Source organism: Nerophis ophidion, linkage group LG06 (assembly GCF_033978795.1).
Source record: "Nerophis ophidion isolate RoL-2023_Sa linkage group LG06, RoL_Noph_v1.0, whole genome shotgun sequence".
NCBI classification, from domain to species: Eukaryota; Metazoa; Chordata; class Actinopteri; order Syngnathiformes; family Syngnathidae; genus Nerophis; species Nerophis ophidion.
The window spans coordinates 44924576-45068754 of NC_084616.1; the positions used below are offsets into that span (position 1 = coordinate 44924576).

General features: G+C 40.0%; 3 protein-coding genes across 3 annotated transcripts; all 3 read left to right on the forward strand.

Annotated features, from left to right (window-relative positions):
• The first annotated feature begins 15976 nt into the window (after positions 1-15976).
• On the forward strand, positions 15977-51872 carry exosc10 (exosome component 10). The gene is made up of 25 exons (XM_061903870.1): positions 15977-16192; positions 27230-27366; positions 27531-27654; positions 29354-29458; positions 29538-29697; positions 29785-29893; positions 31585-31660; positions 32308-32418; positions 32500-32643; positions 32748-32938; positions 34974-35130; positions 36349-36497; positions 36603-36653; positions 36783-36894; positions 36968-37015; positions 37092-37167; positions 38568-38677; positions 38752-38844; positions 38928-38996; positions 39070-39175; positions 42571-42644; positions 51079-51256; positions 51349-51413; positions 51494-51567; positions 51646-51872. Exons 1-25 carry the CDS (start codon positions 15977-15979, stop codon positions 51674-51676), a joined length of 2766 nt encoding a protein of 921 aa, XP_061759854.1. The 3' UTR covers positions 51677-51872.
• A 12562-nt stretch (positions 51873-64434) lies between these two features.
• Positions 64435-78223, forward strand: srm (spermidine synthase). Its single transcript, XM_061903871.1, has 8 exons — positions 64435-64651; positions 69162-69282; positions 69370-69462; positions 72562-72715; positions 72800-72883; positions 75332-75477; positions 75571-75693; positions 77319-78223. Exons 1-8 carry the CDS (start codon positions 64521-64523, stop codon positions 77331-77333), a joined length of 867 nt encoding a protein of 288 aa, XP_061759855.1. The 5' UTR covers positions 64435-64520; the 3' UTR covers positions 77334-78223.
• A 14212-nt stretch (positions 78224-92435) lies between these two features.
• sst7 (somatostatin family member 7) lies at positions 92436-94503 on the forward strand. The gene is made up of 2 exons (XM_061902279.1): positions 92436-92689; positions 94036-94503. Exons 1-2 carry the CDS (start codon positions 92582-92584, stop codon positions 94258-94260), a joined length of 333 nt encoding a protein of 110 aa, XP_061758263.1. The 5' UTR covers positions 92436-92581; the 3' UTR covers positions 94261-94503.
• Positions 94504-144179: the final 49676 nt, after the last annotated feature.

Consider the following 144179-nt stretch of genomic DNA (forward strand, 5'->3'; position numbering starts at 1 on the left):
ACCCTTTTCCTCTAAACGTATCGCTGGGTATTGTGGCAAAGCAGCACATTTTTTGATTCATCTCACCACAGAACTTTCCTCCCGATGGTCTTATCCTTGTTCATGTGATGTCAGATGGAACAAAAAATATAGCTGTTTGGAAACTCAATTCAGCCATGACATTATGTTCTTTACAAGTGTATGTAAACTTTTTACCACGACAGTACATTCTAATGCTTTAAACTGCGCCATCACATGTAGCACATGCAGTAAATAGTCAATGGTGAGGGCAGCACGGTGACAGACAGGAACAGACTTAACAAAGTGATTAACAGAGCTGACTCCGTCCTAGGCTGCCCACTAGACAGCATTGAGGAGGTGGCAGATTGAAGGATGGTGACAAAGTTGACATCCACATTGTCACATCCCTCTCACGCCATGCATGACACTGTAGGCCCTCAGTGTTGCATTCAAAGCTACCAAAGCTCTTTTCTACCCACAGCCATAAGACTTCACAACACCTTATGTGATTACTATCATCTTTTTTCCTGATGTGCATTACGGTTGTCAAGATAATGATTTTAGTTTTTTATAGATATGTAGTGCAATCGTTAGTGTGCATTTTGTACCATATTTTCCGGACTACAAGCCACTTTTACTAAGTTTTGGACCCTGCGGTTTATATTGATGCGTGACTAATCTATGGAATTGTGGAATGATTTAGGAAAGAAAACAAACAATGTTGTTATGATCCGCTGCCCGGATCATATTATGTTTAGGTTTTGAGTCCTTTTTTTGTATTATTTTCTGTTGATGTTTGACTTAGTTACGCAATAGTTTCACCTGCCCTCTTGCTTTTGACGTGCACCTGTTTTCTGATTGCTGTCCTTATTTAAGCCTGCCTTTTACGTTCATTCAGCCTTGCTTCCTAGTTTGTGTTCGCACAACAGTGACGACTTTGATTTCTGATTCTGGTTACCAGTTCTGTACTTGCTAGCTTCCGCGCTATGCCTTTGTTTTGCTAGCTTCCATGCTAATTCCTTTGTTTTTTCTCTAGCTCCCATTCTAGCTCTTTTGTTTTTTTGTAGCTCCCATGCTAGTTCTGTTCGTTTTGACAAAGTCTGTTTTATTTGTTAAATAAATCATTGTTTCTTACCTTCACGCTGTGTTAGAAGCCCGACTGCATCCAAGAGAGAACGAACCCGCATCACGATGCCACACAATCATCACAAATGTACTAAAATGATCCACTTTAAGACACTATTCAAACTTACAGTGTTTACAAAGTAAAAATAATCCTGATAAATATCTTCGGTTCAGTTTCAGTTTATTTGGAACATGCATACGATACAATGTAATGCATCACACATGTCCAGTTGTTTCATTAAAGCACGTCCGAAAAGGAGTAGGAAGAAGCAGAGCTCATTTAATCCTACCCCTTTTCATACCAGAGCAATTTTTTTCAATTTCCTTGTTCTTTGTTACAGAACAGTGAATAAATAAATAATAAATACAAATAATATACCATAAGAAGTAAACAAATATTAAATGCATAAATGATATTTGTCTAAGTTAAAATAAAAAATAAACAAATTGAAAAAAGGGTTCAAGATGTTCATCATAATTCTTGTTCTGTGTATTTTGTGACAAATAAAGGGTTTGTATGTTCTCTATATCCAACATTATGTATTATTTTATTGAGCATTTTTGTAACACTGTTAGTGAACGAAGTGCACATTTGTAGTTGTTTCCCCAAATTTCTACACAATAACTCAGATATGGTAACACTAGCGAGCAGTGGAGAATATGAGTTGATTTTTTGTCAAGAACATGTTATTATGCATGTTATTCATTATTATTATTCATAATCTTAAACCTTATCAACAAAAGAAAAAAACATGTTAATTTCTTGTCGATCATATTTGTGCTGAAGAATATCTACCCTTCTCTCGCTTCCACTGACAGATACCGTCCTTGTCCTGCTCAGAGTAGGAAGGAGGACGTCTCCTTTGATCCCTCATTTGACTTGGGTTCCCATGGCAACGCATCCTGACCTGGGTTGTTTGACGGGACCTCGGCATCTGGCATTTAGTCATTACAAAATGCTGATCTTAGAATGAATAAACATTGAGGTATTTGCAGGGTTGTCTTCAAATACCGCGTTATTTCGGACAGTAAGGTTCACCGTCGATTTGTGTCTATTTTCATAAAAAAGGCGCACCGGATTATAAGACGAATTAAAGGAGTCATATTATGATAATTTTTTTCAAAATTTGAACCACCGGGCCGTGGCCGGTACCGGGCCATGGAAGAATTTTTTATTAATTTTTATTTTTTTTGAAAAATAAATAAAATGTTTTTATTTTTTTAATTTATTTTTTTATTAAATCAACATAAAAACACAATATACACTCACAATTAGTGCACCAACCACAAAAACCTCCCTTTTTCATGACAAAAACATCCCTTTTTCATGAAAAAAAAAAAAAAGGATTCCCCCAGACCATACCCTACCCCTCCCCACCCCCCGCCCGAGGCGCGGGACAAATTATTAAGCGTTGACCGGTCCGCGGATACAAAAAGGTTGGGGAACACTGGACTACATAACATGTAATGGTGGTTATTTGGTCAAAATGTTGCATGGATTATGTTTTACAGACCATCTTCAAGTCGCTTTCTGACCGTTTCTTCAGGATGCAATGTTTTCTGGGCAGGTCATATTTACGTGCATCCACTTTGATAGCGTCATCTTCCCGTCATCTTTGTTGTATCTGTAGTACTGTATGCTACTTTGCATAAACAGCGGAAGATGAATGCCACACAACAGGAGGATGGAGAAAAAGAAGGGGGTTATTGACTACGGCACCGACTGCACTGGCGAACGCGCGCAAATTTTCAGGACTTATGCAGATCCCACATACACAACAGCAGATATCATCAATACGTAAGAAATGTTGGTTTTGCATAATATGTCCAAACACATGCCAGACAATGTCTACTAATAGGTGCCATTTTGTGGTCCTTATACACACACCATAATAACACCCGTATGTTGAAGCACACCCGAAAATGGAAAAGCGGTCAAATGGATGGGATGGATGTTGAACACAGTACGTCTGACTACCCTCGCCGTAATGCACCGACAATCCATCACGCGGTGCGGCTTTGTAGTTTGCCAAAGTCGTACTAAAACATTTTGACAGATTTTTGAAAGCCGTGTGTCATGTTTTGTGTTCTCAAAAAAACATTGACGTCAGGTAGAGTTGTTGACGAACCCCCAAGGTGCAAAGATGACAGGCTTGGTGCAGGAAATCATGATTTAATGTTCAAAAATTAAGGCAAAACACAAATCAGGAACTCAGAGTCAGGAGACAGGATACCAGGAAAACAGGAACTAGAAGACAGCTAACAGCAATCTTAATTCAGCATACAGCTTATACCTACAGCTACAGCTACAGCTACAGCTACAATGACAATGACATCGAAAATACACCAGCACCGACTCGGTGGGGTTACGGTGCGGTCTCGGCCATATCGGCTTCCCGAACACAAGCGCAAAATAGTTCGGGAGGAATTGAAAACCATGCTTGAGTTGGGTGTAATAGAAGAATCCCACAGCGCGTGGTGCAGCCCCATCGTTCCGGTAGGGAAGAAGGATGGGACTGTGCGTTTCTGTGTTGATTACCACAGGGTGAATGAAATTTCACGTTTTGATGCGTACCCAATGCCTTGGGTCGACAAGCTCCTAGATCGGCTGGGCACTGCTCTATTTTTTACGACACTGGATTCGACCAAGGGCTACTGGCAGATCCCTTTGTTACCGGAGTCCCGAGAAAGGTTTGTACCAATTTGTGACACTTCCATTTGGCTTGTTCGGTGCGCCCGCTACGTTCCAGCTTCTCATTGATTGCTACCTGGATGATGTCATCAGAACTGGTCCAGTGGACGTAGCAGTGCCAGCGGGTGTTTGAGAAGGTAAAAACAGCACTCTGTGAGGAGCCGGTACTGCACATGCCAAACTTTAACATCCCTTTCTGTCTGCAGGCGGACGCGTCGGGCCGGGGACTGAAGGAGGTGCTGTCCCAGCGGGTGGAGGGCGTCGACCGCCCCATGCTTTACATCACCCAGAAACTCTCGGACCGGGAGGAAAGGTACAGCACTGTGGAGAGGGAGTGCCTTGCCATCCGGTGGGCGGTCGGGGCCCTCCGCTACTACCTGTTAGGGCGTGCCTTCAGTCTCTGCTCAGACCACAAACCGCTCCAGTGGCTCCTCCGCATGAAGGATGCCAATGCGTAGATCACCCGGTGGTACCTTTCATTACAACCCTACAACTTCTGGGTGGTCCACAGACCGGGCACCCAAAGCCGACTTCCTCTCTCACCCAGCTATGAGGGGAGAGTGGGCGCGGCCGGATGACTGTCCGGCCTGAATCTGGCGGTGGAGGCATGTGGGGAGGGGTGTGGTCCACGCGTTACCTGCGGGCGTGGTGTTTGCAGGGGCCGGCCATGAAGCAGCTGACAGGTGAGGGGACAATCTCAGCTGGAACGAGTTATCTAATCACCCGTTCTTTTATCAGCAGTGTGGGAGACCATGAGGGGAAGGAGAACACGGAAGCGACACCGCCTGAGGGAGAGCGGCTGAAAAGCCGAATAAACTTTGTGGGAAGAGAATCAAAACCATTGTAAACGCTGGGCTGAAAAGCCAAAGAGACTTTATATGTAAATAATTAAAACAATTGTAAACCCTGCCTTGAGTGTGGTGCCAGTTCCTGTGGTCCCCGAAGAACCAAAGTAAGAGTCATCATTACATGCATTTTTGGGGAACTTTGGCTATCACTAACAATCATTATGAAAGAAATGACGACGGTTGGATTTTTTTTAAATGCATTCTAAATATGAAATAAATGTGATCAAAAATTTGCTCACAGCCATTCAATTCTGCCTTTAGAGCCCCTAAAAAATATCCTAATACCTACTTTCATTAAATTAAATTATTTAAATTAAAGTACCAATGATTTTCACAGACACACACACTAGTTGTGGTGAATATCCTTTTTGCATTTGACCCACCACCCTTGTTCACCCCCTGGGAGGTGAGGGGAGCAGTGGGCAGCAGCGTTGGTCGCTCCCGGGAATCATTTTTGGTGATTTAACCCCAATTCCAACCCATGATGCTGCGTGCCAAGCAGGGAGGAAATGGGTCCCATTTTTATAGTCTTTGGTATGACTCGGCCGGGGTTTGAACTCACAACCTTCCAAACTCAGGGCGCACACTCCAACCACTAGACCACAGAGTAGGTCAGGGCTTAAGTATATATGTAATGTATTACCGAGCACATTATAATAACATTTAAGTTTTACGTATTTTGATCATTTTTAACATGAGCAGCGCATTAAATTCAAAAACGCATCACAACGGTTGCTTTTTGTTTTCTTCAACGCTGATTACTACTCACTGCAGACTTTAAAAGAGCCAACACACATAATAAAACATCACTTACTGTACAAGTTCCGCTGTCATTAGGATGCAGACTACTTGGATTTTGCTATATTCCCATTTAAATGGGAATATAAGAACTATATGCATACATATTCCAGGTCCTATATGGCTGTCAACGTGTCCCAACTTGTCGGATTTTATCAACAGCCACCTTCTGTCCAGGTGAGAGGCATGATTTATGACCTACAATGAACTTACATTGAGCAGGGAAACGAGGACACAGCTGATCAGTGGATGATGTAAACATCTGCACACAGGAAGTGATCACGGCTGACTATAAATAGTTTGTCTGTGTTACCGCTTATAAAAACAATATCACTAATACTTGGTTAATATTCAAGTCACGTAATATAAATGGAGTATCATTGGCACTTTTTGAATGGTTATTTTTCGGATTTTATAATAGCACACTGCAAAAAGTCACTGTTAAAAATAAATAAATAAATAAATCTAAATGGGGGTATTTTATTTGAACTAAGCAAAATTATCTGCCAATAGAACAAGAAAATGTGGCGTGTCAAGACTTTCCAAAACAAGTAAAATCAATGAACCCAAAAATAAGTAGTGAAGTGAATTATATTTATATAGCGCTTTTCTCAAGTGACTCAAAGCGCTTTACATAGTGACACCCAATAGCTAAGTTACATTTAAACCAGTGTGGGTGGCACTGGGAGCAGGTGGGTAAAGTCTCTTGCCCAAGGACACAACGACAGCAACTAGAATGGCACAAGCGGGAATCGAACCTGCAACCCTTAAGTTGCTAGCACGGCCACTCTACCAACCTAGCTATGCCGCCTCACAAGTACATTCTCACTAATAACAAGTGCACTTTTCTTAGTAGAAAAAGGGAGACATTTTTGCTCAATATGCTGAAAAATATTCTTAAATGAATTAAATGCAAGTGCCATTATCTTGACATAATGATATGTGCTCGGCATCATGATTTTTTTTTTCATGCTTAAAGTACGAAATGATTACTTTAAACACTTATATTTTTACTTGTGAGTGTTAATGACACAGCTTTCCATCAGGTGATATTCTAGTTTCAAGTATGTTTTACTCAATATAGGTCATAACATCTCAGCAACAAGCTGTAATATCTTACTGAGATCATTTAGGACCACAACCCTTAAAACAAGTAAAACACTCTAACATTAAAATCCGCTTAGTGAGAAGAAGTGTCTTATCAGGCAGAAAATAAGCAAATATCACCAATATTAACGTGGACCCCGACTTAAACAAGTTGAAAAACTTATTTGGGTGTTACTATTTATTGGTCAAATATGTACTGTACTGTGCTATCTACTAAGTTTCAATCAATCAACCAATCAATCAAACAAAACGCTTATTTGAGATATTTAATTTTACTTAGATTTCAGTTTATGCAGTGTGGAGCTCCCGTTGGCTCTGCTGTAAAAATAATTTTATTTACCATTATTTCATATTTAAAATGCATTTTGTTTTTTTTTAATCCATCTGCCGTCATGTCTTTCATAATAATTCCCCAACAAAAAGTGCACTTACCTTCTAAGTACCTGCTGAAGCCCCGCACAGCATGTGTGCTGGGTGGATGGATCATTATTAGAACTATTTGCGTTTTTTGGGGGGTTTTTTTTGTTTTTGATTTAAAGGTGATTTGTGATGAACATTTTAATCCCTTATTTCTTTGTAATTGTCCGTATTTTAAAACGCAAATGTTATATAAGTATACAGTGACCTTATAAGATCCGATTGAAACATCCAGAGTCTTACTCGCTAGCATTGGCTTATAGTTAGAGATAGAAATAACTTAGTTTTCCAACCACGGGAAGGAAGAAAGTTAGGGTGAAGGAAAGCGTGGAGAAGAACAAATGGATGATATTCTTTGAACTAAAGAAAGAAATCATCCAAAACATGTCACTAACTTGGCGAAACAATTTGAGCTTAGCCCTGCTTGTGGGAAATTTGTCCTACATTACAAGGAAGAACGCAATGTCTTGTTTCTTTTTCTTCCTCTTACTTTAATGACTGCACAACATACACACTCAAGCAAATTTGTTCAGCGATGTTGCTGCTTTTTAAAGCTTCTATTTTGTCTTTGCTCTCCTGTCAAGTGACCTGAATTAGCGACACGTGTGGTCTAAATATGTCACTTCACATAACTATGCAATAAATCCAATAAATAAATCAACATAGCAATTATCATATTAAAAGCATATTTTAACTGCAATACAGCTAGTCTGCATTATACCAAAGCAGCAGAATGAGTCGAATGACAGACAAGTTGTTGTAATATGTAAACAGCTGACATTTATCCATTAAAATATGGAGAAGCTGCTGCTGATGTGTTTGACAGCGAAGCAGCTCACAGTAGATACTGTAGAATTCCACTTTCAAAGTAAATGCTGTACAATATTAGTACATTACTCCATAAAACTACTGTAGTTGTTTGTAGTACATTCTATTGTATTATTTTATTACAATATTTCTTATTCCTTTTTTTATTTTTTTCATAGAATATGTTCCATGTTAGATTTGTGCTGTTTCAGGGAGGGCACCAATTAAATTGATTTCGATTCATGTCAATCAAATTAAACGATTGTTTCCAGGTACAAGGTATCAGTTAAACCCATATCCATTTTTGAATTTTTTTTTTCATTGATACAGTTTTTGTGTTTTTAATGTAGGGATTGACAGTTGAGTTATTATTAAGGTGTAGTTTTGGTACCTGTGGAAGCTCTAAAGTCGTGGAGGTGAACCCTCCCCCCCTCTGCCCAGTAGTGCCTGTAGTACCTGTGTCTGTTGCTGGCTAGCTGCCGACACCTCCGCCAGCACTCTCCCAAGCGCTTCCAAGGGGTTTGGAGCAGTCCTCTTCCTTTTTCTTTTTCTTCTTGGTCCTCTTGGATGGGTGCCAATGTGGAAGGTCTGGAGTTGTTGAGGTGCGTTGTTGGCACGAGAGAGCACAGCCAGGCTGGTTCCTTTACAAAGTCTTTTATTCTTTCCAACAAAATATTCTTCTTTGTCTCAAAGTATTTTCGGTTTGATTGCTTTTGCTTTTCAGCAGTATCTTTAGTTACGCTTTCTGGCCAGCGTCTCTACGTCGTGGAATCTCGCCACCTCTCATGGTCTCCATCGCTCCTGATAAAGAAACAGGTAATTAGACAACTCGTTCCAGCTGAGAAATCTCCTCACCTGTCATTGCTTCACAGCCGGCTCCTGCATATGCCCCACCCGCAGGGGCCACGTCGACCGCGCCCCTCCACATGCCTCCACCGTCTGGCTGCGACCACCCCCCCCCCCCCACCCCCCCACACACACACACACACACACACACCCGCCCTCCCCGTAGAGGAGAGAGAGAGGGAGTCGGCCACGGCCATCTGCATACCCGGCCGATGGACCACCCGGAAGTTGTAGGGTTGCAACGCGAGGTACCACCAGGTGATCCGTGCATTGGCATCCTTCATACGGTGGAGCCACTGGAGCGGCTTGTGGTCCGAGCCTAGGCTGAAGGGGCGCCCCAACAGGTAACACTGGAGGGTCCTGACCGCCCACCGGATGGTGAGGCACTCTCTCCCCACCGTACTGTACCTCGTCTCCCAGTCCGAGAGTTTCCGGCTGATGTACAGGATGGGGCGGTCGATACCCTCCACCTGCTGGGACAACACCGGCCCCACCCCCCGCTCCCACGCGTCCGCCTGCAGACAGAAAGGGATGGTGAAGTCAGGCATGCACAGCACCGGCTCCTCGTAGAGTGCAGATTTTACCTGTTCGAATACCCGCTGGCACTGCTCCGATCACTGGACCAGCTCTGGCGCACCCTTTCGGGTGAGGTCAGTCAGTGGGCTGGTCAGGTCCGCGAACCGTGGAATAAACCGTCGGCAGCACCCAGCCATACCCAAAAACCGCATCACCTCTTTTTTTGTCTTGGGGGGGTGTACAGGCCGCAAACGCCGTCATTTTGTCGACCTGCGGTCGCACCTGGCACTGCCCCAAATGGTACCCCAGATACTGTACCTCCCTCCGGCCAACCGCGCACTTCCCGGGGATGGCGGTGAGCCTGCCCGCCTCTAGGACTCGAGCACCCCTCCCCCCCACCCCCCGCTGCAGGTTATCTTCCCAGCTGCTACTCTGGATGATGATGTCATCCAGGTAGGCAGCCGCGTAGACAGCCGCGTATGCAGCGTGGGGTCGCAGCACCCAGTCCATAGGGCGCTGGAACGTCGCAGGCGCACCGAACAAACCAAACGGGAGTGTCACGAATTGGTATAAGTCTTCCGGAGTGGAGAAGGCCGTTTTCTCCCGGGACTCTGGTGATAAGGGAATCTGCCAGTAGCCCTTGGTTAAATCCAGTGTCGTAAAAAAACGAGAAGTGCCTAACCGATCCAGGAGCTCGTCGACCCGAGGCATTAGGTACGCGTCAAAACGTGACACCTCATTCACCTTGCGGTAATCCTCACAGAAGCGTACAAACCCATCTTTCTTCCCCACTAGAACGATGGGGCTACACCACGCACTGTGGGATTCTTCTATTACCCCCAACTCCAGCATGGTTTTTAATTCTTCCCGCACCACCTTGTGCTCAGGAAGCCTGTAGGGTCGAGACCGCACCATAACCCCCGGGCTGGTCTCAATATGATGGCGGGTGAGGTCCCTGCGACCGGGCTGCGTGGAGAACACATCCGAATAGCGCTGCTGTAATTCAGCAACCTCTGCTCTTTGTGCCAATGTGAGCTGGCTATCACAAGAGAGAGGAGGGGAAGAGGCGGAGCGTGGGATCTCCGGCCCCAGCTCCTCCTCCTCCTTCACTACCGTCACCATGGAGACAGGCTCTGCCTCCCTCCATGCTTTCAGTAGGTTCACCTGGTAAATTTGCGTGTCTCCACCCCGGTCCGAGCGCCGGACCTCGTAATCCACCTCACTTGTCTGCCGTGTGACCACAAAATGTCCTTGCTATTTGGCTAGTAATTTGGAGCTGGAGGTTGGGAGTAGTACAAGTACTTTCTCTCTCGGTGAAAATTTTCAAAGATGGGTACCCCGGTTGTACGTGCGCTATTGCCGTTGTTGGGCGCGGAGCAAATTTTCCCGTGATAAGTGCCCCACCTTGTGGAGTTTTGCTCGCATGTCCAAAATGTATTGGATCTCATTTTTACTTCGGCTGGAACCCTCCTCCCAGCTTTCTTTAATTAGGTGCAGCACACCGCACGGCCTCCTGCCGTATAATAGCTCGAAAGGCGCAAAGCCGATAGAGGTATGGGGTGCCTCCCGCATCGCAAACATTAAGGGATCAAGTCATTTATCCCAATTAGGTTTGTCCTCGTGTATGAACTTACGGATCATGGTTTTCAGTGTTTTATTTAATCTTTCCACCTGTCCATCCCTTTGCAGATGGTAGACACTAGTGCGGATGGACTTAATTCCCAGTAATCCGTATTGTTCCTTTATCGTGCGTGACATAAAGGACGTGCCCCGGTCAGTCAAAATCTCTTTCAGAATTCCAACTCGGGAGATGACCTGAAACAGCGCTTGTGCTACACTCTTTGCAGAGAGTGAGCACAGCGGCACTATTTCGGGATAGCGGGTTGCGTAATCCACTAGGACTAACACAAATCAATATCCCCGTGTGCTCGGGTGAAATGGTCCGATAAGGTCCATTCCAATTCGGTCGAATGGTACCTCCATGAGCGGTAATGGGCGCAAAGGGGCCTTTGGGATGGCCGCCGGGTTAACCAGCTGGCAATCCGGACAGGCAACACACCATCGGCGTATGTCCGCCCGGATGCCTGGCCAATAGAACCAGACCATGACCCGATTAAGTGTTTTATCGTACCCCATGTGGCCTGCGAGGGGATTGCAATGCCCCGCCTGAAAAAACGTTTCAGGGCGGGGTTTTGGCACCAACAACTGGGTGTATTCCTCGCCTGTTTGAGTGTCACGGCTCACCCGGTACAACCTATCTTAATAATGGCAAAGTGGGGGAATACCCGCGTTTTCCCCAGGCTCACCAGCTGACCGTCGATGTAATCCACCTGGTCCAAGGCCGCACGCAAAGTTTCATCGCAGGACTGCTCGAGGGGCAAATCTTCTGTGGGTTGCCAATGGGGGGCCGGGGGGGCTTCCCGCTAAACCCCCGCCGGTTCCCGCTCAGCAGTGCCGGATGGACCCGCGTCGCCACTGAGTACTGCGCAGATAGTCCCCTGTCCTACAGTCCGTAAACACATCCCCACACATTGTTCCACTAGATGGCTAAACCCCGGCCAATTTGCCCCTAAAATCATGGGGTGCGTAAGGTGCGCGCATACGGCAACCTTCACAGTATGTTTTTGTCCCTTATACCAGATTTCTACAGACACAATAGGGTACGTGTGCACATCCCCATGTATACACCTTATTCTCCCTTGTGTCGCATGCCTCAACGTCCCCGGTCAAACCAGGTTCTGGTGGATCATGCACTGTTTGCAGCCCGAATCCACCATAGCCCGGTGTATACTCCCTTGTACCCTTACCGGGACACAATACGTCTCCTCTGGATCGGGGAAGGGTGCAGGAGCTCCGGCAACCTGTATCACCTGGCCCACCTCCGCACCTCTAACACACCTGCCCTGGTGCTCGCAGTGCCACCTGCGGGGGAAGCCCGCTATCAGCAGCGCCGGTACCCCGAAAGACAGGAGCAGTATACATACAATATACATACTGGTGGTATGCATATATTGTTTTTTGCTGGTTGGTGAGAGAGTCTGCTGAGAATCTGCTGTTGGGTTGATGTTGCTCCTGCCGGTTGGGAACGAGGTTCCAAGACATGTACCCCCCCCCCCCCCCCCCACCCACCGCATTATTTTATGTAGCCTGCCACTTCATTTAACCTGGCCTGCTAAGTCATTTATGTGGTCCACCACTTCATTTTACTGTGGTCCACCACATCATTTTACTGAGGTCCACCATTTTATTTTATTTGGCCTGCCACTGCATTTTACATGGCCTGCTAAGTAATTTATGTGGTCCACCACTTAATTTTACTGTGGTCCACCGCATCATTTTACTGTGGTCCACCACTTCATTTTACTGTGGTTCACCGCGTCATTTTACTGTGGTCCACCACATCATTTTATGTGGTCCAGCACGTTATTTTATGTGGCCCGCCACATCATTTTACATGACCTGCTAAGTCATTTATATGGTCCACCACTTCTTTTTTCAGTGGTCCACCACGTTATTTTATGTCCCGCCACATCATTTTACATGGCCTGCTAAGTCATTCATGTGGTCCACCACTTTATTTTACCGTGGTCCACCACATCATTTTATGTGGTCCACCACATTATTTTATGTGTCCCGCCACATAATTTTACATGGTCTGCTAAGTCATTTATGTGGTCCACCACTTTATTTCAAGTTGCCCGCCACCTCATTTTACATGGCCTGCTAAGTCATTCATGTGGTCCATCACTTCATTTTACTGTGGTCCACCACATCATTTAAGTGGCCCGCCACATCATTTTACATGGCCTCCTAAGTCATTGATGTGGTCCACTACGTCATTTTATTGTGGTCCACCACTTTATTTTACGTGGCCCGCCACATCGTTTTACATGGACTGCAAAGTCATTTATGTCAGTGGTCCCCAACCACCGGGCCGCAGAATTTTTTTTTTTTTTTTACTTTATTTTTTTTTTTGTATTAAGTCAACATAAAAAACACAATATACACTAACAATTAGCGCACCAACCCAAAAAAACTCACTTTTTCACGACAAAAACCTCACTTTTTCATGACAAAGAAAAAAAAAAAAAAAAGATTCCCCTTCCCCCCACCGGCCGGGCCGCGGGACTAATTATCAAGCGTTGACCGGTCCGCAGCTACAAAAAGGTTGGGGACCACTGATTTATGTGGTCCACCACATCATTTAACTGTGGTCCACAACATCATTTTACATGGCCTCCTATGTCATTTATGTGGTCCACCACTTAATTTATGTTGTCTGCAAAAGGCTGGAAGTGAATAAGCTTTTAAAAATATATATTATCTGACAAATAAAAGACTTTCTTTGCCTTCCAGAAAGCCTTGCGTTGTTTTTTTGTTTTTTTTTCCTCACACGTTCACGGTCATCTGCACCTTAAAGCGCCATCTTAACAATTTTGCAACTCTGCTGTTGGGGTCTGAACTGACAGCCTTGCAAGAGCGCAGTTTCATCAGAGCGTAGATGTGCTGAAGTCCACGTATACGTTCTGCTAAAACAACACAATGACACGGAAAGCTGCCGCGAAGTATCGATCGAGCCAGTGTTGCAGAAATGCTTTTAAGATAATAAGAAGAGGACCCTGTGAAGAGATCAATTCGAAGAGGAAGTGAGGTTTCTCCCCACACACCACAGATCATCCATAATGAGCTTGGGGTGTCGATACTTCAGCGATGGCTCCTCACCTCCTTGTATTGACCTCCTGCATCCACGCACCAAGAAGCTGCAACTTTCTTCTCGACTGCAAAGAAAAAAATTGGAACCTTGTGCAAAATAAGAGGACCCCATTTAGTATATGTAGTGCTGAATTGCATTCTATGGGCATTGGCCGAGACATGATTGGTGCATAGGCCAATAAAGCAAACAGAGAAGCTGCTGTGCTTAAATAGCAGCACAGAGCAGATGTCAACACTGCCACCTTGTGGGCCCATTAGGTTAGTTCAGCACTGAGATTAAAGCAATGAGAGGGTGAAAAATCATTAAAAGCCTACTGAAATGAGATTTTCTTATTTAAACGGGGATAGCAGGTCCATTCTATGTGTCATAATTGATCATTTCGAGATATTGCCATATTTCTGCTGAAAGGATTTAGTAGAGAACATAGACGATAAAGTTCGCAACTTTTGGTCGCTAATAAAAAAGCCTTTCCTCTACCTGAAGTCGCAGACGATGACGTCACCCTTGTGAGGGTTCCACACATCCTAACATTGTTTATAATGGGAGCCTCCAAAAAAAAGAGCTATTCGGACCGAGAAAACGACAATTTCCCCATTAATTTGAGCGAGGATGAAAGATTCGTGGCTGAGGATATTGATAGCGAAGGACTAGAAAAAATAAATAAATAAATAAAGTTAAAAAAAAGAGGATTGCATTGTGAGTGATTCAGATGATTTTAGACACATTTACTAGGATAATTCTAGAAGATCCCTTATCTGCTTATTGTTTTAATAGTGTTTTAGTGAGATTTTAAAGATTGTAAAAACATACCTCTAGGTCGGATGGCTGCGGTGAACACGCAGTGTCTCAGAGAGAAACGGAGGAGCCAAGCTCACAGCTGCCTTTTTTGACATGACAGCTGCTGCAGGACGAAGAAATCCATTGATGTCTCCGGTAAGATATATATCACAATTTCCCCATCCAAAAACATGCTGGTTGACGTGGAGAAAACAAGTTCGCTTGATCGCTCCGCTGCACAACAAACATAGAAACACCGGCTGTGTCTCGGTGCTAAAGACAGCTGCAATCCACCGCTTTCCACCAACAGCATTGTTCTTTATAGTTTCCATTATTAAATTAACAAATTGCAAAAGATTCAGCAACACAGATGTCCAAAATACTGTGTAATTGCGCCATGAACAGAGACGACTTTTAGCCGCGTTTGGTGCAGCGCTAATATTTCCTTACAGTTTGTGACGTCACGCGTACGCGTCATCATTCCGCGACGTTTTCAACAAGAAACTCGTGGGAAATTTAAAATTGCAATTTAGTAAACTAAAAAGGCCATATTGGCATGTGTTGCAATGTTAATATTTCATCATTGATATATAAACTATCAGACTGCGTGGTCGGTAGTAGTGGGTTTCAGTAGGCCTTTAATAGACGCATCTGAAGCATCTGTTGCCGAATCAAAACATTATAAAATAAAAAAATATATATATGGGGATGGTAATTTGAAGTATTTAAATGATTGTAGCTGAGATAGGCACCAGCGCCCCCCGCGACCCCAAAGGGAATAAGCGGTAGTGTAGTGGAATGGTCCGAAACTCAACTGCAGACAAAGTGGTTTTAGTACAAAAGTTTTATTTACCCATTAATCAAAATAGTACAAGTTGGATTAAATTGCCCATGCAGACAGATACCGTCCTCCAGAGGAAGGAGAATCAAAAGAAAAACATGCAAATCATCTCTCATTTGTTTGTCCACTTGCTTTTTATGTTTTTTGTCATGTGTCAAGGTCGAGTTGTTTTTGCAACTGCTGGCACCAACATAATCGTGGATCTCCTAGACATAACAAACAGTCATAACATTTCCTTAGAATGGTCAGAGTGGCCAAAAACTGAACTTTTCCCCATATATCCCTTGGTTTTGAATTGAAAAAAAGAAAAAAGCAGACCTCTTAGCTTTTTGACAGATCTGTTTTTTTGATTTTTTAATTTCAAACAGACACAAAATATGGTATAAATTAATCAAAATAAAGTCAGAAATTCCACTACAGTAGACAAATGGATGGATGGAAATTAAGATGCAGTTTCGTTCAGCCCCCCGTGCACTGCGCGTCGCTCGATGGCTGAGACGCCACATCAGCAGCCGTCGAAGAAGAAAAGGCGGAAGTGGTCGCCCGGCCAGCTCACATGTACACAACTATATAACAAGGCGATGGCTTCTCCTAAAGCAAATAAATCTGCGAGCAGCCGCCAGCGAGACTCGGACCTCGACGCCGCCGACGAGGAAGAACAAGAATTTTGCCCCGGTTACAAAACCGCCGATGCTTTCGTGAAAGTAAGTTTTAGCAAGCGAAGGATTAAGAAAAATGGTCAAACTAGCTTAGCATAGCTTGACCATGAATTGATTAACGTGGACCCCGACTTAAACAAGTTGAAAAACGTATTCGGGTGTTACCATTTAGTGGTCAATTGTACGGAATATGTACTGTACTGTGCAATCTACTAATAAAAGTATCAATCAATCAATCAAGCGAACGTGGGTGCACGGTGGCGCTTTCTGCTTGAGTTATTCATCACATAGTTAGCTAGCGATAACATTGTTTTAAAAGAAATACATAAAGGTATCTTTAACAACAATCTATCGGGTTGGAATACAATAATGGGTTAACCAAATAACTCTAGCTAAATATTAGTAATTAGTTTGAAATGTGTGTACCATCTAGGGCTGGGTGATATGGCCTTTTTTTAATATCGCGATATTTTTAGGCCATATTGCGATATACGATATATATTATGATATTTTGCCCTGGCTTTGAATGAACACTTGATGCATATAATCACAGCAGTATGATGATTCTATGTGGTAACAGTAGAAAACAAATTCAAACACAAATACAAATAGACGGAATAGAAGTTGAAAGAGTAAATGAAACTAAATTTCTAGGTATAATGATTGATGATAATTTGAACTGGAAATCTCATGTAAAAAATATACAACATAAAGTAGCAAGAAATACGTCAATAATGAATAAAGCCAAATATGTTCTAGGGCTTCACCGTGGCAGAGGGGTTAGTGCGTCTGCCTCACAGTACGAAGGTCCTGCAGTCCTGGGTTCAAATCCAGGCTCGGGATCTTTCTGTGTGGAGTTTCCATGTTCTCCCTGTGAATGCGTGGGTTCCCTCCGGGCACTCCGGCTTCCTCCCGCGCCTGGGGATAGGTTGATTGGCAACACTAAATTGGCCCTAGTGTGTGAATGTGAGTGTGAATGTTGTCTGTCTATCTCTGTTGGCCCTGCGATGAGGTGGCGACTTGTCCAGGGTGTACTCCGCCTTCTGCCCGATTGTAGCTGAGATAGGCGCCAGCGACCCCGAAAGGGAATAAGCGGTAGAAAATGGATGGATGGATGTTCTAGACCAAAAATCACTTTATATTCTCTACTGCTCAGTAGTGTTACCATATCTGAGTTACTGTGTAGAAATATGGGGAAATAATTACAAAAGTACACTTCATTCACTAACAGTGTTACAAAAAAGATCAGTTAGAATAATACATAATGTTGGATATAGAGGACATACAAACCCTTTATTTATTGAATCAAAAATACTGAATTTCCACGACACAGTGAATTTGCAAACAGCTAAAATTATACACAAAGCAAACTCTAACCTGCTTCCCAAGAACATACAACAATTATTCTCAACAAAAAAAGAGAAATATAATTTTAGAGAAAAATGTAATTTAAAACATTTGTACGCATGTACAACACTTAAGACCTTTAGTGTATCAGTATGTGAAATTAAATTATGGAATGGATTAAGAAAAGCAATCAAACAATGTACTAATACGATTCACTTCAAGAAACTCTTCAAACTGGAAGTGTTTACAATGTACAAAAAAGAAGAACCATGATAAACATTCTGATTTTATTCACCCATTCATTCTCAAAATAATCTTACTTATCTCATCGTATGGAATAAAACTTACTTCACCAATTATTTATTTATTTATTTTTATTGTGATTACTTATGAAGTATACATTATGAATACATTGAGAACAGGAAGTGTTAGCAAGTGTTATGTAAAGAAAAGGGGTAGGATTAAATAAGCTCTGCTTCTTCCTACTCCTTTTCGAACATGTTGAAAAGAGAAACTGGAAATTGTGATGTATCATGTTGTATGCTTGCATGTTCGAAATAAACTCAAACTCAACTCAACTCATTAAAACATTCTTCTTCATACTGTTGTAAGCACAATACCAATGGCGCGCAATTTGCAAAATGCGTAACCGCATATTGCAAATTTTATGTAAAATCAAAGCAAATGTTTATTGGATTCATCATTATGCAGTGTACATCCACGACTAAACTACTGACTAAACTACTACCAAGTGTGGATTCAGTCCGGGTGGCCTATTTCAAGTTCCAGGTAACCCTACATTATTATATTTTATAAATAGTAAACCAAGTTGTGGTAGTAGTCTGGTCAGTAGTTTAGTCGTGGATGTGCACTGTATAGTGATTAATCCAATAAACATTTGATTTGATTTTACATTAAATTTGCCAAATGCGGTTGCGCATTTTGCAAATTGCGCGCCATTGGTATTGTGCTTACAACACTGCATTCATTAATGCTACTTTTAAACTTTTATGCAGAGAGGTAAATCACAACTAAGTCAATTGACCAAAAGTGTATTTATTAAAGGCCTACTAAAATTAGATTTTCTTATTCAAACGGGGATAGCAGGTCCATTCTATGTGTCATACTTGATCATTTCGCGATATTGCCATATTTTTGCTGAAAAGATTTAGTAGAGAACATCCACGATAAAGTTCGCAACTTTTGGTGCTAAGACAAAAGTCCTGCCTCTACCCGAAGTCACAGACGATGACGTCGCAAGTGTGGGGGCTCCTCGCATATTCACATTGTTTTTAATGGGAGCCTCCAACAAAAAGTGCTATTCGGACCCAGAAAACGACAATTTCCCCGTTAATTTGAGCGAGGATGAAAGATTCGTGTTTGAGGATATTGATAGCGACAGAATACAAAAAAAAAAACGCGATTGGGACAGATTCGGATGTTTTTAGACACATTTAATAGGATCATTCTGGGAAATCCCTTATCTTTCTATTGTGTTGCTAGTGTTTTAGTGAGTTAAATAGTACCTGATAGTCGGAAGGGTTGTCTCCACGGGTGTCTTGACGCGCAGTGTCTCAGGCGAGTCGACGGCAGCCATGGACGACACAAGCTCAGCTTTTCTCCGGTAAGAAGCGACTTTTTAACCACAATATTCTCATCGAAACCTGCTGGTTGACATTCCGTCTTGATTCATGTTCGCTTGACCGCGCTCTGATCCATAGTAACGTTTCACCTCCAGGAATTTTAAACAAGGAATCACCGTGTGTTTGTGTGGCTAAAGGCTAAAGCTTCCCAACTCCATCTTTCTACTGTGAATTCTCCAATATTAATTGAACAAATTGCAAAAGATTCAGCAACACAGATGTCCAAAATACTTTACAGTTATGCGGTTTAAGCAGACGACATTTAGCTGTGTGTGTGCGCAGCGCTCATACTTCCTAAAAACTTGTGACGTCTTGCGTACACGTCATCATTACACGACGTTTCCAGGACGAAACTCCCGGGAAATTTAAAATTGTAATTTAGTAAACTAAAAAGGCCATATTGGCATGTGTTGCAATGTTAATATTTCATCATTGATATATAAACTATCAGACTGCGTGGTGGGTAGTAGTGGGATTCAGTAGGCCTTTAAAGTTATTAAGCAGTGGCACAAACATTCACGTCATTTCCAAAACAGAAAGTTCAAGATTGTCAGAGACATTTTAAGTCTCAAATAAAAACGAGCTGCAAAATAGGAAACAAAATAGTATTTGTCCTTAACTATGCGGTAGGTTACGACGAACGTTATGAAATTCTCTTCATTCTGTAGCGAGTGACTTTTCAAATGACGCTACATATTAGCAGTAATGCTACTTTATATAGCAACACTTTTGTCCCACACTTGACAAATTACGGTTGTCTGTTCAACATATTCCCACTTGAAGCCGAACCACCGCCAGACGATGGATCCCCTGCTGTTTTTATTGGGAATTAAGTCTTCCTTCATTTGTTGCCAGATCCGCACCTTCTTTCTTTCGTATTCCCACTCGTACCGCTACATTAGCAGCTAACGTCGCCCAGTCTGCTACCTCTCTGTTGGGCGAGGGCGTATATGTATGTGACGTATGACGTGATAGTATGTGACGTATGTAAGAATGTGCGCGTGCTTGTCTGTGAGGAGAGACAGGAAAGAGTGAGAAGAGCCTGAAGTGTAATGACCGCAGCTAAAAGCAACTGGGTGAGAATGTATACTCGAATATTTCGATTTAGTCATTTTCTATATCACACAGAGACAAACCCGCGATATATCGTATATATCGATATATCGCCCAGCCCTAGTACCATCCATCCATTTTGTACCGCTTGTCCCTTTTGGGGTCGCGGGGGGTGCTGGAGCCTATCTCAGCTGCATTTGGGCTGAAGGCGGGTACACCCTGGACAAGCCGCCTTCTCATCGCAGGGCCAACACAGATAGACAGACAACATTCACACTCACACACTAGGGCCAATTTAGTGTTGCCAATCAACCTATCCCAAGGTGCATGTCTTTGGAAGTGGGAGGAAGCCGGAGTACCCGGAGGGAACCCACGCAGTCAGGGGCAGGAAATGCAAACTCCACACAGAAAGATCCCTAGCCCGGGATTGAACTCAGGACTACTCAGGACCTTCGATCAGTGGTTCTCAAAACTTTTTTCATTACCATGTACCACCTCAGAAAACATTTGACTCTCTAAGTACCACCATTATTGATCAACATTGAAATGTATTAGCATAGTAGGCCTAAATATTCATGAAAAACAAGACCAATGTTTTATTTAATATGTACATTTCGAAGTTTCCTCTAGATCAGTGTTTTTCAACCTTTTTTGAGCCAGGCCACCTTTTTTTTCTTTGAAAAAATCTGGAGGCACACCAGCAGCAGAAGTCATTAAAAAATGAAACTCAGTAGACAATAAAAAGTTGTTTGGATATGAATTCATACCATAACCAACTATGCAACACAATAGCTCTTGTCTCAAAGTAGGTGAACTGTCACAACCTGTCACATCACACCATGACTTATTTTGAGTTTTGGGTGTGTTTTCCCATGCGTAGTGTTTTAGTTCTTGTCTTGCACTCCTATTTTGGTAGCTTTTACAGTTTTGTTGGTATTTTCCTGTGTCAGTTTCATGTCTTCCTTTGAGCGATATTTCCTGCACCTGCTTTGTTTTAGGAATCAAGAACATTTAAGTTGTTGCTATCTTGTTGTGATTGTCATGTCATGTACGGATGTACTTTGTGGACGCCGTCTCTGCTCCACACGCTGTAAGTCTTTGCTGTCGTCCAGCATTCTGTTTTTGTTTACTTTGAAGCCAGTTCAGTTTTAGTTTTTTTTTCCCACAGCCATCCCTAAGCTTAAATTCCTTTTCATAGGGGCACTCACCTTTTTTTTTTTTTTTGATTTAAGGTTTGGATACCTTTTTTACCTGCACGTTGCCTCCCGCTGTCGCCTGCATATTCTGATCACGACAAACCATCATCACCTCACACAACCTGTTCCTGACATCTACAAAGCAAATAGCTACCGGCTGCCACCTACTGATATGGAAGCGAATAACACGGTTACTCTGCCGAGCTCTAGACAGTACCGACACTCTACAACGGCACACTATTGGGTGGTATAGCTCTGTTGGTAGAGTGGTTGTGCCAGCAACTTGAGGGTTCCAGGTTCGATCCCCGCTTGCCCCATCCGAGTCTCTGCCGTTGTGTCTTTGGGCAAGACACTTTATCCACCTGCTCCCAGTGCCATCCACATTGGTTTAAATGTAACTTGGATATTGGGTTTCACTATGTAAAAATGCTTTGAGTCACTTGATAAAAGCGCTATATAAATATAATTCACTCACTTTTGCGGATAATAAATACCGTATTTCCTTGAATAGCTGCCGGGGCGCTAATTAATTTAAAACCTCTTCTCACTCCTGCTCTTATTCATGGCATGCGGTAAAAGTAAGCAGGCGCTAATAATTTAAAAAATTATTTTTACCCCTGCGCTTACCAATGGCATGAAGTAAAAAATTGAGTGTGATATATAAAAAAAATAAAATAAAAATTATTCTTCTGCGGCCCGGTGGATGGGGACCACTGCTCTACAACATGTTATCTGCGTGCCGGTCGGATGCATGCATATCGCTGCTTCTCATACGAGATTGCAATGCATACTTGGTCAACAGCCATACCTTTTACACTAATGGTTGTGATATAAACAACTTTTAACACTCTTACTAATATGCGCCACACTCTGTGAACCCACACCAAACACATCTCTGGAGAACATTGGCTCTGTAACACATTATAAACGCAACATAAGAATTACCCAGAATTCCAATGCATCCATGACTCTTGGCTATATTATAATACACGCGCCCCCAACCCCGCCCACCTCAACTGGCGCACGGGGGGGGGTTGCTAGCGGGGTGTATAATATAGCCAAGAGTCATGGATGAATTGGAATTCTGGGTAATTCTTATGTTGCGTTTATAATGTGTTACAGAGCCAATGTTCTCCAGAAATGTGTTTGGTGTGGGTTCACAGAGTGTGGCGCATATTAGGAAGAGTGTTAAAGACAACTTGTTTTATATCACAACCATCAGTGTGATCTGTATGGCTGTGGAACAAGACCCCTGGTTTACACATAGTAAAAGCAACAACAAAAAAATCCTCCGCCATTTTGGAAATGACGACAGGGGACGTGTCACTCGTGACGTCACGACTTTGACCCGGCGGTAAAAGTAAGCATGCGCTAATAAATTTGGGGAGCGAGTTCGACCCGGCAGTAATTCAGGGCAGGCGCATATTACATGCCCGGCGGGCTATTCAAGGAAATACGGTACTGGTTTGCAAAAAATATTTTTAATCCAAATAGATAAAATTACAAATTTTTCCATGGCACACCAGACGATCTATCGGCACCCTAGTGTGCTGCGGCACAGTGGTTAAAAAACACTGGCCGAGATTGCTGCTATATATATATATGTAGCCGTGGGGTCGTGGTCAATATGACATCATCATATATGTTGTTAAAAGTTTGATTCGCAATGATGCATATATTGTCCTAAAAAGGACTACACGTTTTATATATACTGTATTTGAAAATGTGTTATTAGTTATTGATAACATATTTTCATATTTTATCAGAATTACTTTATTGGTAAAATATGCGTAACACACAAGGAATCTGAATTGGTGTTCTCTTTGGTCAATGCGCTTTAAATTGTTGCTGCTTATTGTGCATTGTAACAAAGGCTACAGTATATTCTGCCCTACCTGATTGAATGGTGCAATTTAGTTTGCCATATATGTACATAGTCGTTTAAATTACAAATGAAAAAAGTAACCTGAGGTGTTTTGTTGATAATCTCCGCAATGCAGTCACTGTAAAACTAACCACAGAAGGGGAACGTACATTATGTATACACAGGAAGTGCATACGCATGTAGGAAACATGTTAAATTAATAATATAGTTTGGAATAAACTGAAAAAAGCAATACAATTATACAGGATGAAGCTAGCTTAATGCTAACGTACAATGGACTAGCTCAGTGGTCCCCAACCTTTTTGTAGCTGCGGACCGGTCAACGCTTGATAATGTGTCCCGTGGGGGGGGTTCTTTTTTTTTTTTTATTATTATTTTTATTTATTTTCTTTGTCATGAAAAAGGGAGGTTTTTGTCATGAAAAAGGTACACACTCAATCAATGGGTTCGGCAATGTTGCTGCTTTTTAAAGCTTGTATTTCGTCTTTGCTCTCCCGTCAAATGACCTAAATTAGCGACATTTGTGGTCTAAATATGTCACTTCACATAACTATGCAATAAATCAACATAGCAATTATCATATTAAAAGCATATTTTAACTCCAATACAGCTAGTCTGCATTATACCAAAGCAGTAGAATGAGTCGAATGACAGACAAGTTGTTATAATATGTAAACAGCGGACATGTATCCATTAAAATATGGAGAAGCTGCTGATGATGTGTTTGACAGAGAAGCAGCTCACAGTAGATAATGTAGAAGTCCACCTTTCAAAGTAAATACTGCACAATATTAGTACATTAATCCATTAGACTATTGTAGTTGTTTGTAGTACATTCAATTGTATTATTTCAATACAATATTTCTTATTTATTTTTTATTTTTTTCATAGAATATGTTCCATGTTAGATTTGTGCGGTTTCAGGGAGGGCACCTATTAAATTGATTTCGATTCATGTCAATCAAATTAAACAATTGTTTCCAGGTACAAGGTATCAGTTAAACTCGTATCCATTTTTGAATGTTTTTTTTTTCATTGATGCAGTTTTTTTGTTTTTAATGTAGGGATTGACAGTTGAGTTATTATTAAGGGATGGTTTTGGTACTGTAGTCACGTTAGAGATACTGAAAACAAAGACATGTATCCAATGTCCTCTCTGGTGGACATGTGGACTTAGTACAATTAGGTTTTTTTATAAAATATTGAAGATGGTTGAAGGAATAAATTCACCAAAATGCAGACGTGTTCTAAGCCTGGGCAATATGGCCTAAAATCTATATGACAGTATATATGTTGTGGCCTCCTGTGATAACAATAGACATCATGGTATATTATTTTGAATAAAATGGTTTTCAAACTATTTAAAAAAGACAATAATGAACAACTTGATGAGGCAATTCCTAATGAAATTGTGTGAGAATGTGCCAATGCTGAAGTTGAACTGAAATCCTGGATTTTTTTTTAAATTGTTGAAGTAGAGCACAGTATTCCCAAACAAGCTGAATATTTTGAAGTTGGAAAGGTTTGAATCAGATGAAAAATTTAGAAGTTGTGGAACTTTGTAGAATGTCCCATTGGTTTCAATGGGAATTTCCCCAAAATATAAATACATTTAATAAAGTCAAATTCAAATAAGGCAACAAGAGAAGAATCCTACACTTCTCTTTTGTAAAGTAAATCTGAACAGCCAATACGGGCATCTACATCAACTATATGATTTACCTGAGAAGCTGGGCAGGACAAAAAAAAAACACATGAATCACCCCCCACACACACACACCACTACATAATTTTATGTGGTCCACCACATTATTTTATGTGGCCTGCCAACAATTTTAAATGGCCTGCTAAGTCATTTATGTGGTCCACCACTTAATTTAACTGTGGTCCACCACATCGTTTTGCTGTGGTCCACCACATTATTTTATGTGGCTTGCCACATCATTTTACATGGCCTGTTAAATCATTTATGTGGTCCACCACTTAATTTTACTGTGGTCCACCACATTATTTTATGTGGCCTGCCACAACATTTTACATGGCCTGCTAAGTCATTTATGTGGTCCACCACATCATTTCATGCTGTCCACCACATTATTTTATGTGTCCCGCCACATCATTTTGAATAGCCTGCTAAGTCATTTATGTGGCCAACCACTTAATTTTACAGTGGTCCACCACATCATTTTATGTGGTTGTGCACTTTATTTTTGTGGCCCACCACATCATTTTACATGGCTTGCTAAGTCATTTATGTGGTCCACCACATCATTTTACTGTGGTCCACCACATCATTTCACGTGGTACACCACATTATTTAATGTGTCCCCCCCACATCATTTTGTATGGCCTGCTAAGTCATTTACGTGGCCCACCACTTCATTTTACTGTGGTCCACCACGTCATTTTACTGTGGTCCACCATGTCATTTTATGTGGTCCACCACTTTATTTTATGTGGCCCGCCACATCATTTTAATGGCCTGCTAAGTCATTTATGTTCATTTTACTGTGGTCCACCACATTATTTTATGTGTCCCGCCACATCATTTTGTATGGCCTGCTAAGTAATTATGTGGCCCACCACTTGATTTTACTGTGGTCCACCGCTTGATTTTACTGTGGTCCACCGCATCATTTTACTGTTGTCCACCACATCGTTTTACTGTGGTCCACCACATCAGTGGTCCCCAATCACCGATTGGTACTGTGCCGCAGAATAATTTTTTTATTAGTTTTTTATTTATTTTTTATTTAAAAAAATATATATATTAAATCAACATAAAAACACAAGATACTGGGCCGCATAATAATTTTGTTATTAATTTTTTATTATTTTTTTATTTAAAAATAATTGTAATATTTGTCATAAAAAACTGAGTTTTTTTTGGGTTGGAGCACTAGTTGTAAGTGTATCTTGTGTTTTTTATGTTTATTTAATAATAATAATAATACAAAAGTAATAAAAAATTATTTCTACGGTTCGGCAGCGGGCCGCGGCCTGGTGGTTGGAGACCACTGGACTAGCTCATTGACAACCTAACCAAAATTAGCAGTGCACATATAGACAATTATTCATACCTACAGTATTGAGAATTTGCAGTCTCTGAGACAACATGCACACTCCACACAGAAAAGGCACACGGCGTAAAATTAGACATTATTGTTGGTAGTAATATCAAAATAATTTATTAGGGTAGTTTTCATAGGCTTTGACAATAAATTCTTTCTTTAGCTTGCAATACCTTTCTTTTCAACTTTCTCTCGACCTTTGCCGCTGCCAGCCGCTGTTTAGGTGCGCGACCAGCTGTCTCGCTCCTGACAGGCGATTTAGATGCACATTTGTTTTTGTTGTTGTTGTTTTGTTTGTTTTTTTCCAAAATAAAGCTTTGACTTAGAGGAACTTTCATATGACATTTGAGATGTTATTCAAGCCTATTATGGCTAATAGTATGTAAAAAATAGACTATATACAGTATATCCATTCATACAATATACTACCAAAATTGGATTTTATGTAAAAAAATTTACCTGTTTTGAAGGTGCGGCTACATTTATCTTGCAGTTTTGGTGCGCAATTACATGTGGGGTAAACCTCAATATTTTTGCCCACACTGTAACATGGCACTCAGTTTGAACAGTAACACTTTGTTTGAATTTTTAATTAAGTGATATGGCGTACCACTAGATTGAGCCCCACACTTTGAGAATCACTGGCATAGGTGTAATACAGTATTTGTAAGAACAGAAGCATTTGGCAATTTCCAATTCCAAAAATGCACGCATTTTTTAGAGAATTTTGGCAGAATTAAACTTTTACAGCAGAAGGAAAAAACTGTTTATTTTGATGTCATTGTACACTAACAGCCCTTCTATTTTGAAAGGCTTCGCGGTAAATTCATATTGTAAAATCTATATTAAGTGTTGTTTTAAATGTGTTCAATTTCTCTTCTGTGCAGTATGGATTGGGCTCAGTATTGTCAGCCACAAAAGCAGCAAGCGGCTTGCCTCAAGCTGGAGACGATTTTGATTTCTATCGCAGCTTCCCTGGTTTCCAGGAATTCTGTGAAGTTCAAGGAGATAAGCTGCTGCTCTGGTGAGTTCCTCGCTTGTTGATGCGTTTTGTGACTAAATGTACGTTCAATTTTGAACCTATACAGGCACCTATTAAAAGGCAACAAACAAAACTTTACGTGAATTGCTACTGTTGCATTTAAAAATGTGTGATCTTGACACGTTCCTCCATGTTTTGTGTGTTAGTATGAGTCAGATAATGCAACATCACAACTGCCGATCTCGCATGAGAGACCGTGACAAAATCACCGGCCTGGAGGAAAGGTTTGACTTGGTTGTGGACTCCAATGATGTCATCCTTGAGAAAGTGGTATGAGTTCTACTTTTTAGTGTTATGCTACAAACCCCGTTCTATATGAGTTGGGAAATTGTGTTATATGCAAATATAAACGGAATACAATGATTTGCAAATAATTTTCAACCCATATTCAGTTGAATATGCTATAAAGACAACATAATAAAGTACTATCTATCCATCTATTTGATGTTTAAACTGATAAACTTTTTTTTTTTGCAAATAATCATTGAATTTACAATTTGATGCCAGCAACACGTGACAAAGAAGTTGGGAAACGTGGCAATAAATACTGATAAAGTTTAGGAATGCTCATCAAACACTTATTTGGAACATCCCACAGGTGTGCAGGCTAATTGGGAACAGGTGGGTGCCATGATACGGTATATAAAAACAGCTTCCCAAAAAATGCTCAGTCTTTCACAAGGATGGGGCGAGGTACACCCCTTTGTCCACAACTGCGTGAGCAAATAGTCTAACACTTTAAGGACAACGTTTCTCAAAGTGCAATTGCAAGAAATTTAGGGATTTCAACATCGACGGTCCATAATATCATCAAAAAGTTCAGAGAATCTGGAGCAATCACTCCACGTAAGCAGCATGGCCGGAAACCAACATTGAATGATTGTGACCTTTTGATTTCTCAGACGGCACTGTATCAAAAACCGCAATCAATCTCTAAAGGATATCACCACATGGCCTCAGGAACAATTCAGAAAACCACTGTCACTAAATAGAGTTTGTCGTTACATCTGTAAGTGCAAATTAAAGCTCTACTATGCAAAGCGAAAGCCATTTATCAAAAACATCCAGAAACGCCGCCGGCTTCTCTGGGCCCGATATCATCTAAGATGGACTGATGCAAAGTGGAAAAGTGTTCTGTGGTCTGACGAGTCCACATTTCAAATTGTTTTTGAAAACATTTGAGAGTGTGTCATCCGGACCAATGGGAAGCGAACCAACCAGACTGTTATCGCCGCAAAGTTCAAAACCAGCACCTCTGATGGTATGGGGATGCATTAGTGCCCAAGGCATGGGTGACTTACACATCTGTGAAGGCACCGTTAATGCTGAAAGGTACATACAGGTTTTGGAACAACACATGCTGCCATCTAAGGGCCGTCTTTTTCATGGACGGCCCTGCTTATTTCAGCAAGACAATGCCAAGCCACATTCAGCACGTGTTACAACAGCGTGGCTTCGTAAAAAAAGAGTGCCGGTACTTTCCTGGCCCGTCTGCAGTCCAGACCTGTCTCCCATCGAAAATGTGTGGCGCATTATGAAGCGTAAAATACGACAGCGGAGACCCCGGACTGTTGAACGACTGAAGCTCTACATAAAACAAGAATGGGAAAGAATTCAACTTTCAAAGCTTCAACAATTAGTTTCCTCAGTTCCCAAATGTTTATTGAGTGTTGTTAAAAGAAAAGGTAATGTAACACAGTGGTGAACATGCCTTTTCCCAACGACTTTGGCACGTGTTCCAGCCATGAAATTTTAAGTTAATGAATATTTGCAAAAAAAAAAAAAAAAAGTTTGAGTTTGAACATCAAATATCTTGTCTTTGTAATGCATTCAATTGAATATGGGTTGAAAAAGATTTGCAAATCATGGTTTTCCGTTTGTTTACATCCAACGCAATTTCCCAACTCATATGGATTGTAATTGCTTCATGAAATTCCTACCATATAAGCTATTGTGTCTGCTCCATAAGGGGATTCTTCTGGATGAGGCTGATGGCGTGAACAGGAGCCAGCAGCCTGTCATGCCAGCTGGCTTTCAGCCTCCCAAGATTGTCGTTTCCAGCTGGAATCGTAAGGTTGGTTGATTCGACTCTCGTAGTCTAGATACCTGTCTGTAATTCTCACCTCAGCTGAAAAAAAGCTTGTATTGATCAGGCTTTAGGCTCCGGAAGTCGTGCTGAGACTTTCCGGCTGCTCCATGCAAAGAATATTCCACGGCCGCAGCTGAAATTCAAGGAAAAAGTTGACAACAGCAACACGCCGTTTATTCCCAAGCTCTTCATCAAGCCTAATGCGCAGAAACCCCTTCCCTCTTGTAAGATAATGTTAACATGGAATCCAATTCTTGTTGATTTTTATCAGGTGTACAATTTCTGAACTCTCTCTACTTTCCTGTCTGTAGATTTCACCAACAAACAAATCCGCAAACAAAGACCAGAAGACATTGATGTCCCAGCAGCATTAGCGGACTTCATTCACCAGCAGAGAACTCAAGAACATGTAGAAGACATGTAAGACTTAGCCGTCATGTTTTTGCCTTTTTATTAAAAAGAAAAATGATCGAAAGAGCAAGATTGAGTTCACAAGTGGCCCAAATGAGATTCCTCCGTAAGGTGACAGGACTCATACAAGGAGAAAGGGTGAGAACCTTGATCGTGCTGGAGGAGCTGAGAGTAGAGCTGCTGCGCTTTCATATATTTTACCGTTTGTGTGTAAGTGTTTCTCTACATGCTCAAGGTTACACACGTTTCTCTTATTTGTATTCTCGCATCCAGCCTCTGGACATGCCAGTCACGCGTAGGGATGGGAATTTAAGATTTTTACGGTTCTGATTCCACATTATATCCTGCTTAACGATAATGGTTCTCTTATCGATTATTTTTGGGGGGGAAATGGGGTTGATTAGTATCAATTTTGTTTAGTTTAGAGGTAACATGACCTTACAAAGCCTCTCAGTCTGTATTGAGAAAGCACAGCTTGTTGGTTTATTGTAATTTGTTTATATACGTTTAGAGTGGAGTATATCGTTTCTTAATGGGAAAAGACGTTAATGCTTCTTGTTTTCATGTTTGCTTTTAGGCTGGTGAGCTAGCGCCAGCCCATCTGTAATTTCATCAAAATGCAGCTTTCAATCACAGTTTTTCAATAACTTTGATTTAAAATTAAAGTTGAAGTACCAATGATTGTCACACACACACTAGGTGTGGTGAAATTTATCCTCTGCATTTGACCCATCCCCTTGTTCACCCTGTGGGAGGTGAGGGGAGCAGTGGGCAGCAGCGGTGGCCGCGCTCAGGAATCATTTTTGCTGATTTAACCCCCAATTCCAACCCTTGATGCTGAGTTCCAAGCAGGGAGGTAATGGGTCCCATTTTTATAGTCTTTGGGTTTGAACTCACACCCTACCGATCTCAGGGCAGACACTCTAACCCCTAGGCCACTGAGTAGGTTCAAACCGCCATAAAGACTGTGAAGTGTTTACCAGGGTTATCATTAATACCATTTATTGTTACATCCCTAATGCATGCTACATAAGATTATTTTTCCTGGCCGAATAGGAATAATAATGTACTGTATTCCCGTTGATGTTATTTGTGATGTTAAGAGTTATGTTTGGTACGACTGTTTTCTGAAGCCGTGACTCGTCAGAAGAGCTTGCATGGCCTGTGTGTGAGCATCAAGTGCGTGTGTCAATTGCAGTATGTTGTTTCACTAGAGGCTGGAATTATTCCAGCCTCGGAGGTGCCTAAAACAAAGTACTTAGGTCGACGGGGAATACACGCAATCCCAGATTTTACACATTTAAGAGTTGCGCCACCCAGAGTGCGCATCTTGGATGAGGGCGCACAGTGACAGACTTGGGTTGAGGGGGAGAATGCAATCAGAACTCTGCAGGAATAAAACTTTTTTGATTTAATTTTTTTTTATTTCACCACATGAGAAAATAGGGCCCATAGCTAGTTCAGATGGCTGAGGCATCTGGTCCGGATGCCTCCTGTGCCCCTCCCTGGTGAGGTGGTTTGGGCATGCCCAGCTGGGAGGAGTTCCCAGGGTAAACTTAGCGCATGCTGGAGAGATTATGCCTCACATCTGGCTGTTAAATTTGGGTTTACCAACTGAGACTGCAGCCGCCCAGACCTATGGGTGGATGGATGGATTTTTGTCTGGATTGTGTTTAGGTCTAAAATGTTGCTCTCTATAGGTTTGCACACCCATACCAGTATGAATTGGATCATCTTATGGTACCAGAAAGCCTTCTGTCAAAGCCGGAGCCACAGGTACAATGTAAAAAGCCACATCTTCACAGAAACTGCTGCTTTTATTTTTATTTTTGAAACACTGACTTTTGGGTGCAGACTTACAAAACAATATTTCAATGTCAGCATGTAGATAGGAAACACTAACTTTTTCTATCACTTTTAAATAACTTATTAAATTTATTCATCCTTTGAGTTTATCAACATTGTGCTGCCTTGTGAAATGACTTTGTAATTAAACATTTCAATTGATATTCACTCTCCTATGTAATAATCAGGTTTATATCGAAATCCGCATCACTGAAAAATAGACTTGTGTAGTAAATTCTTACATGCTCACTGATCTAAAGTCTTGCATGATGTCACAATGATAACTGGTTGATTTCCAAGTTTTTGGTTGAACTTTCAAATTGTTTGACTTCAGTCATGTTGACTTCAGACATGTTGGAATGTACTGACTTTTGGCATTCGGATGAGTTAATGTACATCCACCTATCCACCTCACTCCATTGAGGAGCTGTGTCAGAGAGTGTAACAAACAAATATGTTTTCTATGATATGAGGTTTCGTTAAAATATCACTGGGGTAGAGAGAGTGTTTTTAAAGAACTAAATATTTTACTGGTAATGTGACCCTAACTTTACCTGTCTTTTGTGGGCCCACTGAAGATGTACAAACCACTTGAAGAGACAAGCTGCACCTTCATTGACACACTGGAGGATCTGGTGGCTCTGAATGAGAAGCTTGACCAGGTGTCTGAATTTGCGGTAGACCTTGAGGTACAAGCATTATAATGTGCCATTTGATGTCATTTATTGTCCTCCATCTTGGCAACTAACTGATCTCCATTTCCATGACAGCATCATTCCTACAGGAGCTTCCTGGGAATCACTTGTCTGATGCAGATATCCACCAGAGAGGAGGACTTCATTATTGACACCTTGGAGCTCCGTAGTGAGATGTACATCCTCAACGAGGCCTTCACCAATCATTCTGTAGTCAAAGTAATGCAACTGATTTACTAACTGGTTTCTGGAATCCGCAGTGATTTGTAGTTGATGGGGATATTCACAAGTACTAATGCTTATATTTTCTCTACGACTGTCAGGTGTTTCACGGTGCCGATTCGGACATTGAGTGGCTCCAGAGAGACTTTGGCTTGTATGTGGTCAACATGTTTGACACACACCAGGCCAGTCGAGCGTTAAACCTGGCCAGACATTCACTCGATCACCTGCTCAAGCACTTCTGTAGCGTGGAATCAGACAAAAGCTACCAACTTGCTGACTGGAGGATCAGGTATTTGCAGTTTGATTTTTATTTCAGGCGGAACTCAAATAAGCCAAAGCTCTGATGGTTTTATTAATACCATTTTGTTCATGTTTAAAATCATTTTCCCCTATACAACGATGGAAAATAGGGCGGTCAGATGATTACAAATTTTAATCAGACTAATTACAGGGTTGCCATGGATTAATTTTGATTAATCACAATCAAAAAGGATTGTTTTATTTATATTATTGCATGGCTTCCCCTACATGTAATTGATCGTGGCGACCCGCCACGCCCAAATAAAAGCTGCCGAGTTGAAGCAGTGTGTCCATTGACTTTCATAGGGGACTTCAATAATGTGTTGTTTCACTGCAGCAAAGCTAGACAATTGTTGGATAGATGCTTGGTTTTGTCCCACCCACGTACGCTGAATGTCTCTGGAAATGAATGGAAAGTGGGCATGGCCTTGACTGGCCTAGACACCGGGCTTTGCGCATGATGATCGGAAGATCTGTCTCAGGCTGAATTACTTTTTGATTGACAGCAAAAAGAGAGAACCAGTAATCTTGAAATATAAACCACTGCCAGCCCATTCTTCAACTTTCATTCCATTGTTCCAAGTGTATAAGGAGAAATTTAAAGTCTTGTAAGTGACATTTTTTTGGAAGATTCGAGCATCTTTATATTAACATTGTGTGTCTTGTAATGTCCAGTTTTATTATGTATTATTACTATGTACTGCTTTTATATTTCCAGTATTATGTATTATTACTTTGAACTGTTTTAGATTTTAATTTTTATCCTGTAAAGCATCTTTGAGTGGCCTGAAAAGCTTTATACCAAATAAAATGTATTATAGTATATATTTTATTTGTTATTGGAGACTGTATTTGTGTTTAGAGAGTAGCTAAAAATTAGCTTCCCCTACTTGAAAGACCACCAGCCGTCACTGGTCTCAAATAACACCAGAAAAAGATATAAATGATAAATGGGTTGTACTTGTATAGCGCTTTTCTACCTTCAAGGTACTCAAAGCACTTTGACACTATTTCCACATTTACCCATTCACACTCACATTCATACACTGATGGAGGGAGCTGCCATGCAAGGCGCTAACCAGCACCCATCAGGAGCAAGGGTGAAGTTTCTTGCTTAGGACACAACGGACGTGACGAGGTTGGTACTAGGTGGGGATTGAACCAGGGACCCTCGGGTTGCGCACGGCCACTCTACCACTGCGCCACGCCGTCCCTATATGATATGTGTTACTAGTTGTTTTTAATTTAAAAAATCCCAAAAAGGAATTGGAGAAGTTGGTTTGGTGGGTAAAATAACAGTTTTCCCTTGGCACATTACGCTTCAAAAATTGCGGCTTCACCACATTGCATTGATTGATTGATTGATACTTTTATTAGTAGATTGCACAGTACAGTACATATTCCGTACAATTGACCACTAAATGGTAACACCCAAATAAGTTTTTCAACTTGTTTAAGTCGGGGTCCACGTTAATCAATTCATGGTAATATTTTTCTCATTTTATTTTTTAGTATACTCTACAATATTTTTGCCCCAAATTAAGCCTTTTCAAGCATACAAATGGTTAAATGAACTAAAAGTATCAATATTACTAATCAGATCACACTGTTAAGTATTGTGGCCTTTAACTAGCTCAGCCTCTGACACAATAACTATATTGTACTAAAAGAGGATAAAGGTGACTAAAGCATGTTATTTCATGTGTAGGGGGCTCATTATTTTGAAAAATGTATTTAAGACGTAAGCAGTTGTTTTTATGTGTTCAAGCTATGAGAACAATACGATTTATTATTAATTATTCTTAAAGAGTGAAAATTTATTTATCACGGTCATGATTGATAAACGAGGGATTGCTGCTCTATTTAGACAAATTGCCTCAAACTCATTGTCAGAGTTCTTTCTGGGTTTTTGAATCATTCTGTGCTGCAGGTGTTAGTGTTTTTATTTTTAGAAAAATACAGTTTAAGGTTATGCTATTTTGAGACGTTGCTGTAATAATGACCTGCTATGTTATCTCCTACAGGCCCCTGCCAGAGGAGATGGCGCTGTATGGCCGGTCGGACACCCACTATCTCCTCTACATCTACGACTGTGTGAGGGCACAGCTGTTGGACTCCAACCATGGTCAGCCTGGTCTGCTACAGTCTGTCTGGAACAAAAGCAAAGATCTTTCTCTCAAGGTTTGCTCAAATGTTTACTTTTTTCTCATTAGAATTTGATATTAAAATGACACCGGTACATCCAGGCATGTAAAAGTTTTGTGGAAACGCAGAAATCCACATTTAAAACATTTATTTTCTAGTCAAAATATAATTTCACAGTTTTTTTTTAATGAAGTACCAGTAAAAATACGATCTTGATCAAATAAATGGAATGCTCGCCTCAGCCGCAGGTAGACACTGTTCCTCTTCCCTAAACGCCCCACTGAGTTGCAGGATGAGGAAACCATCAGGAGAACCAAAACAAGCTTGCTAGTAAGCTAACCATCCAGCTATCTTACATGTTGCCGCCTTTCGCTCTATGAGGCACGTGACGTGACAGATTGTAAACAGAGGTCACAACACCGGAAGTATATAGCCCATGATGTTGTGGCTAAAGGATAGGGAAACATTTTCTGAGTTCTCTGCATGCATGTTATAGATTTTACATTACATTTTTCAATGATTATAATGTTAATAACTTATCTACGGAAAAAAAAACATTCTGTTGTATATTACATGCGACATTTAAGTGTCAAAAGACAGCCAAAAGAGAAATTGGTAGATGAAAAAAGATCTAAAGGTAAAATGAAGTGAAGTGAATTATAGTCAAAATACATATATATATTTACTGAATGGTTTTCAGTAAGCACACAAAGCAACACTGTAGTTTATTCAGTCCATGCATGCACTTTAGTGAGGCCGACTGACTACTTTGTAAGAGTTACGAACACACACACATTGTTGATTTTTCTTTAGTGACTAAAAGCGCTTTACATAGTGAAACCCAATATCTGAGTTACATTTAAACCAGTGTAGGTGGCACTGGGAGCAGGTGGGTAAAGTGTCATGCCCAAGGACACAACGGCAGGGACTAGGATGGTGAAAGCGGGAATCGAACCTGGAACACTCAAGTTGCTGGCACAGCCACTCTACCAACCGAGCGTGTAGAAATGCGCCCAGGAAATGTAGTCTTGTTTAAAAAATGTTCTTTTGGGCTTTGCAGAGCAAATGTTCCTCTTTTTTCTCTTTTTTTTTTTCCAAACGGTGCTCATATCCCTGTACATAATTTTCTGTGCTCTTGCTCCATCCAGATGATGTTTTTCTTTTCTATCCCTTTCATATTTTACAAACCCCTTTTGCATTTTCTGACATTTCTTACAATTCCCACCGTGTGCCCCCGTGTCTCTTCCCACACAGAAATATGTAAAGCCAATATTCACAGAGGAGTCGTATCTGGAGGTGCAGAGAAAGCAGAAGAAGTCTTTTAACACCCAGCAGCTGACTGCCTTCAGACTTCTGTTCGCCTGGAGGGACAAGTTGGCTCGACAGGAAGATGAAAGCACCGGGTAGGCTGTTTGGAAATGGATGTGAACTGTTTCAGCCAGGTTTCAACAGCCCTCATTTTCAGTAGGAATCTCAGTTTGATGTGTTTATTAATTTATTTATTTTAGATACGTCCTGCCCACTCACATGATGAGCAAAATATCTGAGGAGCTGCCAAAGTAGGTTGACTCAATCTCCCAGATAATCTATTGAGTCCGTTCTCACCTCTCTATATCTGACTTTTGTGTTTTATTCATAAACTCAGCACAGTGGGTTTCTTTTTTGTTTGTTTTTTTCTCTCCACTCAGAGAGCCTCAGGGCATAATTGCCTGCTGTAACCCCGTTCCCCCACTGGTGAGGCAGCAGGTCAATGAGCTCCATTTGTTAGTGCAGGAGGCTCGAGAAATGCCACTCCTCAAGGTAAGAAACAATTTCCCGCTTGAACTATTGCCATGTTTGTGCTGTTTATCACAGCTTTGATTTCTGCCCAAAGGCTGAGATTCCGGTGCAAAAAACAAAAGGTCTGACGCCAATCAAAAAGGTGAGGAATTTGTCACTCAGCAAGTAGTAGACAGTAAAGGTTTGGAGTGAGTTTGAGTGTGTTTGTTTTTTTATAGCCCGAGGTTACAATGTTTGGTCCTCATGATACATCTCGGGTCCCTGAAAGCAATCCCCGCCACTTTTCTGCAGATGGTAAGCTTAATACTCACAGTATATTTGTTGTATATACTTGTAAGGTGTTTTTTTTTTTAAAGCATTTCCATTGGGAAATTTTTCACAATAGACATAAGTCCACAACAATGAAAAATTTATACATTCATGTATAAAATAGGAATAGTCCTTGTTAATGGACATACAAAATATGTCAGATTCAAGGTTAAATTCCATCTGCTGCCCCTGGGCAGGTTGATGTTATCAAGCAAAAATATACCACAGTTAACAAGACATTAAACTTGCACTAGACACGGTCAGATTTAAAACAAAACAAGGACATACAGGAGGCGCAGCTCATTTCTGTTACACAGTTTGACATTAAAGGCCAGATAAAGCTACAAGAATAGGTTCCGGTCATGTGTTTTGTCTATTTGTGCACCATTTATATAGCTGTGTTGGAAATAAAAGTGCAACAGTGAATTGAATCGGTAAAGTGCAAAAATGTCTTGCAGATTGCCCAATAAATAATTATAAAATTGGATGTTCTCCCCGTGACTGCATGGGTTCCCTCCGGGTACTCCGGATTCCTCCCACCTCCAAAAACATGCACTTGGGCATAGGTTGATTGGCAACACTAAATTGGCCCTTGTGTGTGAATGTGAGTGTGAATGTTGTCTGTCTCTCTGTGTTGGCCCTGCGATGAGGTGGGGACTTGTCCAGGGTGTACCCCGCCTTTCGCCAGAATGCAGCTGAGATAGGCTCCAGCACCGCCGCGACTCCAAAAGGGACAAGTGGTAGAAAATAGATAGATGGATGGATGGATTTCTTCACTTCTGTGCACAGCAGACGGCATCTCCAAGATGTTGTCCAGTTTATAATTGTGTCCAAAACTTACAAAAAGTCAGCGTGCCTGGAGTTCTGCCCGCATCCTCCAAACTTGTGTGGCAGCTTTACGGTACTTTGAATGGCTGCCAGCATCTTGCAATTTTTCGATACACCTGAGCAATTAGCAGATATTCTGTTGTTATGATTCCGAAGAGGTAGATGTCTTCACTGTCCTCGACTTGAAGGGTCGCCAGGCAACAACAGTTTGGTCATGACAGGCAGGTTCTCCTGAACCTGAGGTCTTGACAATTTTGTTGAGAGTCCAGCTAATCGATGACATCGTTTAGATTTTGGGGAGCAGTGCAAAAAAGGGTACAAGATAGTTAAGACAAGACAAAACAAAGAAGCAAGCAGGAAAGATAAGGGAGAGGGGATGGGAAAGCGTCCCCTCTGATGAGTGCCAGAGAGGAAAAAAGTGACTCTAGACCAAACTTATGCAAAATTTACACCAAAGCGTATATTATCTTGACCACAAAGAAGTGTTTTAAATGTAGATAAAAATCACCCTATTTCCCCTTTTAAGTATGTATCAATCATTTCGTTTTTTTCCTCAGAACTACCTGTTAAACAAGGTGTGCTCTTCTCTGATGAGGACCACACATCTGATGCAGATGGTCAGAAAATAAGCCATCTTGTGGCATCTGCCAAAATCACACTGTTTGAGGTAACAATAGGGTTTACTGTAAATGTTTTAATGTGACAGTATTGCACCTGTTTTGATATTTGTATTTTTTAAAGGAGCCAGAAACAAGAGAAAGCCCAGATTCCCCCACTGTGGCGCAAAACAAAGCGAGGCAAATCAATGAGTCTTTTGAAAACCCTTTCAGGATGGTAAGAGTTATCCTTCCACTCACCCTCCAGAATGGTTTGTAATCTGATGAAACAATAATTAGTTGTGTTTTTTATGATTTCAGTACCTGCCTTCTAATGGCGTGCATATCAATGAGAATGCAAAGTTTGACCCTTCGTCAAAGATTTTTGAGGTACAACAAAGCGCTCCAAACATTCAAGAAGACTAAAAGTGCAACTCTAACCAAATTGTCTCTATAATTTCAGATCAGTAAAAGGTGGAAACTGCAGAGTATGGAACAGCAACAGAAGGAGCTGGAATCAAAGAAGAAAAGCAAGAAAGAGGCAAAGGAAAAAGCAAGGAAAGCAACAGGTAATGTGGTAAAGATTCCTGGAAGTCTGGAAAATATATTTATTTAAATATTTGTGTTAATTTTTAACGTTCTTTGGATTATATATTGAAATGTTACCTGAAACTGGTATAAACCTGTACAAATGTTATAGGATACTTTGAAAATGTTCCAGTTGGTTCATACAAGACGTGAAGTGAATTATATTGATATAGAGCTTTTCTGTAGTGACTCAAAGCGCTTTTACATAGAGAAACCCATTATCTAAGATACATTTAAACCAGTGTGAGTGGCACTGGGAGCAGGTGGGTAAAGTGTTTTTCCCAAGGACACAACGGCAGTGACTAGAATGGGGGAAGCGGGTTTCGAACCTGGAACCCTCAAGTTGCTGGCACGGCCACTCTACCAACCGAGCTATACCGCCCTAGATTTCCTTCTCACCTGATTGCACACAAGAGGCAAAAATAACAGAGTAAAAACAAATGTGCAGGGCAATATAGGATAGGGCTACACTACAACAAAACACTAAACTAGGTTGAGAAAATATGTTTCATCAATCAAAGTTTATTTATATAGCCCTTAATCACAAATGTCTCAAAGGGCTGCACAAGTCACAACAACATCCTAAGCTCAGATCCCACATCAGGGCAAGAAAAAAACGCAACCCAATGGGAACAATGTGAAACCATCCTCCCTTGGGTGACGCGTACAATGGATGTAAAGTGGATACAGTTAATAATGTGAGAGGTCAGTCCATAGTGTTGCCAGCAAGGATTATCTTGCATGTAGACAAGTTGGGGTGCCGAGACGTCACCGACTGATTCATAAGGAGTGGTCCACTCAGGGTCCCGACTTCATAATGTGAAAGTCCAGTCCATTGGTAGGCCAGAAGGGATCATCTTGAATGGGCACTAGTCAACAGCGCAGAGACGTCACCAACTGATGCATACATGAGTGGTCCACCCCGGGTCACGACTTTGCAACTTAGCACCTCATCTGTGGTCACCTTCATCTCCACGCAGGAGAGGGGGGCAGAGCAGAAAAGAAAAGAGACGACTGATCAACTGGTCTAAAAGGGGGGTTTATTTAAAGGCTAGAGTATACAAATTTTTTTCTGCAGCCTTCTCCTGCCATCGCAGCCGTTGTGGTAGTTCTTAAATCTACCATCTTACACCTGCTCCGCCTTTCCTAGCATTAAGATGCCGTGTTGGATCCACTATAGATTGAACTTTCACAGTATCATGTTTGACCCGCTCGACATCCATTGCTTTCGGTCCCCTGGGGGGGGGGGGTCCTCTCCAAGGTTTCTCATAGTCATCATTGTCACTGTAACCGACGTCCCACTGGGATGAGTTTTCCTTGCCCTTATGTGGGCTCTACCGAGGATGTCGTTGTGGTTTGTGCAGCCCTTTGAGACAATGGTGATTTAGGGCTTTATAAATAAACATTGATTGATTGATGGATAATTTGCTGGACATCCATTGTTTGGTTTCATTAAGACACGCCTCCAGGTGACTACAATGTGGCGTGTTGCTCATCTTTAGGGGCATATTTGCAAATGATGTCACCTAGCGGCAGCATCTTGATGCTGGAGAGTGCAGGGCCAAGAACCAAACCCTGTGAAACTTTGCACATTACCTTAACATACGCTGAGGTCACAATGGTATGGGACACGCACTGCATCCTGTCAGTAAAACAGGAGTTAAACCAAGAAAAAGGCTTAGTCTGACATACCAGTATGTGTTTTGATACATTCTAATAGAATATTATGATCGACTGTATCGAAATCAGCGCTAAGATCAAGTAGAAGTAATAGATCATTAGTCATTCTTGCAAGGGCTGTCTCCGTAGAATGATTTGCTCTGAAACCGGACTAAAAGGGTTCACCGAGATTGTTAGATGCTAAGTGTTCATTTAGCTGCTGTGCAACAATTTTTTCGAAGATTTTCAAGATAAGGGATTGTGGGACACCGGCCGGTAGTTTACCATGAGGTCAGGTCTTTTGAGCAGAGGATGAATAACCACTTTTTCCAATGCTTTGAATTCAAAATAAACTTTAATTTTTACTCCCTGCATTTTCTGACACGTACTTCGTTTTGATCCAAGACTAGGGCTGGGTGATATGGCCTTTTTATAAAATCTCGATATTTTTAGGCCATATCGTGATAAACGATATATATCTCGATATTTTGCCTTAGCCTTGAATTAACAATTGATGAGTAAAATAACAGCAGTATGATGATTCTATGTGTCTACACTAAAACATTCTTGTTCATACCGCATTAATATATGCTCATTTTAAACTTTCATGCAGAGAAGGAAATCACAACTTAGTCAATTGACCAAAACTGTATTTATTATAGTTATTAGCTGGTGACTTTTCTAATGATGCTAATTATTAGCAGTAATGCTACTTTAGGTAGCAACGTTTGTGCCCAACACTTGACAAAATAAAGTTGTCTATTCGACATCTTCCCGCTAGAAGCTGAACCACCGCCAGACGATGGACCCCCTGCTGTTTTTCTTGGGAATTAATTTTTCCTTCATTCGCACCTTCTTTCTCTCGTGTTATCACTCACACGGCTTCGCTAGCATCACAGTTAACGTTACCCAGTCTGCTACCTCTTTGCTCCGCGAGGGCGTATACGTATGTGACGTATGACGTGACAGTATGTGACGTGTGTAAGTTTGTGCGTTTTGCTGTCTGTGAGAAGGAGACACAAGAAGGAGTGGGAGGAGCCTGTAGTGTAATGCCCGCAGCTAAAAGCAACTGTGTGAGAATATATACTCTAACACAATACAGTCATTATCTATATCGCACAGAGACAAACCCGCGATATATCGCGTATATCGATATATCGCCCAGCTCTAACCAAGATAACGAAACCTTTTCAGCTAAATACCTAAATTAAGTATGTGGTTGCCCTTCTGGACCCAAACTCAAAATGTATTGCAGTTTTATTATTTATTCCAGAATTATTACATTATAAAAAAGCAATACTGACAAGAATGTAACACAGCCAACATAAATTTTAAAAAGTGTGAGCTTGCTTGACATCTAACCATTTTTTTTGTGGTAAGTTTGGCATTGTGAGCCTCCCCAAAGTGCTCCTACTATCTGGGGCCTATTTTCAGTGTATTTTCACTGTAAGAACTCAAAGTACATGTTAACACAACTGAAGTTAGCGGTCCGGATTAAATAATAAAATGTTTTTCTGAATTTTTCACAAGGTGCTATGCCTCCCCTGAAGTGTTATATAACATAAAATGCAATATAAAAATTGTAAAGTGCGAGGAAGGCTGCAAATTTAAATGTGTAAGTGTTTGACATTGGAAACTGTCTATGACAATTGCGTACACCGTAAAAGTCCTTAAATTTGTTGTAAGCCTAATTGCGCTCTATTGTCGTTTCCCGCAGAGGACAGAAATAAGTCTCAGGAAAGCTACGAGGAGTCTCTGAAGAATGTACCCACTGTGCGCCAGCAAGCAGCGGTGAGTGATTGTCTTCTCTTGTCCTTGGTGTATTCTGTTCCACTTCAGATAGGCCTTACTGTCCATGTCCCTTTTGGGACACTTTCACCCACCAGAGAGCCTGGCTTAGCTCGTTAAGGTTTGTCCGACTGTAATAACCTGTCCCCCCATCATCCATTTTCATGACACATGGCTTTCAGATCAAATTCATGACTCGTGAATGAGTGAAGTGTTTCTGTTGGTCTTTTTATTATATTTATCTGTGGGGGTGTATGTAACGGTATTGTAGATACCGCGGTATTTTGGTCTTCACAATTTTTTCCGTGACACCTGACGTTATCAAACAAAAACCTGGTGTGTAGTTTCCCCGCCGCTTTAGCGTAGGCTGGGTCTGAAAATAAACTACATGGCTCATAATCCTCTGCTCAGCGCGGGTCGCCAAGGTGGAGGCATGGGACACCGTAAGCAGGAAGTGAAGTCTCTTTGTAATCGATGAGAAGAATGCTTTTTTGGGACATTTCCTGAAAAAATTAATCAAAATCTATCCATAACTGTTTGAGTAATGTTGCTAATAGACAGATAAACTCTGGCAAAAACATAACTTCTTTGGCGGAGGTAAGAAAGTCAGTGTTCTGCATAGCAATGTGTGCCACTTTTGTCCCCGGCGTTTCCAAAGCGACACAAGCCAGTTGGTCTCGTCGCACCGCACAGAGGTAATTACCCATCAAAATGTTCAACGCGGTAACCTTCTCCTGGATTCTTTTTAGTAAACCAATTTTTTTTCTGTGACGTTTGGCGACCCATCTGTGGTAACGTTAACTAGCTTTCTCCAAGGCAGTTTGTGCCTCATGATGACTTCCGCCATGCTGTTAAATAAGTCCTCTCCTAGCGTTTTTCCTTTTAGGGATTCCATGGCCAAAAACTCCTCCATTACTTTAAAATTGTACAATAATCCCTCTGATGACAATCAAAAGCTGAGCTGTGTCCCGAATGTCATTACTTCCATCCAGTGCCAAGGAATATAATGTAAATGACTGTTTTTTTGTTGAGCTTGCTAACTAAGTCTTCGTCAATTAGCTCTACACGGCGAGTCACTGTCCACTGCGCAATAAGATTCGTTTTCTACCGCTTATTCCCTTTTGGGTCGCAGGGGGCGCTAGTGCCTATCTCAGCTACAATCGGGCGGAAGGCGGCGTACACCCTGTACAAGTCGCCACCTCATCTCAGGGCCAAGCGCGATAAGATATTTTTTCAAATGCTCTTTTGCTCTCAGGGCACAATACACCTGCTGTCTTCACCATGCACTCTCCTAGAAACTCTGCTTCGGAAAAAGGCTTACTCATCTTGGCTAATTTGAATGTCAGTATATACAGTAACTTGCCTCTGTGCTTGATTCTTGATAAAGATGTTTTGCAGAGCCTGAAAATAAGCTTCCAACTTCTGAGCACTAACTGTACGTACTTTCATTGACTAATAGTTTGCATAATTAGGGTGCTCGGTGCAGAAATGACAACTTACGTTGAATTTCTTCAAAACCGCAACGGTTTTTTTGGCAAATAAGACGTACAGCCTTTGACTGGACTTCAGTGAAAAAGTATTTACCGTATTTTTCGGATTATAAGTCACTCTGTAGTTTAAGTCCCACCGGCCGAAAATGCATAATAAGGAAGGAAAAAAACATATACCGTATTTTCCGCACTATAAGGCGCACCTAAAAACCTCAGATTTTTTCAAAAGCTGACGGTGCGCCTTATATATGGACCAATATTAAGCCACAACAGATCTCGTAACTACGGTAAGCAGCCGCCGACTTAATTTTCCCCCGTTGAAGTGCATGCTGGGATATATGCCGTTTCATTTCCATTTGTGCGTTTTTGTAAACACCCCAAAAATGGCTCCTATTAAAAGACACGCTTACGATGAAGAGTTTAAACTCAAGGCGATCAGTCACACAGTGGAACACAGTAATAGAGCAGCAGCGAGAGAATTCAACATTAACGGATCAATGGTGCGTAAGTGGAGAAAGCAACAAGATGACCTGCGCCAAGTAAAGAAGACTAAATATTAGGAGTGTAACGGTACACAAAAATTTCGGTTCGGTACCCACCTAGGTTTAGAGGTCACAGTTCGGTTCATTTTAGGTACAGTAAGAAAACAACAAAATATACATTTTTTGGTTATTTATTTACCAAATTTGTAGACAATGGCTTTATCCTTTTAAAATTGGAAACACTATAATAATTCTGCCCACGTTAATTAACATTAAACTGCCTCAAGTTGTTGCTCAGATTAAATAAAATGACAAAACTTTTCTTCCACGTATAAAAAGTGCAACATTAAACAGTTTCAAGTGAACTCATCGTGCTTAATTTATTACAGCATTTGGGAAGCCTGTAGTTGATTTTTATTATGTAAATGTTATATTTTTATCAACATGTGATAGCTTGGACGCTGCTACATTACTAATGATTAATGTAACTATAGCTGAAAAAATAGTACAACAGCAATAGGAGATACTATTCATCCCTGAACACCATGAAATTCATGTAGGCTTTATGATGCACTTCCATTATTATATCACTAGCATACACACACACCGCACAATGAGCTAACACACACACCGCAAAATGAGTTAACGTTACGCTAAAAGTTAATTAGCCTTCACCTCAAGCCAGGACTGCGAGCAAGCTGAGCTGCAGTTTGTTTCTAGAACATCATCTAGAACGTTGACTGGGAGGTGTTTATTATAATTTGGGGAGAGTCCATTGCTCACCTGCTAAACACCTACTGTATCTGCTCGACGCTGAAGCGCTGACTACATGCGCTCTGAATTCGCACAGCTAATTGGTTGTTACCGCTCTGAATACGCATTGCTGATTGGCTGTTACCACTGTGGTTGTAACCAATCAGATGGTTGTGTGGGTGGGACAATGCTGGGTGCTGTGTAGGAGACAGAGGCAGAACGGAGCAGAGCAGCTTATTAAGACTTTAGATTAGGCGGCTACTTCAATCAATCAATCAATGTTTACTTATATAGCCCTAAATCACTAGTGTCTCAAAGGGCTGCACAAACCACCACAACATCCTCGGTAGGCCCACATAAGGGCAAGGAAAACTCACACCCATACTTCATATGTTTGTGTGGAAACTCGTTTGGTACACCTCCGAACCGGAACCCCCGTATCAGTATCAGACTGTGCTTTACATGTTCATTGAATGGAGGAAAAGTTCCTCTCCATTATGTGATATAAATGCTGCACTACATGTTATACCTTGCTGTTGTTAAAAGGTATGCAAAATACGACATCAACACTTTACCTTGGGGAAAATAATAAAACAGCTGCTTATTCACTTTGGGAGTTACGGGGTTGGCAGAACGCTGGTTTGTAATCTATTAATAAAGTTTGAATGACAAATATGACTGTTTTGTTGACGTTCCCTTTAGCGCAGCACCATTTTAAGCAGGCCTGGGCAATTATATTTACACGAGGGCCAAATTTAGAGAAAAAAATGTCTGGTGGCCGGTATATCTATTTTTAAGAACACTAATACAAAACCTCACAATAATGTCTGATTGAATGCTACAAATGTTATGACAGACCGCCTTAAAAAACGTAATGTAATTTTACATTTTTCTATGAACGATAAAACACTGAATATTGACAAAATATGTATGTCACAACCCCTTTCGATCGACATATTTTACAATCTAGTGAAACGCAACAAAAATGCAACAAACAGTGAAATATGAACGCGAAGGGTACAGAATAAACCCAGCCACAATCTGATATATATGATAAATCACTGAGCTTTAGAACTTTGTTTTGAAAATCTCCTTCCGCGTCTGTAAATAAGCTTCCCACCCACACTGCTTGGTGGCTCGTCTGAGTTGCTGTGACGTAGATTACCATAGTAACTAATTAGATGACCATAGTAACGAATTAGATGACCATAGTAATTGGTATATCATGCAAAAGCGCAGATTCCAACCATTGAAATACTTTGTATAGTTGAAGACTTATGGTCATTACAAAACATCACTGCACTTCATAATGGCAGCTACAGTTCCCATCTCAAAGATCTGAAAAAAAATATTTGGGAATGTCCGGCGGGCCAGATTGAAAAGCTTACCGGGCTGCATGTGGCCCCCGGGCCTTACTTTGCCCAGGTCTGATCTAATGGATGCATAACGTAACCCCAGTCTCTACTGTGGCGTCCATTCTATGTGCCTTATAATGCGGTGCGCCTTATATAAGAACAAAGTTTTAAAATAGGCCATTCATTGAAGGTGCGCCTTATAACATATAACCCCAATTCTTCAGAGTTTGCATTGGTTCCCTGTTCATTTTAGAATTGATTTTAAAACATTGCTGTTTGTTTTTAAATCTTTACATGGACTGGCACCTCAGTATATCTCGGACCTCATCCAAATTTACACTCCTGCGCACGCTCTGAGGTCCGAGAGCCAGTTCCAGCTCGTGGTGCCCAAGACCAGACTTAAGACCAGGGGAGACAGGGCCTTCTCTGTGGTCGGCGCTAAGCTCTGGAACACTCCATGTTCAAACTCCTTCCACAGTGGAGTGTTTTAAGTCTCGTCTTAAGACCCACTTTTATTCTTTGGCTTTTAACACTACGTGAGTTGTGTGGTCCTCTGTCCTCTGTGTTTTTTATACACTTTGATTTCTATTTTACTGTTTTAATTGATTTTACCCTTTAAAATAGTTTTTAATCATATTTATTTTATATCCATCCATCCATCCATCCATCATCTTCCGCTTATCCGAGGTCGGGTCGCGGGGGCAGCAGCCTAAGCAGGGAAGCCCAGACTTCCCTCTCCCCAGCCACTTCGTCTAGCTCTTCCCGGGGGATCCCGAGGCGTTCTCAGGCCAGCCGGGAGACATAGTCTTCCCAATGTGTCCGGGGTCTTCCCCGTGGCTTCCTACCAGCTGGACGTGCCCTAAACACCTCCCTAGGGAGGCGTTCGGGTGGCATCCTGACCAGATTCCCGTACCACCTCATCTGGCTCCTCTCGATGTGGAGGAGCAGCGGCTTTACTTTGAGCTCCTCCCGGATGGCAGAGCTTCTCACCCTATCTCTAAGGGAGAGCCCCGCCACCCGGCCGATGAAACTCATTTTGGCCGCTTGTACCCGTGAGCTTATCCTTTTGGTCATGACCCAAAGCTCATGACCATAGGTTAGGATGGGAACGTAGATCGACCGGTAAATTGAGAGCTTTGCCTTCCGGCTCAGCTCCTTCTTCACCAAGACGGTTCGATACACCGTTCGCATTACTGAAGACGCTGCACCGATCCACCTGTCGATCTCACGATCCACTCTTCCCCCACTCGTGAACAAGACTCCTAGGTACTTGAACTCCTCCACTTGGGGCGGGTCTCCTCCCCAACCCGGAGATGGTGTATTGGTTTTATATTTATTTATTTTTTGTTCTTATTCAGTCATTGGTGGAGCATAATATTATTTTTTAATATTGTTTTTAACTTGGCTGTGCAGCACTTTGGAAATGTTCTTGTTGTTTGAATGTGCTATATAAATAAAGTGGATTGGATTGGATTGGATTATATGTAAGTATATGTAAGGCGTCACATTAGTGCCAAAAATCCAAGCGCATAAAAACTGTTATTGCGCGCTGATTCTCCAGTTTACGCGCGTGCGCGACATCCTTTTGCGAGCGTGTGGTGTCTGTTTTTGCGCGCACATAGGCACCGCGCGCATGCTCCGTCTTGGTCTGGCATCTCTCCTCGCGCTGTCATGTGTGTTTTGGCACTTTGGAGGCGGGAATGGTTAGACGGCCCCTTCTTTCTGATTGGCTCTGAGCGCTGTCAGTCAATGGCAACGTGGCGGCCATCTTACCTCAGGCAGCTGGCCCCCCGCCCAGTACATAGTTGTCAAGGAACATGTACTATTTAAATAACCATAACTTGCTCAGTTTCAACTAATTTCCAAACTGTTTCGATTTGTTATAAATGTCACGTTTTCATGGGGCTATCATGGCTGAACAAGTAAGTCTTACACTATTATCTCTCAGATTTAATTTGCCTAATGTATGGAGCTAGCTTTTTTTGTTGTTTTTTAAAATACATATTTTTAACTCTGCCATCTATACTGATCTGGGCTGTTATCTAATTTTCTATAGTTTGAGTTGTTTGCAGAAACATAAATACTTTTTATAGTAATATTAAAACCATATTCATGAATTGTAGTGATAACCTGTCATTCATTATTCTACTAAAATATTAATTGCAATCATAACATCAGTAATTAAGCCCATATGCTAATCACGCATAGATAAGTGGGTTTGGGTAGACTCTGGTGTAAACTTAAAGTAGATAGAGGAAAGAAAATGAATAGTCCCACATCGTGGCATACATACAATATTTACGTATACAAATATTAAATAAATAAAAATATTTTTTAAAATAGACAAGTGAGGAAAGAAAACATATTTGAAAATATAATTTCCATCATTAGCTGACATCTGTGGACTGGTTGTATGTGTATGAAAAGAGAGATATTGATCTTAAAACTTCATTAACTATGAGATGTTCTCTCAACAGATGAGACATTACCTTCTTCAAAGACTTTTAGATAAAATTCAATTGGCATTTTCCACAACTCCACTAAATTTGGACTTTTTAGAATGTGTTTGTCGACAGGAGCTGTATCATCTTGATACATATTGATGATGACCCGCCCTGCCATACTTCTGATTGGCCCTGACTTTTTTTTCGCCTGACCAATCAGAGAGGAGGGGCCGTCTAAGCATACACGCCCCCAAAGTGCCAAAACAAAGACGGCGCGCGCGCACGAACTGGAGAATCAGCGCGCGACAACAGTTTTTATGGGCTTGGATTTTTGCCACTAATGTGACGCCATACTTATGGTGTGGAAAATACGTTACCCTGTAAGTCACACTAAAGCATAAGTCGCACTTTATGGGGAAATTGATTTGATAAAATCCAACACCAAGAATAGACATTTGAAAGGCAATTTGAAATAAATAAAAAATAGTGAACAACAGGCTGAATAAGTTTTATGACGCATAAATAACCACCTGAGAAGGTCCCTGGTATGTTAACGTAACATATTATGGTAAGTCAATCAAATAACTATAACATATAGAACATCCTGTGCGTTTAAAAAACAATCCGTCACTCCAAATTGCTAAATCCGATTAAATCTTCTTCCTCTGTGTCTCCTCTAAACAACTCTGCCAACTCCAAAGGTAGACAATGCGCCGCTTCCTCTTCCATCGGTACGTCGCTATATTTTACGGTAACGTGTTAATAATTTCACACAAGTCGCTCCAGAGTATAAGTCCCATCCAAACTATGAAAAAAAACTGCAACTTATAACCCGAAAAATAAGGTAGTTGTCCGTTATTTTCTTTCAACTTTTCTCATTGTTGCAAATATTTTTCTGTTGTCAGAGCATTAGCAATAGAAAAACTGTACCTCTGCTGTGCATTCAATCAAGCATGCTGCAGTCCTACTACCCCACTCTGTGGAATTACTTGGTATTACAGGACAATTGATGTCCTAATTTTTACACAATTGCTCATCCATCCATCCATTTCCTACCGCTTATTCCCTTTCGGGGTCGCGGGGGGCGCTGGCGCCTATCTCAGCTACAATCGGGCGGAAGGCGGGGTATACCCTGGACAAGTCGCCACCTCATCGCAGGGCCAACACAGATAGACAGACAACATTCACACTCACATTCAAACACTAGGGCCAATTTAATGTTGCCAATCAACCTATCCCCAGGTGCTCAATTCCGCTTTATTTTTTGGTCAGGCTGGATGTGGCCCGCGGGCTGTAGTTTTCCCACCCCTGTCATAAATTGCCACCCAGAAAATATATTTGAAGATCCTATCATCAGTTTTTGAGGTTTTTACATAATTCGAAGTTAAATTGTTAGTTAAACCAGTATATTTCAGACTAATATAAACATGTCCACTGTGAAGGACACTGCTTCTCAGAAAGTAAAAGATGAAAGACACTAACGTGAACACTGCGTGAGTTACCTCCGGGTACTCCGGCTTCCTCCCACCTCCAAAAACATGCACCTGGGGATAGGTTGATTGACAGCGCTGGGTTGGCCCTGGTGTGTGAATGTGGGTGTGAATGTTCTCTGTCTATGTGTTGGCCCTGCGATGAGGTGGCGACTTGTCAGTCATATGAAAAAACAACTATAAGTTAGCCAACATGGTTTATGAAACTTGACCTCCTCCAGAGAGTTTACTTCTTATTGTTCGTTTTGGCAAAATGTCTTTAGTTTTCACCTCAAGTTGGCAGTGCACTGAGCAGTCCAAAGCTTCATTCACTTTGTGAACAAACACTGATCCATCATACACTTGTGCCCCCAGTTGTACTCTGCAATACTGGAGAGCGACGTTGGTAAATTATATGTACATTTATGGTTGATTTCTTATCAGGAATGTTCAAAAACGGAAGGAAAGAAGCGTGAGAGGGTCCCGAGAGAGGCCGCAGAGTCGACTCCCAAGCCAAATAAAAAACTAAAAACTGCAGCGAAGACCCAAAAGCCAGAACCGCCTCCTCAGGAGAGCTTTGAACCCTTTGACTACAGTCAGTCAGACCTCAAAGTGTTTGCTGGTATGGTATTTTAATAACTTGTAAAACCTTTGCTTCAGGGTCCAGAGATGTGCAACATGCTTTGATAATCTTTTGACTGTTTCTATTCACAGGTACCAAAGCAAAGGACAACTCGCAGTTTGATCCAAACCGACAAAGTCATGACTTTAAGAAAAAAGTATTTTTGGTTCCATATGCTTCATAACATGTATATTATTTATGTGCTTTGGTGTTACATGTTTTGTTTTGTTTTTGCAGAATTTTGCAGGCGGGAAAAAAAATAATTTTGGTGGTGGAAAAAGTTTGTCTTACATAGGTGGAAGATCTGACAGGTATTAGTACTGGATTTTTATGTACATTTTAGCGTATTACAGTTTCACTGCTTAACTATTTGTATGTTATTCTTACAGAGGATTTCGCCACAACTGGCCCAAAAGATAAACAAATTTGAAGGCATTTTTTTCTCTGAAGTTGAACAATTTCTTCTTTTATTGTCGCCCTCCCTACCATTTAACCTTTGGACTGTCAACATTTAAGTCATTTCAAAGTGAATTTTCCCTCCCATCTGTGGAAATGTGTATCCTGTAAATATGCAGAAACAGCAGTCCACTCTATTAAAGATGGTTTTAAGAAAATGGTCATGCTGCCAGAGTTGTATTTTTTTATTTATATAACTTTGGACACAGCTTCTCAATAAATGTGTTTTTTTTTATTTTCATGACTATTTACATTGTATATTGTCAGTGAAGACATCACAACTATGAATGAAAACATCTGGAGTTATGTACTTAACAAAAAAAAAGGTGAAACAACTGAAAACATGTTTTGTAGTCTAGTTTCTTCAAAATAGCCAACCTTTTCTTTGATTACTTTTTTGCACACTCTTAGCATTCTCTGGATGAGCTTCAAAAGGTAGTCACCTGAAATGGTTTTCACTTCACTGGTGTGCTTAAAGCCCATCGAGAGAATGCCAAGAGTGTGCAAAGCAGTAGTTGGAGTAAAGGGTGACTATTTTGAAGAAACTACAATATAAAACATGTTTTCAGTTATTTCACCTTTTTTTTGTTAAGTACATAACTCCACATGTGTTCATTCATAGTTTTGATGCCTTCAGTGACAATCTACAATGTAAATCGTCATGAAAATAAAGAAAACAAATTGAATGAAGTGTCCAAGCGTTTGTTTGTTTGTTTGTTTGTTTGTGTGTGTGTGTGTGTGTGTGTGCGCGCGGGTGTGTGTATATATACACAAACTATGAGAGATACTTTTATATACTATGAGATATATATGAGATACATATAATATATATATATACTGTATATATGTATCCTATATGTATGAGATATATATATCATATATGTATTTATACTCACTTGTGATTTAGGTCTATATAAATGAACATTGATTGGGCTTCACGGTGACAGAGGGTCTATATAAATGAACATTGATTGGGCTTCACGGTGACAGAGGGGTTAGTGCGTCTGCCTCCCAATACGAAGGTCCTGCAGTCCTGGGTTCAAATCCAGGCTCGGGATCTTTCTGTGTGGAGTTTGCATGTTCTCCACGTGAATACGTGGGTTCCCTCCGGGTACTCCGGCTTCCTCCCACTTCCAAAGACATGCACCTGGGGATAGGTTGATTGGCAACACTAAATTGGCCCTAGTGTGTGAATGTGAGTGTGAATGTTGTCTATCTGTGTTGGCCCTGCGATAAGATGGCGACTTGTCCAGGGTGTACCCCGCCTTCCGCCCGATTGTAGCTGAGATAGGAGCCAGCGAACCCAAAAGGGAATAAGTGGTAGAAAATGGATGGATGGATGATATATACTGTAATACATCTATTAAAATGGGCTTGATTATATAATCAGTCATTTTATTCTTTACTTCAGAGCCACAACATATGTATACACATCTCTTTGATGCAATTTATATTGTTCCCAAAAAACCTTCTCAAGAAATGGCATAATTTTGTTTTAATGAACTACTCTCACATGAGTCAATTATGTTAATAATTGCAAATAATTTTTGCAAGTTAAAACATATATATGGATCTGGCGCTACAGATAATTGCATGTATAGGCACAATTAGCACTCAATAATAAACATTTGATATAATGATGTGTACAGTGTTGATTTTTAAAAAAAAAAAATTTTGCACATAACCTGACATTATTTTTGGTCAACGATTACACAAATCTGAAGTATGTAAGCCGAGTACTAATAAAATAGCCGGAATTCCTATGATTGAAATATCTCCTCCGTCATGCTTTATTATAGACTGCGCATGCGTACAACTACTCAACTTCGCTTTCGTTTCTCGTGGATTTCTGGGAGACCCTGATGTGAAACCCCTGTGTTTGCGAAGTCAAACTACCTATGTTACGTAGCTGTGCGTCATGACATCCGGCGGCATCTATTCGCTCATGCACAGCAGCATAGACATTTTATAAGCAGAAACAGTATCGAGCGCTACTGGCGCTGACGAGACGCGGGGCCGCCATCTTGGAGTGGTGATCCGCTTCATTTGGCAGGAGCAGTGAACTGTCAGTGCATTTAATCACTCTTACCTCACTGAATACCACTGATTTTCACGTGGTTTTTTTTGTCATACGTGTAGATATGATAAAGGGCACATGTTCTGGCGTGTTTTATTATTCATAGTTTGCTGAACAATAGGGACGGCGTGGCACGGTCGTAGAGTGGCAGTGTGCAAACCGAGGGTCCCTGGTTCAATCCCCACCTTGTACCAACCTCGTCACGTCCGTTGTGTCCTGAGCAAGAAACTTCACCCTTGCTCCTGATGGGTCGTGGTCAGCTCCCTCCATCAGTGTGTGAATGAATGGGTGAATGTGGAAGTAGTGTCAAAGCGCTTTGAGTACCTTGAAGGTAGAAAAGCGCTATATAAGTACAACCCATTTATCATTTATTTATAATAGAATATATATGCTATAAATCAGTGGTTCTCAACCTTTTTTCAGTGATGTACCTCCTGTGAACATTTTTTACATTCAAGTACCCCCTAATCAGAGCAAAGCATTTTTTGGTTGGAAAAAAAAAAGAGATAAATAAGTGAAATACAGCACTATGTCATCAGTTTCTGGTTTATTAAATTGTATAACAATGCAAAATATTGCTCATTTTTAGAATAGAATAGAATAGACTGGCAGCTCTCGCCATCAGTGTGTGAATGTGTGTGTGGATGGGAGAATGCGGAGATACTGTCAAAGCGCTTTAGGCTCCTTAAAAAGGGGTAGAAAAGCGCTATACAAGTACAACCCATTTACAATTTATTGTCATTACATTTGCATACAACGAGATTAAAGACTCCAATTTAAGGTGCGGTTGTGGGAACAAATGTGAGGTAAAATAAATAACACAATTGAACTAACAATTGAAATAAACAGACTACTATCCAATAAAAATAACAAGCAATCCTGTACAATAAACAAAACACTCTAGAAATACAAAATACTGTACAATATACAAGCGGTCTTTCTTGAACTATTAGGAAGAAAAAATGTAAAGATAACAAAAAACTTGTTGAAAAATAAACAATTCAATTACTGTATCATCAATATTTAAAGTTAAAGTACCAATGATTGTCACACACATACTAGATGTGGCGAAATTATTCTCTGGATTTGACCCATCACCCTTGATCACCCCCTGGGAAGTGAGGGGAGCAGTGGGCAGCTGCGCCTGGGAATCATTTTTTGGTGATTTAACCCCCAATTCCAACCCCTTAATGCTGAGTGCCAAGCAGGGAGGTAACGGGTCCCCTTTTTATAGTCTTTGGTATAAGTCGGCCGGGGTTTGAACTCACGACCTACCGATCTCAGGGCGGACACTCTAACCACTAGGCCACTGAGTAGGTCAGTTTATGGAACATGTCCACAAAAAAATCTTGCTGTCAACACTGAATATTGCATTGTTGTATTTTTTTTCAAAGTTTATGAACTTACATTTATATTTTGTTGAAGTATTATTCAATAAATATATAAAGAATTTTTGAATTGCTGCTATTTTTAGAATATTTTTTACAAATCCCACGTACCCCTTGGCATATTTTCAAGTACCCCCAGGGTAACGCATACCCCCATTTGAGAACCACTGGTCTATAGGTCCCTAAGATACACAGATATCTAATGTATTCATAAATTGTTTATGTAGGATATATACATATATATATATATATATATATATATATATATATATATATATATATATATATATATATATATATATATATATATATATATATATATACATATATATATATATATATATATGTATATATATATACATATACATATATACATATATATATATATATATATATATATATATATATATATATATATATATATATATATATATATATATATATATATATACATATATATATATGCCCAGGGGGAGGGCACTTCCTGTTCCCGCCAAGTTTAAATGAGGTCACCTATATAAGAAAGGCCCTTTATTGGCAGGAACAGGAAGTGCCCTCCCCCAGCAGCTACAAGATGAAAGCGACACAAGTACAGCAGGCCAATCATTTCCGATGTTCACTCCACAAAGTAACTCTTAGAAATCATCTTGTAGCTGCTGCTGACTAGGCGGGCCTTTCTTATCAGTCTCTGCCCAGGGGGAGGTCACTTCCTGTTCCCGCCAAGATGATTTATATATATATATATACACACATACATATATATATATATATACACACATACATATATATATATATATATATATATATATATATATATATACATACATATATATATATATATATATATATACACATACATATATATATATATATATATATATATATATATATATACATACATATATAAATACATACAGTATATACATACATATATATATATACCTATATATATATATATATATATATATTAGGGCTGCGAATCTTTGGGTGTCCCACGATTCGATTCAATATCAATTCTGTGGGTCGCGATTTGATAACATATCGATTTTTTTTTTTGATTCAATGCGATTCTCTATTCAAAAACGATATTTTTCCGATTCAAAACGATTTTGTATCCATCAATACATAGGATTTCAGCAGGATCTACCCCCGTTTGCTGACATGCTAGCAGAGTAGTAGATTATTTTTAAAAAGCTTTTATAATTATAAAGGACAATGTTTTATCAACTGTTTGCTTTAATGTAAATTTGTTTTAACTATTACACGAACCAAAAAATATTACTTATTTTATCTTTGGGATATATATATATATATATATATATATATATAGATATATATTCCTTGCGCACTAATATCTGAAAGAGCATGCACTTGGCGCGATGATGTCAAGTTGTCAATGGGTAAATTCATTTTTAGACAATATGATTTGCCTGAGCGGCTAGGAGACCCCGAGAATAACAAGCGGTTGCCGTGTTGCCTTCCATTAAGAAAAATAAACTCGTTTTTAGTTTGCTGGTTCCAAGAAATGTAATGCCGAGCGCATACCATTACGTCAAGATAATGGCGCTAGCACTTACTTAATTTTAAAACAATTTTCAACATATTGAGAAAACGTCTCACATTTGTTTTTTCTATCAAGAAAAGTGCACTTGTTATTGGTGAGAATTTACTTATTTTAAGGTATTTTGGGGTTAGCTAACTTTACTTGTTTTGGAAAGTCTTGACAAGTCAAATTTTCTTGTTCTATTGGCAGATCATTTTGCTTAGTTCAAGTAAAATACCCCTCCTTTTTGTATTTTCTTTGTTGTTTTTGAACACTGACTTTTTGCAGTGTGTCAAATACTTAAACATAAACATATATAAACACCTGAAAGTCTTTACATCAGCTAAAACAGGGGTCACCAATGTGGTGCCCGTGGGCACCAGGTAGCCTGTAAGGAACAGATGAGTCGCCCGCTGGCCTGTTCTAAAAATAGCTCAAATAGCAGGACTTACCAGTGAGCTGCCTCTATTTTTTAAATTGTATTTATTTACTAGCAAGCTGGTCTCGCTTTGCTCGACATTTTTAATTCTAAGAGAGACAAAACTCAAATAGAATTTGAAAATCCAAGAAAATATTTTAAAGACTTGGTCTTCACTTGTTTAAATAAATTCCTTTTATTTTTTAACTTTGCTTCTTATAACTTTCAGAAAGACAGTTTTAGAGAAAAATACAACTTTAAAAATTATTTTAGGATTTTCAAACACATATGTCTTTTTACCTTTTAAATTCCTTCCTCTTCTTTCCTGATTATTTCAATCAATCAATCAATCAATGTTTACTTATATAGCCCTAAATCACTAGTGTCTCAAAGGGCTGCACAAACCACCACGACATCCTCGGTAGGCCCACATAAGGGCAAGGAAAACTCACACCCAGTGGGACGTTTAAGCATTTTTTTTTTTTATTGTAAACAATAAGTACATTTTAATTTAATTCTTCATTTTATCTTCTTCAAACGTATTATGATTACAATTCGAAAAAAGTATTCTGGCAAATCTAGAAAATCTGTAGAAACAAATTTAAATCTTATTTCAAAGTCTTTTGAATTTCTTTTAAAATTTTTGTTCTGGTAAATCTAGAAGAAATAATGATTTGTCTTTGTTAGAAATATAGCTTGGTCCAATTTGTTATATATTATAACAAAGTGCAGATTGGATTTGAACCTATTTAAGACATGTCATCAAAATTCTAAAATCAATCTTAATCAGGAAAAATTACTAATGATGTTCCATAAATTATTTTATTTTTTTCAAAAATATTCGAATTAGCTAGTTTTTCTATTTATTTTTATCAGTTGAATTTTGAATTTTAAAGAGTCAAAATTGAAGATAAACTATGTTTCAAAATTTAATATTTATTTTTTTTGTGTTTTCTCCTCTTTTAAACCGTTCAATTAAGTGCTTTTTTCATCATTTATTCTCTACAAAAAACCTTCCATAAAAGGAAAAAAAATGTACGACGGCATGACAGACAGAATACCCATTTTTTATATATATATAATGATTTATTTATTAAAGGTAAATTGAGCAAATTGGCTATATCTGGCAATTTATTTAAGTGTGTATCAAACTGGTAGCCCTTCGCATTAATCAGTACCCAAGAAGTAGCTCTTGGTTTTAAAAAGGTTGGTGACCCCTGAGCTAAAACCACCAATCGGTTTCACTGGATTCACAATAAAACCAAATTCCGTCTTACCCAACAATGATAGTATTGAGGATCTTTGCTCCTTCTCAACTCTGTGGTAATAATCTTTTCACAAAATACAACCAATAGTACGTTCATGTCAAATCTTACTAGTGAAAAGTAATACCCCGAGTCCGCTCATTAGAGGAGGAAAACACTGAAAACCAGCCCGGCATCTTCGTTATCTACCTATCAACTTGTCAGTTTAGGCTGCTCTCCGGCTCCTCATCACCACTTCAAGATGGCGCCCGAATTTCTTGCGTCTCAGCAGCCAATGCTGCATCTACTTAAAATATGTCTATGGGCTCCTATGTGAAGCTCCTGTGTGTGCGAAGTCATACAAACTATGCTTACGTAGCTGTGCGTCATGATATCCGGTGGCATTTATTCGCTCAGTAGTCCGTCATCTCCTTACAGTTTCAAAAGACTAGATACGTCGGCGCGCTGTAAGAGCAAATAAAAGCGACGTGCCTCTGGGCGGCCATTTTGGTAGGGGCCACCACCATTTTACTAAAATGATTTTAGTACAATGCAATGCATACTGGAATTATATTATAACTTGCTTAATGCTCTAAAGCAGTGGTTTTCCAATGGTACACCTGGGGGTACTTGAAGGTATGCCAAGGAGTACGTGAGATTTTTCAAAAATATTCTAAAAATAGCAACAATTCAAAAATCCTTTGTAAATATATTTATTGAATAATACTTCAACAAAATATGAATGTAGGTTCATAACCTGTGAAAAGAAATGCAACAATGCAATATTCAGTGTCGACAGCTTTATTTTTGTGGACATGTTCCATAAATATTGATGTTAAAGATTTCTTTGTGAAGAAATGTTTCGGATTAAGTTCATGAATCCAGATGGATCTCTATTACAATCCCCAAAGAGGGCACTTTAAGTTGATGATTACTTCTATGTGTGGACATATGTATTTATAATTGAATCACTTGTTTATTTTTGAACAAGTTTTTAATTATTTGTATTTTTTTTTTCCAAATAGTTCAAGAAAGAGCACTACAAATAATCAAAATGCTTTGCTTTTAATAGGGTGTACTTGAATTTAAAAAATGTTCACAGAGGGTACATCACTGAAAAAAGGTTGCGAACCACTGCTCTAAAGCATTCACACATATGGTTTTTTACACACCAAAATAATCTATTTATAAGTATTATTATTATTCTCTAAATGTTGGCGCGCTCTATCTTCCACATTTTTCACCCGATTCAAACCGTTCCAAATTCAAAATGTGCAGCCTATTCAGAAAATCACGGGCTTTCCCTTGACCCCTTCCAAAAATTCCCAGATTTCCCAAAATTCAGGGGTTTTCATGAATTTTTTTCCTAGTCGCAACGATTTCACTAGTTTTCAAACTTCCACCAATTCCACATTTTTCAACCTGTTCAAAACATTCCACCTTCTTCATATTCCACCATTCTAGAAATATAAACTCCCCTTTTTCCAAGTTCAAAAAATTTCCAGGATATTTTGAGAATTACTGGTTTTCCATGCTTTTTTCTGGCGACAACACCATTCAAATTTTTCAACCGTTCCACCGTCAGAACATTCCTCTCAATCAGGACAAAAAATTAAGTTGTTTTTTGAACTGGAAAAATTTCCGGTTTCCCCGAAATACCAGGGATTTCGTAATACAATTCCTCAGTTTAATTAGAATCAGAAATACTTTATTAATCCCCGAGGGGAAATTAAAATTTTCAGCACATGTTACTACATCAAAATTTTTTAATCTATTTTAAAAAATCTCAACACCAACCATTTCAACTAACCCAGATCATTCAAGTATTTTACCATTTTCAAAAAAAATCCCTCTGTTCCCGAAATTCCCATTGAAATGAATGGGACATTCTTCAAACTTATACAATTCCCACATTCTTCAACCCATTCAATCCGTTCCACCTTTATCACATCCCACCATTCTGGAAATTCAAACTTCCCTTTTTCAAAGTTCAAAAAAATTTCCGAAATTCCCTAAAACCATTTACTACTTCAACATTTCTTGCCCGATTTAAACAATTCTAACACCAACCAATTCAGCTCACTTCATGTTCCCAATCATTTTCCCCCAAATCCCGCTTTTCCCCAAATTCCCAAATTTCCAGGAAGTTTAATTTGAAATGAATGGGACATTTTTCCAAGTTGCACAATTCCCACATTTCTCAACATATTCAAACCATGCCAACATTAACACATTCCACTCATCCTGGACATTCAAACTAACAGTTTCCCAAGTTTTAAACCAAATTCCAATTTTCTTGGAAATTCAAACTTTTCAACATTCAAACCATTCCAATATTCGAACCATTTTCTACATTCATCCATACCATCATACCATGAATGGATTAACGTGGACCCTGACTTAAACAAGTTGAAAAACTTATTCGGGTGTTACCATTTAGTGGTCAATGGTACAGAATATGTACTATACTGTGCAATCTACTAATAAAAGTCTCAATCAATCAATCAATCATTTCTACAACCATTAGCATTTCAGTTCAGCGTCACCTCTTCAACATTCAAACTATTCTTACATCCATACTACATTATGTCTGCATTTCACTTCAACTTTAGCATTGGAGCAGTCACATGCAATTCCTTCAGGAGTTTCCTCTTCTAGTTATCTAATTGATTTTCATGCAGTTTACTTTACTTTCGACTTTTAAACATGTTTTTGTTTTAATACACTTTTTTTTTTTTTCTTAATAAAAAATCTTATCAATGAACGATTATTCCCGGAGCATTTTTTTAACCATATGCAGCACAGTATACCTCCATTATTTATGTAGAATCCCTATCCATGAATTGATTAACGTGGACCCCGACTTAAACAAGTTCCATCCATCCATCCATCTTTTTCCGCTTATCCGAGGTCGGTTCGCGGGGGAAGCAGCCTAAGCAGGGAAGCCCAGACTTCCCTCTCCCCAGCCACTTTGTCCAGCTCCTCCCGGGGGATCCCGAGGCGTTCCCAGGCCAGCCGGGAGAGAAAGTCTTCCCAACGTGTCCTGGGTTTTCCCCGTGGCTTCCCACCGGTCAGACGTGCCCTAAACACCTCCCTAGGGAGGCGTTCGGGTGGCATCCTGACCAGATACCCGAATCACCACATCTGGCTCCTTTCGATGTGGAGGAGCAACGGCTTTACTTTGAGCTACTCTCAGATGGCAGAGCTTTTCACCCTATCTCTAAGGGAGAGCCCCACCACACGGCGGAGGAAACTCATTTCGGCCGCTTGTACCCGTGATCTTGTTCTTTCGGTCATGACCCAAAGCTCATGACCATTGGTGAGGATGGGACACAGCGTCCGCATTACTGAAGACGCCGCACCGATCCGCCTGTTGATCTCACGATTCACTCTTCCCTCACTCGTGAACAAGACTCCGAGGTACTTGAACTCATACTTGCCAACCCTCCCGGATTTTCCGGGAGACTCACGAAATTCAGCGCCTCTCCCGAAAGCCTCCCGGGACAAATTTTCTCCCAAAAATCTCCCGAAATTCAGGCTGAGCTGGAGGCCACGGCCCCTACAGCTCCATGAGAACCTGACTCAGCAATGTTGTGATCCTCTTAAACAAGATAATACTGCCATCCACTGTACATAGAATAGAATAGAATGTAAATATATTCTACATATAAGTGCAGTCAAGGAACATGCATTAGGGAGTCTGTTCCGAAGCCCACAGTAAAGAGACGTAACTTCATCACGTCGCTTGGTTATTGACTCCAACCCAATATATTACACCGTCGACGAGCATAATGAAGAAATACGCTTGCAAGTTCCAGAACGATTGGAAACAAGAATTTCAGTTTATCCAGGAGAGTTCGAAAGGGAAGGGTATGTTGCCTGTACATTTTGTAGAACAGACTTCTGCATTGAAGACGGCGGCCAAACGGATATACTCAGCCATGAACGGTCAGCAAAGCACAAAGCGTCTGCAGCGCAGCGTCGTTCACAACCCAGTATTATGGGCCACCTCGCAAAATGGAGAGCCGATGGTGTTACTTATGCAGAGACAAAGATGGCTATGGTGATAGCTGGAAGCAACATCCCGTTCTCATTTGTGGATGTCTACAAAAAAATCTGTGATATATGTTCGTGGATTCGGAGATCGCTCGCCAATACGCAAATTGCAGAACAAAGGTTACTGAAATAGTGAAAGGTAAGTGTTGTTGTTTTTTAGTATCCAGCAAGCACAGTAGAGTTAGTAAAACAACTGTGTTTTTATTACTGTTTATTTGATAGGTGCCGTCAGAAATTCCACTATTTATTTTATTTATATATATAATAAATATATATAGCTAGAATTCACTGAAAGTCAAGTATTTCATAGCACTTGAATACACCTCACGGTGATGCTTGGACACGTCATCAGTGATAAACTCGGGGTCATAGGGTGTTTCGGGTCTTTAATCATGGCGACCCAGCCTGGGGTGAGCAGACCCCGGCCTGTGTCCAAGTAGCGCACCACGGATCCCCCCCTACGGATCCACAGCCACCGGGAGGCTTTTTCTGTGACCTCAAGAATGTTCTTGGTGGCTTTTCTGGATTGCAGTCCTCTAATGCCAAAGATTCTGAACACACGCTGTAGTGAGTGACCAGCAAAACTCCTGCACCCAATTTCGACTGGTACGAGCGGGCTCTCCAGCCGTTACTCCGACACTCTGCAGTGAGCTCAGGGTATTTGGACCTTTGAGACACTAGTGATTTAGGGCTATATAAGTAAACATTGATTGATTGATTGATTGATTTGCTTCGTCAATCCCTTTCAGACACTAGTGATTTAGGGCTGTATAAGTAAACATTGATTGATTGATTTGCTTCATCAATCCGCTCCTCCCAGGGGACAGTCAGCTCCAGTAGTACCACTTGCTTGGTTGACTCCGATGTTAACACCATGTCTGGGCGGAGTGACGTGGTAGCGATATTGGCCGGGAACTTGAGTTGCCTTCCCAAGTCAACATGGAGCTGCCAGTCACGAGCGGTGGCGAGGAGCCCTCCTGAGAAGTTGGGATGGCAGTTTGCCTTCTGTCCTGCTTTGATGAAGGTGATTGACTGCTTTGAGGCGGCCTGGGACTTGCTGTTATGTATCACTGCGCAGATAGAATCCGCCAGGGCTTTCAAAACTTGGACGTGGCGCCAGCGATACCATACATACATATATATGTATTTATATATATGTAACCGGTGTTTTTTTCCTCTGCGTTGTGTGTTGTTTATGGAAGACGACCGACACCTTGGGTTTCTCCACTGCACTTTACTGATAATACAGAATACAATTGTCATCGAAAACTTTGTGCCATCGTCGAGCCCCTACACAAACACAATAATGAACAAGAAATGAATTGAGGTTCTTAACAAGACAAAATATTTTCCGTCGTCGCATGGACGCCTACCTCTCCCGTTATCGTAGACAAAAAGGGAAGTTGGAGGGCGTGTCCAAAGCATATAAAAAGACAGGTGTCACAGTAATTATTGCAGTAGGAGGGGCAACGAGACACTGGTTCCACATTGACAAAACATCAAAAAATATTCAGGTATTTACATGTAACTTACATATTTTGTGTAATTATAACAATAATAAAACATTAGAAAATACATTATTTACAATACGTAATTGACTCTGTTACATATATGCATATGTATTAAATATATATGAAATACTCGAGTTGGTGAATTATACTCCTCCCCTCTTAACCGCGCCCCCGCCCAAACCTACGCCTCCACCCCACCCCCTACCGAAATCGGAGGTCTCAAGGTTGGCAAGTATGCTTGAACTCCTCCACTTGGGGCAAGATCTCCTCCCCAACCCGGAGATTGCAAAACTTATTCGGTTGTTAACATTTAGTGGTCAATTGTACGGAATATATACTAATAAAAGTTTCAATCAATCAATCCGTGCCGTCCACAACAACAGAACACCCAGGCCTTTTTCCCCACTAGCTGACACTCGCCCCCACTGGTTTAAACTCGCCCCTACTAGCTTAAGCTCGCCGTAGGCACGGACCTGGAATGGGCGTGGCCAATGGAGCTATATCTATGGCCCAAACGTTGTCACGTTGGCTCAGTTATATACACATTTACCTGAGCTAGCGGTCAGTCGGCATGGACAATATCAGGGAAGGCTGGTTCACAGAGACATGTACGTTATGGCCCGGGCAGGCTACAAGTCTCCAAGTGGAAGAAGTCCTCTACCACAAGAGGTCCACATTTCAGGACGTGTTGGTGTTCAAGAGGTGAGTGGCCAAGGCTCCATGCCTGGGCTAGCCGCGCTAGCTCCGGTGCTAGCAGTACACTAGATGTGTGAATGCTCCAATGCTGAAGTTGAACTGAAATGCGGACAGAATGTGGTGTAAATATAAGAATAGTTTCAATGTCGGAATTGTTTTAATGTTGAAAAGCCGACGCTGAACTGAAATGCTAATGGAACGTAGAGTGAATGTGGAAATGGTTTCAATGTTGGTGACTTTAAATTTCCAGGATAACCGCAGTTTGTTTTTAAAACTTGGCAAAGTGTTAGTTGGATGAGTGGAATATGCTGAAGTTTGAATGGTTTGAATAGGTAGTAAAATGTGGGGAATTGAGCTACTTAGAAACATTTCCCATTCATTTCAATGGGAAACTTTCTGGAAATTTGGTAATTCTGGGAAAAGAGGGATTTTTTTTTAGATGGGGGGTGCGGTGGGGGGATGATAAGGAGCATGAATGAGCTGAAATGGTTGGTGTTGGAATTGTTTGAATCGGGCAAGAAATGTTGAAATAGTATATGGTATTGTTGTAAGCACAATACCAATGGACGGAATTTAATGTCAAATTAAAATCAAATCAAATGTTTATTGGATTCATCACTATACAGTCCACGACTAAACTACTCACTAAACTACTACCACAACTTGGTTTACTATTTATAAAATATAATAATGTAGGGTTACCTGGAACTTGGAATAGGCCACCCGGCCTGAATCCACACTTCCCTCACCAAACACCTTCGTTTCCCAACCCTCACGCTTGGATAAACAGGCCTTGATGCCATGTATGCAGTGTTGGGAGACTGTTTTGCTGTTAGATCGCGTCCAAATTTGCAAAGTGCGCGAGATTGGTGAAATGCTTACAACAGTATTAAGGGATTTCGGGAAAATTGGGAATTTTTTTGAAAATGGTAAAAAAAAAAACTTGAATGAGTTGAAATTGTAGTGTAGGAATTTTTTTAATCCGTTGAGAAATGTTGAAGTAGTAACATGTTGAGTGAGAAATTATATTTGGGAATTTTATGGAAAACCCAGAATTTTTCCAGTTCTTAAATCAACTTTGCTTTTTGTCCTGATTAAGAGAAATGTTTTGACGGTGGAACGGTTGAAAAATGCGGGACGAGTAGTCACCTGGAAATAGGGCTTGGAAAACCAGGAATTCTGGAAAATCGTGAATTTTTTTTTTACTTGGAAAAATGGTAGTTTACATTTCCAAGATGATGAAATTTGTTGAAGGTGGAACGGTTTGAATAGGTGGAAAAATGTGGGGTATTGTGCTACTTAGAAACCTGTCCCACTCACTTCAATAGGAACTTTCTCTAAATTTGGGAAAAGCGGAACTTTTTTTTTTTTGGTGGTGAAGGGGTGATTAGGTGCATGAATGTCCTGAATGAGCTGAAATGGTTGATGTTGGAATTGTTTAAATCGGGCAAGAAATGTTGAAATAGTATATGGTATTAGGGGATTTCGGGAAAATCTGGAATTTTTTTGAAAATGGTAAAAAAAAACTAAAAAAAAACTTGAATGAGTTGAAATGGTAGTGTTAGAATTTTTAAAATCCGTCAAGAAGTGTTGAAGTAGTAACATGTTGAGTTGAAAAATTGTATTAGGGAATTTTAGGGAAAACAGAGTTTTTCCAGTTCTTAAAACAACTTTGCTTTTTGTCCTGATTAAGAGAAATGTTTTGACGGTGGAACGGTTGAAATGCGTTGAAAAATGCGGGAAGAGTAGTCACCTGGAAATAGGGCTTTCGAAAACCAGGAATTCTGGAAAATCATGAACTTTTTTTTAACTTGGAAAAAGGGTAGTTTACATTTCCGGGATGATGAAACTTTTTGAAGGTGGAACGGTTTGAATAGGTTGAAAAATGTGGGGTATTGTGCTACTTAGAAACCTGTCCCATTAATTTCAATAGTAACTTTTTGGAAATTTGGGAAAAGCAGGATTTTTTTTTTGGTGGGGGTGGGGGTGATTAGGTGCATGAATGTCCTGAATGAGCTGAAATGGTTGGTGTTGGAATAGTTTAAATCGGGCAAGAAATGTTGAAGTAGTAACATGTTGAATTGAGAAATGCTTTTAGGGAGTTTTTGAAATTTCGGGAAAACCGTGAATTTTTCCAGTTCAAAAACAAGTTTGGTTTTTGTCATGATTAAGAGGAATGTTTTGACGGTTGAAATGTATTGTAAAATGTGGGAGGAGGAGTAATAGCCTGAAAATAGGATGGAAATAGGGCTTTGGAAACAAGGCATTCTGGAAAATGTTGGAATGTTTTTGATCTTGGGAAAGGGTAGTTTACATTTCCAGGATGATAAAATGTGTTGAAGATGGAATGGTTTGAATAGGTTGAAAAATACAGGGAACTGTGCAACTTGGAAAAATGTCCCATTCATTTAAACTGGAACTTCCTGAAAATGTAGGAATTCTGGGAAAAGCGGGATATTTTTTTGCAAAATGATTTGAAGCATGGGTGTCCTGAATGAGCTGAATTGGTTGGTGTTGGAATTGTTTAAATCGGGCAAGAAATGTTAAAGTTGTAAATGGTATTAGGGGATTTCAGGAAAAAATTGAATTTTTTTGAAAATGGTAAGAAAAAACTTGAATGATCTGAATGAGTTGAAATGGTTGATTTTTTTCAAATCAGTCAAAATGTTGAAGTAGTAACATGTTGAGTTTAGAAATTGTATTAGGGAATTTAAGGAAAACTGGGAATTTTTCCAGTTTAAAAAACACTTTGTTTTTTAGGTTTAGACTTGGACTAAGGTTGAAGATGAAGTGCAGGATCTCACTTTGCTGAGCAGCACAAGTCTTCTGGACCCATGGCTTGACTCGGTCAGGGCAGGCTGACTTGGCTGGATTGACTCTCTCCAGTTGTTGTTTTACCTGTCCAGGTGTCAGACTCACCGGGCTGGCTTTCTCAGTGGGTGGATAAGAAACAGCGGTGGCGGGTAACAGAAGAGATTTTGTATTGATATTCAGGGGAGGTGTGAGGACCGGAGTAGTCGGGGGAGGGCCAATAGGGGGTGCATTGCTAAATCTATTGAAAAACAAATTAAGCTCGTTGGGGTGCATTGCTAAATCTATTGAAAAACAAGTTCAGCTCGTTTGCTCTATTGACACCCCCGTCCAGCAGTTTGGCTTTGTTTCTGAAGCCTGTGATGGTTTTCATGCTCTTCCACACATCACAAGTGTTGTTCTGTTGGGGTCTAGCCTCTAGCTTCTTTCTGTAGGCATCATTCCCTTCTTGCAGCTAAACTTTAAGCTGCCATTGAATCCTCCTCAACTCGTCCCGATCACCGGATCTGAAGGCTAGCTTCTTTTTATTCAGCAGCACCTTTAGCTGGCTGGTGATCCAGGGCTTGTTATTTGGGTAAACAGAGATGATGTAGTCCTACATGGAGTCCTGATTAAGAAATGTTTTGACGGTGGAACGGTTGAAATGCATTGAAAAATGTGGAAGGAGTAGTCGCCAGAAAAAAGGGTGGAAATAGGGCTTTGGAAAACCTGGAATTCTGGAAAATTGTGGACTTTTTTTAACTTGAAAAAAGGGTAGTTTACATTTTCAGGATGATGAAATTTGTTGAAGGTGGAACGGTGTGAATAGGTTGAAAAATGTGGGGAATTGTGCAACATGGAAAAATGTTCCATTCATTTCGATGGTAACTCTCTGGAAATTTGGGAATTCCAGGAAAAGCGGGATATTTTTTGTGGAGAATGATTAGGGGCATGAATGTCCTGAATGAACTGAATTGGTTGGTGTTGGAATTGTTCAAATCGGGCAAGAAATGCTGAAGTAGTAAATAGTATTTGGGGATTTCGGGAAAATATGGAATTTTTTTTGGAAATGGAAAAAAAAAAAACTCGAATGAGGTGAAATAGTTGGTGTTGGAGTTTTTCATATCAGTCGAAATGTTGAAGTCGTAACATGTTGAGTTGAGAAATGGTATTAGGGAATTTTAGGGAAAACAAGGAATGTTTCCAGTTAAAAAAAAACAACTCTGGTTTTTTTTGTCCTAATTAAGAGAAATGTTTTGACGGTAGACCGGTTGAAATGCGTTGAAAAATGTGGGAGTAGTCGTCGAATTCTGAAAAATCCTGGAATTTTTTTGAACTTGGAAAAAGGGCGGTTTACATTTCCAGGATGGTGGAATTGGTTGAAAAATTTGGAATTTGTTGCAATTTGAGACAACGGTCAATTAATTTTCAATGGGAAAAATGTCCCATAAAACGTGGAAATCGGGGAATTTTGGGAATTTTTCAAGGGAAAGCCCGCGATTGCCAAATAGACAGAACAGTTTGAAGTTGGAACAATTTGAATCGTGTGAAAATGTGGAAGGTAGAGCCCGCCAAATCTGGAGAAGTTGAAAATTAATAGATACATTTTGGTGTAGAAAACCATATGAGTGAATGCTTTGGAGCATTCACAATATTAGTAGCCACAAGATATATATATATATATATATATATATACTTTTCTAACATGTTAAATTTTTCATTTCAGTAAAACGTACGGCAACGTGTTGGTGTTGGATGGAGTGATCCAGTGCACTGAGAGAGATGAGTTTGCATATCAGGAAATGATTGCTAACCTTCCTCTGTACAGTCACCCTTCTCCCAAGAAGGTACTCGTAGAGGAGATGACTCATGTACAGTATTTTAACAATTGCAACTTCACACTGTATTTCTTCACTCTGTTATTATTTTACCAGGTCCTTGTCATTGGTGGCGGTGATGGTGGCGTGCTGAGGGAAGTGGTGAAGAATCCTTTGGTAGAGTCGGTGGTTCTCTGTGAGATTGATGAGGTGAGCGGAAACAACACTTAGGCCATTTCCACAAGAACACAGATACTTAAATGCTTACTTACAGCATCTCTGCATTCAGGCCTTTGGTCCACACGCAGACGCTTACCTTTTACTTTAAAAATGCAGACTTTCAGGCCATATCCTCACAAAAACACATATTTGGGGTTAAAACAATCTCCATCCGCACCAGTGTAGTTTCAAAACTGTCTGTCTACACACAAACGCATACACTTGCTGTCATGCAACTGTTGTCCAATCAGAATTCTGGAAAAAGCAGCAATATCTTACTTGGTGGCATTATACCTCCTATTATGTTTATTTTGATCAACTTTAGATGTACAATGACATGTACTTTATCTTTAAAACCAGCCTGCACAAACACAGAGCCCTGGGAACATTATTAAAGGGGAACATGATCACAATTTCCGAAGGGTTAAAACCAATAAAAATCAGTTCCCAGTGGCTTATTATATTTTTTAAAGTTTTTCTCAAAATATTTCCCATCACGCAATATCCCGAAAAACGGCTTCAGTGTCTGATTTAACCATCGTTATATCCACCCGTCTATTATCCTGGGACGTCACTGCGTGAAGCCACCAGAAACAAACATGGCGAATAGCACAGAAAGGCATAGCATAATAGCTCTGATTCAGACTCTGATTTCAGCGGCGCAAGCGATTCAACAGATTACGCATGTATTGGAACGGATGGTTGAAGAGTGGAGGCAGATAGCGAAAACTAAATTGAAGAAAAAACTGAAGCTATTCAGTCATATTACGACAGACAGCGGCATGGTAGGAAGCGCGGATGAATTCGGCGATCACTTTCTAACCAACAATTGGTATGTGTTTGTTTGGCATTAAATGTGGGTGGAGGGAAAGGCTGGATGCAAATATTGCTACAAATGAGGCATAATGATGCAATGTGTACATACAGCTAGCCTAAATACCATGTTAGCATTGATTAGCTTGCAGTCATGCCGTGACCAAATATGTCTGATTAGCAAACTCTACATAAGTCAATAACATCGACAAAACTCACCTTTGTGATTTTGTTGACTTTATCGTTGGAAATGCATCTGCTTTGAGTGTCGCAGGATATCCACACATTCTTGCCATCTCTGTCGTAACATAGCTGTCGTCGATAAAGTGTGCGGAACAAACGAGGGGCTTTCCCATCTTTTGGCCACTGGTGCAACTTGAATCCGTCTCTGTTAGTGTTGTTACACCTTCAGACCACACACTGACGAGGCATGATGTCTCCAAGGTACGGGAAAACAGTCGAAAAAACGTAAAATAACAGAGCTGATTTGACTTGGTGCGTGTAATAAGATTGAGAAAATGGCGGATTGCTTCATGTTGTGACGTCACGGGGGAAAGGTCATCGCTCGACAGGCTATAAATTGAAAGGTGTTTAAATTGCCAAATTCACCCTTTTAGAGTTCGGAAATCGGCTAAAAAAATATATGGTCTTTTTTTCTGCAACATCAAGGTATATATTGACGCTTACATATGTCTGGTGATAATGTTCCCTATTATCACCAGACTTATGTAAGCGTCAATATATACTTTGGTGTTGCAGAAAAAAGACCATATGTTATAGCTAATGTCACTATATCTTGCTGTGCTATCCGTATTGGCATCAATGGATGACGTCAGGGGAAAATGGACGGTGGCTTCACAGATAGCGAAAATCAGGCACTTTAATGCATTTTTTAGGGGTATCCCGGGATGGGTAAAATTTAGAAAAAAACTTCGAAGAATAAAACAAGCCACTGGGAACTGATTTTTATTGGTTTTAACCCTTCTGAAATTGTGATAACGTTCCCCTTGTAAAGAGTGAATGCACGCATGTGCTGCTGAAACAACACTGAATTATAACATGTTCAAGAACATGGCGATATATTACATGTGCACTGAAGTGAACAATATTACTAAAATCAGCCTAAATAACGAGCCAAGGAAACCATTTTACATGTTTATGGGAATTATAAAGCATTTAATCATGGATATAGTGATAGGGTACATGTGTAATGAAGTGTATATTGTCTTTAACATCAGTATCAATCAATCAATGTTTACTTATATAGCCCTAAATCACTAGTGTCTCAAAGGGCTGCAGTACACACTGAGGACGCTACATTATGTTTAAGGCAGTGTTGTTGAGCTTAGAAATGACAGAGCTCAACCGTGAATGCTGACTTTAAACACACTATAAGAACGCTTAATGTATGTTTGAGCATAATCATGATGATCTTTTCACTCAACGTTAATAAAAAAGAAACATCAAAATGGGCTTTGCGAAACTCCCACCAGCGCTAATGACAGTCAGCTGTTTTGGATATGATCACTGTCGAACCTCCACCTGATGGGACAACTGTGACAGTAAGACTTTTTGCTCTGTGTCATAAGAAAGGTGCAACATTATCTTATGTTTTTAGTCCTTGTTTAACGACAAATCATGAAGTTAACATGCGTGTCTTGCTTCCATTTTTGTAGATGGAGCCATGCTCATACTGATGTTAAGGACAAGATACACTTCATTATGCATGTATTATATCACTAGATCCATGATTAAATGCTTTATAATTCCACAAGAGTTTTGCTGCGATACACGTGCTTCCGCACGCTTTTTATAGGCTCTTAAACATTCAAAAGGGTTTCCTTGGCTTGTTAGTGTGGCTGATTTTAGAAATAATGTACACTTCGCTGCAGATTTAATACATCACCATGTGGCTGTACATGTTCTAATTCTATGAGTGTTGGGTTTCAGCAGCACAGGCGTGCATTCACTCTTTAATAATGGTTTTAAAGATAATGTACATGTCATTTATTGTACACCTAAAGTCGATCAAAATAAACATAATAAGAGGTCTAATGCCACCAAGTCAGATATTGCTGCTTTTTTCAGGCTTCTAATTTGACAAAATGTGGATGACAGCAGGTGTATGCGTTTGTGTGTAGAATAGACTGTTTTTGTGGAGATAGATTGTGTTAATCCAAAATATATGTTTTTGAAACTCTCCGTGTTCGTGTGAACATGGCCTTAATTAATATGTACTCTGGTGTTTACTACAATATGCTATTGTCTTTTGTGTAGGATGTCATTAATGTCTCCAAGAAGTTCCTCCCTGGCATGGCCAAAGGATTCTTTAGTCCCAAACTGACCCTGCATGTTGGAGATGGTTTTGAGTTTATGAAGAAAAACCAAAATGCCTTTGATGTCATTATTACCGATTCATCTGATCCTGTCGGTAAGTGCAATGACATAATATTTGTTTAATTTTCATACTTGATAACTTTAACATGTTTTTTTTTTTTTTTTTTTTTAATTGCAGGCCCTGCTGAGAGTTTATTCAAGGAGAGTTACTATCAACTGATGAAAACCGCATTGACAAAGGGCGGAATTCTTTGCTCCCAAGGTAAATTTAATTTGCTGATGTCAGTGGTAAAAGACTGCAAAAAAGAATAATAAAAAAAAAGGTAAAATATGTGCTTGTGTTTATATTGTATTCTCTTGACTAAAAATGTGTTCAACTTTTTTTTTTTTTTCAGAATCAGCTACTTTCGCTATAGCTAACGTGATTTTCTTCTCATTCATTGTGGAATGAATCAATCATTGAATCAATGTGCTCAAAACATCACAAATTTAACATGAATCATGCCCTTTTAAAGAGAAAATTACCTTTGAAACAAGACATTATCAGGAAAAAAATACAATAGCATTTATTACAAATTACTGTATTTTTCAGTACACCAGAGTGCACCGAATTCTAAGGCGCACTGCCGATGAGCGGATATATTAAGGTCTATTTTCATACAAAAGGCGCATTATCATTAAGATTTTTTTTCTAAATATAAAACACTTCCTTCTGGTCTAGTTAACATGTAATAGTGGTTCTTTGCTCAAAATGTTGCATAGATTATGTTTTACAGACCATTTTCGAGTAGCTTTCTGACAGTTGCTTTAGGATGCACCGTTTTGTGGGCAGTCTTATTGATGTGGCTCACGTTCGACAGCGTCTTCTTCCTGTTATATTTGTTGTACAGGTGTAGCATACAAGGACGGAAGTTGAAGAAGTTTCAAAAGATGGAGCTAACTGTTTTAAGACATTCAGACAAAAGTAATACTAGACTGGTCTTCCTGCAGTTCAGACCTGTCTCCCATTGAAACTGTGAGGCGCATTATGAAGCGTAAAATACGACCATAGAGACCACGGACTGTTGAACAACTTAAGCTGTACATCAAGCAAGAATGGGAAATAATTCCACTCGAAAAGCTTGAAAAATGTGTCTCCTCAGTTCCCACATGTTTACAGGGTGTTGTTAAAAGGAAAGGCCATGTAACACAGTGGTAAAAATGCCCCTGTGCCTCTTTTGCAGTGTGTTGCTGCCGTTAAATTCTAAATTAATGATTATTTGCAAAAAAAATGAAGTTTCTCAGTTCAAACATTAAATATCTTGTCTTTGCAGTATATTCAATTGAATATAAGTTGAAAAGGATTTGCAAATCATTGGATTCTGTTTTAACCTACGATTTACACAACGGTGCCAACTTCAGTGGTTTTGGGTTTTGTACATAAAAACAGGTGCCAACAGGTCAGAAAAGTTGTTTTTGCATAACATGACCCCTTCTAAGGGGAAACTGCACTTTTTTGGATTTTTGTCTATGGTTTACAATCATAATGAAAAGACATTACGATTGATGTATTTTTTAACACATTCTAACTCGGACATAAAAGTCAACGGGAGGTCCCCTATTCCGCCCATAAAACCAAATTTTAAAAAATCCAAAAAGCGCCAACAATACGCCATTTACAATTTGTGACTTGAATATTAACCAGTAATTAGTGATATTGTTAATGTAAGACAATATTAATAGCGGCGTCGTGATCATGAGTGTCAATGTTGAGATGATCGACAGAGCTGCTTCTTTGTATTCCTGCTTTTTAAAACTTTATTTTAGATCATAAATAATGCCTCTCACCTTGATAGTAGAAACCCAAGGACATAATCCGACAAATTGACAGTTTGGCAGCCAAATCAGACCCCGAAATGGCATTGTGAGTCATTCTTCATCTAAATGGGAATATATGAACATCCAAGTAGTCTGTATCCTAATGACAGCAGACATTATACTGTAAGTGATGTTTTATTATGTTTGTTGGCTCTCATAAAGTCTGCAGTGAGTCGTTATCGTCGTAAAAAAAGAAGAAAACCTTGTGATGCGTTTTTAAATTAATGCGCCGTGTATGCTTGAAATTGATCAAAATACGTACATATTATTATAAATTTGCCCATTACTACACTACGTATATACCCACAGCATGTATTAAAAACCGTAATGGAGGTGTTTGTATGTTTTTTTAAGGGCTTTATAGGCAGAATGGAGCGGCTCTCGTACGCTCCATTGTAAGCGGACTTATGATCGCTATTTAGAATGGATTAAAAAACACATCCGTTGTATCTTTTATAATGATTGTGCGCAAGAGGCAGTTCCCATTTACAACATTAAAAAACACAGACGGCTTAGATGTCAAAAAACTTGTACTTTAATGTATCAACTTTTATTTCACAGTTGGCAGATGTATAGTCATTGGTGAAAGTATTAGATTTCTGAGTGATCTTATGTTACATGCATTCCATAAGCACACATGTACATATTTATAGCTATGCTAACATGCCACAGCACTAGGAAGAGGTTGAACGCTCTTCCACCACTCAGCAGTCTGCGTTCTTACAGACTAAGCTAGTCATGCACAGAGCTCTAACAATAATAATACAGATTTGCGTTTCATTAAACGTAAAAACGACATAAGTCTATCACAAGCAGTCAATATTATTTTTCTTACTGCTTGTCATGTCTACAGGAGAGTGTCAATGGCTCCATTTGGAATTGATAAAGGAAATGCAAACCTTCTGCAAGACCATATTCCCAGTTGTGGACTACGCCTACGGCACCATCCCTACTTATCCCAGTGGCCAAATTGGATTCATGCTCTGCAGTAAGAACCCTGTAAGTGTGCTTTTTGTTCCTCCCACTGATAAGAAATGAACCCGTTTGGTGTTTGATTGAACAATGAAATGATGTGTGCCCTTTTGCCATTAGGAAACAGATTTCCGGAAGCCAGTGAAAGAACTATCAAAAGAAGATCTTGAAGGCATGAACCTGAAGTATTACAACACGGAAATTCACAAAGCAGCGTTTGTCCTCCCTGAGTTTGCAAGAAAGGTCAGTGAAATCAGTACAGTTTGGCATTAAAATAATCAGTAAAAGACGGGTTATTTTTTGTACGAATATTTAGATCAGGGGTGTTTTAAACATGCCTCTCGCCGGCCGCAATTGGCCGGCGAGACGTTATTTTGCGGCCCGCACTTTGATATGACGATTTATTGTATGTGCGGCCCGCGAGTTTAATATGAACGGAACTTGACAGCGTCATACTTCCCAACGTTCCCAATTTTCACGGGAGTCCTCTTAATATCAGGGTATCCATTCTCTGGTAATCCCTGCCAATTTTTACCCAATCAACAATACTCGGGGGGTACTGCAATGGCACTGTTCTTAACGCCCTCTGAATACTGTAAAACAGTGGTCCCCAACCACCGGGCCGCGGCTCAGTACCGGGCCGTGGCCCGATTGGTACTGGGCAGCAGAAGATTTTTTAAGTAATTTTTATTTAAAAAAATATATATATATACATATATTTTTTATTTTATTTTTATTTAATCAATATAAAAAATACAATATACACTTACAATTAGTGCACCAACCACAAAAATCTCCCTTTTTCATGACAAAAACGTCCCTTTTTCATGACAAAGAAAGGAAAAAAAAGATTGTCAGCATGTAAAAGCAGCCTTTCAGCACTAATGGTCTTAAGGTGTGAAACGGTATTGATATCTTGTCTTCGCATGATTTATGTGGATTAGTATTGTAATATTTACAAGCTGAAAAAACACATATTTGTTTTACAACTTACCAAATTTGGCTTTCTTCTGACCTGAATTAATTGCACTCACTCTGAACGGTTGCCAAGTATCTAGACAGTTTTCCCATAGGAGATCATAATAATGAATTAATCAGTTCCAGAGTCAAAATGTTACCAACATAACTGCTCAGGCAATGTTTTAAATAAATCTGGACATTTTTCCCATAGGAGATCATAATGATGAGTTAATCAGTTCCAGAATCAAAATGTTACCAATATAACTGCTGAGAAAATGTTTGAAACAACATTTTAACATTCTTAATTGGCATATCAGCAGCTTTGTTCAGATGGTAGTGTGTACTTGGGCAAGATACTTCAACCACCTTGCTCCCAGTGCCACCCACATTTGTGTATGAATGTGTGTGGCAGGATTCCCTTGTTAAATTAATTTCAATGAGACGTACCGTGTACATAAAGGAAAAATGGTTTACAGAGAAGTTGAGCACTCTTTATCATAAAAGGATTCTCACCGTTTGACGCATGATGGGCACTGACGAATATGCAGAGAGATTGCTGCTTGTCTTTTAGAGGTGAGTCTACATTAAGTTCACATTAAGTTTATATTGTGATTGTACTCAGCAGTCTGAATAGACCAACACATGTCTACCATGAACTGATTAACGTGGACCCCGACTTAAACAAATTGAAAAACTTATTCAGGTGTTACCATTTAGTGGTCAATTGTACGGAATATGTACTGTACTGTGCAATCTACTAATACAAGTTTCAATCAATCAATAAAAAATGCATACTGAGCTGAAGTATTGTGACATTAGCCAAAGTGCTGCTTGATCTTAGTGGATTTTGTGCCATCGTATTGAAAGGAACACACTGACCTTTTTCTACTTTTCTTGGTTATTTGCAGGTTCTCGACGCTTGATTGGCCTCATCAGAGCTATCTGTCCGTGTTCCACAGTCCACAGACGAACAGCTGCTTCTCTAGCTTCTCAACAGTCAGTCAGCACTGTTAAGCCCTCTCTGAAGAGAGTAGTTCCTAATGATTTTAAAGCTGTTTGCCGGGTGTCAACGTTAAGAAACATGGGAGTTGCTTAGTTGTTTTTTTTTTTCCGTTTTTTTTTTAATTGTCTTAAACACAATTAGTGTTTGTTTCTGATACGTACATGTTCACCCAGCGATTGTCTCATTAGCGACCTCAGATCACACATATCAAACCTGACCTCATGCTGAAGTACTGTATGTACTGTGCAACCGAATGGCCACATGGCTCATGTAGAATATATTATTATATATTGCTGCACTTTCATCGGAAATGTTCTTTGCTCATAGGAAAATCAGCACATGTTGTCGGCGTACAATGACAAAACTGTGTCCTCTCTTTGGAATTGTAAGTGTGCCTCGTTTTGTTGATAACTGAAAGAAGGTTCTGCATGTGTTAGTTTTTCAGATCACCTTAAAAGTCTGCAAAAAAACTGTCCCTTTTAAAAAACAAAACACCAAAAAAATATATACTTACAAAGCTGCTCCAACCATGACATTGTTATGGAAGATACACATTATACAGTATTTAGTGAAAATGTTTTTTTAATTATTATTTTAATGCAAATCATTATGCAATTACTGAGGCAAGATTAATGGTAGGAAGCCTTTTCTGTTTTAAGTTAAACTGTCGGAAGCTGTTATACTTTGCATTATCTTACATACATGGCTATTTGTTAAAAGTCCACAGTAAATCTTGTCGAAAACCTGTTCTGGTCGAATTAAATTGTTTTTATTAAAACATGAACTGTAATAAATCTGTTTACAAACAAATGTGATACTTTCTTTTCTGTCATTGTTTTGGTTTGGGTTATTTCCTGTAGTTTTACATTTTTGACAACAGGTGGCGGACTTTGACTCTAAATAAATTCACTGTCAGAGCTGCCTTCCAATATGTCTCACACGCTCCAGATGATAAACATTTTATTGTAAGCAAAGTGAATTGCATCAATACATGTTTTCTTTTGTGTTGTGCAATGTGACTTCACTTCAGTTCTATCACCTGTAATTATAGACTTTATTTATCCCTTAATGGAGAAATTCTGATCTTGCAGTGCAGATTTTACCTACAGTTAAAAGTTAAACTGGAACTATGAAATAAAATGAGTAATGATATATATATACATATATATATATATATATATACACACACACATTATATACACTGTGTGTATGTACACACACACACATTCATCGATATATACTGTATGTGTGTATACAGTCAAGAAAAGAAGTATTTGAACACCCTGCTATTTTGCAAGTTCTCCCACTTCGAAATCATGGAGGGGTCTGAAATTTTCACGGGACGTTCATGTCCACTATATGAGAGATCACCTAAAAAGAAAAATCCAGAAATCACAATCTCGGATGTTTTAACAATTTATTCGTGTGATACAGCTGAGAATAAGTATTTGAACACCTGTCTATCAGCTAGATTTCTGACCCTAAAAGACCTGTTAGTCCCCCTTTAAATGTCCTCCTCCACTCCAGTGTATTATCCTGAATCAGATGCACCTGTGTGAGGTCGTTAGCTGCATAAAGACACCTGTCCACCCCATACAATCAGTAAGACCCAAACATTCAGCATGGCTAAGAGCAAAAAGCTGTCCAAAGGCACCAGAGACAAAATTGTGCAACTCCACAAGGATGGTAAGGGTTCTGGAGAAATTGCCAAGCAGCTTGGTGAAAAAAGGTCCACTGTTGGAGCAATCAGTAGAAAATGGAAGAAGCTAAACATGACGGTCAATCTCAATCGGAGTGGAGCCCTATGCAAGATATCACCTGGTGGGGTCTCAATGATGCTAAGAAAGGTGAGGAATAAGCCCAGGACTACATGGCAGGACTTGGTCAATAAACCTGAAAAGAGCTGGGACCACTGTTTCCATGGTTACTGTTGGTAACACACTAGGATGTCATGGTTTAAAATCATGCATGGCACGGAAGGTTCCCCTTCTTAAACCAGCACATGTTAAGGCCGTTTGCCAATGACCATGTGGATGATCCAGAGGAGTCATGGGAGAAAGTTTTGTGGACAGATGAGACCAAAATTGACCTGTTATGTCATGATTCCACTATGCGTGTTTGGAGGAAGAAGGATGCGTACCACCCCAAGAACACCATCCCTACTGTGAAGCATGGGGGTGGTAGCATCATGCTGTGGGGGTCTTTTTCTGCTCATGGGACAGGACGACTGTACTGTATTAAGGAGAGGACTGCAGCCATGTATTGTGAGATTTTGGCCAAAAACCTCCTTTCCCCAGTCAGATCATTGAAGATGAGTCGTGGCTGGATCTTCCAACATGACAATGACCCAAAGCACACAGCCAGGAAAACCAAGAAGTGGCTTAATAAGAACCATATCAAGGTTCTGGAGCGGCCTAGCCAGTCTCCAGACCTAAATCCAATTGAAAATCTTTGGAGGGAGCTGAAAGTCTGTGTTACTCCGCGACAGCCCAGCAACCTGACTGATCTAGAGAAGATCTGTGTGGAGGAGTGGGCCAAAATCCCTCCTGCAGTCTCTGCAAACCTGGTGAAGAACTACAGGGAAACATTTGACCTCTGTAATTCCAAACAAAGGCTACTCTACCAAATATTAATGTTGGTGTTCAAATACTTATTTTCAGCTTCATCACACAAATAAATTGTTAAAAAATCATTGATTGTGATTTCTGGATTTTTCTTTTTAGGTTATCTCTCATACAATAGACATGCACCTACTGTGAAAATTTCAGACCCCTCCATGATTTCTAAGTGGGAGAACTTGCAAAGTAGCAGGGTGTTCAAATACTTATTTTCTTCCCTGTATATATGTATATATATACATATATATATATATCCATCCATCCATCCATCCATTTTCTACCGCTTATTCCCTTTGGGGTTGCAGGGGGCGCTGGTGCCTATCTCAGCTACAATCGGGCGGAAGGCGGCGTACACCCTGGATAAGTCGCCACCTTATCGCAGGGCCATATAGATAGATAGTACTTTATATATATATATATATATACATAAAATGTGTATGCATGCATATGTGTGTGTGTGTGTGTATATGTTATATATATATATGTATATATATATTTATATATATATATATATAATGTGTATACATATGTGTGTATTGGATTTATGAAACAGCTGCTGGGGCAGATGTAGAGCGGGACCCTTGTCTGCTCTGAAGAGGATATCAATCACCACCTCAGTAGTACATACAGCGACAGTAGGAGAGAGGAAGATCTGCCCCCCTGCAGAGGACTACCCACACCATCAGAACCCTCCTTCCAGTTTAACATCAAAGAGCCCACCTTGGCAGAAGTCAGGGACACCGTCCGAGCCGCAAGGACCAGCGCAGCCCCAGGCCCAAGTGGAGTGCCATACAAAGTCTCCAAGCATTGCCCGAGACTCTTGGGGAGGTTGTGACTCATCAGGGTAGTATGGCGGAGGGGGAAGGCTGCCAAGCAGTGGCGCCATGCAGAGGGGGTATGGATACCAAAGGAGGAGAATGCAAGTGACATCACACAGTTCCGCTCCATCTCCCTGCTCAGCGTGGAAGGCAAGATCTTTTTCAAGATTCTTGCCAACAGGTTGACAAAGTACCTCCTGAGGAATTCCTCCATCGACACCACAGTGCAGAAGGGAGGAGTCCCAGGCATGCCAGGCTGCTTGGAACACACAGGAGTGGTTACCCCGCTGATCCGGGGGGGAAGGGAAAATCAAGGAGACCTGGCTGTCCTTCGGCTTGACCTTGCCAATGCCTATGGATCCATTCCAGACAAACTTGTGACAAAAGCTTTGACGATACATCATGTTCCAGAGAAGATCCCTGGACTCCTACGAGACTACTACAGTAGTTTCAGTCTGAGATTCCCCTCTGGAGCAATAACATCTGCATTAGAGATGCGCGGATAGGCAATTATATTATCCGCAACCGCATCACTAAAGTCACACTCAACCCCGCCCAACAAACCGAAGCACGGAGGAGGGGGGGGGGGGGTTTGCTGCTAGCGGGGTGTATAATATAGTCAGGAAGTGTCATTGATACAAAGGATTCTGGGTATTTGTTGTGTTGCGTTTATGTTGTGTTACTGTGAGGATGTTCTCCCGAAATGTGTTTTTCATTCTTGTTTGGTGTGGCTTCACAGCGTGGCGCATATTAGTAAGAGTGTTAAAATTGTTTATATCACAACCATTAGTGTACTCTGTATCACCCAGTATGCCTTGCAGTCATGTGCGTGTGTCTGCAGAAGCCACACACAACATATTGCTGGACTGGCAAGTAGATTGTACATGCTGTAGAAGGCGTCAAAGGCAAAGGCTTCATAGCACGCCCTAATACTTATTAACTGGGTGACTGCCGGCAGACATTCTTGAGAATGTTTGTGTTCTTTGCTTTGTGACACGGGTCCAAAATGGCTCTTTGAACGGTAAAGGTTACTGATCCCTGAACCATGTATATCAAATATTTCCAAATGGTTCAACCGCCACCCACCCGAATCTTTTTAAAATCTTTTTTTTCGTCATGTCACCCGCCCGACCCGCGGTTTATCCGCGGACTATGCGGATGAGACCGCTAACCGCGCATCTCTAATCTGCATGGCACCGCCAGGAGAAGGGCATAATCACAGGTTGCACCATATCAGTGGCACTGACCTCCCTAGCGATGAACATGCTGGTCAAGGCAGCAGAAGTGGAATGCAGGGGTCCGAAGTCCAGTTCCGGCATTCGACAACCTCCGATCCGTGCCTTCATGGATGATCTGACTGTCACAACAACATCAGTGACAGAGTGCCAATGGCTCCTCCGCGGACTGGAAAGGATCATCACATGGGCGAATATTATGTTCAAGCCAGCCAAGTCCAGGTCCCTGGTTTTAAGGAAGGGGAGAGTGGAGGACAAACACTGCTTCAGCCTGGCTGGAGTCTCCACACCATCAATGTCAGAGAAGCCTGTGAAGAGTCTGGGGAAGATCTTTGACAGCACCCTGAAGGACAAAGCAGCAGGGCAGTCAGCCCATGTAGAGCTGAAGACCTGGCTATCAGCAGTGGACAAGTCGGGCCTCCCCGGGAAGTTCAAGGCTTGGATATATCAGCATGGCATCCTGCCGAGAACCCTTTGGCCGCTACTCATCTACGAAGTCCCAATAACCATTGTGGAGGGCTTCGAACGCAACATCAGACATCACCTGCATAGGTGGCTGGGCTTGCCAAAGAGCCTAAGCAGTCCTGTATGAGCACACCAACAAGCTGCAGCTTCCCTTCACCGGATTGACCGAGGAGTTTAATGTCACCAGAGCCAGGGATGTGTTACTTTACAGAGACTCATCTGACACCAGATTCTCCTCTGCTGGCATCAAGGTCAGAACTGGGAGGAAGTGGAATGCACAAGAGGCCGTCGACCAGGCAGAAGCAAGGCTGAGACATGGCGTCTTAGTAGGTGCCGTGGCAGTAGAACGAGCTGGGCTGGGTAGCCATACAAGACCACGCGACGACAAAGCCCAGGGTCGAGAGAGATGGCTGATGGGGCAGGGAGAGATCCGTGCAAAGGTTGAGGAGGAACGTCAAAACAAGACAGTGGCCATGCGCCAGCAAAGAGCCTGGACAAATTGGGACCACGCATCTAACGCATCTACCCGGAAGATCAACTGGACAGAACTATGGAAGTCAGAACCAGCAAGACTCAAGTTCCTGATCCAGTCAGTGTATGATGTCCTCCCAAATCCATCTAATCTTCATTGCTGGGGGCTAGCAGAAACACCTGAATGTCCATTGTGCAAGGCACGGGGTTCCTTGGAACACATCCTGAGCTGCTGCCCTAAAGTCCTGGGAGAGGGGAGGTACACATGGCGCCACAACCAGGTGCTGAAGGCAGTAGCAGACACTATTGGCACTGGAATCCAGCAGAGCAAACACCAGCTCACAGTCAGGCATAACATCTCCTTCGTCAAAGCAGGCGGCAAACCACAGGCCCCAACCGGACTGCTTGCCGCAGCCCGTGACTGGCGGCTTCAGGTGGATCTTGGCAGACAGCTGAAGTTTCCAGAGCACATAGCTAGGACATCACTGAGGCCAGACCTTGTTTTAACTTCTAACTCAATGAAGCATGTTGTGCTGCTGGAACTTACAGTCCCATGGGAAGACTGGATGGAGGAGGCCCATGAGCGAAAGAAGGCCAAATACTTTGAGCTAGTCGAAGCGTGCAGAGAAAGAGGCTGGGGGGCCCGCTGTGAGCCTATAGAAGTGGGCTGCAGGGGCTTTCTAGGGAAATCTGTGCATCAAACATTCAGACTTCTTGGAATCAGAGGGTTGCTGGAGAAAAAAGCCACCAGAAATATCAGCGAGGCTGCTGAGAAAGCCTCAAGTTGGTTGTGGATCAAGAGGGGAGACGGATGGAGTAGCACGCTGCTTGGACACAAGCCGGGGCCTGATCAGCCCCAGTTGGGTTGCCTAGGCGAGGGTGTCTAGAGATCAAAGACCCGAAACACCCACTGAACCTCGGTTCTTTACTGAAGATGTGTCCAAGCTGCACCACAAGGTGTTTTTCAAATCTATGTGTGTGTGTGTGTGTGTGTGTGTGTGTGTGTGTGTGTGTGTGTGTGCGTGCGTGCGTGCGTGTGTGTGTATGTATATATATATATATATATATATATATATATATATATATGCATGCATTTCTGTGTATAAATGTGTATATATGTGTGTGTGTGTGTGTGTGTGTGTGTGCAATTTGTGTATGTGTGTGTGTATTTATATATATATATATGTATATATATATATACACACATACAAACCCCGTTTCCATATGAGTTGGGAAATTGTCCATCCATCCATTTTCTACCGCTTATTCCCTTTTGGGGTCGCGGGGGGCGCTGGCGCCTATCTCAGCTACAATCGGGCGGAAGGCGGGGTACACCCCGGACAAGTCGCCACCTCATCGCAGGGCCAACACAGATAGACAGACAACATTCACACTCACATTCACACACTAGGGCCAATTTAGTGTTGCCAATCAACCTATCCCCAGGTGCATGTCTTTGGAAGTGGGAGGAAGCCGGAGTACCCGGAGGGAACCCACGCATTCACGGGGAGAACATGCAAACTCCACACAGAAAGATCCCGAGCCTGGATTTGAACCCAGGACTGCAGGACCTTCGTATTGTGAGGCAGACGCACTAACCCCTCTGCCACCGTGAATGATTGGAAAATCCTTTTCAACCCATATTCAGTTGAATATGCTACAAAGACAACATATTTGATGTTCAAACTGATAAATATTTTCTTTTTTAAATAATCATTAACTTTAGAATTTGATACCAGCAACACTTGACAAAGAAGTTGGGAAAGTGGCCATAAATACTGATAAAAGTGAGGAATGCTTATCAAACACTTATTTGGATCATCTCACAGGTGTGCAGGCTAGTTGGGAACAATTGGGTGCCATGATTGGGTATAAAAGCAGCTTCCATGAAATGTTAAGTAATTCACAAACAAGGATGGGGTGAGGGTCACCACTTTGTAAGCAAATTGTCGAACAGTTTTAGAACAACATTTCTCAACGAGCTATTGCAAGGAATTTAGGGATTTTACCATCTACGGTCCGTAAAATCATCAAAAAGTTTAGAGAATCTGGAGTAATCACTGCACGTAAGAGATGATATTACAGACTTTTGACCCCTCAGGCGGTACTGCATCAAAAACCGACATCGGTTTGTGATGCAGTACAAACCGATGTACAAACCACTTCATAAAACCACTGTCAGTAACTACAGTTGGTCGCTAAATTTGTAAGTGCAAGTTAAAACTCTACTATGCAAAGCCAAACCCATTTATTAACAATATCCTGAAACGCCGCCGGCTTGGCTGGACTCGATATCACCTAAGATGGACTGATGCCAAGTGGAAAGGTTTTATGTGGTCTGACGAGTCCACATTTCAAATTATATTTTGGAAACAGAGGACGTGGTCTCCTCCAGAACAAAGAGGAAAATAACCATTCGGATTGTTATAGGCTCAAAGCCAGCATCTGTGATGGTATGGGGGTGCATTAGTGCCCAAGGCATGGGTAACTTACACATCTGCGAAGGCACCATTAATGCTGAATGGTCCATACAGGTTTTGGAGCAACATATGTTGTCATCCAAGCAACGTTATCATGGACACCCATGTTTATTTCAGCAAGACAGGTGTTACAACAGCGTGGGTTCATAAAAAAAGAGTGCGGGTACTTTCCTGGCCCGACCGCAGTCCAGACCTGTCTCCCATCGAAAATGTGTGGCAAATTAAGAAGCGTAAAACACGACAGCGGAGACCCCGGCCTGTTGAACGACTGAAGGTCTACATAAAACAAGAATGGGAAATAATTCCAATTTCAAAGCTTCAACAATTAGTTTCCTCAGTTCCCAAACGTTTATTAAGTGTTGTTAAAAGAAAAGGTAATGTAACACAGTGGTGAACATGCCCTTTCCCAACGACTTTGGCACATGTTGCAGCCATGAAATTCTTCAGTTAATTATTATTTGGAAAAAAAATAAAGTTAATGAGTTTGAACATCAAATATCTTGTCTTTGTAGTGCATTCAATTGAATATGGGTTGAAAAGGATTTGCAAATCATTGTATTCCGTTTATATTTACATCTAACATAATTTCCCAACTCATATGAAAACGGGGTTTGTATATACAGTCTATAATGTGTGTGTGTGTATATATATATATATATATATATATATATATATATATATATATATGTATTTTTATACATATAGATGATAATACTTTGTTGATTCCTTCAAGAGAGTTCCTTCAGGAAAATTTAAATATATATGTATGTAGGTATTTTTATATATGTGTGTGTTTCTACATGTATAGCACTGTAAATGACTACACAATCTGTAAATTATATAAAGCACATTATAAAAGTAAAACAGACATTGGCCTTTAATACAATAGAATCCATCCCGTCCATGTTCTACCGCTTGATGTGGGACAAAAAAATAAATAAATTTGCTACGGTCATGTCGCCATCATCAAAACTATTACATGTGCAGTCAACATTTTGAGTATATAGTAAAACTATTAAACCTTTGCAGATATGACCAGTCATACACAAAATAGACTCGAATGTGTCACCTTGTTTTATTGGCATAATTGAGAAAGATTTATGTACATCCTAATCCCAATAATTGTATGTTCAACATGACATAGATTTCTAGTTCTATGGTTAATAGGTATTACAATTTTCTTCCGTCCCTGATCTGAAGTGTCAAAGAGAAATATTTGAAACTGATTTGAAACTTAAATTTTTACGCATTGCAGTGTCTCGCAACATGTAAACACCAGTTGATTCTTGCATTTATAGTGTTTGTATTTTTTCAACTACTCCTTTAATCTCTGTATTTGCTTGGGGCCATCTAAAGATCAATTGGGTGAGCAAAAGATGTGAAAAACATGTTTGAAAACATAACAAATCCATTTTGACACATCAACCATGGCCCCCTGGGATATAAAGTTGGCTTGACTCCTTGCCGGTGACCTGCCAGTGTGCACACGTCACAGCAACCGACTCTCTTGATTGTTCTGTATCTGATGTATCTTTTAGGACCCACAGCAACCAGATGACTAACATTGCACTGACAAGTCTTTATCTATTGTTCTGCTCCTGAAAATGAATCTGGCAATTATTTCCCATAACATCAATTAGTTTATGAGTAATCAGTAGAAAACTAACTGTATTTGGAACACCCCCTTTCCGTCTCTAGACTGGATACGCCGCCTCCTCTTGGAGTGATGTCATCTACAGAACCGGAGCCCATTTTTTGGCATAGACGTTGTGGACAAAGGCATGTACAAATATTATAATCACTTGATTGCATGTTTTTGTGGCCCTGGTCCATGATTACTTCAAAATATATATGGTTAACATTATGAGAAAAAATCATTCTAAAATAATCTGTTTATATGGTAAATGGATTATACTACTATAACACTTTTCTACCTTCAAGGTACTCAAGGTACTATTTCCACATTAAAGCCCTACTGAAATGAGATTTTTGTCATGCCTATGGTTCATGTTTTGTTTTTTGGACATTTAGTTCTGTTTTGCATTTCCTTGTTTGTCTTGTTACCATGCCAACTGATTTAGTTTTCATCTGTCATGTCTGATCATGAGTTTTGTATGGCCATACTACCCTGAGCATCCCCATTTTCATCTGTTCTCAAAGCTAAGTAGTGTTTGGCCAGGTTAGAACTTGGATGGGAGACTGCCAAGGAATACCAGGTGCTTTTGACCTTTGGACTCTAAGTTCCTTTTTTTTCCACTCCCTGTTTTGTTACCATGACGACCAATCAGTTCACCTGTCTTGTCTCACACCTGTTTTCACTTGTCATGTTCATTATTTAGGCCACAGTTACCAGTTAGTCAGGCTGGCAACATCACCTCCTTCACGACCTCGATTATCTGCTTCATGCCTTGCTACGCTGTTCATTTTGTCAAAGTAAGTTTTTGTCATTCATGCCGTAGCACAAGTGTTGTGTTTCATGTTTATAGTTTATAGCCTTCGTGCTAGTCTTTCGTTTCATAGCCCAAGTTTTGTACCTCCATTGTGAGCGCTTTTTGTTTGTTCTTGTTTTTGAGTAAATAAATTAAATATGTACCTACCTTCACGCCGTTTCCACTCCATTCGCTTCACACCTCAGGAAAACAACCCAAGACCAAGTCCAAGCCTGACAATTTTCTTATTCAAACGGGGATAGCAGGTCCATTCTATGTGTAATACTTGATCATTTCGTGATATTGCCATATTTTTGCTGAAAGGATTTAGTAGAGAACATCCACGATAAGGTTCGCAACTTTGGGTGCGAAGAGAAAAGCCCTGCCTCTACTGGAAGTCGCAGACAATGACGTCACATGTTTGATGGCTCCTCACATATTCACATTGATTTTAATGGGAGCCTCCAACAAAAACTGCTATTCGGTCCGAGAAAACGACAATTTCCCCATTAATTTGAGCGAGGATGAAAGATTCGTGTTTGAGGATATTGATAGCGACGGACTAGAAAAAAAAAAAAAACGCGATTGCATTGGGACGGATTCTGATGTTTTTAAACACATTTACTAGGATAATTCTGGGAAATCCCTTATCTTTCTATTGTGTTGCTAATGTTTTAGTGAGTTTGATATTACCTGATAGTCAGAACGGTGTCTCCACGGGTGTGTTGACGCCAATGTCTCAGGGGAGTCGAGGGCAGCTATAGACGGCACACGCTCAGCAGATCTCCGGTAAGAAGCGACTTTTTAACCACAATTTTCTCACCGAAACCTGCTGGTTGACATTCCGTCGTGATTCATGCTCGCTTGCAATCTGCCAGCGCTCTGATCCATAGTAAAGTTTTACCTCCATAAATTTTAAACAAGGAATCACCGTGTGTTTGTGTGGCTAAAGGCTAAAGCTTCCCAACTGCATCTTTCTACTGTGACTTCTCCAATATTAATTCAACAAATTGCAAAAGATTCAGCAACACAGATGTCCAAAATACTGTGTAATTATGCCGTTAAAGCAGACGACATTTAGCTGTGTGTGTGTGCAGCGCTCATACTTCCTAAAAACCCGTGACGTCTTGCGTACACGTCACCATTACACGACGTTTTCAAGACGAAACTCCCGGGAAATTTAAAATTGCAATTTAGTAAACTAAAAAGGCCATATCGGCATGTGTTGCAATGTTAATATTTCATCATTGATATATAAACTATCAGACTTTCGTGGTGGGTAGTAGTGGGTTTCAGTAGGCCGTTAACCCATTCATACATACTGATGGCGGGAGCTGCCATGCAAGGCCCTAACCACGACCCATCTGGAGCAAGGTTGAAGCTGTAGCTGTGATTAAAGCTGGAACCCTCAAGTTGCTGGCACAGCTGCTCTACCATCCAAGCCATGCCTTCCCCATATACAATAAATATAACATATTAAATGTTACACTAGTTTGCACAAATATTGCCTCTTTGCAAGAAGCCTCTAATTCAGTGGTTCTTAACTTTGTTGGAGGTACCGAAACCCACAAGTTTTATTTGCGGGTTCACCGAACCCTTTTTTACTGAATGTTTTTTTTTTTAATTCAAGAAAAAGTCGTGTTTTTTTACTGATGCACTAAATTAACTGTGCGTGAACATCACCTTGTTCAAAGAACAAAACTAACACAGTTCATGAACTCACAACAAATTACACACCTGACACAAATTACCATGAATTGATTAACATGGACGTTGAAAAACTTATTCGGGTGTTACCATTTAGTGGTGAATTGTACGGGATATGTACTGTACTGTGTAAACTGTACTGTTTCATATAATGTATTCTCCTCCTTTGCAATCTGCTAGTAAAAGTTTCAATCGATCAATCAAACAAGCTGGAAAATTAGAGGGAACATTGTTTGGGAGTATCCATAATGCGCTGATAGGGAGAAGTTTTTATTTACACGATAAGTCGGATGTGTCTTTATCTTTGTGGCAGAGGCTCCGCCGAACCCCTGAGGCCGACTCACCGAACCCTTAGGGTTCGATCGAACCCAGGTTAAAAACCACTGCTCTAATTCAAGTTCTGAGACAGAGATTTTGCATTAAGATTCTCCAATCAGACTGTGAAGGAGGCCATAATCTGCCCCGAATGGCGGACTTCGACCATACTGTTTATAGCCTGAAGTCAAGTTCGAGGAGCGAGAGGCCAATTGGTGCAGCTGGAGATTACCGTGCACTTTCAGCATTTCTTCAAGCATCTTGAGGAAAACATCAGTAGAAGAGGACACAAAATAAAATACTAACAGCTCAGCTGCTTTTTCTCTCGTTTTCGTTCTTTTCTTTATTTTCCGCCTCAGTATTTATCCCCTCGAGGCTGTTTGTGATTCTTGGGATCGCATTTGGCTTGAGTTTTAAATTTTCTCGATCCAAACTTTGACCAAAACCCTCCTCCTTTCAAGTCCGAATCATGAGGTGATTGCTGCAAATTACACTTCTCTCTCCATCCCATTTTTGTGTGAAGACGTCCATACTTTCTTCTTATTCCCATCATTTGGAAATGTATCCGGACTAAACTTGATTGCCACAACCTGCAACATTGCGTCTGGCAGCTGTTTTTTGTAATTCTGCCAAATTCTGCAGGAAAATAACAGGATTCAGGAGGAAGGTGCTACCAAAACACATTCTACACAGTATGCAATCACCTCCAGTCTTCTGTAAGTGACGTCAGCAGGCTGATGCAGACCTGCTAAAAGTGGGCGTTGCAAAATCTGCTGATATAGTAAAAGAAAAAAGCCTAAAATGACTAATGTGTCTATTTTGGGGTAAAATGTAGGTGTAAATGCTAGATCCACAACTAAATACCAATGTTGTCTACATTACAGGGGTCCTTTTACTCTTTTCTGCACAATGAAGTGTTCTGAGTTGGAAATACCTAACATATGATGTAAAAAAAATTTGGGGGGGAAAATATACGTATAATGGAGGAGTTCAAGTACCTAGAAGTCTTGTTCACGAGTGAGGGAAGAGTGGATCGTGAGATCGACAGGCGGATCGGTGCGGCGGCTTCAGTAATGCGGACGTTGTACCGATCCGTTGTGGTGAAGAAGGAGCTGAGCCGGAAGGCAAAGCTCTCAATTTACCGGTCGATCTACGTTCCCATCCTCACCTATGGTCATGAGCTTTGGGTCATGACCGAAAGGATAAGATCACGGGTACAAGCGGCCGAAATGAGTTTCCTCCGCCGTGTGCCGGGGCTCTCCCTCAGAGATAGGGTGAGAAGCTCTGCCATCCGGGAAGAGCTCAAAGTAAAGCCGCTGCTCCTTCACATCGAGAGGAGCCAGATGAGGTGGTTCGGGCATCTGGTCAGGATGCCACCCGAACGCCTCCCGAGGGAGGTGTTTAGGGCACGTCCAACCGGTAGGAGGCCACGGGCAAGACCCAGGACACGCTGGGAAGACTATGTCTCCCGGCTGGCCCTGGGAACGCCTCGGGATCCCCCGGGAAGAGCTGGACGAAGTGGCTGGGGAGAGGGAAGTCTGGGTTTCCCTGCTTAGGCTGTTGCCCCCGCGACCCGACCTCGGATAAGCGGAAGAAGATGGATGGATGGATGGAAATATACGTATTATGTTTAATTAGTGAAATATATACACGTTATATTTTTTTTTAACATTTACTTGAGCTGTGCAATGATATAACAGTATCTATAGTTTTAAAAAAAATACCTGGGAATGTTTTCCTTTGCATAGAGTATTATTTAAATGTGCTGTATGTTGTGTTCAACATCAATATGTTAATTACCATGAGTTGATTAATGTGGACCCCATGGATTATTATGATTTGTTCGAGAGTCATATATATATATATATATATACATATATATATATAATGATGTGATCAGTCGAGGCAGACGGCCACCCCCGCTGTCAATTTCTCACTGGAGGATGTGTTGTAAATATTGTAATACAAAAGTTCTTAGATGTAGTTAAACAACTTTTGTAAGTGTGTTCGATTGATGTTGAACATCAGATCCGTCTTGCATGCAAGTGAAGATTGGCTTTGTTGGTTTTTCCCGCAGCCATGTCCGGTGTCAGACCATTCGATTGTCATTTCTAGGTGTCAAAAAGGCAATCAGGAGCTCCGCCACACATCATTGACAACAAGTCAGCTGGTGATGGCATTGGTGTATATGTGTGATAGGTAGAGTGCAATGCCACCTATTGCCTATCCTTTTTATTGAAAGTTCTTTTGGTCTGCATGAGGACTCCAATCTGCGTCAGATGGACCACATGAATGCGTCCACCTGGCTATTTGTCAAGACGGTTAACTGTTCCCTCGTTCCATTTGTTCAGCTTTGACCCTTCCTCATCTCCTATTTCTCACCATCACTCCCGCCCCCCCAAACTCACGCACATTGAACCCCCTCCGTCATACTCACCCACCAGCTTCTACGTCAGTGGCAGTCACACACAGCCGTATAAAAAGAGTGTGGGCCGTAGAGGAGAAGCAGCATCTCTCTGGCTTCCAAAATCTTTGGCTTCTTCTGCAACAACTCCACCTCTTCCTCTGGATCTTTGGGTGGTTCCAGCAGCTTTCCTTAAAAGCGCACTTTACCGCACACTCGTCCCAACATGCAGCTCCTGGTGGTGTTTGCAGCTTTCATGGGGGTTCTGATCAGTGTCAGAGCAGCCGCCGTGCTTCCAGTGGAGGACAGGAGCCCCGTCCAGGGGTTGACCAGGGTGAGTTTCATCTTTGTAATATCCCCTGCGTTTGTATTTTAACCAAGCTAGTCTGCTCAGCCAAGAAAAAATACATTTATTTTTGAAACCAAGTAATGTTCAATTTTGATCAGAAAGAATTTAACAATGTTTACTTTTGAGGTTGTATCATATACTGAGAGCTGTTTCTAATAATGCTGTCCAACAAAAAGCATGTTTCTGAAAAATGAACACATTTTTCACTTTTTATACAGAACTCAATGAGAATTTTTTTATTAATTTTTTAATGCAAATCTCAATGAGGGGAAAAAGTTATTATATATGCAAAACTCGAAGGGGAAAATGACTTTTTTTATACAAAACTCAGTGGTATATATATATGTGTGTATATATATATATATATATATATATATATATATATATATATATATATATATATATATATATATATATATATATATATATGTATGATTATAGAAAACTCAATGGCAAAATGAAAATTTGTGTGTGTGTTTATATATATATATATATATATATATATATATATACATATACACACACATATATATATATATATACACACACACACAAATTTTCATTTTGCCATTGAGTTTTCTATAAACAATCTTTTAGGTCAGGAAAAAACACAAGAGGCTATATCATCTCTATTAGCCTATTTATCAGGTTTCCCTTATTCTAAAATAAAATACAATCCCCTGGCGAGCAGGGATATTGTCGAAAGTAAGGAAACCTGCGAAACAGGCCTGTAGGGATGATATAGTCTCTTGTGTTTTTTCCTCTCCTAACATATATTCCGCTCTACCCCGCTATTGAGCACTGCAATATGATACAATTTTGTATCATATTGAGAACTGTTTATTATATGGTGTCATGGTCAATTAGTGAAATAAATTAATTACAAATGGTATTTAATTAAATCCTGAAACCTTCCTTTTATATATATAAATATATATATATACATACACACAACACATTTAAAAAAGGAAGGTTTCAGGATTTAATTAAATACCATTTGTAATTCATTTATTTTACTAATTGACCAAGACACCATATAATAAACAGTTCTCAATATGATACAAAATTATTCACCACTGCAAACTACAGTAATAAACGTGTTTATATGAAATGTAATGAAATTCTCGTATTGTTGCTAAAATTGGTGAAAATAAATAAAATGGCAGCATCATGCCAAAAAAAGTGATTGTTTATCAAGGCGAAGTTTAATTTAATGAAGTGTTTTGCACTGCATAAAAATGAGTTTTCACCATTTCTTGCTCGTATATATTAATGTAATATTGTCTTTAACTCAAGCATTATGAATCATCAAGAACTATGTTCCCTTGCAGGACTCGAGCAGACAGCGTAAAGAGCTGATCTTAAAGCTGGTGTCCAGCTTGTTGGAGGGAACTTTAGACACCAACATGCTCCCCGAGGAAACACCCGAAGAGCTGGAGGAGCCTCTGCGCTCACGTTTGGAGGAACGTGGCGTCTACAACAGGCTATCGCTGCCTCAGCGCGACCGCAAGGCGCCTTGTAAAAACTTCTTCTGGAAAACCTTCACCTCTTGCTAGCGTTTTGAAAAAAAAAGCGCCCACTTCTGATCCTTTCTCTTCTTCTGCCGGCTCCTCATGAACTGTAGTGGACCTCAGCTGTGCACATCGCCATCCGCCTGCCCGACTTGCAGCATCAATGAACTTCACAGGACACACTGTTTATGTATGATGTATTTATTCATTGTAGACCATGTATGTATTTATGGATGTATCCTTTTTTTTCAGGGTCAAGGAATAAATCATAACATTTGGACATGGTAACTGACATGTTATTGTTCCTCCCTGCTTTCAAAATTGTGTTGATGCACAATTTATGGCTTTAAGTTATATCTTAAAACGTCAAAGGTATTTATCATTGTTTATACATCAATTTGAACTATACATAATGTCTGGTCAGTAGATAAAAAAAAAAAAAGTAATAGTATCAATAAGGACTCTGTAAATCTGTTATCAATGTCCGTAATAATGTTCTTAACCAGCCTGCTGACAGCTGTCCTTGTTAATTCACGGCCACGCGCTCCGCTGACTTACCACAGGTCGTTAGTCGCTAGCGTAGGAAAATAAATTGTTCCTCAATTTACGGAACGCTGTCCCCTGTTTGCAGCAGCGTGTCAGCTGACTGTAAACGCAGCAGTGAGAGCGCACTAAAAGAAAGCTTCCGGTGCATGCAGCGGTGTAATTATAATGTTCTGGTGTGACCCCCATCACCTTGCAAACAGTGACCCAATTACCCCACCCATTCTGTGTTATGTTTGAGCACCAATATTGACCGTTGGTATGTACATGATTATGCAGGTGAAACATGTATTTATTGGCACATCCTGGTATTAAAATATGTTTTAAAACATCAGAACACGTTAGTAGAAGCATCTGTGCTGGGACATTCTGCAGCATAAAACCTGATGTTGTTTTAATGTTGTATAGTATTAGTTCTTGTAGACCAGGGGTCAACAACTTTTACCACTCAAAGAGCCATTTTGACCCCTTTCACAAAATAAAGAAGATAATGGGAGCCACAAAATTATTTTGAAATTCAAAATTAAATGACAGAGCATATATAGTTTTGTTTTTTTTGCTTTGTGCTATGTGTAAACCAGGGGTCTTAGACACGCGGCCCACACCTTGATAAGAAAATGTAATGTTAGTGCGGCCCGCGACTTTTATATGAATGCCGCTTGACAGCATTACTCATGTCAATTCTCCCAAATTTTTCGGGAAGATCCCGAATTTTCAAAGCAACTATTCTCGCGATTATCTGCTGATGGTCACCCAGATAACAAAAATTAGGGCGAGATATGTAGCCACTGCCTTAGACACCTTCTACAACATGTACAAATGGCTTGCCAGCCCATTTACATGTTATATGTGGTTTGCGCAATGACACATACTCGACTGCAATGCATAGTTGTTCAACAGCCATACAGGTTACACTGAAGGTTGTGATATAAACAACTTTAACACTCTTACTAATATGCGCCACACTGTGAACCCACACCAAACAAGAATGAAAAACATATTTCAGGAGAACATCCTCACAGTAACACAACATAAACAGAACAGAACAAATACCAACAATCCCACGCAACCCTGACTCTTCCTGGCTACATTAGAAAACGCCGCCTCCCCACCCCCGTAATATAATATAGCCAGGAAGAGTCAGGGTTGCGTGGGATTGTGGGTATTTGTTCTGTTCTGTTTATGTTGTGTTACTGTGAGCATGTTCTACCGAAATGTGTTTGTCATTCTTGTTTGGTGTGGGTTCACAGTGTGGCGCATATTAGTAAGAGTGCTAAAGTTGTTTATATCACAACCTTCAGTGCAACCTGTGTGGCTGTTGGGTAAGTATGCCTTGCAAACTCGTACGTGTGTTGAAAGAAGCAGCAAAATGCATGCGTCCGGCCGGCGCGCAGATAGCATGGTGTAAAATCGGGTGCGATGACATGTCGCAGAGGACGTTAAAAGTAAAGCCAACACGGCACGGCCTCAATACTGTTGTCCGAGTGAAAATCGGAGATGTCGGATGATGTATATCAGTATGTGGAATCAAATTATGGAATGGGTTAAGCAAAGCAATCTAACGATGTACTAATATGATCCACTTCAAGAAACTCTTCCAACTTTAAGTGTTTACAAAGAAGAAAAACCGTGATACACATTCTGAATTTATCTCATCCGTCCATTCATTTCCAAGATAATCTTACTCATCTCACCATATTGTGTTGGATCCACTATGGATTGAACTTTCACAGTATCATGTTGGACCCGCTCGACATCCATTGCGTTCGGTCCCCCGGGGTTTGGGGGGCAGGAGGGAATGGATTTTGCCCACATATGGGGTCCTCTCCACGGTTTCTCATAGTCATCATTGTCACTGTCACCGGCGTCCCACTGGGGTGAGTTTTCTTTGCCCTTATGTGGGCTCTACCGAGGATGTCGTTGTGGTTTGTGTTGTGGTTTGTGCAGCCCTTTGAGACACTGGTGATATAGGGCTATATAAATAAACGTTGATTGATTGATTGATTGATTGATATGAAATATAACTTCACCAATACTTCACCATGGAGTATATTGTGAATAAATTGAGAACAAGAAATGAACAAACGTTTTAGCAACTGTTATGTAAAAGAGAAGGGGTAGGATTAAATAAGCTCTGTTTCTTCCTACTCCTTTTCGAACATGTTGAATAGAGAAACTGGAAATTGTGATGTTTCATGTTGTGTGCCTGCATGTTACAAATAAACTGCAACTCAACTCAACACAACCCACTCAAGGGGGAATATCCTCCAAATAGAAAAGAATGTGAGAAAAGCTGTCACTGTTTAGTTTTCACGTGTATTTCCGAGTATAAAAGTGAAAGTCTTTGGGCAAAATAACATTAAAATGCTCTGCCAAGTCTCAAAGGGGAGATGAAATAAACGAGCGCAATTCAAGAGTTCGTCTGCCAACACGCAAACCAACGAGGAGTAAAACTGATTTACGGCCGATTCTCGATTGGTTTGACTCATATCTTCATAAAACAGTACTTAAATTCTCAAAATAACATCAACAGGCCTTCAAACATTTTAGCAAATATTCACAACATACCGGTAATTTAATGTATCCTTAATTTCACGTGTATATATATATATATATATATATATATATATATATATATATATATATATACAAAACTCATTTAAAAAATGAAGTTTTCAGGATTTAAGTAAATACCATTTGTAATTCATTTATTTAACTAATTGACCTAGACACAAAATAATAAACAGTTCTCAATATGATACAAAGTTTTTTTCCACTGCAAACTACATTAACAAATGTGTTTTTATGAAATGTAATGAAATTGCATTGTTATTGTTATATTTGATAGTCAAAACAAGTCAAGGACCATTAACCATTAACCTGTATGATTCTCTTGGAACATTTTCTTTGTCTCTCGCTTTCAAACAGGGCACAAGATGGTTCCCTCTGTGCATCGCTCTCAGCACCAGAATTAAGTGAAAAAAGTGAGTCTTTTATTAAATTTTATTCATTTTTTTTTTTTTTTTTTAAAGTCATCCAGAATCTTTGTCCCGGTAGGCAGAGGCCGTATTGCTGGGTTACACATGGGATGCAAGGAAAGATCCCCACCAGTCTCCAATGACAAGGACTGCAAAATAACTTTTAGGAGGAAAAAAGCCGATTGCCAAGCCAACAGTCCGATGTGGGAATTTTTCACCTTCAAACCAGTGAGCGAGAGGAACGCTTTAACACATGGCTTAGTGGCCACATGGAGGAACATCTATTCCCAAGTGGGCCGGAATGGTAAAATCGTGGTATGATAACTTAAAAACAAAGACAACTTTAGGTTGTTTTCTTTGTTTTACTTTGGCCAACAATAGAACAAGCACATTCTGAAAAGGTACAAACCACAAATAATCATCTGGACAAAACACTTCAAATTTGTTGAAAATTCTGAGGAGGATTGGCATAGTTTCAAAAACACAATGAGCTTAGACATCGCCTCAGTGTATCTACAAAGCCGGGTTTAAACTTTAAGTCACAATCTTTCTGGGATTGAACAAAAACACAACATGTTATCTCTTCAAGGTATCAAATACATCCTTTGTCATGTCCACGTATCAATCCAGAGCGAACGTAACAAACTGTAAGAAACGGAGGTAAAAACTATTCAAAAGGGTTAAGTTCACTTTTCTCGTGTTTGACAAAGAGATTTTGAGGCAACGAGGGGGCCAAATGACAATGTGTTCGAAGCAGAAGACCTAAAACGGCAAGTTTTAAGTTTCATGTGGGTCGAGGAGGAGGAGCCACAGTCCCCCTGAATTGTGTACCTCTTGCTTGGACTCGGTATAAACCGTTTGCTTGCCTAACAGAATTGCTATTGTGACATATAGTGGACTCATTTAGAACATAATTTTTTTTACATTCCAAAAAAAAAAAAGAAGCACATTTTTATACTTGGCAAACTTATCACGCGGCCCAGATACAACTTGTTCCCAGGGGTCGTACATTTGACACCCCTGCTTAACACGAGCGAATCTGCCCAATTTGTGGGAAAGTGATAACAATATAATGATAATAATAGATTAGATTTATATAGCACTTTTCTCAACACTCAAAGCACTGTAAAGAGAGAACTGAGCTGCCGTAATCCATGCAGTCTACATCCACACATTAATGATGGTGGTAAGCTACATTTGTAGCCACACCTGCCCTGGGGTAGACTGACGGAGACGTGGCTGCCAAATTGCGCCTACGGCCTCTCCAACCACCATCAAACATTGCTATACATTTTATACACCAGTGTGAATCGCTCTGGTGGGTGAGGTGTCTTGCCCAAGGACACAACGGTGGAAGCTAGATTGGGAACCTTTACATTTTTAAACCACTGCTGATCCACGCCACCTGGAAAACAACCAAAGAAACCACCCAACCAAGTTTGTTTAACGAGGGGTAAAAAACTGATATCAAGATTTGTAATATTTATTGTAGCGCAATTTGTGCTGACAGAGATTGGGAGTCTACTTTATTTGTATTGTTTGCTCACTTATATAGGGTCATTTAAAAGTTCTTCACCTTTCAATTACATTTTAAAAAATCAATAATTAGAAATCAAAGTTTATTGCGTTTGAAAGGAATAATTGTGATATTTTTTGTATAAATTATGGTTACATTAGTGCTTATTTTAATCTCAAAATAATGCTGACAATATTTTTTATCGAGAATAATTTGTGAACAATACATTATACCAGGGGTCCCCAAACTACGGCCAGTGGGCCGGATACAGCCCTCCAGCGTCCAATATATATATATATATACATATATATATATATATATATATATATATATATATATATATATATATGTGTGTATACTGTATATATATACATGTATGTATGTATATATAATATATATATGTATATACGTATATATATATATGTATGTATGTATGTATATATATATGTATATATATGTATATACATATATATATATATATATCTATATATCTATCTATATATATATATATATATATATCTATATCTATATATATATATATATATCTATCTATATATATATATATATCTATATCTATATATATATATCTATATATCTATATATATATATATATATATACATATAGATATATATATAGATATGTATATATATATATATATATATATATATATATATATATATATATATATATATATATATATATATATATATATACATATATTTGTAGGTGTGGGAAAAATCACAAGACTACTTCATCTCTACAGAACTGTTTCATGAGGGGTTCCCTCAATCATCAGGAGATTTTAATGGAAGCATTCTCATACAATGGTTTGTATAGGGCACAGAGTGGGTGGGTACAGGCAGGCGTAGGGTGTGGTGATTGGCTCATGTGTTACCTAGGAGGTGTTGCGGAATTATACAGAACTCAGCAAGCACATTTGGAACCTCAAAGACAATAATGTTGAATATTCAATAACATGGCAATTTCTTGCATCCAGCACACCTTACAACAGTGGTAATAAAAGATGCAACCTATGCTTAAAAGAGAAACTGTTTATTATATATCATCCAGACCTGTCATCCCTCAACAAGCGCAGTGAAATAATTTCAACATGCCGCCACAGACGGAAACACCTCCTAGGTAACACATGAGCCAATCACCACACCCTACGCCTGCCTGTACCCACCCACTCTGTGCCTATATAAACCATCGTATGTGAATGTTTCCATTAAAATCTCCTGATGATTGAGGGAACCCCTCATGAAACAGTTCTGTAGAGATGAAGTAGTCTTGAGATTTTTCCCACACCTACATATTGCGCTCTACCACGGTATCGAGCACTATTCTCTGGATAATCCAATCAAGATATATATATATATATATATATATAAGGTGATGTAACACAGTGGTGAACATGCACTTTCTCAACTACTTTGGCAGGTGTTGCAGCCATTTAATTCTAAGTTAATTATTATTTGCGAAAAAAAATAAAGTTTATGAGTTTGAACATCAAATATCTAGTCTTTGTAGTGCATTCAATTGCATATGGGTTGAAAAGGATTTGCAAATCATTGTATTCCGTTTATATTTATATCCAACACAATTTCCCAACTCGTATGGAAACGAGGTTTGTATATATACTATATCAACAAGTTTGGGGACCCCTCCTTTATACAGTAAAATGTTTTATCGTTCTAGGCCTAGTTACAGTGGTTTTGAAATGTAAATTGGGATGTCAAAAACCTGGAGGATACTCTTACCACAATTTGATTTAATCTTTTTCAGTTTTATAAACAATTGTTTTCTGTTAGCTTGTCAAAATGTTGTAGGGTAAGCAATTTCAGTAAAAGACATAGAGGTAGATGTTCCTATGCCACAGAGACAAAACTACTAAACATTATGTGCACATTGACCATTTTTATGGAAAAAAAAAAGTATTGTGGTTGTCTGACAAGAGGGTTTATTCCATTCACTTAATTATAAAATTAAACACGCTCATGTGCGATTATTATCCGAAGCGATACACAGACTAAACCCTCTTTGTTAGTCAGAAACAAATAATGTAAACACAGACAGACAGTTATGGCAATTTCTCAATGACGGCAAAGTTATTGAGTTTATTTTCATGCATCGTTCTATTAAATACCGGCCAAGGCTTAACTGGGTCATGTTATGATTTTTTTTCTACATTCAAAACACTTCCTTGTGGTCTACATAACATGTAATGGTTGTTCTTTGGTCAAAATGTTGCATAGATGATGTTTTACAGATCAACTTGCAGTCGCTTTCTGATCGTCACTTTCGGATGCTCTGTATTGTGTGCTGTCTTATTTACGCGCCTCCACTTCAGCTGTGTCTTCTACCTGGCAACCATGCTATAGTTTTAGCATTTACATTTGACGTCTACAACTAGATATGAGTTCTAACAATACGCTACTTTGTATTAGAAATTGCAATCTCATGTGAATGTACAAGATAGCCTTCCCCACGGCCACAACAAGCGGATAAAGAAAAGAAAGGAATTTATTGACTACAATGGCGGACTCGCGCAAAGCACTTTGGTTACATTTTTACCATATATGGTGATATCCCCTGACGTCGCACTTGGAATAAAACGTTACAAAGTGGTCAGATTTCAAACGGCTCGTATGAAAGAAGACACGATTGTTTAATAAATATATTTGCCATGCCTCCACTGTTTAATTTAAAATTTTCTGGACTTATGCAGATCCCAAAAACACAAAAACAGGCCTAAATAAGAAAGAAAAGTTGGTTTTGCAGAACAGGTCTCCTTTTTTTTGGTTTACAATGCAAGTTTACTTTGACCATCCATCCAGTTCCAATATGATACATTACATTAGAGATGTCCGATAATATCGGACTGCCAATATTATCGGCCGATAAATGCTTTCAAATGTAATATCGGTAATTATCGGTATCGGTTTCAAAAAGTAAAATGTATGACTTTTTAAAACGCCGCTGTATGGAGTGGTACACAGACGTAGGGAGAAGAACAGAGCACCAATAAACCTTAAAGGCACAGCCTTTGCGTGCCGGCCCAATTACATAAAATCTTCTGCTTTTCACACACACAAGTGAATTCAAGCATACTTGGTCAACAGTCATACAGGTCACACTGTATGCGCCACACTGTGAACCCACACCAAACAAGAATGACAAATACATTTCGGGAGAACATCCGCACCGTAACACAACAGAAAAAATACCCAGAACCCCTTGCAGCACTAACACTTCCAGGACGCTACAATACACACCCCACGCTAACCCCTTCACCCCCACCTCAACCCCGCCGCCCAACCTCGCCCACCTCAACCTCCTCATGCTTTCTCAGGGAGAGCATGTCCCAAATATCAAGCTGCAGTTTTGTGGCTTGTTTAAAAAAAGAATGCACTTTGTATCGTCAATGATAAATATGGCAGTGCCATGTTTGGCATTTTTTTTGAGGTGGCGACTTGTCCAGGGTGTACCCCGCCTTCCGCCCGATTGTAGCTGAGATAGGCGCCAGCGCCCCCCGCGACCCCGAAAGGGAATAAGCGGTAGAAAATGGATGGGTGGAATTTGAGTTGATTTATTTTGGAAAACTTTGTTACATTATTTAATGCATCCAGCTGGGCATCAGAACAAATTTAGGCAGAATAATGTGTTAATTCCACGAATGTATATATCAGTATCGGTTGATATTGGAATCGGTAATTAAGAGTAGGAAAAATCGGATATCGGCAAAAAAGCCATAATCGGTCATCTCTAGTTATTTAGAGGGCTTTATAATCGGACATGTCTAAATCACATATTTCCTGTATCCTCGTTACAGCATGTCCGAAAAGGAGTAGGAAAAAGCAGAGCTGTTTTAATCCTACACTTTTTCCATAGCAATTACATTACATTAACACATTTGTCTCAAATTGTACATAATTTAAATCTATAAATAATAACGTTATCAATAATACGTTACATGTTGTAAATTGTGATTTCCACAATGAGATTAATAAGATTATCACATTGTTATAATAAAGTTTTAAATCTTTATCAGGATTTTTTTTCTTTGTACGTTGTATACACTTTAAGTTTAAACAGTTTGTTACTGGGACGGCGTGGCAAAGTTGGTAGAGTGGCTGTGCCAGTAATCTGAGGGTTACTGGTTCAATCCCCACCTTCTACCATCCTAGTCACGTCCACTGTGTCCTTGGGCAAGACACTTCACCCTTGCTCCTGATGGGCCCTGGTGAGCGCCTTGCATGGCAGCTCCCGCTGTCAGTGTGTGAATGTGTGTGTGAATGGGTGAATGTGGAAATACTGTCAAAGCGCTTTGGGCTCCTTAAAAAAAGGGGTAGAAAAGCACCATACAAGTACAACCATTTGCCTTTTACCAGTTTCATAAACTGGATCATTTTAGTACATTATTTGACTTGATGACTGAATCCATTGCATCCATCCATCCATTCATTTTCTATTACTTGTCCCGTTCGGGGTTGTGGGGGTGCTGGAGCCTATCTCAGGTACATTCGGGCTTGAAGGGGGCTACAACCTGGACAAGTCGCCACCTCATCACAGGGCCAACACAGATAGACAGACAACATTCATTCCATAATTTAAATTCCAGTTACCAATACACGAAACGTCTTTAAGACATACACATGGTAAGTGAGCTATTGTGTTTTGCTGACATCTTAAGACTACTTCGCCCAATCGATTCTAAGTCCCAAGAATTTCATTTCTTTTTGCACGAAAACCGCAGGGCTTGGAGGAGGTAACAAAGATTCATTTTGATCGGCACAGTGGGTTTATTATTGTGCAGTGATAGATTGTGTGTGCGGTATCACTGGTCAGCTTTTTATAATTGTCTGCCTCGATAACAAGCTAAAAAAAAAAAAAAAAAGGCATCATCGTGACCATACGGTTAAAAAAGTCATTGAAAAATGTGATTAAGACGCGACAGCCTGAAGAAAGGTCGACTCCGTGCATTTTAACTCCACTATTGGATCACTTTCTCATCACCCCCCTTCAGAACAGGATGAATAAGAGATAATGACTCAGAAATGTGCCTGTTTCACAGGTGCAGAGGTTGAGTTAACATTGTTCACGGCACTGACAGGAACACTAAAGGTTGCAGTGATCTAATTTTTTTTTTACTTAGTGTGGGCTGGCAAGGAGGGGGAACACGTCTTTAATGATCTTTCAGGGCTTTTCTTGTCTCCGACTATGCAAAATCTACCGAACTAGTCACTAGATTGTAACCATTCAAAAGGGAGGTAATTACATGCTGTGCCTCAGCTTTCTTTGTACTCAATGATGCTGCAGCGTGGAGAGAAAAAAAAATCACAATTACATTCTTTTCTTTCATGATAACATGGATCACACCATATCTGAATGATACCATTCAATATTTAATTTTTTTACTTGTGGTACTCAAGTGCTTCAAGAAGCAGTCATATTTCTATTATTATTTCCCTGAGGCATTGTGAAGCTGTGTTAAGTGTAGATGTTCGGGGTGCACAAAAACAAAAAAAATTTACCTCCAAATCGCGATTCTTCTTCAGCTGGATTCTGAGTCTATTCATACTTTTTTTAAAATCGATTTAAAAATATATGCATATTTATTTTCTTATTATTCTGTTTTATTTATACAAATCAGTTTTAAAAAACAACGTCTTAGGCCATCTCCATGCAACCCAACCTTGGTAACCCAGTGGTTACCGATCTTTTCATCGCTTGTGGACAAAATGGGACAAATTTTTGCGATATTACGGAGATGAAAGAAGGCCGTTTTAGTAACACTCTTAATGTGTGACTCAAACGAGAGAGTTGGGTCGAATATAATACCCGGAATCTTGTCAGGCTTTCCCCTGACAGTTTGTTTGTGTTTTAGTTTTTTTCCTCTGCATTTGTCTTTGTTTCCTCTGTGTTTAGTATTTCCTGTTTTTAGTTCCAGTCAACGCTCTTATTTTGTCGGTTTCCTGTGTTTCTCCCTGAGCGCTTTTTTCTCTCAGCTGTGGCTGATTGGCACCTGGCCACACCTGTGGTCAATCAGCCCGCTTCTATTTGAGTCTGTTTTTGTCCTCCAGTCAGTGCTGGATTATTGTCGCTCTTGTGTCGTTGCCACCTGTCGTGATTTGTCGATGTCCTCATTACCGCTACTACCTGTCGTGCTACTATTTGTCCTTGTCGTCGTGGTAAGCTGTTCCTGTTAGCTATTTGTAGTTTGTTTTCTCCTAGCTTTTTTGTTTTTTGTTTTCTTGTTAGCCATTAGCTGTTTCCAGTTTTTCTGTTTCCTGCTAGATACCTGTTAGCTTCCACGCTAGGCCTTTTATTTGTTATCCGCCCACGTGCGCGCTTTTGGTTTGAACGCTTTTTTGGGTTTTGTTCTAGTTGTTTATATTAAAACCATGTTTTCTCACTCCATGCCTGCCTCCTTCTCCGCATCTTGGGGTTCGTCACAAACAAACTTTGACAATTCATCACCGAGTCGCTTTGTGTAATTGCTTTTTTTTTAATCAAATGTTAAGGTGGTATTATTAAATTGGTGTCTAAATTGTGTTTACAATTCATAAATTCGTCTACCGATAATCAGCATTTACGTTTTTTTGGCGTTAAGTTGGAAAAAGTTAGGGGACATCCATTGTTTAATTTCATTAAGACACGCCTCCAGCTGACTACAATCAGTTGGATAGCTTTAGGGGCATGTAGAGTTGGGTGTCATCAGCATAACAGTGAAAGCTAACACCGTATTTGCGAATGACGTCCCCTAGCGGTAGCAATCACTTTTTGTGATTGATCACATGGATTAATTTATTTTTGACAACCTTGATAAAACATGAATAAATCATTACATTTCTATACTTATGTATTTAAGATAGCCAGCAATGAGCGTGCTAGTTGCAAGCTCACGATTAGTGTCACTATACTGTTTTATTTGAATACCCACTCAATGGGGGGACTACATTTGTGGTTTCTCATCGTGCCCATTGGGTTGAGTTTTTTCTTGCCCTGATGTGGGATCTGAGCCGAGGATGTTTTGGCTCATGCAGCCCTTTGAGACATTTGTGATTAAGGGCTATATAAGTAAACGTTGATTGATTGATTGATTGATATCTTGGCCTTGCACAATACCAAGGTTAGAACCAGTTGAATTTAAAACACAATTTAAACAGAATATATTAGTAGGACAGGGGTGTCTAAACTTTCTCCACTAAGGTCCGCATACTAAAAAGCAAAAGCATTTGGGGGGAAAAAAAAGTTTTATGTTTTAAGTGTATTATTATGAATGTCACAATTCTAGCTTTTTTCCAATATATCACGTATTTTTGCTCTTGTTCTTACGTCTTTACAGTTTTTTGGTTAGATTTTATTTAGACAAAATTCTGTGGGCCGACAAAACCCAGAGTTACAGGCCAGAAATGGCTTCTCGGGCCAGACTTTAGACTTCCCTGAAGTAGAGGGCTCCTTTTATTCTTGAAAACGTAGGAAAGACCCCTGAATGACACAGTAAAGCGCAAATTACGGTACATCACAACCCTCCCATGATGTCTAAATTGTGGCAAGAGGTGGAGTTTGCATGTCCTCCCCGTGACTGCGTGGGTTCCCTCCGGGTACTCCGGCTTCCTCCCACTTCCAAAGACATGCACCAGGGGATAGGTTGATTGGCAACACTAAATTGGCCCTAGTGTGTGAATGTTGTCTGTCTATCTGTGTTGGCCCTGCGATGAGGTGGCGACTTGTGCAGGGTGTACGCCGCCTTCCGCCCGATTGTAGCTGAGATGCGCCCCCCGGGACCCCACAGGGGATAAGCTGTAGAAAATGGATGGATGAATGGTATTTATCATACTCAACTGCAGAGAGTATTGTGCCGTTGTTATTTGAGAGAAAGCCTCTATTTGTACAAATTATTGTGTAATCGTGGAGCTGGTGTCTGTTAATTGGTCAATGGAGAATCGTTATTTAAATGGTATAAATCTTATTCTCATTAGTAATATCTCTTACGTCCCTGCAGTTAGAGATAGAAGTAATCCCAAACTGCTTCAATTTCTGCATGCCTGCACTTCATAGATACCAAAGCAGCACGGTCAAAGTCAATTTAATATTTTATGAGTGCAGAGCTTTATTATGTTTTATCATCCCATGTCTTGGTTTGTCTCAAACCAGAAGGCAATTGCAGCAATTTGTTCAAAATGAGGCATTCGTTTGTTGGATTATATAATGCATCTAAGTGAGCAGAGGCAACTACAGTGCACCCGTAAGTATTCAAAGCCTTTGCTCAATACTTTGTTGAGTCAGCTTTTGGCAGCAGTTACAGCCTCAAGTCTTTTCGTATACGATGCCACAAGCTTGGCACACCTATCTTTGGACAGTTTCGCCCCTTTCCTCTTTGCCGCACCGCTCAAGCTCCATCAGGTCAGGTGGGAAGCGTCGATTTTTAGATCTCTCCAGAGATTCAAGTTTGGGCTTTGGCTGGGCCATTGAAGGACATTTATAGAGTTGTCCTGGAGCCATTCCTTTGATATCTTGGCTGTGAGCTTAGGGTCCTTGTCTTGCTGAAAGATGAACCGTCACCCCAGTCTGTGTCCAAGGGTGTTTTTGGAGCAGATTTTCATATAGATTGCTGGATTCATCATTCTCTCTATCCTGAATAGTCTCCCAGAACCTGCCGCCAAAAAACAATCCCACAGCATGATTCTGCCACCACTATGCTTCGCTGTGGGGATGGTATTGGCATTCACACCAAAGAGTTCAACCTTTGTCTCATCAGACCAGAGAATTTAGTTTCTCAGTCTGAGAGTCTTTCAGGTGCATTTTGGAAAACTCCAGGCGGGCTACCATGTGCTTTTTTCCCCAATAAATGGCTTCTGTCTGGCCACTCTAATACAAGCCTTATTTGTTGGATTGCTGCAGAGATTCATTAGACTTCATTCTTGGTTTGTGGTCTCAAAGTGTGGGACCTTACATACAGACATGTGCCTTTACAAATCATGTCCAATCAACTGGATTTAGCACCGGTGACCTGTCCAGGGTGTAAATTGTAAACGGGTTTTACTTGTATAGCGCTTTTCTACCTTCAAGGTACTCGAAACGCTCTGACACTATTTCCACATTCACCCATTCACACACACATTCACACACTGATGGCGGGAGCTGCTTTGCAAGGAACTAACCACGACCCATCAGGAGCAAGGGTGAAGTGTCTTGCTCAAAGACACAACGGACGTGACGAGGTTGGTAGATGGTGGGAATTGAACAAGGAACCCACAGGTTGCTGGCACGGCCACTCTCAAAACCGCGCCACGCCGTCCCCCTGCCTACCGCCCGAATGCAGCTTTTCTACCCCGAAAAGGTCAATGGGTAGAAAATGGATTGATGGATTGAATTCCAATTAAGCTGTAGACACATCTCAAGGATGATTAATATAAACATTTTGCACCTGAACTCATTTTCGAGCTTCATGGCAAAGGCTGTGAATACTTAAGTACATGTGATTTCTATACACATTGTCACTATGGGATATTGTGTATAAAATTTTGAGGACAAAAAAAAAAATTATTCCATTTTGGGATAACGCTGTAACATAACAAAATGTGGAAAATGTGAAGCGCTGTGAATACTTTCCTGGATGATTTCAGTCATGATATTGTGGTCATGTTTGTGTTAGTGTGTGTTTGAGAGAATGTGTGTGTGTCACCTGATGGTATTGTTTTCCTTTTCGTGGGTTAAGGATGGGGTTTAATGATTAGTTAGGATGCACAAAATAAGGCGGGCGTCGGCAGCGCGCGGCTTTCCAGCAGCAATCGTCTCTTTAGCGCCCCCCTAGTGGCTCCCTGGAGCTTTTTAAAAAATGTATGAAAATGGACAAAATGAGGAAAAAAAATAAATTTTTGTTCTAATATAGTTTCTGTAGGAGGACAAACATGACACAAACATTCCTTATTGTTAAAAATCCCACTGTTTACATTAAACATGCTTCACTGATGAGAGTATTTGGCGGGCACCATTTTGTCCTAATTTCGGCAGTCCTTGAACGCACCATAGTTTGTTTACACATACAACTTTCCTTGATGCTGCCACAGAAAGATGTGTTTTATGCAACTCCTCTTTTGTCTCTACTTGTCCATCAAATGTTTTATGCTGTGCGTGAATCCACAAAGGTGAATTGATGTGATGTTGATGTTATTGACTTGTGTGGAATGCTAATCAGACATATTTGGTCAGTGCATGACTGCAAGCTAATCAATGCTAACATGCTATTTATGAACAGCTGTATGTACATATTGCATCATTATGCCTCGTATTTTAGGTATATTTGAGGTCATTTTATTTGTAGTTTCCCTTCAACTTGAACACATTTCCTTGAGTTCTTCCTCTGAAAAGTCTCCGTTTAAGTAATGTTTTCCAATGTTGTAAAAATTTGTAGAATAAATATTAACTTTTCAACATTTCTGTCAACGAAGATTTGCATCAGCCTGCCACACATAGTCATTTTGATAGTAGGCTAGTATATGTCAAGATGGGGGCGCCCTGACGGGCTGCGGCTTGCAGACGTTCATGGTACAAACCTTGTTTCCATATGAGTTGGGAAATTGTGTTGGATGTAAATATAAACGGAATACAATGATTTGCAAATCATTTTTAACCCATATTCAATTGAATATGCTACAAAGACAACATATTTTATGTTCAAATTGATAAACTTTTTTTTTTTGCAAATAATCATTAACTTTAGAATTTGATGCCAGCAACACGTGACAAAGAAGTTGGGAAAGGTGGCAATAAATACTGATAAAGTTGAGGAATGCTCATCAAACACTTATATGGAACATCCCACAGGTGTGCAGGCTATTTGGGAACAGGGGGGGTGCCATGATTGGGTATAAAAGCAGCTTCCATGAAATGCTAAGTAATTCACAAACAAGGACGTGGTGAGGGTCACCACTTTGTAAGCAAATTGTCAAACAGTTTTAGAACAACAATTCCCAACAAGCTTTTTTTAGGGATTTTACCATTTACGGTCCGTCAAATCATCAAAAAGTTCAGAGAATCTGGAGAAATCACTGCACGTAAGCGATGATATTACAGACTTTTGATCCCTCAGGCAGTACTGCATCAAGAACCGACATCAGTGTGTAAAGGATATCACCACATGGGCTAAGGAACACTTCAGAAAACCACTGTCAGTAACTACAGTTGGTCGCTACATCTGTAAGTGCAAGTTAAAACTCTACTATGCAAAGCCAAACCCATTTATCAACAATACCCTGAAACGCCACCGGCTTGGCTGGGCCCGAGCTCACCTAAAATGGACTGATGCAAAGTGGAAAGGTTTTCTGTGGTCTGACGAGTCCACATTTCAAATTATATTTGGAAACAGAGGACGTGGTGTCCTCCAGAACAAAGAGGAAAATAACCATTCGGATTGTTATAAAAGCCAGCATCTGTGATGGTATGGGGGTGTATTAGTGCCAACTGTAAGGCATGGGTAACTTACACATCTGTGAAGGCACCATTATTGCTGAAAGGTCCATACAGGTTTTGGAGCAACATATGTTGTCATCCAAGCAACGTTATCATGGACGCCCCTGCTTATTTGAGCAAAACAAGTGTTACAACAGCGTGGCTTCGTAAAAAAAGAGTGCGGGTACTTTCCTGGCCCGCCTGCTGTCCAGACCTGTCTCCCATCAAAAATGTGTGGCGCATTATGAAGCGTAAAATATGTTAGCGGAGACCCCGGACTGTTGAACGACCGAAGCTCTACATAAAACAAGAATGGGAAAAAATTCCACTTTTAAAGCTTCAACAATTAGTTTCCTCAGTTCCCAAACATTTATTGAGTGTTGTTAAAAGAAAAAGTGATGTAACACAGTGGTGAACATGTCCTTTCCCATCTACTTTGGCACGTGTTGCAGTCATGAAATTCCAAGTTAATTATTATTTGCAAAACAAAATAAAGTTTTCGAGTTTGAACATCAAATATATTGACTTTGTAGTGCATTCAATTGAATATGGGTTGAACAGGAATTGCAAATCATTGTGTTCCGTTTCTACTTACATCTAACACACTTTCCCAACTCATAAGGGGGTTTGTAGAAATAGGACATTTGGCAAAAATACCGGACAATTCTGTAAATTACATGGCTGGCTTACAGCGTGGACTCTCCGTGGTCACATACGGCCACCAGACGATTTTGGATGTGGATAGATCGGGCCGTTTTGGACTGAAAGATGCGTGTACGTTGGACCACCTCGCTGGCATGAGTGTACTTCGCCGGCTACATCCAGCGGCCTTTGACGCAGCAGAGTATAGTACCAGCGGGGACCGTCAACAGAGGACACGTGAGCGGTGTGATCAGAAGCAGAAGCGGGGATGCTGAGCGGGGCTAACAACAAAGCTAAAGGCTAATCCCCACAGAACGCCGCTTCCTTCCATCCTGCTTTCTAACGTACGCTCTCTGGATAACAAACTGGACTACCTGAAGCTGGATTTAAATGCAAGACGCGAGATGAGAGACTGTTGCGCCATATTTCTAACAGAAACGTGGTTGAAATCATCCGTTCCGGACGAGGCAGTTAGCATCGAGGAGCTAACTATGTTTCTGTCGGACAGACACAGATCTCTCATTGGTAAATCCCGAGGCGGTAGTGTTTGCATATACGTCAATAATAACTGGTGCAATAATGGGAAGATAGTATCACGTCACTGCTATCCTGATGTAGAACTATTAACTATAAAATGCAGGCTATTTTATTTACCCAGGGAATTCAGTGCTATGATCTTCACAACAGTGTACATTCCCCCCAGTGCTGACACCAGAGAAGCTTTGAATGCTTTGTACTGCTCCATCAATGAACTGCAAACTACACATCCAGAGGGAGTTTTTATCGTGGCAGGGGATTTTAATCAAGCTAATATGAAAAAAGTTTCCCCTCATTTCCATCAATATGTGAATTTTGCAACCAGAGGTGGAAGCAAGCTGGATTTGGTTTATAGTAATATTAAACAGGCGTATAAAGCTGCACCACGCCCCTACCTCGGCTCCTCAGACCATATATCTGTGTTGCTAAATCCTGCATACAAGGCCCTGCTGATCAGGAAGCAAGATACAGTGAAGCAGGTGAGGACCCGGCCAGAGGGAGCAATGTCAACATTACAAGACTGGTTCGATACCACAGACTGGGACATGTTTAAAGCTTCCGCCACTGAAAATCACCACACATGTGTGGAGGAGTATGCAGAGTCTGTGTCCGCATACATTCAGAAGTGCATGGAGGATGTCAGTGTGATCAAGAACATCCCCACACGGGCCAACGAGAAACCCTGGATGAACAGTGAGGTACGTGCAAGGCTGAAGGCTCGGAACAAGGCTTTTAAGTCTGGCGACATGGTGGCATTAAAATCAGCCAGTGCTAACCTGAACCGTGCCCTTAAGGTTGCAAAGCGTGCTCACAGTCAGAAAGTGCAGGACTTCTTCGAGAACCCCACAAACACTAGACACATGTGGCAAGGCATACAGGTCATCACGGACTATAAAGCTGCCTCCTGTCCCTGTGACAACAGTATCAGTGTCCTAGATGACCTTAACAACTACTTTGAAAGGTTTGAGGCACTTAACACCACTCCGGCGAGAAAATCCCTCCCACGCCTTGATGAGCAGCCGGTCAACCTGGACACAGCCGATGTCCGGAAAACCCTGAGGAGAGTGAACCCTCGGAAAACCCTGGGACCTGATGACATTCCGGGCATGGTGCTTAAAGGGGAACATTATCACCAGACCTATGTAAGCGTCAATATATACCTTGATGGTGCAGAAAAAAGACCATATATTTTTTTAACTGATTTCCGAACTCTAAATGGGTGAATTTTGGCGAATTAAACGCCTTTCTGTTTGTCGCTCTTTTTGCGATGATGTCAGAACGTGACGTCTCCGAGGTAATACAGCCGCCATTTTCATTTTCAACACGTTACAAACACCGGGTCTCAGCTCTGTTATTTTCCGTTTTTTCAACTATTTTTTGAAGCTTTGCAGACATCATGTCTCATTGGTGTGTTATCGGAGGGTGTAACAACACTAACAGGGAGGGATTCAAGTTGCACCACTGGCCTGAAGATGCGAAAGTGTCTGCCGCCAGACCTTCATTGAATGTGCCAAAGTGTCTCCACATTTTACCGGCGATGACAGACATGGCACAGAGATGTATGGATAACCTGCAGATGCATTTGCAACGATAAAGTCAACGAAATCACAAAGGTGAGTTTTGTTGATGTTGACTTATGTGCTAATCAGACCTATTTGGTTGCGGCGTGACTGCCAGCTAATCGATGCTATCATGCTACGGTAATCTACGCTAACATGCTATTTACCGGCGGTGCTAAAGCAGACATGGCACAGAGATGTATGGATAACCTGCAGATGCATTTGCAACTATATTACGTTTCCTTCCACCCACATTTAATGCGAAAAAAACACTTACTAATCGACAGATTTAAGTTGCTCAGGGGCACGAGATGCGAAAGTCATGATCGTTTGGTCCGCACATTTTACCGGCGATGCTAACGCAGCTATTCGGCCATGCTATGGCTAAGAATAGCGTCAATAGCTATTCGCCAATAGCTTCAGTTTCTTCTTCAATACTTTCATGCTCCAACCATCCGTTTCAATACATGCGTAATCTGTTAAATCGCTTAAGTCGCTGAAATCCGAGTCTGAATCCGAGCGAATGTCGCTATATCTTGCTGTGGTATCTGCCGTTGTTTGTTTACATTGGCAGCACTGTATGACGTCACAGGGAAATGGATAGTCACATCACAAATAGCGAAAATCAAGCATTTTAGAGCTTTTTTTAGGGATATTTGGGGACCGGTAAAATTTTGAAAAAAACTTAAAAAAATACAACAAGCCACTGGGAACTGATTTTTATTGTTTTTAACCCTTTTGAAATTGTGGTAATGTTCCCCTTTAAGGGATGTGCAGACCAGCTGGCTGGAGTTCTCACAGACATCTTCAAAATCTTGCTGACCCAGGCTGTGGTACCATCCTGTTTTAAGACGGCCACAGTCATTCCTGTGCCTAAAAAACCCACAATCTCCTTCCTCAATGATTATCGCCCCGTTGCACTCACCCCCATCATAATGAAGTGCTTCGAGAGGCTGGTAAAGGAATACATTGTCTCCAGACTTCCCCCCACATTCGACTGATACCAGTTTGCTTATCGCCCTAACCGCTCCACAGAGGACGCCAGCTCCTCTGCATTCCACCTGAGCTTAGAACATCTGGAAGGAAAGGACACACACGTGTGGATGTTGTTCTTGGACTTCAGCTCAGCATTCAACACCATTATCCCGCACCACTTGGTGAGCAAACTGGCCCCCCTTGGATTCAGTCCCCCCCTGTGCAACTGGCTGCTTGACTTCCTCACAAACAGACCCTAATCTGTGAGAGTGGGCAACAACACCTCCAGTGCCATCTCCCTGAGCAAGGGCTCCCCCCAGGGCTGCGTCCTGAGTCCGCTGCTGTTCACATTGATGACCCATGACTGCTGCGCCAGGTCCACTACTAACCACATTGTGAAGTATGCAGATGACACGACAGTAGTGGGACTCATTCATGACAACAATGACATGGACTCCAGGGAGGAGGTGAAACATCTGGTTGAATGGTGCAGAACCAACAACCTGGTCCTGAATGTCAACAAGACAAAGGATATCATCGTTGACTTCAGGAAGCACCAGTCCAGTCACGCTCCACTCCACATCAACGGCACAGCGGTGGAGATGGTAAGCAACACCAATTTCCTGGGGGTGCAAATCACTGACCATATAACCTGGTCCCTACACACCGGAGCTCTTGTAAAAAGAGCTTAGCAGCGCATGCACTTTTTGCGTCAGATGAAAAGAGCACAGCTCCCTCTCCCCATTCTCACCACATTCTACAGAGCCACTATAGAGAGCCTGCTGACCAACAGCATCTTTGTCTGGACTGGAGCCTGCAATGCCTCAGACTTGAAGTCTCTCCAGAGAGTGTTGAGGACGGCGGAAAAGATCATCAGGACTCCTCTTCCTCCTATCCAGGAGATCGCAAAAAGCCTCTGCTTGACCAGGGCTCAGATAATCTGCAAAGACTCATCCCACCCCCAACAAGGACTGTTTTCACTGCTGGACTCTAGAAAGAGTTTCCGCAACCTCCGAAGCAGAACCTCCAGGTTCTGTAACAGCTTCTTCCCTCAGGCCGTAAAACTCTTGAACGCATCATAATTAAATTATCCCCTCAACTCCCCCCAAAATGGATAACTCACTGGAATAAAAAAGACAATATAACATACATCCATAAACATGGACGCATGTGAAAAAGTGCAATATATTATATATATTTATATATATTTATTTATTTTATATATACATATATATATATATATATATATATATATATATATATATATATATACATATATATATATATGTATATATATTTATTTAATTATATATGCACCTTATTGCTTTTTTTTTAATATCCTGCTCTAACGAAATTTTATATGAGCTGTAGGGTTCAAATTTGAATGACAATAAAAAGGAAGTCAAAGTCTTATAGCCAATGTAGACACTTACAGTTGTGGTCAAAAGTCTACATACACTAGTAAAGAACATAATGTCATGGCTGTCTTGAGTTTCCAAAAATTTCTACAACTCTTATTTTTTTGTGATAAAGTGATAGAAGCACATATTTGATTGTCACAAAAAACATTTATGAAGTTTGGTTCTTTTATACTAAATGTATTATGGATCTACTGAACATGTGACCACATCTGCTGGGTCAAAAGTATACATACAGCAATGTTAATATTTGGTTACATGTTCCTTGGCAAGTTTCACTGCAATAAGCTGCTTTTGGTAGCTAACCAGAAGCTATTTGACCACTCTTCTTGACAAAAGTGGTGCAGTTCAGCTAAATGTGTTGGTTTTCTGACATGGACTTGTTTCTTCAGTATTGTCAACAAATTTAAGTCAGGAGTTTGGGAAGGCCATTCTAAAACCTTAATTCTAGCCTGATTTAGCCATTCCTTCACCACTTTTGACGTGTGTTTGGGGTCATTGTCCTGTTGGAACACCCAACTGCGCCCAAGACCCAACCTCCAGGCTGATGATTTTAAGTTGTCCTGAAAAATTTGGAGGTAATCCTCCTTTTTCCTTTTCCCATTTACTCTCCATAAAGCACCAGTTCCAGCAAAACAGACTCAGAGCATAATACTACCACCACCATGCTTGATGATAGGATTGGTGTTCCTGGGATTAAAGGCTTCATCGTTTCGCTTCCAAACATAATGCTGGGTGTTGTTGCCAAACAGCACCATTTTTGTTTCATCTGACATCACATGGACAGAGATAAGACCTTCTGGAAAGTTCTACTATTGACCCAGCACATTTGGTCACATTTTCAGTAGACCCATAAAATTTTATTAAAGAACCTGACTTTATGATTTTTTTTGTGGCAAACAAGTATGTGCTTCTATCACTCTATCATAAAAAATAAGAGTTCTAGAAAGAATTGGAAACTCAAGACAGCCATGACATTATGTATTTTACAAGTGTATGTAAACTGTACATCAAAATTTTGGGTTGCTAACCCCTAGTATAATGTAATGGTCTACACAAGGTGTAGAACAGGTCCTCTATAGTTGAACAATCTTGATTTGTAGTACCAAACTTTGTCTTTAAAGAAATACTCTTCATTCAATCAGTAAATAAACAGTCAGGAAATGCTACATGCAAAACGGTCTAGAAAGCAGAACCTCCCAGGCATAGGTAATGAGGAACAAGGCATTAGAAAAACAGACGTCATAGAAAATGTGCACAGTGATGCAGAAGAGTAACCTCATGCTTGAGATTGTTAACACAACTCAATTGGATGTCAGCTGAGGTGCTGGTCACTGCAGACTTAATTCAGTCAAGCTCAAACACGCGTGTAGAGGAGCAACAGCATCAAAGACCGTGCCTGCAAGCCATACTTTTTTTACTCTGCTTTTGATCTGAACACCTTAAAAAAAGGACACAGCGAACTCGGAAACGTGTCATTCAAATTGAACCGAGACTTTGAGCGTTGGTGTTTTTGAAAAATGGACAAAGGCAAGGTTTTGTTGAATGCCTTAACACGGGGAATATACAGTCGCGATCAAAAGTTTACATACACTTGTAAAGAACATAATGTCATGGCTGTCTTGTGTTTTCAATCATTTCTACAACTCTTAACTTTTTTGTGATAGAGTGATCGGAGGACATACTTGTTGGTCACAAAAAACATTCATGGAGTTTGGTTTTATTATGAATTTATTAAGGTCTACTGAAAATGTGACAAAATCTGCTGGGTCAAAAGTATACATACAGCAATGTTAATATTTGGTTACATGTCCCTTGGCAAGTTTCACTGCAATAAGGTGCTTTTGGTAGCCATCCATTCCGGTTGAATTTTTGACCACTCCTCTTGACAAAATCGGTGCAATTCAGCTAAATGTGTTGTTTTTTTGACATGGACTTCTTTCTTTAGCATTGTCCACACATTTAAGTCGGGACTTTGGGAAGGCCATTCCAAAACCTTAATTCTAGCCTGATTTAGCCATTCCTTAACCACTTTTGATGTGTCATTGTCCTGTTGGAACACCCAACTGCGCCCAAGACCCAACCTCCGGGCTGATTATTTTAGGTCCTCCTGAAGAATTTGGAGGTAATCCTCCTTTTTTCATTGTCCCATTTACTCTCTGTAAAGCACCAGTTCAAATGGCATCAAAATAGGCCCAGAGCACAATACTACCGTTACCATGCTTGACGGTAGGACAGTGTTCCTGGGATTAAAGGCTTCACCTTTTCTCCTCCAAACATTTTGCTGGGTATTTTGCTGCCAAACAGCTCATTTTTTGTTTCATCTGACATCACATGGACAAAGATAAGACCTTCTGGAGGAAAGTTTTGTGGTCAGATGAAACAAAAATTGAGCTGTTAGGCCACAATACCCACCAATATGTTTGGAGGAGAAAAGGTGAGGCCTTTAATCCAAGGAACACCATGCAGACCATCAAGCATGGTGGTGGTAGTATTATGCTCTGGGCCTGTTTTGTTGTCAATGGAACTGGTGCTTTAAATGGGACAATGAAAAAGGAGGTTTCCCTCCAAATGCTTCAGGACAACCTATAATCATCAGCCCTTGGGTCTTGGGCACAGTTGGGTGTTCCAATAGGACAATGACCCCAAACACACATTGAAAGTGGTAAAGGAATGGCTAAATCAGGCTAAAATCAAAGTTTTAGAATGGCCTTCCCAAAGTCCTGACTTAAACGTGTGGACAATGAGGAAGAAACAAATCCATGTCAGAAAACCAACACATTAAGCTGAACTGCACCAATTTTGTCCAAAAGAGTGGTCAAAAATTCAACCAGAAGCTTGTGGATGGCTACCAAAAGCGCCTTATTGCAGTGAAACTTGCCAAGGGACATGTAACCAAATATTAACATTGCTGTATGTATACTTTTGACCCAGCAGATTTGGTCACATTATCAGTAGACCCATAATAAATTAATAAAAGAACCAAACTTTATGAATGTTTTTTGTGACCAACAAGTATGTGCTACAATCACTCTATCACAAAAAAATAAGAGTTGTAGAAAGTATTGGAAACTCAAAACAGCCATGAAATTATGTTAAAAATCTAAAGTTAAAGTACCACTGATTGTCACAAACCCACTAGGTCTGGGGAAATTACTCTCTGCAGTTGACCCATCACCCTTGCTCACCCCCTGGGAGGTGAGGGGAGCAGTGGGCTCCCCTCACCTCCCATATATATATATATATATAGAGAGAGAGAGAGAGAGAGAGAGTGGAATCAAATATGTTGTGCGATTCAGGATCGATTCTCATATTTAAAAAATCAATTTTTTCTTTTATTAAATCAATCCAACAAACCACTACACAGCAATACCATCACAATGCAATCCAATTCCAAAACCAAACCTGACCCAGCAACACTCAGAACTGCAATAAACAGAGCAATTGAGAGGAGACACAAACACGACACAGAACAAACCAACAACAGTATCAATATTAGTTATAATTTCAGGATAGCAGTAATTAAAAAATCCCCATTATCATTAGACATTTATAAAAATATTAAAAAAAGAACAATAGTGTCACAGTGGCTTACACTTGCATCGCATCTCATAAGCTTGACAACACACTGTGTCCAATGTTTTCACAAAGATAAAATAAGTCATATTTTTGGTTTGTTTAATACTTCAAACGAATTTACATTATTGCAATCAGTTGATAAAACATTGTCCTTTACATTTATAAAAGTTTTTTTTTTAAATCTACTACTCTGCTAGCATGTCAGCAGACTGGGGTAGATCCTGCTGAAATTCTATGTATTGAATGAATACAGAATCGTTTTGAATGGGAAAAAATAGTTTTTAAATCGAGAATCGAATCGAAAAAAATCTATAAATTATCGAATCGTGACCCCAAGAATTGATATTGAATCGAATCGTGGGACACCCAAAGATTCGCAGCCCTAGCATCAAATTCTAAAGTTAATTATTATTTGCAAAAAAACCCCAAAAGTTTATGAATTTGAACATCAAATATCTTGTCTTTGTAGCATATTCAACTGAATATGGGTTGAAAATGATTTGCAAATCATTGTATTCCGTTTATATTTACATCTAACACAATTTCCCAACTCATATGGAAACGGGGTTTGTATATACATACATATATATATATATATATATATATATATATATATATATATATATATATACAAACCCCGTTTTTGACCAACAAGTATATATATATATATATATACACATATATATATATATATATATATATATATATATATATATATACACATATATATATATATATATATATATATACATATATATATATATATATATATATATATATATATATATATATATATATATATATATATACATATATACATATATATATATATATATATATATATATATATATATACAGTATATATATATATATATATATATATATATATGTATATGTTGTATGTATATGATCTGTCTCATTGCAAAAAGAAGTTATATGTCCACTGATGTTTAAAAAACTCAGAGTCTATCTGACATTTCCCCAACGATTTTGCTATTTTTTTCCCCTCATGCACAAACTCACTGCGGCACGAGCATGATGATGTCACGTTAGCGATGGGAAAATGCATTTTTAGACAATATGATTTGCCTGAGCGGCAAGGAAACCCCAAAAGTAACAAGCGATAGAAAATAGATTGATTGATGGGTTAGAAAGGACAGATAAAAAAGCTTAGAATAAAAAAATATATATAATTTGTTAAATGCTGTATATAAGATTATTAATGTATTATATTTAACAAGGTCATCCAATTTGAGCAACTTTGATTGCATAAACAGTGTCAGGCTTGCCCCTGACAGTTTGGTTGTGTTTTAGTTTTTCCTCTGTGTGTGTGTAATATTTCCTGTCTTTAGTTCCTGTCAGCACTCTTATTTTGGTTCAGTTTCCTGTTTGTCTCCCTGAGTGCTGTGTCCCCTCAGCTGCGGCTGATTGGCACCTGGCCACACCTGGTGTCAATCAGCCCACTCCTATTTAGACCTGTTTTCTCCTCCAGTCAGTGCTGGATTATTGTTGTGTAATGTCGATGTCACCACTACCTGTCTTACGCAACCTATGGAATCGGAGTCTGAAAATGACATAATCACTGTGATAACGGACCCCGGCCGCAGTTCTGTTAGATACTCATCTGGACTTTGGAACCATTGGCACACATGTCTGTATGTCAGAAACTGACATTTGGGCTTTATGTTTTATTGTTTTGTTTTTACTGTTTGATTGTTTTGTTTTTAATGTTTTGTATTGTGTTTTTATGTGTGTAATGGATCTTAAAATATAGGCGTCAGCGCCCCCCGCGATCCCAAAAGGGAATAAGCGGTAGAAAATGGATGGATGGATCTTAAAGTCTGCAGTAAAGATTGATTATATTCATATACTGTATGCTTGTATACGTACAGTATATGTATGTTTCTACAGTGAATGTGTGTGTGGATGTATGTACTGTAAGTGTAGATGTATGTAATGTGGGTGTGTATGTATGTGGGAGCGTAGGTACTTATATATGTGGGTAAGTACCAATGTGTGCGTGTATGTATGTATGTATTAATTAATGAATATACAAAGTTACCTTATAAAATAGAAATATATGAGGTTACTTTAATAAAATAAATAAAAACACCTTCATATTAAGTATTTCTTGTACCAGTGTTTTTCAACCACTGTGCCGCGGCACGCCGTGAGATATTGTCTGTTGTGCCGTGGGAAATTTTACAACTTCACCGAATTGGTCCTAAAAATATTTTTTGCAAATCAATAATTAGAATAATGTGCCGTTGTCTAGTGCCTGTGCTGTGTATAGCTTGGCAGGGTAACCATGTAATACATCATATCAGTAGGTGGCAGCTAGTAGGTAGTTAATTGATTTGTGAAGGTCGGAACGCGTCAAGGATGGTTTGTCGTGATCCCAATATGCGGAGCACCGCAGGAGACAGTGTGCAGGTAAAAAGGTATGTAACGCTTAAACCAAAGAATGCTACAAAAAGGCACCGAAGCATAGGGATGGTTATGCAAAACAAAATTAAAACTGAACTGGCTACAAAGTTAACAAAAACAAAATGCTGGATGACAGCAAAAACTTACAGCGTGTGGAGCGGAGACAGCGTCCACAAAGTACATCTGTTCATGACATGACAATCCACAATGTGCCCACAAAGAAGGATTGTGTACGCACAACTGATAATTATTCAACAGATAATTATTGACAATTATTCAGTGCAAAAACAAAGCAGGTGTGCGCAATAGAACTCAAAGGAAGGTGTGAAGCTGCTACGGGGGAACACATACAAAACAGGAAGAGTCACCAAAATAACAAATCAAGACAAAAACTAAAGCACTACACATAGGAAACAACAACAAACACAAAATAAGGCACAACAAACTGGTGGAGTTTCAGTTTTTAACCTTTTTTGCTGGTGGTGTGCCTCCTTATTTTTTTTTTATGAAAAAAATGTGCCTTTGCTCAAAAAGGCTGAAAACACTGTCTAATACTATATCAAAACATGATTTAATATATTTTTCATTAAATGTATCATATCCATCATTCTATGATACCATCCATACAGCTCATGTGCCAGGTTTTGGATGGATTATTAGTTATTTCCTTTACAAAAACAGCTTTTATTTGCAAGGGTTGAGCTGTAATTCTATTTTAATACCATCTGAGCAGCTTTTGGCATTCTCATACTATTTTGAGGTATTTTTTTTTTTATATCTTGGAGAAATTATTTTGCTAGAGAATACATTTTTGGGATAAGACTGTTAAATTGCCTTTTACAGGGCTTGTACCTAATAAAGTCAAATAAAGGCTAAATGTCAGAATAATTAAACATCACAGGACTACAGGGCCTTCATTTTTTTTTTAATGTTCAATGGTTTGTTTGATAATGTTGATAAAGATGTGTGCTAACGTAGAAGGAATAACCTTTCGAAAATGTACTTTCCTGACATTGCTATTTTGGCTGCACATCCTATTCTTCACACGCTGTAACCTGACAAATTAGTAGTGTGCGATGTTCTCTTTAAATAGAGAACTGTATGCACAGAAGATTTTAGATACATTATTTGGGTCGGTGCTGGAGTTACATTTTTTTGGTGAGACAAAACCGACAGAACAAAAGTATGAGGAAGTAAAGTAACAGCTCAAGATCCAAATAATACCACATCACATGTCAGACATGGTAGAATGCAACTGATGGACGGTGATGACTGGTGTTTATTGATGACGTGACGGCTAGAAGAAATAGGATTAATAGTACTGTTGAAAGGATGGTGAGATAATCACATTAAACATATTTTGAAAGACACAGAAAACTGTTTAAAAGTAAATACATTTACAAACAAGCCATAATAATAGTGAAAGTCCAGTCCATAGTGGGTCCAGCAGGACCACATTCCGAGCAGGGAACAGGTCAGCAGCGCTGAGATTTCCCCAACTGAGCGGTCCATCCAGGGTCCGGACTCTGGACAGCCAGCACTTCATCCATGGCCACTGGACCTGTTTAAAGCAGCTAACATTTTCTCATGTGTACACTTTGTTTTCGTATTTTATGTCCGCAAGTAAACTCTTCTGCTTTACCTTGAAGGCATTGGAATGTGTACTGAGAGTATGATCTACTCCTTTTTTACCTTAACTGTATTTGAACAATGATGCTGTATTCCTTCCTGGGCGGTGTGGGGGCTGTTTTCGTACATAAGCTGTCTCTTTCCGTTTGATTTTTAGACCGCTTCCAAATGCCGCTATTAACACACTGTAGGACTGGTCTCCTAAAGCTTTAGTAAAACTTGATAATATGCCTATTAATAAATAAATAAATAAACACATAAAAAAAACAATGACCACATATGTTCAAAGTCCGGACCCTGGGGTGGACCACTTACCTGTGCATCAGTTGCGGACGTCTCTGCGCTGCTGACTTGTCTCCACTCAAGATGATCCCCTGCTGGCCTCACTATGGACTGGACTCTTACACTATTAACTAGATCCACTCGATGTACATTGCACCCGGTCGCCTCCCACATCTGCGGCCCCCTCCAAGGTTTCTTATTGTATCCCATTGGGTTGAGTTTTTTTCTTGACCTGATGTGAGATCTGAGCCGAGGATGTCGTTGTGGCTTATGCAGTCCTTTGAGACACTCGTAATTAAAGGCCTACTGAAACCCACTACTACCCACCACGCAGACTGATAGTTTATATATCAATGATGAAATATTAACATTGCAACACATGCTAATACAGCCTTTTTAGTTTACTAAATTGCAATTTTAAATTTCCCGGGACTTTTTTCTTGAAAACGTTGCGTAATGATGACGTGTATGCGTGACATCACAGGCTGTTATGAATATAAGCGCTGCGCACACACACATAGCTAAATGTCGTCTGCTTTAACCACATATTTACACAGTATTTTGGAGATCTGTGTTGCTGAATCTTTTGCAATTTGTTTAATTAATATTGGAGAAGTCAAAGTAGAACGATGGAGTTGGGAAGCTTTAGCCTTTAGCCACACAAACACACGGTGATTCCTTGTATAAAATTCCCAGAGCTGAAACTTTCTTATGGATCAGAGCGGACATGGTTACCGAACAGTTGTCAACCAGCAGGTTTCGGTGAAAAAATTGTGGTTAAAAAGTCACCTCTTACCGGATATCAGCCGAGCTTGTGCCGTCCATAAAGCTGCCGTCGACTTCCCTGAGGCACTGCGTGTCAACACCCGGCCGTGGACGTACACTTCCGACTATCAGGTACTGTTAAATTCACTAAAACGCTAGCAACACAATAGAAAGATAAGGGATTTCCCAGAATTATCCTAGTAAATGTCTCTAAAAACATCGGTATCCGTCTCAATGCAACGCGATTGCAATCGCGTTTTAATTTTTTTTAATTTTCTTTTTTTTTTTCTCGTCCGTTGCTATCAATATCCTCAAACATGAATCTTTCATCCTCGCTCAAATTAATGGGGAAATTGTCGTTTTCTCGGTCCGAATAGCACTTTTTGTTGGAGGCTCCCATTAAAAATAATGTGAATATGGGAGGAGCCTTCACACGTGTGACGTCATCGTCTGCGACTTCCGGTAGAGGCAGGGCTTTTCTCTTAGCACCTAAAGTTGCTAACTTTATCGTGGATGTTCTCTACTAAATCCTTTCAGCAAAAATATGGCAATATCGCGAAATGATCAAGTATGACACATAGAATGGACCTGCTATCCCCGTTTAAATAAGAAAGTCTCATTTCAGTAGGCCTTGAAGGGCTATATAAATAAACTTTGATTGAATCGATTGACATCAGGAACTTGTGAGTGAAATTTTGGCAATCCAAACGCAGTGGGCCCTTTATGGTAAATGCCATGTTGTTGAGAAAACTCGGGAACTAAAGTTGATGGTGTGCACATGACAACTTGAAGCAAGATAGAAAACGCATGGGTGGAAATGGTTTACATATGCGTCACGAGTGGGGCACATCAGCAGTGCATGTGCATGTGCATGTACCATTAATAATTGAAACAACTCACGTGCACATGCACGCATGCACACACAAACACACACAGGGACAAACACACAAGCGTGAATTCTAGCAGGGACTCAATGGCGTCTTGATTTGGACAAGATCAAATGACGGTCCATGTGCTGGGCTCACGCCTGTCGTCGCTCCACCACGTCGTAACAAAGTGCTTCCCCCCAGGAAGTCAGCCGGTCATTAAATAAGCAAGAAATTGATAAGATGAAAGCGCGGCCACTGTTTATGTCTGCCATGTCAACAAAAGACGAAGGGGATACAAAAACTAAAAATCCTATTCTGAAGGCTTTATTATGCATGCTGTTCATTTCATTCCGCTGACTGACGGTTGCTGAGATATCTTTGAAGATCTCAGACAAGACAACAAATCATTCTCCTGGATTTATGAGATACTTTGTGCGTACATGTGCTCACTCCCTCCTCGTTCTCTTTTTCACAGAGCGCAATCACGGCCCTCTCAGCCACCCACGTGTTGTAAACTGTAATTATGGCCTTGAGTAAGCGGGGCTGTGTCGTTAGAGTTGAACACTAAAGAACAATGTAGACCTAATCCACTGTAATTTGCCCGTCCACCGTGACGCTGCTGAAAGGGTTAGTGGAGCGAGTGAGGCTTCTGCAAGGCGCATTACCTGCCGCAGAACCAGGTTTATTTCAAGCCGATGTTGGTATGACCCGTTTGAAGACTGATTGTTTTTTTTTTTTCAGCTTCATTTTATTTTCATTGCCTACAATTCTCTAATGAATGAAGTTTACTTTTGTAAATTGTCTATAAACTGTTGAGTTGAGTCGAGTTTGAGTTTATTTGGAACATGCAGGCACACAACATGATACATCACAATTTCCAGTTTCTCTATCCGACATGTTTGAAAAGGAATAGAAAGAAGCAGAGCTTTATTAATTCTACCCCTTTTCTTTTACACAGCAGTTGCTTAAACTTTTGTACACTTCCTGTTCTTAATTTATTCACAATATACTCCATAAGTAATAATAACAATAAATAAATAAATATATAAGTAATACTCTGCGAAGTAAGTTATATTTCATATGGTGAGATGAGTAAGATTATCTTGAAAATGAATGGATGGATGAGATAAATTCAGAATGTTTATCATGTTTCTTCTTTTTTGTACTTTGTAAGCACTTTAAGTTTCCAGAGTTTTTTTGAAGTGGATGATATTAGTGCATCGTTTGATTTCTTTGCTCAATCCATTCAATAATTTTTAATTCCACATACTGATATACAGAAGTTCTTAAGTGTTGTACGTGCGTTCCAATGTTTTAAATTTGATTTTTCTTTAAGATTATATTTCTCCTCTTTTGTTGAGAAGAATTGTTGTATATTCTTGGCTAGCAGATTATATTTTGCTTTGTGTATAATTTTAGCTGTTTGCAATTTCACTGTGTCGTGGAATTTCAGTATTTTTGATTCAATAAATAAAGGGTTTGTATGTTCTCTATATCCAACTTTATGTATTATTCTAACTGATCTTTTTTGTAACACTGTTAGTGAATGAAGTGTACTTTTGTAATTATTTCTACACAGTAACTCAGATATGGTAACACTACTGAGCATTAGAGAATATGAAGTGATTTTTGGTCTAGAACATACAGTATTTAGCTTTATTCATTATTGACATGTTTCTTGCTACTTTATGTTGTATATTTTTTACATGAGAGTTCCAGTTCAATTTATCATCAATTATTATACCGAGAAATTTGGTTTCATTTACTCTTTCAATTTCTATTCTGTCTATCTGTATTTGTGTTTGACTTTCTCTTCTACTGTTACCAAATAGCATTATTTTAGTTTTACCGAGATTCAACGATAGTCTGTTGAGTTTGAGTTTATTTGGAACATGCAAGCATACAACATGAAACATCACAATTTCCAGTTTCTCTATTCAACATGGTTGAAAAGGAGTAGGAAGAAGTAGAGTTGATTTAATCCTACCCCTTTTCTTTTACACAGCAGTTGCTAAAACTTTTAAACACTTCCTGTTCTCAATGTATTCACAATATACTCCATAAGTAATAACAATAAAAAATAAATAAATAATAATTGGTGAAGTAAGTTGTATTTCATATTGTGAGATGAGTAAGATTATCTTGAAAATGAATGGATGGATGAGATAAATTCAGAATGTTTATCATGGTTCTTCTTTTTTGTACTTTGTAAGCACTTTAAGTTTCCAGAGTTTTTTTGAAGTGGATCATATTAGTGCATCGTTTGATTTCTTTGCTCAATCCATTCCATAATTTTTAATTCCACATACTGATATACAGAAGTTCTTAAGTGTTGTACGTGCGTTCCAATGTTTTAAATTTGATTTTTCTTTAAGATTATATTTCTCCTCTTTTGTTGAGAAGAATTGTTGTATATTCTTGGCTAGCAGATTATATTTTGCTTCGTGTACAATTTTAGCTGTTTGCAAATTCACTGTGTCGTGGAAATTCAGTATTTTTGATTCAATAATTAAAGGGTTTGTATGTCCTCTATATCCAACATTATGTATTATTCTAACTGATCTTTTTTGTAACACTGTTAGTGAATGAAGTGTACTTTTGTAATTATTTCCCCATATTTCTACACAGTAACTCAGATATGGTAACACTAGTGAGCAGTAGAGAATATGAAGTGATTTTTGGTCCAGAACATATTTATCTTTATTCATTATTGACGTGTTTCTTGCGACTTTATGTTGTACATTTTTTACATGAGATTTCCAGTTCAATTTATCATCAATCATTATACCGAGAAATTTGGTTTTATTTACTCTTTCAATTTATATTCCGTCTATTTGTATTTGTGTTTGACTTTCTCTTCTACTGTTACCAAATAGCATTATTTTAGTTTTACCAAGATTCAACAATAGTCTGAGTTTGAGTTTATTTGGAACATGCAAGCACACAACATGATACATCACAATTTCCAGTTTCTCTATTCAACATGGTTCGAAAAGGAGTAGGAAGAAGCAGAGTTTATTTAATCCTAACTCTTTTCCTTTACACAGCAGTTGCTAAAACTTTTAAACACTTCCTGTTCTTAATTTATTCACAATATACTCCATAAGTAATAACAATAAAAATAAATAAATAATAATTGGCGAAGTAAGTTATATTTCAAGTGATGAGATGAGTAAGATTATCATGAAAATGAATGGATGTATGAGATAAATTCAGAATGTTTATCATGGTTCTTCTTTTTTGTACTTTGTAAGCACTTTAAGTTTGAAGAGTTTCTTGAAGTGGATCATATTAGTTCATTGTTTGATTTCTTTGCTCAATCCATCTAATAATTTTTAATTCCACATACTGATATACAGAAGGTCTTAAGTGTTGTACGTGCGTTCCAATGTTTTAAATTTGATTTTTCTTTAAGATTATATTTCTCCTCTTTTGTTGAGAAGAATTGTTGTATATTCTTGGCTAGCAGATTATATTTTGATTTGTGTATAATTTTAGCTATTTGCAATTCCACTATGTCGTGGAATTTCAGTATCTTTGATTCAATAAATAAATGTATTTATTTTTGAATAAATAAATATTGAATAAATAAATAGATTCTCTGTATCCAACATTATGTATTATTCTAACTGATCTTTTTTGTAACACTGTTCGTGAATGAAGTGAACTTTTGTAATTATTTCCCCATATTTCTACAAAGTAACTCAGATATGGTAACACTAGTGAGCAGTAGAGAATATAAAGTGATTTTTGGTCTAGAACATATTTACCTTTATTCATTATTGACATGTTTCTTGCTATTTTATGTTGTATATTTTTTACATGAGATTTCCAGTTCAATTTATCATCAATCAATACTATCATCACGCTTTAATATCTCTTAGCCACTAATGCGTGGCCAAGAGATATTAATGGGTGGCACGCATTGAATGTCTCTGCTGCATTGTATCAGTTTCCTTTCTTTAACAGGCAAAAGCTTTCTTACCTCACTATTGCCTTATATCGTCTATATTGCTCAGTGGCCTAGTGGTTAGAGTGTCCGCCCTGAGATTGGTAGGTTGTGAGTTCAAACCCCAGCCGAGTCATACCAAAGACTATAAAAATGGGACCCATTACCTCCCTGCTTGCCACTCCTAGGGGGTGATCAAGGGTGATGGGTCGAATGCAGAGAATAATTTCGCCACACCTCGTGTGTGTGTGACAATCATTGGCACTTTAACTTTAACTTTATTAGATGTATAACAACGGGCGGGTGGCGGGCGTTTATGGTTTTGATAAAATGTTGGTGCGGGTGGATGACGACTTGCGATGCGGTTGCGGATGAAATAATTGCCTATCCGCGCATCTCTAATAGATATGTATATATATATATATATATGTATATTCAACAAGAAAAATATTCAACAAGGACAACATTAAATTGAGCTACAGCTGTATGAGTAACATACAACAAATCATTTCAAACCACAACAAAGAAATTGCAAAATGACTGCCTACCCCCAGACTAAACGACTCTGAAACCAATAAGGAATGTAACTGTCGCAAGAAACCTGATTGCCCTCTCAACGGAGGGTGCTTACAAACATCAGTCGTTTACCAAGCAAAGGTAACACGCAAGGACATTAACACATCCGACACGTACGTAGGTTGTGAGTTCAAACCAGGTGGAATAATAACAAGGCCTCCTTTAGAAACTAGACTTTGCGGAATTCTACAGAACTCAGCAAGCACATTTGGAACCTCAAAGACAATAATGTTGAATATTCAATAACATGGCAAATTCTTGCATCCAGCACACCATATAACAGTGGTAATAAAAGATGCAACCTATGCTTAAAAGAGAAACTGTTTATTAGATATAATCATCCAGATCTGTCATCCCTCAACAAGCGCAGTGAAATCATTTCAACATGCCGCCACAGACGGAAACACCGCCTCGGTAACACATGAGCCAATCACCACACCCTACGCCTGCCTGTACCCACCCACTCTGTGCCCTATATAAACCATCGTATGTGAAGACTTCCATTAAAATCTCCTGATGATTGAGGGAACCCCTCATGAAACAGTTCTGTAGAGATGAAGTAGTCTTGTGATTTTTCCCACACCTACATATATGTATATATATGTACATATATATATATAAATATATATATATATATATATATATATATATATATATATATATATATATATATATATATATATATATATATATATATACATACATATATATATATATATATTCACACATTTGTATACACACACACACACACACACACACACATACATATATGTAAGCTGTGAAAATCTGCTGTACAGGATGTGTGCTTGGGTCCTATTTTTAGGAACACTAATACTAAACCTCACAATAATGTCTGATTGAATGCTAAAAACGTTATAAAACAGACCACCGGAATAGAATTAAAACATTTTTTTAGAGACACCCAAAATGCACATGAAAATAAACAATGTGGGATTTACAGTATTAACTATGAACAATAAAACACTGAATATTGACAACATATGAACGTCACACCCCCTCTCCATCGACACATTTTACAATCAAGCGAAACATAACAAAAATGTCACAAAAAAACGAAATGTAAACGCGAAGGGTTAAAAAAACCCCCACCTACAATCTGATATATCTGATACATCACTAAGCTTTGGAACTTTGTTTTAAAAATCTCCTTTTGCGTCTGTCACCGACACCCGCATTTCAGGCTGGCCGCTCCGGAGACACTATGTGGAAACACTCCCCATCCACACTGCTTGGTGCCTCCTCTGAGCTGCTGTGACTTAGATTACCATAGTAACGAGTATATCATGCAAAATCACAGATTCCAACCATTGAAATAATTTGTATGGTCCAGGACTTACGGTCATTTGAAAACATCATAATGGCAGCTATAGTTTCCATCTTAAAGATCTAAAACATATTTTTGGGGAATGTCCAGCTGGCCAGATTGAACATCTTAACAAGCCGCATGTTGCCACCGGGCCTTAATTTGCCCAGGTCTGTCCTAAAGTATCGCAAGTAAAACATCAGTAGAAGAAAACGCAAAAAAGGATACTAGCCGCTTTCCTTCTTTTTTTTCTCATTTTTGAGGGACGGGTCTGCTTTATTTTCACCGTTTTTCAGGAGAGTTTAACTCAGTCTTTCTCTCATGGAGGGTACTGATTCATGGGATCGCGAATGGCTGGAGCCTTTTTATTTGTTTCTATCCAAACTCCAACAGAAAACATCTATCTTCAAAGTCAGAATCATCAAAACAATCGCTGCAAATCACACTCCACTCTCTTGGTCCGTCCCTTTTTGCACAAGTCAATTTGACTCCAGAGGTTCACACTTTCCTCATTTTTGGAGAAATTGCTAGATAATTAACTGTATTTGAAACTCCCCCTTTGCATCGGCAGACAGTGTGGATGAAGACGTGTAAAACTATTATTTTGTCACACTGGTCCTTGATTACTTCAAAACTGATACAGTTAACATTATGAACAAAAAAAAATATATTAAAGAATCAAAATTTCCTCATGATTTTTCAGCATTTCCCCAGGCACATTGAGAAAAACATCAGTAGAAGAGGACACAAAATATCTTATTTTTCTCTCGTTTTTGAGCACTGGGTCTGATTTTCTGTTTTTCCACAGGTTCTGACTCAGTCCTTTTCCCCTCAAGGGTGCTCTGGAATTTTTTGGATCACATTAGGCTTGAGTCTTCATTATTTTTACATCCAAGATGCTACCCAAACAAATACTGTGCAATATAAAACTGCCTCCAGTCTTCTCTAGGTGACTACACCAAGCCCGCCCACATTTTGTTGATAAAAGTGGGCGTAACAAAATGTGATGACACTCATTAGAAAACAAGCCTAAAATCACAACTGTGTCTATTTTGGGGAGAATTTTCCCCAAAGGCATAATTTGTATGTCCAGAACAAGAAATAAGTGCCATTGTTGTCAGCATTAGAGAGGCCCTTAAATCAGTAACCTGGACAAGATTGGGATTGAAATGGTTTGCAAGCATCGTATGTAAATATCATAAAAACATAATAATGAAAAATAAACAGGAGCAGTTAGTAGATTACTTTTTCTTGCTCGATGTACTGTATGTTCATAGAGAGACAAATAAAAAAACATGAGGAAAAAGCTAAAGTACTATGTGAACAATTGACACTGCCATAGGGGAACTGCACTTTTTAAAAATTTTGACTATCATTCACAATCCATATGTACGACAAAAACAAATGTTTTTCTTTTTTATGCATTCTGAATAGTAAATAAATGCGAGCAAATGCCCTCTTACAATGGAGCCTAATTAATTTTACAAACATATCACAACGTTCACTCCTTCCTTCAACAACATCACTGATTACTACTCACTGCAGACTTCATAAGAGCCAACAAACCAAATAAAACATAACTTACTGTACAAGGTCTGCTGTCATTAGGATGCCGACTGTTAGGACGTTCATATATCCCCATTTAGATTAAAAATGACTCATTATCCTCGCAAATAAAAAAGGGGGGTGCAACCAAAGGTCTTTTCGTGTCTAATATGTGGAGTGAAGTATATTTATGGAGCGCTTTTTTGTAGATGATGCTACATATGTAAAAAAAAATAAACCACATGACGTTAGTACATCAGTCGAGGAAAATTAACAAACTACATGAATAACACCCTGTAATTTTATTTAGATTTTATTATTTTAACACCAATTAATTGACTGATGAACATTATCATTAAGAGAGAATACTATTAACCGCAAAATGTAAGTGTAAAAAAACTCAACAACATTATGATTTGTACATTTTCTGAATGTGCTTGTTCTATTTTTAAACAAAGAAAACAATCTGAAGTTGTATTTATTTTTAAGTAGTCGTGCCGTGATTTTACCAGTAGATTTTTCTCCATGTGGCCCCCCATCTAAAATGAGTTTGAAATCCATGACCTAGAATAAAGTTCCATGAGCTCCGAGATAAAAAAGCAGCTCACCAGCTGATGCTGTCAATACAGCATCAATAAGCCAGTTAACTCTCTGTGATCACGGCACCGCTAAAAGTAGTCTGCGTTAGCGCTTATAATAACAACACCACTAATACTTGGTTAATATTCAAGTCACGCGATGTAAATGGAGTATTTTTGGCGCTTTTTGGATTGTTATTTATAGAGATGTCCGATAATATCTGCCGATAAATGCTTTAAAATGTAATATCGGAAATTATCGGGCAGATTGAGCCCAGTTCATAATTTCCTGTTATACAGTGTGCCAGGCAGTCTACTAAAGGTCGACTATGTTATTGTTTACTTTATTACTCTAGTATACTTTGGACTGAAGCTGTGTGCCTTCATTGATTTTTGTAGCTGTTGTTTTGAGGCATGTTTAAAAAAAAAAAAAAAAATAATGCACTATCTGAAAGTCAAAGTATAGTATTTCCTATAGTTGTAATGGGTATTAGGATTATCTCAGGGAGAGCATGTCCCAAATTCCAAGCTGCTGTTTTGAGGCATGTTAAAAATAAATAATGCACTTTGTGACTTCAATTATAAATAAGGCAGTGCCATGTTGGCACTTTTTTCCATAACTTGAGTTGAAATTGTTCTCTTATTTTGGAAAACCTTTTTACTTTGTGTAATGTATCCAGTGGGGCATCACAACAAAATTAGGCATAATAATGTGTGAATTCCGCAACTGCTTATATTGGTATCGGTTGATGTCGGAATCGGTAATTAAGTTGGACAAAATCGGAATATCGGATATCGGTAAACAAGCCATAATCAGTCATCTCTAGTTATTTAGAGGGCTTTATAAATGACCTCTTATTGACACCATTGTAATCCGACTTTTATTTACGGGTTAGCATGCATTTTTAAAAATACACACGTCTTCTGGTCTCTCATACTGATTGTGAATGATAGGCAAAGTTCCAAAAAAAGTGCGGTTCTTTTTTAAAATGTAACATCTGGTAGTTCAGCATGGGAATCAAACACTCGGCAAGTGCTCCAAAATCCAAATGCACACCAAGTTACAAATATATGATTTATCGGTCAGCCTGTTTCGAAACATCCCCCCGGTGATATTGATCAAAAACGATCCCAGATGAATTAATGTTGGGGGCTTAGTGCGACAGATTCCATTCCTGACGTCAGGCCCATTACTCTTTCAATTTGGTCGGCCACGGCTGCCTTTTGCCACGGATAACAAATACGGTCATTTCCTTGCTAATTCAAATCCAGCCCGGGAGGTTTTGCAATTCTTCCCAGGCACCTAGACTGCAGACTGTGACATGGGGCCCCAGAAGGCAATGATGAGAAATGGCACACAGACGCCGGCATTTGTCGCCGATTCCTTCATTATGTGGCTCGGCCGCCGTTACGCCTTAAACTTCTTACAATTCAAGGCCAAAACAGGACACCACACAAGTACTCTTCGGCCCTGACGGAGCGTACGGACTCATGAAGCTGAAGATCGCACTCCTATAACTGTTATACAAACCCCGTTTCCATATGAGTTGGGAAATTAAGTTAGATGTAAATATAAACGGAATACAATGATTTGCAAATCATTTTCAACCCATATTCAGTTGAATATGCTCCAAAGACAACATTTTTGATACACATTTTTTTTTTTGCAAATAATCATTAACTTTAGAATTTGATGCCAGCAACATGTGACAAAGAAGTTGGGAAAGGTGGCAATAAATACTGATAAAGTTGAGGAATGCTCTTCAAACACTTATTTGGAACATCCCACAGGTGTGCAGGCTAATTGGGAACAGGTGGGTCCCATGATTGGGTATAAAAACAGCTTCCCAAAAAATGCTCAGTCTTTCACAAGAAAGGATGGGGCGAGGTACACCCCTTTGTTCGCAACTGCGTGAGCAAATAGTCAAACAGTTTAAGAACAATGTTTCTCAAAGTGCAATTGCAAGAAATTTAGGAATTTCAACATCTACGGTCCATAATATCATCAAAAGGTTCAGAGAATCTGGAGAAATCACTCCACGTAAGCAGCATGGCCGGAAACCATTATTGAATGACCTTGACCTTCGATCCCTCAGACAGCACTGTATCAAAAACCGATATCAATATCTAAAGGATATCACCACTTGGGCTCAGGAACACTTCAGAAAACCACTGTCTCTAAATACAGTCTGTCGCTACATCTGTAAGTGCAAGTTTATTCAAAGCGAAAGCCATTTATCAACAACATCCAGAAATTTTAAAGTTAATGATTATTTGCAAAAACATTTTTTTTTATCAGTTTGAACATCAAATATGTTGTCTTTGTAGCATATTCAACTGAATATGGGTTGAAAATGATTTGCAAATCATTGTATTCCGTTTATATTTACATCTAACACAATATCCCAGCTCTTATGGAAACGGGGTTTGTAAAACCCCATGACAATACTGACAGGCCATGACTCAATAACCCTGCTCGAGGTATTAATGATGGTTTGTTTCTAGTATAAATGATGGAACATTTTGTGGTCTATTAGGCTTGAGAAAAATGACGGTCGGCATGAACATGAAGCATTGATTTCCAATATGAGTAATGGTGTGACTGGTGTCGACTGCATGGAGGAGTTCCCATGCCATTAATTCAATGTTGCCATCTCTGTCGCCAATACCACACTGACATTTGGGATCACAGTGACTACCGTTTCAAGCGTGTGTGTGTGTGCTTGTGTGTGTGTGTGTGTGTTCGGGCCATGACCATTTGACATAAAAGGATTTTGTGTTGTTACAGCAACTGCAATCAGGTGTATTGCTATCCCACAAGGGCCCAATTGTCCTGACAATAGTCTTAAGCAGCCCATTGTGGGACCCTCATCTGCTACTGTGGCAACAAATCTATTATAGGCGGCAAAAAAGGACCGCTCCGGTAACTAATCACAGGACTGTGATTAGACAGCTGCATTGTACACATCGCCTCGGACATTGTGGTAGTGCTTCAAAAGAAGATTCTGTAGGCGTCTAGTGGAACTCGCCTCCATTTCTGCGGTCCAATTTGCTTTAATGACTTGTTAATTTGAGTGGCTCAGAGTGATGCCCTGAATAAAATAAATAAATAACAAACCGTGTGTTTTTCAGAGACGTCAGCATGATAGCTGCAAAACACAATCTGATAGTGTTTAGTGACAAATATACAACAGCAATACAAGTAAAGTCTGTTTTATGTGAAAAACAACAAATTAACAGTACATGTATTTGTATTTGGGTACTAAAATTCAAAGTTCACCAGCACCCCCGCCACCCTGAGAAGGACAAGCGGTAGTACATGGATGGATGGAACTTAGATCAAATGCTATTTGTTGCGACATCAAGAGTTGATATCTACTATTCCCTGTGCCATGTGTGTGTGTGTGTGTGTGTGTGTTTGGGCTTAATAGAAAGGGGAACTCTATTTTGGGGGGAATTTTACCAATCATTCACAATTAGGGTTGGGTATCGAGTATCGAGTATCGATTGGAACCGGGACTAACTTTCCGATTCTCTCGGAATCGCTCAAAAGTTTAAATTTCGATTCCTAGTTTCGATACCCAGTCCGCCGACCGGAAAAAAAGCATAAGTCCGCCGACCGGAAGAAGAAGCCACTGACACCAACGAAGAAGCGCCCACCGCCGGAAGTGTTAGCATAGCCGAGTCTATGTAGCCGAGCGAGTCAGTCAAGCATGAATAGCGGGCGTCGGCGGTCGAAAGTGTGGCTTTATTTTCTGAAAAAAAATAAGATATCGGCGAAATGTAACACGTGCGACAGGACTGTTTCGTGCTTAGGAGGGTGCACGTCGAACATGATGAAGCACCTCCGAGTTCATGGAGTACAAATAAATGCGTGTCCCATCTTCGACACGCTGCGCCAACCGTCCTCCTCTGCCTCTTCCTCTGGCTCCGGCTCCGACGCCCAGCCTGGCACCTCGGTGACTGCACTGCAGTCCAAATCCGGTAAGTAAAACAATATATATGCAATAAATAATGTGTTTTGCGACAACGTTGAGGCAGCTAACAAATTAGCCCGCGTATTTTTTCATAGACAATTTACAACCTGCTAGCCAGGCTCCGCGATGTGCTCAGCATACTCCGTTCACCGTAGCGGTAATGGGGAAAATGTCGGTGCCACAGACGGAAGAGTGCCACAGAAAGGTCACTGCACACATAGTCAAAAGACTGCACCCCTTTTCAGAGGTGGAATCTCCAACATTTAGGTTAGTTAAACAATAACGTTAGAGCTAAGCTAATTGATACTGGGCTAAACAGTAACAGCAACATTACATGTTTGTTTATGTTTGCAGGGTTATGTTGAAAACTCTCAACCCAAAATACATACCACCTTCCAGGGACTACCGGGCAAACACATTAATCCCATGGTACAAGAATTAATCGGAATCGAGAATCGTCAGGAATCGGAATCAAAACAAAGAATCGGAATCGTTCGAATTCAAACGATACCCAACCCTATTCACAATGTGACAAGAACACATTTGTTCTGTTTTTGGTCACAAAACCCAAAACCGCTGAAGTTGGCACATTGTATAAATCGTAAATAAAAACAGAATAAAATGATTTGCAAATCCTTTTCAACTTATATTCAATTGAATAGACTGCAAAGACAAGGTATTGAATGTTCTGACTGAGAAACATATATATTTTTTTGCAAATAATCATTAACTTAGAATTTAATGGCAGCAACACTGTAACAACTTCATGGCATAGTGGTGCGGGTGGTGCTTTTCCTGGATGCAGATCGGGCTCGGACACAGCGTGAGGTAAGAAGTAATGATTTATTTAAACCAACAACAGGCTAAGAAACAGAAAACACTTGCACAAGGCACAAAAAGGAAAACAAAATCTACTAGCATGGGAGCTAGAGGTAAGCTAGGTATAGCACGAAAGCTAGCAAGTAGAAACATAAAAACAAAGTCGTCACTGGTTGCATGTAACACAAGTTTACGAGGCGAGGCTGAGTAAACGAAAAAGGCAGGCTTAAATACTGAAGAAAACAATTACCACAGGTGTGCGTCAAAAAGCTAGCAGGTGGAACAAATGCGAAACCATGGTGACAGAGACAAACAAGGAAGTGAACGAACAAACTCAGCACCGGAAGAGTCCAAAACAATCAGAAAACCCAAAAGGACTCAAAAACCAAACTATATGTGATCCGGCCGGCGGATCATAACAAAGACATTGCAAATAATTTGGCACTGTATCATGGTGTTGGTGACGAACCCCAAGATGCAGAGAGGACAGGCTTGGAAAATGAAAACATGGTTTTAAGGTTAAAAAAATAAGGCAAGGAAAACACAAACCAGAAACCAGCAAACAGGGACAGGAGTCGGGACCCGGGGAATACCTCTCAGCTTCCAAAAAAAAGGCAGTCCACAGCAAACAGCAAACAATACTCCAGCACTCACTGGAGGGCAAGGCAGGTTTAAATAATGTCTCTGATTAGTGCTCAGGCAGCAGGTGAGCGGTTGAACACTAATCATAAGCAGGTGGAAATAACAAGTAACCATGGGAACTAAAACAAACGGGTGCACAAAAAAACGGAACCGAAGGAGTCTTCGATTGAAAAATCGCCTATAACAGTCCGAATAGTCCTTTTCCTCCTTGGTCCGGAGGACACGAGGTCCACAGTTTCTAAAAACTATTTGAAATGTGGACTCGTTAGACCACAGAACGCTTTTCCATTTTGCATCAGTAAATTTTAGATGTGCTTGGGTCCCGCAAAGCCGGCGGCGTTTCTGGGTGTTGTTGATAAATGGCTTTTGCTTTGCATAGCAGAGTTTTAACTTGCACTTCCAGATGTAGCGACGAACTGTAGTTACTGAGAGTGGTTTTCTGAAGTGTTCCTGAGCCCATGTGGTGTTATGCTTTACACACTGATGTTGCTTTTTGATGCAGTACTGCCTGAAGGATCGTAGGTCACAGGCATGCTGTTTAAGTGCAGTGATTTCTCCAGATTTTCTGGGTCTTTTGAAGTTAAATTACCACTAATGGTCACACACCAGGTGTGGTGAAATTACCCTCTGCATTTCACCCATTCCCTTGTTCCACCCCGTGGGAGGTGAGGAGTACAGAGAGCAGTGAGCGGTGCTTTTGATGATATTACGTACCGTAAAATGGTTAAATCCCTAAATTACTTGCAATTGCTCATTGAGAAATGGTTTTCTTAAACTGTTCGACTATTTGCCCATGCATTTGTTAACAAAGTGGTGACCCTCACCCCAGCCTTGTTTGTGAATCCATCATCCATCCATTTTCTACCGCTTTTCCCCTTTGGGGTCGCGGGGGGCGCTGGTGCCTATCTCAGCTACGATCGGGTGGAAGACGGGGTTCACCCTGGACAAGTCGCCACCTCATCGCAGGGCCAACACAGATAGACAGACAACATTCACACTCATGTTCACACACTAGGGCCAATTTAGTGTTGCCAATCAAACTATCCCCAGGTGCATGTCTTTGGAAGTGGGAGGAAACCGGAGTACCCGGAGGGAACCCACGGATTCACAGGGAGGACATGCAAACTCCACAAAGAAAGATCCCGAGCCCGGGATTGAACCCAGGACTACTCAGGACCTTCGTATTGTGAGGCAGACGCACTAACCCCTCTGCCCCCGTAAAGCCCTTGTTTGTGAATGACTGAGCATTTATTTCATGGAAGCTGCTTTTACACCCAATTATGGCACCCAGCTGTCCCAATTAGCCTGTTCACCTGTGGAATGTTCCAAATAAGTGCTTGATGACGATTCCTCAAGTTTCTCAGTCTTTTTTGCCACTTGTGCCAGATTTTTTTAAACATGTTGCAGGCATCAAATTCCAAATCAGCTCATATTTGCAAAAAATAAAGTTTCTGAGTTCAAACGTTAAATATCTTGTATTTGCAGTCTATTCAATTGAATATAAGTAGACAAAATATATATATATATATATATATATATATATATATATATATATATATATATATATGTATAGTCGAGGTTTCAGTGGTTTATCCGTTATACAGTGCTCAAAACCGGGGTCGAGCAGAATATACGGCTCTATCATCCCTACAAGCCTGTTTTGGAAACAGGCTTGTAGGGATGATAGAGCCTCTATGTTTTTTCTGAAGTAATGTAATATATACATGTATATTCCGAGCGTGATGATGTCACCTTATCAATGGGAAATTTTAGACAATAGGATTTACCTGAGCGGCTAAAAGACACCAAGAGTAACAAGCGGTAGAAAATGGTTTAGGTAGGACATATTTAAAAATAATAATAATTAAAAAAAATATATATATACATTTTTTTTAACTTCGGACTTCCCGCAGGCCGGATTTTGGACGCTGGCAGGCCGTAGTTTGGGGACCCCTTCTCTATATTATTGTTTTTATAGAATATTTTTTATCTAAAATTGTGTTTTTATGTTTTAAAGGACATCTCACATGTTGAAATCGTGGCGTTTTTGGGGGATCCAAGCACTTCAAATTCAAATTCAATGGGCGACATTCATTTGAGTGTTTTGAGTTACAAGAACCAATTAAGTTCCTAAGTTGGGGTACCACAGTAGTTGAAAACACTGCTGTCAACAAATGTTTGCAGAGAGATAAATCAAGCCAAAACGTTTGCACTATTAAAGCAAAGAAAGGACACAGTCGTCTATGTAAGACAACATTATAAGCCTTTTGATTAAGTAATCTCACATTTAACTGAGGAAAATTACCACGTTTTGTCTTCATGGACATTCTAGAACTTTTCAAATGTCATCACTAATAACACGCTGTGTTTTACTCTGACTTCCCAAAGTAATGGTATCCAAGTTTGAACAGGGTCAGCGTCGTGTCCACCATTTCAGATCCCACTTTGTCCTGCGGGAGGCGGCTGCTCGTTTTCGTGGGCTGAGGCTGAAGCAAGGAAAGAGTGCACGGGGGTCCTGTAATGATCAGCTTTTAGGCAGCACATTGTGCACTTGAATAAACCATCAGCCACCATTTGGCTCAGCTGTGGAAAAACAAGTTCTCCATTCTCGTCTCTGAGGCCAAACAAGAGGACTCTCAAGGCGAAATACATGGCAGATAATTCAAGGTGGGCGTGAGATGGTGAAGAGCTTTCAGTCACACCTTTTTCTGAGGATGTGACTCTCAGGCAATAAATGGAGAAGGCCAGTGATCATCAGCAAAAAGACACAAGTGATCGCTCTGCCGCGAGCACACAGAAATACAAACTCTTTATCTCAATTGGAATAGAACCCCGAATTCAAAAAATGAATGCATGGATGGAATAGAACTTCCAGAGCAACAGTTAGTGAAATACAATGTGTGTATTGCACTGTAATATGACTGAGTGTTATGGACATAACCCACACAATACGCCACAAGTAAACTAATGGAGTCTGGGTGACAGAGATGAATAATACTGCTACAGGCTGATTAAAAAAAAAAAAAAAAAATACTTGATGCATGTCTTTTTTTCTGTTTGTTTAGCATGAATTATTGGAAGAATGTACTGGAACTACTGGAAAACAACATGTTTTGCAATATGGTGCACCCAAATGCAGAAAGCAAGGGAAGCAAGGGAAACACAAGAAGAAGTACCATCAAAAACAGCCAACAATGCTGTAGTTCATGGGTCCCCATCTACGGACCGTGGGCCTGATATGGCCTGCCAGCGTTCAAAATCCGGCCCACAGGTAGTCCGGACTAAAATATATATATATATATATATATATATATATATATATATATATATATATATATATATATATATATATATATAAATATATATATATATATATACAAACCCCATTTCCATATGAGTTGGGAAATTGTGTTACATGTAAATATAAACAGAATACAATGATTTGCAAATCCTTTTCAACCCATGCGGGCTATAGAGCGTTTTCCGTTCGGGCTCCAGTACTCTGGAATGCCCTCCCGGTAACAGTTCGAGATACCACCTCAGTAGAAGCATTTAAGTCTCACCTTAAAACTCATTTGTATACTGTAGCCTTTAAATAGACTCCCTTTTTAGACCAGTTGATCTGCTGTTTCTTTTCTTTTTCTTCTATGTCCCACTCTCCCCTGTGGAGGGGGTCCGGTCCGATCCGGTGGCCATGTACTGCTTGCCTGTGTATCGGCTGGGGACATCTCTGCGCTGCTGATCCGCCTCGACATCTCTGCGCTGCTGATCCGCCTCCGCTTGGGATAGTTTCCTGGTGGCTCCGCTGTGAACGGGACTCTCGCTGCTGAGTTGGACCCGCTTTGGACTGGACTCTCGCGACTGTGTTGGATCCATTGTGGATTGAACTTTCACAGTATCATGTTAGACCCGTTCGACATCCATTGCTTTCCTCCTCTCTAAGGTTCTCATAATCATTATTGTCACAGACGTCCCACTGGATCATTATTGTCACCGATGTCCCACTGGGTGTGAGTTTTCCTTGCCCTTATGTGGGCCTACCGAGGATGTCGTGGTGGTTTGTGCAGCCCTTTGAGACACTAGTGATTTAGGGCTATATAAGTAAACATTGATTGATTGATATTCAGTTGAATGCACTACAAAGACAAGATATTTGATGTTAAAACTCATAAACTTTGTTTTTTTTTTGCAAATGATAATTAACTTTGAATTTCATGGTTGCAACAAGTGCCAAAGTAGTTGGGAAAGGGCATGTTCACCACTGTGTTACATTACCTTTTCTTTTAACAACACTCAATAACGTTTGGGAACTGAGGAAAATAATTGTAGAAGTTTTGAAAGTGGAATTCTTTCCCATTTTTGTTTTATGTACAGCTTCAGTCGTTCAACAGTCTGGGGTCTCCGCTGTCGAATTTTACGCTTCCTAATGCGCCACACATTTTCGATGGGGGACAGGTCTGAACTGCAGGCGGGCCAGGAGAGTACCCGCACTCTTTTACTACAAACCACGCTGTTGTAACACGTGCCTTGGCATTGTCTTGCTGAAATAAGCAGGAGCGTTCATGATAACGTTGCTTGGATGACAACATATGTTGCTCCAAAACCTGTATGGACCTTTCAGCATTAATGGTGTCTTCACAGATGTGTAAGTTACCCATGCCTTGGGCACTAATACCCCCCCATACCATCACAGATGCTGCTTTTGAACTTCACGCCTATAACAATCCGGATGGTTATTTTTCTCTTTGTTCCGGAGGACACCACGTCCACAGTTTCCAAATATAATTTGAAATGTGGACTCGTCAGACCACAGAACACTTTTCCACTTTGCATCAGTCCATCTTAGATGAGCTCTGGCCCAACGAAGCCAGCGGCGTTCCCTGGTGTTGTTGATGAATGGGTTTTGCTTTGCATAGTAGAGTTTTAACTTGCACTTACAGATGTAACGACCAACCCATAGCAAGTCATAGCAGAAAAACATTATGTGAGTTGTGTATTATTCTAAGAAAATTGCTATGTGTGCAGGGAACATCCAGCCTAGCGCTGGCTAGTTCTAACTTAACTGACAGGCTCTGTAATTGCCTGTGACCAGGCTTGCTCTAGTGCAGTTAGTCAAGTGTTACTCAAACAGAAATCTATGTTCCTTGATAAGATGATAGCGCCTTCCCGGTTAAGGTGAAGGCCGTCTCTCATTAGCAAGCCAGGTTTGCCCCGAAAGAGGGACAATTATTAATATACGTCCCTGTGGTCTACAGAAGCTAGCCAGCCACTTATTAAGCGAGACTAATCTGCTATACCTCTCGTCATTGCCTCTCGCAGGCAGGGGCCAGAGACAATTACTCGATGCCTGGACATCTTTCTAGCGAGATCACAAGTC

Excerpts from the sequence above, each read along its gene's own strand:
- exosc10 (XM_061903870.1), top strand. The coding sequence starts at position 15,977 with ATGGCTGAGACGCCACATCAGCAGCCGTCGAAGAAGAAAAGGCGGAAG. Across the intron at positions 32,419-32,499 it reads AATTTGCGGTAGACCTTGAG|CATCATTCCTACAGGAGCTT; the intron begins GTACAAGCATTA and ends TTTCCATGACAG. Across the intron at positions 36,498-36,602 it reads CAGGAAGATGAAAGCACCGG|ATACGTCCTGCCCACTCACA; the intron begins GTAGGCTGTTTG and ends TATTTATTTTAG.
- srm (XM_061903871.1), top strand. The coding sequence starts at position 64,521 with ATGGACAATATCAGGGAAGGCTGGTTCACAGAGACATGTACGTTATGG. Across the intron at positions 69,463-72,561 it reads TTCTCTGTGAGATTGATGAG|GATGTCATTAATGTCTCCAA; the intron begins GTGAGCGGAAAC and ends TCTTTTGTGTAG. Across the intron at positions 75,478-75,570 it reads TGCTCTGCAGTAAGAACCCT|GAAACAGATTTCCGGAAGCC; the intron begins GTAAGTGTGCTT and ends TTTTGCCATTAG.
- sst7 (XM_061902279.1), top strand. The coding sequence starts at position 92,582 with ATGCAGCTCCTGGTGGTGTTTGCAGCTTTCATGGGGGTTCTGATCAGT. Across the intron at positions 92,690-94,035 it reads CCGTCCAGGGGTTGACCAGG|GACTCGAGCAGACAGCGTAA; the intron begins GTGAGTTTCATC and ends GTTCCCTTGCAG.